This window comes from Stegostoma tigrinum, chromosome 19 (genome assembly GCF_030684315.1).
Source record: "Stegostoma tigrinum isolate sSteTig4 chromosome 19, sSteTig4.hap1, whole genome shotgun sequence".
Lineage (NCBI taxonomy): Eukaryota > Metazoa > Chordata > Chondrichthyes > Orectolobiformes > Stegostomatidae > Stegostoma > Stegostoma tigrinum.
In genome coordinates this window covers 35352585-35496763 of record NC_081372.1, presented here as the reverse complement: position 1 = coordinate 35496763, position 144179 = coordinate 35352585, and the positions used below count along the sequence as shown (strand labels likewise).

At 42.6% G+C, this 144179-nt stretch overlaps 4 protein-coding genes across 8 annotated transcripts in view; 3 read left to right on the top strand and 1 right to left on the bottom strand.

Annotated features, from left to right (window-relative positions):
* Positions 1 to 7942, top strand: part of rtel1 (regulator of telomere elongation helicase 1) — a 149221-nt gene extending 141279 nt beyond the window's left edge. For 2 of the 4 annotated variants that reach the window (XM_048550501.2, XM_048550499.2), the window contains exons 34-36: positions 186 to 419; positions 3082 to 3182; positions 6392 to 6630. In XM_048550501.2, the coding sequence (XP_048406458.2) occupies positions 186 to 419; positions 3082 to 3182; positions 6392 to 6526 (470 nt within the window). In that variant the 3' untranslated portion in view covers positions 6527 to 6630. Of the gene's footprint in view, positions 1 to 185; positions 420 to 3081; positions 3183 to 6391; positions 6631 to 7865 lie in introns of those variants that run through there. The other 2 variants (XM_048550500.2, XM_048550502.2) reach the window with 2 other exon arrangements.
* Positions 7943 to 19034: 11092 nt separating this feature from the next.
* On the top strand, positions 19035 to 27045 carry LOC125461467 (tumor necrosis factor receptor superfamily member 6B-like). The gene is made up of 5 exons (XM_048550290.2): positions 19035 to 19658; positions 20508 to 20914; positions 22042 to 22429; positions 23740 to 23943; positions 25330 to 27045. Exons 2-5 carry the CDS (start codon positions 20876 to 20878, stop codon positions 25659 to 25661), a joined length of 963 nt encoding a protein of 320 aa, XP_048406247.1. The 5' UTR covers positions 19035 to 19658; positions 20508 to 20875; the 3' UTR covers positions 25662 to 27045.
* Positions 27046 to 67950: 40905 nt separating this feature from the next.
* On the bottom strand, positions 67951 to 98080 carry arfrp1 (ADP-ribosylation factor related protein 1). Of its 2 annotated transcripts, none has more exons than XM_048550189.2 (8): positions 97976 to 98080; positions 94534 to 94627; positions 93313 to 93400; positions 89272 to 89354; positions 75625 to 75706; positions 74610 to 74680; positions 71290 to 71390; positions 67951 to 69474 (listed from the first exon to the last, which is right to left on the bottom strand). In XM_048550189.2, exons 2-8 carry the CDS (start codon positions 94624 to 94626, stop codon positions 69387 to 69389), a joined length of 606 nt encoding a protein of 201 aa, XP_048406146.1. In that variant the 5' UTR covers position 94627; positions 97976 to 98080; the 3' UTR covers positions 67951 to 69386. The 2 variants fall into 2 exon arrangements, with proteins under 2 accessions (XP_048406146.1, XP_048406147.1); XM_048550190.2 differs by having other exon boundaries at positions 67951 to 69336.
* Positions 98081 to 101028: 2948 nt separating this feature from the next.
* Positions 101029 to 119845, top strand: zgpat (zinc finger, CCCH-type with G patch domain). The gene is made up of 6 exons (XM_059652814.1): positions 101029 to 101671; positions 113917 to 114050; positions 114800 to 114952; positions 116661 to 116792; positions 117496 to 117919; positions 119048 to 119845. The coding sequence occupies exons 1-6, from the start codon at positions 101127 to 101129 to the stop codon at positions 119184 to 119186; spliced, it is 1527 nt and encodes a 508-aa protein (XP_059508797.1). The 5' UTR covers positions 101029 to 101126; the 3' UTR covers positions 119187 to 119845.
* The last annotated feature ends 24334 nt before the right edge of the window (positions 119846 to 144179 follow it).

Here is a 144179-nt window from a genome sequence, read left to right as displayed (position 1 = left end):
CCCAAAATCAAATAGCAATACTATTTTATGATATCCAGGAGAGCTGTAGGTGCAGCTTTGATTAGATGGATATGCATAATGGAGCAGGCATGTTCAAATATTTGACGTTAAACATATGTCATCATTTAATCACAAGCTGTCTAAGTATGATAATGGCTTTTCTTTTTCCCAATTAATAATTTTAGTAGCTGAAGGATCTGGAACTATACAAAGCAGGATTTCAGAATTCTTTCTAAATGGTGGAAAATCAAAGGCTTTAAATGTCTTGGAGACTTCAAGCACTTTACATTGCACTAATGACAACAATATGGCAAAGAACTGTCCCTCTGAAGTTCAGGACGAGGAAACAAAAAGCATACGATCCCCATCTGCAAATGCCCCATTACTGCCTTTCTCCTCTGATGTGAATTTGAAATTAGGTAAGTTGCATGAATTAACATACTTTAAAATGGATACTTAACTGGATAAATTCAGTTCAGAATTAGACTGCACATTAACCTGAAATTCCCTGTAAATATATTCCTACACTTTACAAAAAATTTCTTTGAATTTCAATTTTAAAAGCCACGAATTTCAGAGTGCTTTGGATTGTTCAGAGATTGTGCAAGGCACTGTCTGGATAATTTATTTTGAGTCGAATTAACTTGCTTCCAAATTATTCATTCATCTCAACGAAAGTCAAGCGCAGGATGTGCATGAAGAAATTTGCGTAGGTATCAGTGGTTTTCTAAAAAGCCTGAAAAGTTGAATTCTAGTGACAATTTTTGTGTTTTTTTGCAAATTCCATTGTACATTTTTAATATGGTATTCTGGCTTCAATAAGTTTAAGAAATGTTCCAGTTAGTCTGTGATAATATGATGGTTTTATTTTATGGTGACTTGCCATTTTGAAAGGTTCTTGTATGCTTCTAAATAAAGTAGTAATTGTAGATGAAGTTATCGATTAGTGGATACAAAATTACAAACCATGAATCTTTCAGTCTACCTAGCTTCCTTCATCCAAAAACCCCTGCTAGTTTCTCAGTTGTGCTATTTAAATTGCTTTATGATTTGAAGATTTTTTTTCTAGGTTTTTGTTTCTACTGTTAAAAGTTCATTGTGTACATGTGGTCGTTGTTGACTGAGGATTGACCTGTGCTCCTATAAAGCTGCAGGCTTTACATCTCAGAGAAGGCCCAGGTTCAAGTCCCAGCTGCCCCAGACATGTGTCATCAAATGTCCAAACAGCTTGATAATCTATCAGGGATTCTTGTAGCACAGTGTTAGCGTCTGTGCCGCAGGAACCAGCAGCTAGGTTTAATCACAATGGAAAGAAGGCATCTGTTGACAGAGCAACAGCCCTTAGATTTTCTGAAGTAGCACTCATAGACTAGACGGTGGGGGCATTGGGTTTCAGGGGAAGGCATGGGTCCCTGAGGGCAGGGGCCATGCACGGGGAGGTTGAGGCTTGCCTACTGGTAGAGGGGGGCAGTAGGGAATTGTGGCTGTCGCAGGGCTAGAGGAAAAGGGATAGATCAGGGTCCATGGTGGAGGTGTGAGTGGCAAGCCGGGGTGTAAGTTTAATAGTTTATCCAGAAGTTGGACTCAATCTTTAAATGCCAATTATTTTTTGATAATTATTTATTTAACATTAAAAGTACCCTCCAAATTCTCTGATTTAAGTTGAGATATTTCCTGGGTTCCAGGCACAGGAAATTGCCATCAAATTACCATCAAATTCATCAATTTCCTGGGCCTTTCCCTTCTGTGTCCATATCTCTGTGATCACCCTACTCTGAGGTGCCAGCAACAAGCTATGCTGATTAATCACCTATTTAAAAAATAAAATTCATTGAAAGCAAAATAACTTGAATTGTTGAAACTTGGAACATGCATATAAGTTTTTTTTAAAATGTAGAGTTCATCATTTACGGTAAGGTACTAATGTTCAAAGAGGTTGTGAATTTAAGTGCAATAATTTGAAACGTGTAATTGTATAGGAACAAACTGAAATACATCTTACATTGCATTAGACCAAATTGTGATGTGATGCTTCAATACAAGTAGCTCCTGAAAGAGTGTAAAGTTGATTATTCAATGAATGGTTTGTGCAATCTAATTTGATGATGATACTGTTGTATTATGTGTGCCTCATGTAGTTTGAGATTCAGCATTCTAAGCCAGTACTGAACTTGAAATGTCCAACGTTATCACATCTGCATACGGAATCCCCTGTTTGTTAAAGATGAACACTCCTCAGTGTATGTTGCTCTGTTTTCTACTCTTATGCTTTTTAGATCAGGCATTATGACCCTTTTAAAATACCCCATTTTGTTTCAGTGGTGTGATTCTCTTTAGTTTGAGCCTACAATGATCAGGCACATGCAGAGAGAAAGACAATAAAGGATATATTTTGTTTTGTTATTTTTCACCTGTTCCTAATGACATGCAATTCTTGGGCGCAAGTACCAGAATTTGAGCTCAAATCTTTAATTTTCTAATGATCTACAAGTCATTCTTCCATATGCAGTTGTGTCACAGGATTTTTTTTAAAATGGTGAATAATCTGTAGCTTGTTTCTTTGTGGACACCTTGATGGCTAGTAAAGGGTAAGGTCACAGTACTACCAGAGGACTGTAGGCCCAGACAACTGGTCACTTAACCTGAGATAAGGGGAGAGATTGAGAAGGAGAGTCCTTTATGGTGATCTTAACCAGTGCAGGATGTGAATGCATTCTGTTGGTGGGCCTCTGAATTGCAAAGCAGCCTTCTGGACAACTGAGCTAACTGGTCCAGGCCCAAAACGTCAGCTCCTGTGATGCTGCTTGGCCTGCTTTGTTCGTCCAGCTCTACACCTTGTTATCTGAGCTAACTGACCCTCAGCTGCTGGCTGGTATGGGAGCTGTGAAAACATTTTTCCAAATAGGTAGATCCTGTAACTTGTTACTCGAGCGAAGTTGCCCCCTAGTTGGAATTTGGTACTTGAAGTGCTTTTTATGTCCATTAATGTACTGCAACTTGTAACACTTGGACAAACTACTTCATATTAACAGGTCTTGTTTTTTGGAAGAAATTTTATAAACTTTGCAAATATTCTGCTAGGTTTCCACTGCATAGTTTGCAGAATTGATGCAACAGTGCCATTTAATTGTCAATCCTGTGACTTCATCTGCTGTATGTCTTGCTGGAAGCAGTTGTTGAAGGTTAGACTGGCTTTTTTTTTAAACTTTTTCAGAAAAATACAGCCTGATTACCAATTAAGATTTTTTAAAAATACATTAACTGTATAGATAATTTTAGAAATCAGAATTGGTCAGCTAAAGCAGTAGCCAGATAAGTAAGTCTGAGAAAATTGAACTGGGCTGAAAATATAGTTACTTCACATAAATGCATCGAAAGCAGATCGATGGTTTGTTGTGATTTTTTAGGCACAGGAGGTGCCCAATTTATGAACATCTGTCATAAGAACACTCAAATACACCATTGCAATCTGACATAGGGTGTAAGTTTAAAGATCAGCGATATAAACATTTCCCATTCTTAGGGCCAGCTATTTAATACTTGTTTTACATTATGTTTGGAATTGTGCACAAATCGACCTGTGAATGGACTAAAACAAAACCTGTTTGCAATTTCAGTTTGACACTGGTAATTGCAAAAGTTTAATTCATGTAGGTGTTTCCACTTGAGCCTCTTTGCCACCCAAACGAAGTCATAGATGCAGATACAGTTACAATAGACTGTACAGAACATTGGTTTGACCAGTTTTGGAATACTGCATTCAGTTCTGTTCTACCATTTATTGTAAGTATGATTACATTCCCTACAATGTGGAAACAGGCCCTTCAGCCCAACAAGTCCACTCTGCCCCTTGAAGCATCCCACCCACACACCCCGAACACTATGGGCAATTTAGCATGGCCAATCCACCTAGCCTGCACATCTTTGGACTGTGGGAGGAAACCCACGCGGACACAGAGAGAATGTGCAAACTCCACACAAACAGTCGTCTGAGGCTAGAATTGAACCCGGGTCCCGATGCTGTGAGGCTGCAGTTCTAATCACTGAGCCACCATGCCGCCCCACGGTGGTTTGAGGGTTGGGTGGGGGGGGCGGGGTGGTGGGGTTGTTGAAAAGAAAATACGCACAAAATACTTCCAAGGATGTCATCTTCCCAGGGTAGGGGAGTCCAAAGCTAGAGGGCATTTGTTTTAAGGTGACAACGGAAATGTTTAAGAGATTGAAGGGGCAACTTTTTCAGGCAGAGAGTGGTGTGTGGGGAATGAGCTGCCAGAGGAAGTGGTGGAGGCTGGTACAATTACAACATTTAAAAGGCACCCGGATGGATACATGAATAGGATGAGTTTAGATGGATACGGGCCAAATGCTGGCAATAGGACTAGATTAATTTAGGATATTTGGTCAGTATAGATAATTTGGATCGGAGGGTCTGTTTCCATGCTGTAGAATTCTGCAACTCTATTTTAAAATGTTGGACAGATACCTAAAAAGGAAAAGTTCAAAGGGATATGGGCCAAATGCAGACAAATGGGATTAGTTTTACTCTGAGAAACGTGGTCGGCATGGATAAATTGGATAAAAAGTTTGTTTCCTTTCTGCATGACACTGTGACTCTGTGAGCTGTTTCCAGAAATATGCTTGTTTTCCTGTTTTGGAATTGGTAAATGCGTAAGAATAGTGTGAAGAGGATTCTGCCTGTGTTACTCACTCCAATTTTAAGGCTTTGCTTTGACATATTGGCTGGCCACAAAAAGGCAACTAGTGGAAAAACCACTGAAAGGACTGTAAAAAATGTTCAAAGATAAAAGGAGAGATATAAAGACTCTCAGTGCCAAAATGGGTAGATTAAATAAACCACTATTATTCTGGATCCATATTGGGGAATGGACTGCAAAAGTGAAAAGATGATAGATATATAAGGCAAAAGTGGGGCTGCTGTCATTTGGGAACATAATTATCTAGGAAAAATCAAATGCATTTTATATGCATAATCTGGATTCAAAACAATGATGCTTTGAGCTCTACTTTTCTATGACTGTGCAGAAATCAGTAGCGAATCAAAAATTGAGACAGGATTCTGTCAGCAGGTCTGCATGCAATCGTTGAATTTTGTTTCCATGTGATTAATTCAAATTTTCCTGTTCACAGTTTGAAATTTTTTGTTTCCTAATATTAGATATTTTTTGAGCCTGTAAAGTTTAGAGCCAGCAGCAAGGGATAAGCCATATATATACTGCATTCCTCTGAAACACATCTGTTCTACATATCATGCTTTACCCTAAATGTTTTTCGTGATAATCAACTGTTTTTGTAGTCATGTTTTCTTTGCCAGTCACTGGATTCAGGAACCAGAGTTGAAATAGTTGAGAACCATAGAAGAACAACCATCCAGAATAAAAATAGCTTTATTGTTATCCCAAAATGTTAAGGTAGAAGTTCCTCATTTGATTGACTCTAATTGTTGTGCATATGTTTCTGTTTTAAGATCCTTTGCAATACTGTGTTTCTGGTGCAGGTGCCTTAATTTCATACCATGTAGAAGATCAACCCTTTAACCTGCATGTAGATAACCCTATTCTCTAGAATCACCCACAGTAAATTTGTATATTGTCCATGACCATCTTAATTTAAAGAAAGTCTCAAATCTAGTAGTTCTGAATAATTAGCCAGTTCCACAGCTATATTATTAAATAATTTTGAATGCATAAATTAATATCTACTATTTTACCAAAATATTCTGTGTAATGATTCAAAGTAATGAAAACAACTCTTGATAAAATGCACCTATACATCAACATCATATCTGTGTTTATAAGCCTTTATATTTTTATCTCAAAAATCTACTAGCCTCATTCTTTTAGTTTCATTGAAGCTAGTAACTGTAATGTTTTAGAGTTGGGGCAGTTGGTAGTAGGGTGGATGAAACTTTTGTAGGAGGGAAATAGTGATGTTATTTGAATTGAAATTAATTACAACTCCTGTGTAAGAGTAAGGTCTATCCATTGAGATACTGTTGCATTCTAAGCCCTTTATTCAATGGTCTGTTCTATGGTGGTTTGGAGTACAAAATCCTGTCATGGTTGTAAACCAGTTAGTCTGTATTAAGTTATATGTAAAAACTGTGTTAGAGAATAAAGGTGGGATAGAGAGATGGGAGATTTAAGAAAGACAGACATTTTCCAGTGTTGTTTCTGTAACATAATATTTCGGAAGGCAATTTTTATCATTGCAGTTTTTCCCTTTTTAGTTGTTTTGGTTATTTGCACTGTTATTGTATGCACTGAACAAAGCTAAGTAGATCTTCCCCTATCAGCAGTCCAAAGGTCAAAATGTTAATATATTTATGGAATACAGCATTTCTGAAGATTTCAATGTCCTATCATCTTTCCAGAAAAATAAGAAGTGCCCACAGTGCAAAGAGATCATCAACAGAAGATGCTTGAGGCAACTTTTCTTTTGGACGTACGATCCACAGCCTACCAATCAAGTGAGGACCAAATTGGATACGTCAAGGAAATCACTTTAACTCTTTGGACAAAGGCACTTTTATTTGGGTATAAACTATCTTTAAACTTGTGTATTGTAACTATCAAAATAAGTCTTTTTAATAAAAGTATCATACATCTGGGAAGGGTCTGAATTTGGTAAGTGTCAGCTTTGTTGAAAGCATCTGAATTTAAAAAAAAGATAAAATGTATGCTTTTCTATAAAGAATTTACGAATCAAAGGTAGTCAAGACGACAGTAATACCTTTAAGTAGTAGAAATACAGTTCAGTTGGATCTGGAATTTGGTAAATGGTGTAGAACATTGAATAATCACGAAGTGATTCGGTGGAGTGATGGATGAGAGCTTACTTAGCTTTGCATTTGCCAGGAAATTGTATTGTATAAACCTGAAAATCTGCCTCAAAGACAAAAGGTTGAACTGATCAAGAGTACTGTGTCAAAAAAGACAATATTTAATGGGGGCAGTGGGGACAAAAAAAAATGAATGAATGAAAATACTTCAAGTACAGTTGCCTGTTCCAATTGTCCGATCCCACAAAGAGTTAATGCAGAATCATCAAACCCTGTAATGTAATCAGTTCATTTCTGTCATAGGTAGCACAGGAGTTCTGATCAATTGAAGTCGGGCATAAAATTAAGTGATGATTGCCTCTTGGATGGGTGACAAGTTAAATTTTCCACACCCCATGAAGGCATATTAGGAGCCAGAAGCCTGGGGAAATACTGACGACCTGTAGCAGGCCTCCTAAAGAGTATTCCCAAGTCAGGAATGTTTCCCAGGGTTCACATGTGAACAGTTTCCCTGATCTCTCAAACCAGGCAGCCAGCCCCCATCAGAGGTGATTGTTCTTTGTGTAGTTGGGCAGCCTCCATAAGCAATGAGGCTTACACCCCCGCTGGCAAAATGCTGTAATGTTTTCTCCGTCCACCCGCATGGATTGCCAAGGCAGCAGAGTTACCAGTCTTCAAAATTAGAGGTTGCCTCTTGGTGTCAGTCTTGTAGTCATCAGCGGTGAACCTATGGCCCTTATTTGATCTCAACATCAGGATCTTCAATCTCCACAGCAAAATCCCAATCCCAAGTTTGGAAAAAAATATATATCTTGCCTAAATCTTCTGGTCTCTGGGTTGTCACCCAATGGACAGATTGAGGAAGGTGCACATCAGGGATCTGTGGAAGCCTTACTAGTGGAACTTGAGTGGGAATTGCCTGAGATGTTTAAACTATTTTTTGACAACTCCCCCACCTTCATGGCTGGGATCATGAGCTGAAACTGGAGACTTGACACAGTCTATTGCGTTATCTTGGTGGATATACTGGAATGGTTAGACCGTTTAAAATCTGTTAATTCCACAGCTGACCACCTGCCTACACGATGACCTGCCTCAACCATCCGAGAGCTGGAGCCACCATAATGAAATCCATTAAACTGTTTTTTCAATGAAGCCAATCTCAGCAATTCTGTTACCAGCTGAAGCCAAGTACAGCTGGATATAGGGTAAATGGTAATTAAGCAGTGATTAGTTCAGTTGATTCACAACTTCATTTTGAATTCTGCAGTACAAATATTTGGTGCTGCATTTTTGAATTGACCTTGTTTGCCTGTCTATGTTATATCTGTGTTGACTGCACTTTTCCCCTACAATATCAATATGCACAATCAATTGTCGGTGATTTTTCAACTGATTCATGAATATGAACATGAGAAACAAAGGGACAGTCTTTCATGCAGGTTCAAAAAAAGATGCATGTGAAAGGATGTGTAAAGATCACGATGTCCATTAATCCTCTTTGCTTTGGCAAAACCTTTACCTTTCTCCCTACACATACTCATATACACACACAAGCACACAAAGCACACCAGAATTTTGAATGATTGCAAGGCTCATTGGAATGTACAAAAACAGTCTGATGGATCAAAATCCATGCCTGCACCTAGCAGTCAGACAGATAAGCACTGAGAAACGGTTGAAATTGGAAAAATTTATCTAAAATTCCTTGAAAGTGTCTGAGGAATTAAGAATACCTAAACTAGACTCAACCACTGTGGAACCTAGTTCTACCAAGTAATTTTACTTGGAAGCAAACAGGTTTCATTCCAAAAATTGTAGTTTTTGAAATAATTTTCATTATGCCTATGCTGTAGATCTCTCATTTTGGGAATAGAACCTATGGTTGGGATTTCTTTTCACTCAAAGTGTGGATGTAGATCTAAAAGCAAGAAGGACTTCCCCTCAAGTATTCCTGTCCAGTTACATTCTCCGCTCATCACATGTGCATGCTTGGGACTGTACCAAATATTATGGGCAGGATGTTCTGAAGCACATCAGGACTTTCTGACCTCGTGTGTCAGGGTGCTGAATTTAAATTGCATCCAGGCAGCACTTCACTGTCTGTAGACAAATAGCATTGTTCAACTTGTACTCGTTGCACCTACTCACTCCCAGAGATGCCAGTAAAAAGCAATGTCGTGCTTTAGTGACACCTCTCTGCCTGTAAGTTGTCCAGGAGAAAAGGGAATTTCATTTCTCAAGGAATGATAATAAGATCAGGTGGAAGAAACACCCATGGGCAGTTGGAGAACCTAGCATTAGTGCCACGCTTGTGTGACTGATCTGCTGTTCTCTGCCCAGGTATTTACCACTCTGTACTCCATGCTTCATGTTCAGATGAGTGAGAGTTAATGTTGTAATATTGCTCCTGCTGAGGTGGTTGGTTGCCAGTCATCTCAATCAGATAGTTCATGTGCAATCAATGGCTCCACATTCCGTTGACTAATGTAGTGCTGCTGGCACCACTGTGGCACTGAATTTGTCACATCTGCCAGGATATGCACTTTTCTTAGATGAAAAAGAAGGAGCTACATCACTCAGGCACCTTCAGTTTATTGCCTTTCTTCAGAACTAGAAGAACATAGCCATATGGTAGCATTTCACGAAAGGCTCCCTACATGGGACAAGCAAATAACCACAAAAGAGGACCTTTTGAATTCAAACCCCTTTTGAGTTTAGCCCCAATTACCTGACCTAGTCAAGTTTGTTAGTATCAGCCATTGTGGCTGCCTTGCTTGGGCGGTCTTATTGACCTAGTCAGGCTTCACCCCTAACATTGTAAGCACATCACAGCAGGCCAGACTACATACGGCTTAACTATTTCATGACCTGATGAACATAGTGAGGCTCCACCTCCAACACTAAGTGTTTGTGCAAACAAATGCCTTGGTTATTAAGGAGCTAAGTAACGGAAGAAATACTCATTGGAACTTGAACGAAAACGTCTGTCACATCTCATAGAATCGGTGTTTGTGAGCCATTTTTGGTGAACAAGATTGTGCACATGAAAATAATTACCCATGGTATGCTAATCAATACAATAGATATTCTGTACTATGAAGATAAGGAAAGCCACCCTGGCTGAAATTCTTCGAGAACTTCATAACAAAACTTTAACCTGCAATCTGGAAGCTGAACTTTTGCATCCTAAGCAAGTAATGTTCCCCCCCATCCTTCTGAAGGTCATGAGCAGGCTTGGAAAATTCCACTCATCGGTAAGCATAAATTCAAAGAACACAGAAACATTGTGTTATTTTTTCTGGTATGATTGTCCTTTTGTCCAGTTCTTCATGATATCAATACCAGCTTTGGAAAGAATAGCCATAACTATTAATTTCAGCAGCTACAGACATCCCGAAGTTTAAGATATAAGGTGAAGTGTCAAATCCTGTGAGTGATATTGTTGATAGAATTTGACTTTAAAATTCAAATATAAAATAAAATGTCAAACAATCCCAATGTTAATCTCTATTGTACCGTAACGTTGCAGCTTAGGCCTTTTATGAGTATCTTCAATGGTTTTGCCTTTTAGTACCCAACTGTACTATTTTTAATATTTTCTACTTAATTCCTTTCCTGTATCTATTTAAATTTATTTGTCATTTGTTTAAACTTGATTCTTTGTATCCTTTCAGAGTTTTGCAACATCTAAAAAAACATGTGCAGCTCTGATGAAGAGACATCTGGACTCGAAATGTTGACCTGTTGTCTCTCCATGGTTGCTGCCTGACCCGCTGTCATCTTCAGCATTTGTTGTTTTCAGTTCAGATTCCAGTAATTGAGAGTGAGTAATGGCTGATAAAAGGTAAATAAATGGATTTAACAAGTTATTGAATGCCAGCTCATTCGCAAACCTGTAAGAAAAGCAAAACACTAATTATCATATTATTTACTCATTGCAGTTTGCAGAAAAAATTCAAAATGGGCCTGGATAGGTTTGAAGTCTTGCTGGATGGAGGGTTAAATGATGATCTAATTCTTTTTTTTTGCCTATCTCTCGACTGTATTTGCCTGTTCCTTTCTACAGTAAATGTTGGAGCTCCAGAGAATTACGGTATTGGGTTGTGGCATGGAGAAAGCTTTCCATTTGCAGCAGTAAGATTATATCATACCGGGAGCAGTGTTCAGCAGGTTGGACTGCATCTGTAAAGAGAGGAGCAGAGCTGATGTTTTTATTCAATAAACTTTCCATAGATCTTCAGAAATTTATTTCACATTTCCAGCATCTGCAATAGTTTATTTTCGGGACTAGTACTTTTAAGATCAAACTCAATGTACAAAAGTGAGTACTTAAAATATTTCTGATTATTTCCCTTCTTTTCTTGCCATTTATTTTGCTTTTCCTCTTCTTAAATTTACTTACAATCATGCTGTCTCTAGCCTGTTTGGAAAATTCGTTTTAAGAGTACTTGTTTTCTTGTTTACTCCTTGAATGTTGCCATGGATATTGGATACAGAATCCTCTTTGGAGTAGTTTGCCTTTCGTTGGAATCCAGCCATGGACCCATCTTAGTTATTATCTGTCTGAGATCTGCATGCTGTTGCATTCACATGACATGACATGTTCGCATTGTTTTAAGTGAGGCTTCCTTGCCAAACAAATGCTTCGTTTCTGTATGTGTTGATCTTTGCTCCGTGCTAACATTCTGCATTGAAAGAAAAAGATATTCCACAAGTCAACATAGCAAAAGGCTGCATCATGCAATTTACGAAATCTTGGGTTATGAATTCCAGGAACAAGTCCAATTCCACAGTTGTGTGCTGCTAGTAAAGTAAGATGTGACTTGGCTATTAGCACTATAGCCTGTAGATCAGAAGATCCTAGATCCAGATCACAACATGGATACAAAGTGTAGTACAGGAAGAATGTCATAAATAGTGTTCTACAAATTTAAGTCTTTTCATACTTAATACATTTGACTGAATAATTGCTGAGCATTTAAATGTATTTTGTAATCCATCCAGGACTTTTTTTAAAAAACTACAAATTGTTTTGCAATTACTATGAACGTAGTAAAAGCACTTGCCTAAAATATCTAGCAACAGGATGGTTCGCATTTTGTATGTCAGAAAATGAAACACAAAAGGTGTCTGTGACGCCACACCTTGTCCTACATTAATAATGTACTTGCGTAGTACTTGGGGTGTGGATAAAAAAGAATTTGAAATAGCAAGTTATTCATACAACAGTGATCAAACGAAACCCTCACAAACTCCTGTTTGTATTCTTACTTGTCTTAACTCTTTGGCATTGACAAGATTTTCAATTTGATTTGCTTCTTACTACCCAGTCTAATTATTCAATGAACAATTTTACCTTCTTGTCCACACAAAAAATTCATTTTAGGTGTATTACTTGTTCATTAAAAAAATAATGAAAATGGATGATTATGGAAGAATATTACCCTATCATAATGATCAAAGTTAAAATATATATTGAATTATTCTGAGGCATTAAAATAATCAGTCAATGGGTTTCACTGTAAGTGCATAACTTTATCTGTTTGATGTGGAAGTGCCAATGCTGGACTAGGGTAGACAAGATCAGAAATCACATGACACCAGGTTATGGTCCAACAGATTTATTTGGAAACACAAGCTTTCGGTGCCTCGTTCCTTCTTCAGGTGTTAGTGAGAGGTAGTATCAGAATCAGAGTTTATAAGTGAAAGATCAAAGGATCACACCATTGGTGAGGATGTATTAAGCAAACTTAAGATGCTGTTAAATCTTTATTCAGTTGGAAGGTTATTGGTTAATATGTATATGCAAATCCCTGAATTTCTTTCACGTCACTGCCCTGAGAGAACTAAAGGTTTTATCGGTGTAAAGAAGAGGTGACATTTTAGGTCAGATAATGCATGTTAGGTGTGAAGCCTTGTTCAGAATCTGCTTGTGGTTTGATTTGGAGTCAGGCTGGGTTTTATTACTAAAGTAGGAATTCATAAAATGCCACATTGACTGACTGTCTATAAGTTGTGTGGTTTTTGAACAAAATAGAATGTATCTGCAAATGTAAATTCACCCCAGAAATTTACATGTGTGTGATACACACACACACGCACATACACGTGTGCGCGCGCATACACACTTAAATCTATGGGATGAATCTGTATTTGCAGATACAGTCTATTTTGTTCAAAAAGCACACAATTTATAGACAGAGTCAGTCAATGTGGCATTTTATAAATTCCTACTTCAGAAATAAAACCAGGCAGACTCCAGACCAAAACACAGATTCTAAACAAAGCCTCACACCTAACATGCATGGTCTGACCTAAAATGTCACCTCTTCTTTAAACTAATAATACTTTTAGTTCTCTCAGGGCAGTGACTTGAAAGAAGTTCAGGGATTTACATATACATTTTAACCAATTAAAACCTTCTAACTGATTCAAGATTTAATAGCTTCTTAGGTTTGTTTAATACATCCTCATCGGTGGTGTGATCCTTTGATCTTTCACTTATAAACTCTGATCCTGATACTACCTCCCACTAACACCTGAAGAGGGAGTGAGGCACCGAAAGCTTGTGTTTTCAAATAAATCTGTTGGACGATAACCTGGTATCGTGTGATTTCTGACCTCGTCTATTTGATATCTATGAGGATGTGTTTCCACCAGCTGCTTGGAATTAGACAAAGGGTGAGTTTGGTGTGTCCATGAGAACAGAAGAGGATTATTCGTAGTCATGCATCTTCATATTGACCACATTCTTGTCTTTTTTTTGTAGTGCAGGCACATGCTACCCTTCTGGTTTTGGTTTCACAGTAGACTTTCTGATCAACAAAGGCAAGCAATTATTTTCTGTCTGTAGTATACACCACCACAGTGAGAACATTGCTGGGGGATGTCATAGTTTAGTCTGAACACATGCTAGTCACCACTAAAAATTACATAATTACAAACACTGTATTGTTTGAATGTAGCTATGTTATTGTCTGACTCCCTCTCCTGGCACATTATCTCCAGTAAATGATGCACATAATACACTGCAATATATTCACATTGGACCACAAATATAGTGGCAGAAATAAAATGTCAAAATAGCAGACAGAAATGAGAAAATAGAAAATAAATGCCAGCAGAAGGAACAATTATTAAGAAGCAAAAATACTTCAAACCATAAGAAAAATAAAAGTCTACTTTTATATAAAAGGGAACTTCTAGGAGATTTGAGTTTTTTTGGTATTTCACTGAAGTCAGGTACATTTTACAAGTCATGTATTAGAGAACCTGACTCATCATCTTGTCACCTGATCTTTGCTAAATACATTGCTTTTATGACCAAATTTCAAAGTATTAATTTGGGTATAAAATGCTTGATGATAAACTGAAAATCAGTGTGGTGTTTGTATGCATTTTTGTGCCCAGAGACCTGTGGCTGCAGGGTTGGTTTTCTGAGACTCCTGAGAATAAATGCATTGTGAAACCCACAGATGTCCCATTGTCATCATCAGTCCCTCAAAACAATGTACAAATAACGCAGCCCCAAGAAGACTTGCCACATCAAGCAGATGTTCAGCTGCACATCTACTATTGAGGTATACTGTATCCGCTGTTCCTGTTGTGGCCTTCTCTACTTTGGGGAAACCAAGCGGAGGCTTGGGGACCGCTTTGCGGAACACCTATGCTCGGTTTGGATTAAACTACTGCACCTCCCAGTCACAAACCATTTCAACTGCCTGTCCCATTCCTCAGATGACATGGCCATCCTGGGCCTCCTGCAGCACCACAACAGTCCCAACCGAAGGTTGCAGGAACAGCACCTATTCCGCTTGGGAACCCTACAGCCTATCTTCTCTATCCATCTTCTATCTGCCTACCCCTCTCTCCCTATTTATTTCAGAACCCCCTTCCCCTCTTCCATTTCTGAAGAAGGATGTAGGCCCAAAACGTCAGCTTTCCCACCCCTCTGCTGCTTGGCTTGCTGTGTTCATCGAGCTCTACACTGTGTTATTACAAATAATGCATGCAGGCAGGACTAGTTTAGGATTATGGTTGGTGTGGACGCATTGGACCGAAAGGTCAGTTTCCTTGCTTCATGGAATTGAGCTGTCTTCTTGAACCACTACAAGTGGTGGAGTGGGGGTGGGCACCCATGCTGTTACATAGCTCTATTTATGGAAGCCAGTGCTGCACACAGATGTCGGAAGTCCATGCTGCAGCTTGAAGAGTTAGGTTATACTGCCCAAAGTACTGCTAGAAAGTTAGTCGCAGAACTTTGACTCTGTGACTGTAAAGAAATGGCAATATAGTCCAAGTCAGGATGTTGTATGGCTTAAAGAACAACTTGCACTCCTGGTAATCTGCTGCCAAACAACAAAAATGATTTTCTAGGGTCAGAAAGGACTGCAGATGCTGGAAGCTGGAGTTAATAAATGTGGAGCTGGAAAAACACAGCCAGTCAGAAAGCATCGGAGTAGCAGGAAAGGCAATGTTCTGGGTTGGAAGGTTTCTGACCCAAAACATTGGCTTTCCTACTCTTCCGATGCTGTCTGACCGGCGCTGCTTTTCCAGCTCCACATTTATTGACGATAACATGTTCCTTTGTATTGGGTATACTTCAATCATCTTGTAATAGTTCTGAAGACCTGCACGTTCGAGTTCACCACACTCCTACAAAGGTTGATCTAATATAGTTACAACACTTGACCTGACAAAAGTGGTAAATTGCTCCGCTTTGTCTGCTACAAGTGGAGAGATTTCCGCCAGAATCCCATTGACTGCAGTTTTGTTAGGTCTCCTCGATACCATTCTCGGATCTCTGATGTCAAGTTAATCTCACTGTACCTCTGGTGTTCAACTCTTTTGTCGATATTTTGACCAAGTCAATGATGATGTCAAGAGCTGAGAATTCTTAAGGACCCAAAATGAATATTATTAAAGAGATTATTATTAAGAAAGAGCTGCTGGATAATATGTTGCTGACCCCTTCCATTACTTTTGCTAATGGTCAAGGTTATACTGATGAGGCTGTAATTAATTGGGTTGGATTTGTCTTACTTCATATCTACAGGACAAAGCTGAGCAATTTACCACTTTTGTCAGGTCAAGTGTTGTAACTATATTAGATCAACCTTTGTAGGAGTGTGGTGAACTCGAGAGTGCAGGTCTTCAGAACTATTACCAGAACTATTACAAGATGATCAGAGGATTAGATAGGGTGGACAGTGAGAGTCTTTTTCTGAGGATGATGACTTCAGCTTGTACAAGGGGGCATGGCTACAAATTGAGGGGTGATAGATTTAAGACAGATGTCAGAGGCAGGTTCTTTACTCAGAGAGTGGTAAGGGCGTGGAACACCCTGCCTGCCAATGTAGTTAACTCAGCCACATTAGGGGCATTTAAACAGTCCCTGGATAAGCATATGGATGAAGTGGATAGTGTAGGGGGAGGGGCTTAGATTAGTTCACAGGTCGGCGCAACATCAAGGGCCGAAGGGCCTGTTCTGTGCTGTATTGTTCTATGTTCTAGAATGTTGTCAGGACCTGACATGGTGCTTTCCAAACTTCTCAGTCTGATCCCATTTTGAGACTTGAACATTGTTGTGAATGCTTGGTGAGAACTGTTGTTGAGGTCTAGTAGAAGGAGTACAGCTGTTACAATTCTGTTGGAGGTCCACAGCAACCATTGTTGCCTCAGTTCTGGTAACACAAACATTTAGATGTTAACACCCATTTTGGGGCTGTCTTCAACTACTTCTTAATACCATAAGGAGTGAATCAAATCAGTGAGTCATATGCTATTATGCCATTGATTACATATTAATCATTGAAACAGAGGAAATTTTGGCATTTATTATATGGATTCCTTGACTCACCATATTACTGTTGGCCCTGTTTTGTTAAAAATGCCAAAAAATCAAAGAAATGCAGATGATAGAAATCAGAAATTTCTGGAACAACTCAGCAGGTCTGACAGCATTTGTGGAGTGAGAAGTCAATGTTTTGGGTTCAGTGATCCTTCTTCAGCACCTGTACTGTCAAGTCAAGTTTATCACTCTAAAACTGATGTGGGTAATAATTAATGGATAATTGAGTCCCAAACAGCAATAAGTGATTGAAATCCAAGCATACAATTACAGATTAAAGTAGAGGTAGGTACATTTTTGACAGAACATACAGTTGCAGTCTATCCAGCTATAAGATTTTGCAGGTCTTTGGTTTTTGATTGATTAACATTTTTCAAGATGCGGCTGGAGTGTCCATTTCATTCTAGAGTTGTTGCTGTGGAAACTCAGAGGCTATTTCTGTAGAATTCATTTGCTGAAGTGTAAACACAGAACAAGACTGGGCACTCAAACCACAGCTGGTCAACTGGCATGAGAGGAACAGCTTTTTCCTCATTCCTGCTGCTGCATTATAAGAGAGCAGCTTCCCCTGCCTTTCTATACTTGGTAGTAAAGATAGCTGCTGTCAAGTGGTTGGCTTTCAAACTGCAAAGTCATGGTTCAAAATAATGTATCATGGTCATCAAGTAATTAGGTAACCTGCCTCCTAATCTGACCTGAAACATTTGGTTCCTTTAGACAGATTTGCATTCTCTTCCAATAAAGGTGCCAATGGAATTCAGTTTACCATTATTAAGCAATGAGTCAATATCAGTCAGAGAAGTGTTTCCATTTTGCTTGGAATACTCATTAATACAACCAATTGTAAAATTCCCCAGGATTGTCTTGGTATGTCCCTTTATCATGCAATTTGGAAAATTTCAGAGACTTGTTGCTTGAAGTTGCAAGATCTAGCAACCATCTTAAGTTCACAGTGTCCGTTCCAAAAAGTTTAATATGTGAAACCAGTCAATGAACTTAAGGATTAATTTTTACATAGCACATCTTTTATAACAATTGAGGTTTGTGATTTCTGTATTCACCGTAACCTTCATTCCTGTTAGCTTACCAGCTGGGGATCAGTCCAGAGATAGTAGGCACTGCCAATGCTGGAGAATCTGAGATAACAAGGTGTAGAACTGGATGAACACAGCAGGCCAAGCAGCATCAGAGGAGCAGGAAGGCTGACGTTTCAGGCCTAGACCCATTTCTGAAGAAGGGTCTAGGCCCGAAAAGTCAGCCTTCCTGCTTCTCTGATGCTGCTTCTCCTGCTGTGTTCTTGGGGATCAGTCCAGTTCTTTCTCCCTGCATTCATTCATGTACATTGTCATCTTAATGGCAAGTTATGTAAAACTGAAAAGGCTACAATTGACTCCTCTTAATTTTGCATTGAAGTTTGTTTTATGTTTTAACATGTTTTTCAGTGAAGAATCTATTTTGAGTGAACAATCTACTCCAAATTTAAAGATGCTGTTATGTTATTTTTACTTAATATAAAATAACAGCTTATGTTTGATATTAGGTCACAAGCTGACTTTTTGTTTTGATTACATTCCATTTCAACAAAAGTGCAAGATCTTTTGTATCCATTTCTCCATCCCCTACACAACCACCCCATCTACATTCAGTCTCAAAATATAATATCGTGAGTACTGAATACTGTGTGTATATTGAGAGATTTAGTTCAAAACCTGCAGTTGAGAAATTTCATTTTTATTTTGAAATTACAGTTTCTTTAATTAAGCTATCAGTAATGGTGATCATTCAACTGCTGGATTACCATAACAGACCATTTTCTCTATTGATGCCATTTTGTGAAGGAAAAATATTGTCCTGATCCAGTCTAGCTTAAATGTGGCTCTGGACCTACAGTGATGCCCATATGGTTGACTCCTTGCCCTTTGAAATGGCCTTACAAGCTACTGAGTTCACAATCAGTGAAGGATTACGGCCTTGCCCATTATACCCATATTTCATTTTTTTTAATGTTGAAATTGAAAGAAGTAGAAGTAATTGGATGCCATTTGGAAATGGTGTTTTGGAGCTTTGGATAACTAGAAGGGAGACTTGAAATGACAGATGATGCATCTCCTGCATTTGCACATTGAAGTACCATGGAAAGTGCGAGGTATGAAGTGTGCTCACAATGTGATCTCCTCTACATTAGGGGAAACAAAGCGTAGACTTGGCGACCACTTCACAGAACATCTACGTTCTGCTCGCAAAAAAGACCCTGAACTACCTGTTGCCTGCCACTTCAATGCACCACCCTGCTTCCTGGCCAACATCTCTGTCTCCGGCTTGCTACATTGTTCCAGTGAAGCCCAGCACAAGCTGGAGGAACAACACCTCATTTTCCACTTGGGGACCCTACAGCCCTCCGGACTCAATATTGAGTTCAATAATTTTAGGACCTAAACTACCCCATGTCCCAGCCCCCCAGCCCACACACCAGGCCTTGTTATAATATAGCCTGCCATGACACACCCCCTATTGTTCGTGACTAACAGTCCCCATTAACAACTATTCACCCTCCCAGCACAATCGTTAGCAACTCCTTTGTCTGTCCAACTGTTTTTCTCTCTCTTTGGGCTCTGTCCTAACGTTTACTCTCCACCCCACCCACCTCCCTATTTTCTGCATATAAACTGACATTTTCCCAACCACCGTCAGTTCTGAGGAACGGTCACCGGACCCGAAACGTTAACTCCATTTTCTCCTCCACAGATGCTGCTAGATCTGCTGAGCCTTTCCAGCAACTCTGTTTTGTTCCTGATAAAGAGTGATGATATTGATTTCAACAGAACAGATCCTTTGAATTGCTAAAACAGAATGGGAGGCTCGATGTGTTGGGATGATGGCTTTATGCTGGAGATTGTCAAAATAGTGGATGATCGTCTGTTCAGTGAAGGCTGGTGGTATCTAGGACATGGAGAAAGTGGACACCTTATTCAGATTCTGGCTGTGTTTCAAGGGAATGAGGTGAAGGTAAAAATGTGTGAAATGAGACAGGCTTGACTGAGGGCTCAGTCAATTATGGTACAGAAAATTGTTTTGTAAGACACCTATTACATTTACAAGATCAACCCTGAATTTCTGAATGCAATGCTATTTTAACTTTTCATCCCATCTCATTTTGGCCTCTTATACCATTCATTTAATATTCAAGGGTGTACTTTCTTTTTGATTATGTAGTTTACAGTATTCTAGAGTCAACAAAATTCACCACTTTCAGGTCATAATCACTGCTTCCCTTTTTGGGGAGAGCAGGTGCTGGCAGTAGTTCTGCAATTGCCATTTATAGGTCCTTTCAAATAGTTGTTCCCTAATTTGTCGCATCACCACCACCTTTGTCTTGCAGCATCTTCCCTTGGCTATGTTAGAGACATTCGCGCTTGGCCTTTCCTGGCCCTGGCTGCGGTTATGTGTCTCTGAACATACATGAACACTTCTGTTTCTCTAACCTCTTGCTGCAGTTCTGAGGAAAGACTGCTGACCGTACACACTCCTGCTTGCACAAATGTTGCTTGGCTGCTGAGGGTGTGAAACGCTGTCACGGAGACTCATTCTAAATTAGTTAACTTCTAGAAACAGTCGAACTCCACTCATTTCTATGTTAGTTTGTCTCAGAAGACGATACATAAAACAATATTTGGATCCCATGTAGATGCATTCCTTCCCCCCACTCACCCCCCCCCCCATACCATTTCGTCTTTGCAAAGAAATCAATTTGAGTCAAATGGTCATGTCAATGATTTTCGATTCGCCTTTGGTTCAATTTCTAATTCTTATCCATGCAGACACGTTATCTAATAAGTTTAATATCCTGGATTACAGCCTCTTAACAAGAAACCGTTTCCAAACCTTGATGCCCTACGAAAGATAGCCACTTGGCCTCCGAAACCGCCACGCATCATCTCCCGGAGGATTACTGGCCATCCGCGAGCGGTCTACTGACAGTCTAAGAAACGGTTCAATTCCCATAAAATTAGACCCCAACCCCGCAATCGGCGTTGAGGAAAAAGGGGAAATTCCACTTGTGTATGTCACAGTGTAACTTCCTCCTTCCCCGTGACACAAACCTGTAGAAATGAACGTGCCTGCTTTCAGGGAAGTCCTGGGGATGATTCACACAGAGCTTCTTCCGTCATCAGTTCCCCAGGCTTGTTTAAAAGGACAAGCTGTACTAGGAGGCATCCCAGAGGATGATACGAGTCCAGATGCCACCCAACATGCTTTTCAAGGTAAGTGGATAAACAGGATGAATGGACGCCGCTAAAATGGAACTTATTCGTTAAGAAGCAAAGTACCGCCGATGTTGGAAATTTAACTTTTCAAACAAAGCAATGCTGGAAGTTCTGATAGATTAAGTTTTAGTAACGCCGTTTGTGGGCGTAAAAAGAGTGATTAAAATTTGCAGCGTGAACTCTGTTCGTCTACTATACCCACGTGTTTTATCAGCATTTCTTGCCCTTAACGGTCAGTATTCTTGCTGGTTAATGTGAGAGCAAATTACTGCAGAGGCTCTGATGAAGAGTCACCTCGACTCGAAACGGTTAGCTTGCTGTCTCTCCATAAATGCTGCCCGACCCGCTGTGACTTCCAGCATTTTGTGGTTAATATGAGAACCTGACCGCATTTCATAATTTTCAAACGGATATTTCTGCTAGAGGGTTTTTTTGGACCACAGGGTAGTCGCTCTGCCTCTGAGTCAGAAACTCTAAGTCACATTGGTGGACCTGATGGTCAAAAGAAGAGCGCTCATAATGAGGCTAAACAGGTGAATGCTAGCCTGCTAATGTTTCCAATATACTGCCAACGGTAGGTGGCAAGAGCGGGAGAGATTCCTGGTCTCTCATGCTGAGTTTTTGGACTCCCAGATGGATGTATCCCTCTCATTTGGATATGCTTCCTTCGCAAAGAAATCTATTTCAGCCAAATAGCCAGATACCAGGACAGGTCATTGATTTTCAATTCGGCTTTGGTTCAATTCCTAAATAAAATTCTCACTCATCCAAATAAGTCATCAGTTTCTGCTGATTCTGTCTAGTCTAATACATTCCTATGCAGTTAGAAGCCAGGTTACAAAGATTCACTGAAAACCTAAATGAAATTCCTAGAAATAGCCAGACGTGTTGAAGCGAGAGAGTTTGAATAAATAGTTTAATTTTTTTACAACGTAAATTCTAATGCATGATGTTTCTCATATTTATCATTGACCGATTTTACCTTCACAGTGTATTTTGGGCTTTTTCTAGTTACCAACACCTAGAATGAGCATTTTATGCAAATTTATTTCTGATGTGATGGACTGAATGATAATGTTGAACTATTTATATCACATTTAAGTCTATTCCAATTCCTCCAACAGTGTCTCATCAGCATTGTACTAATAGAAAAGGTTTCAAGCTTATTTGTAACACTGACCACCACGCCTACTTATCAAAGAAGAGATCCAATTACTGGTCAGATGGTAACATGTGAACAGTGTCCCCCGGGGACATTTGTGAAAACTCAATGTACTAGTGAGCATCCAACAATGTGTGCATCCTGCCCAGATTTGCATTATACTCAGTATTGGAACTACCTTCAGAAATGTCGTTATTGTAATGTCTTCTGCGGACATCACCAGTATGAAAAGCACCAGTGTAATTCTACACATAACAGAGTGTGTGAATGCAAACCAGGCTATTATTTGGAATTTGAATTCTGCCTGAAACACACTAGCTGCCCTTATGGTGCTGGTGTAATTAAAATGGGTAAGATTAATGTTTCTTTTATTAGAACTTATATTTATCCATTTGTTGCTTGCCTGTATGTTATGGTGTATTTCTCAGCTGTATGATTCCTTTATTTTTGTGTACAGATGTTTATTTATAGAATATTCTATATTATGTAACTTTGTAGGATTACAACTTTCCATTAGACTATGTGATTATTTAGCCTAGGAATTTTTCATTTAAGTTGTTATCTAGTCTTCTAATACTTTGTTTTTTCATGGGTATGGCACCACTGGCAACGTCAATACTTGTTGCTCATCCCTAACTGCCCTTGAGGAGGTGATGGTATACAACCTGAGTGCTTGCTTGGCTAATTGAAAGGCTACTTGTTAGTCAACTACATTTGTGTTGGAGTCACATTAAGGCCAGACTAGTTAAGGATAGCAGATTTTCTTCCCAAATGGACATTAGCAACGAGATGAATTTTTACTGCAATTGATAATAATTTCATGGTCACCAGTACTGAGAGTAGCAATATATTTCAGATTTATTGATGAAATTTAAATTCAGTCAGCCACTGTGGATCTCATGGCCCTCAGAACATTAACCTGGGCCTCAGCATTATTAGTCCAGTGGCATTACCTCTAAGTCACATTCTCCCCATATTTGCTTTGCATTTATTTTTTAACCAATTAATCTTTCTACATCTTTCAGGCCAATGAAATAATGAAGGACCAAACCCCAATTTCCAATCTTGTCTTCTGTTGACCATCCTTACCCAAAGTGTAATCACAATGGGATACAAACAAAATTTAAAATAAATGCAAAGCAAGACATAGTATTTAATTATACTTGTTAATCAGCAAGGAAGCTAAATACGAGTCCCCTGAATTCTTGAAGTATGATTGGACAAACAAAATGGTCATTTGGAGTAAAAGTCTAATGTAAATCCGTATCAAAAAAAGTTGGACCAACCCAATAATACGATGTAGGTTTGGAGCCTCAGTATGATACTTTTTGCCAAGTACTTGCCTAGTGTGACCAGAAAGCCTTGGGCTATCCAAATAGATATACTTACTGTATACTTTGTGGGAAATTTAAAAGCCTTAAATGGTAGAATGCAATCCTTAATTTCACACATAAAGTGATCTTTTCATGATTTAGTAAACTGGGTTTTATATTCACAATATGTTTTGCCTAGTGTACCAACCCAAAAGACCATAAATTGGTTTCTCTTATCAGTTCTGAGCTGCATGTATTGCAAAATGTAATGCATGCTGCATTGTATGTAACAATGTAACTGGTTGTTTACTGAAAATTTAATAAACTGTGAATTCATTTTTTTTCAGGAACATCATACAGTAACACGAATTGTGAACAGTGTACTGATGGCCATTTTTCTTCCAGCGTGTCCAATTCAGAACCTTGTTTAGCACATACAAACTGCACTGAAAAAGGTTTAGCGGTCAACGTCGCAGGTAATCGATACCATGACACACTGTGTACTCCTTGCAAAACATATCATGGCAGCAAAACTTTGGTCAATGATTCAGGTGAGTAAAATAATTAACTTGAATGGAATATTGCTTTAACACCCTTAAATAGCCACTGTGCTGTGTGACACATTTTGCTGTTAGTTGACAACCATTTGGTATTTAGACAAGAAACAACCTAAATTCTTTAGAAGATGCATAGCAAAGATAAAGTTGCATGAAGACACCAAGAAGAGTCTATATGCCTCCCTATATAGATGGGAAGCTGGATTAGGAGTTCTCCATTGGGCTACTTTGGTTGTTCAGCCAGCAGTGCAAGTCCCAACATGTAGTTATATTGAACAGCTGGATTTCATGATCAGCACTATTTTAATGCTGGTGGCTTATTTTAAAAATGATTTAAATCTTCTGGTATTAAAAAAGACTTACATTTGTATAATGCCTTTTCAGACCCTGGTCAACCCAAATATTTACAATGAAGTTATTTTGAGATGGTGTATATAGTAGTCAGCTTGCATGCAGCAAACTGCTAAAAATGGGATTTAGATAATGACAAGGTAATTTACTTGAGTGATATTGGTTGAGGGATTTAATATTGGCTCGGGCACTATGAAGTGGATATCATTTCCTTATCCTATTTGAAAGTGTGTTATGAGTATTTCCTTTCCACCTGAGAGGGCACACAGGCATCTTTGTTTATCATCTCAAGTAGCACCCCCTCACCACTACACTGAACTGTCGTCCCGAATATCCCTATATCTTCAGGAGTGGGATTTGAATCCACAGTCTCCTGAATTATGGTCAACAGTGGTACCAACTGAGCTGCAGCAATTTGATTTTTAAAAATGCATTCTTTCATGTTATGGGCATTGCTGGTCAGGACAGCATTTATTACTCATTTTTAATTCCCTTGAAGTTGGCTTGAGCCACCTTGAACTGCTGCATTCCATGTGGCTGTCTTATTAAGTTCTAAAGGAGGGTTACTGGACCTGAAACATTGACTCTGCTTTCCATCCACAGATGCTATCAGATCTGCTGAGTTTCTCCAGCAATTTCTTCTTTTGTTTCAAATTTCCAGCATCCGTAGTTTTTGTTTTTGACTTTTTCCCCTTTGTACCCAAAAAAGGATTTAATAATTTCATTTATCTCCAAAAGTTACTTTAGTCATTTCACATGAGAATCATTTCACCACTCATATATGATGCATGATATTAGGAACTGTTCACCTGCATTAGCCTTCGGTTTATAAAGCTCAGTGCAAGATTCAGTCAGAACCTTTCCTTGAATTTTCAATGCATTTTTGCAGAGAAAGAAAATAATCAGAAGGTAGCTTGATGTGACTATAAATATCTGAATAGTTATATCCAAATCCTTCAAATGAATGCTAAATTCCAATGGTGCTTTTATAACATGCTACATTTTAATTTTCTTTCTTTCTTTTAACAGTTGTTTCAACCTGTAATGAAGCAATTATTGAATTTTTGGCATATCAGAAGATTCCACTGAAGAAACTGAAACGATTTCTTACTTTACTCCAGATTGAGGAGGCAAAGAAAGTTAGTAAACAATTGAGAACACAGAATAAACACATGATGCATCAAAGTTTATATCCCCTTCTAGTGAAATGGAAAGAAGTTGTCATGGAAAACCAGCTACTTGAAAAAATCTTGCATATACTTCAAAAAGCAAAGATGAAGAATGTTATAAAAAATATCCAAGAGCGTTTTATGTTAAATGTGGTAACTCCACTCTCAAATGTATTAATTGAGACTGAATGACTACACAGTCTCACGAAACCCTAGAGACAAGGCAGCTCCAAATTGTATTCCATGTTTGTGCCGAGTTAACTGATCTTAGCTGGAGCAGCACTTGGTTTTGCAATTCAGTGACTTTGGCATTTCTGCAGTGTGTATGGGAAAAATTAGCATGGGTCACCATTCCTGATAGACCCTCATCAGCCCCCTGCTCTGACAACCAAACAGTGTCTGTGTAAAGTATTTGAATGGTTTTGGGGCTTAACACCCATTGCAATCTAAACAAATTAACCCTTCAATGAGATAGTAAATTGTATCATATCTGTGCAACTATGTGCCAGCCTTTATTTAGTCATTAAAAGTAAAGAAGAGAAAGTTGAGGGGGCTATGCAAACAGCTAAGATAATATGGTGCTAAATCTGTGTCCTATTTGATTCTGAGCTGAGTTTCGAACCCCTTACACATTAGAAGCTAAGACGCCTATTTCTACCTCTGTCTCAACACAACTACTGACCAAGCCTTCATCCAGGCCTTTATTCCAAAGACCTGCTGCTTGGCCTCCCATATTTTATTTATTCAAGTGACAAAAACATTGGTAACAAGTGGCATGAAAATCAAGCAGGAAATTGAGGAATAAAACTACCTGATAGACTAATGGAAGCAGTAACAATTGGATAAACATTTCAGAGGAAAATTTTGAAAACGCTGCAGAGAAGGAGTACAAGAATTGGATAAACTGGATAGCTTTGCCATTTTCTGGCTTAGAATTAAGAGTTGAATAGGCCTTCTTTGAAAATTTCTGTGATTATTTGCATAAATTAGGACTCTGAATAAACACCACTAATATATTGTGTCATAATGCAAAAATAACATTTCAGAAAGCATAAACTGTCCAGATTATATATGTAAATATACCGTATTGTGTATTGTCACATTCCACATTGAATTGTAATTTATCAAATCTTATATTACAATGTTTATTTTTCTACCGACATTTTTTTTAACAGAGGCAAAGCTGTTAAAATTTGATACAATAGCTATCGCTGCTCGTTACTATCAGTCAAAATTTGAATCTTCATATATTCAGTCTATTATTTACAAAATCAATTTTCAAATTGATGTCCTAATTTTTCATCGTTCAGTTCTGTAACATCTCATTTTGTATAGTACATTGCTCAGTCTCCTTTAAACTAGTTAATGTGTTTTAAAATGCCAAGCAATTGGCATGTATTAGAAATCCGGAAGGACTGCATATTTTATTTACCATTATAACTTCAGTGAAGGTGAAGAGGAAATGACCATGGAAAAATCCACTCCTATTCCAAGTTCTAGATGCTGACTAATAAATTAGAGAAAATAGATAACTTCTAACTTAAGCAAGGTCTAATCACAACCACAGGTGATTCAAAGCAGGAATAAACTACTTGTTTTTAAATAAAAATGTAGCCAGTTTTGATTGTACTAAAGAGAAACACCTATTGGACTTCAATATACTTTCAATATATATAGTTGAGTTTCATCTCAACAAATCAGGGAGTTATGTGAGCACAGGGAGATAAATGTGTGTGTTGATTGGTGGGGAACCGGATAAAACACCTGAGGAGAAGTAGGCGTACTGAAGATTAGGAAATACAAAGGGCTGAATCTTACACATAGGTCAAGATCCTGCTACTGGAGCCAGGAACAGTGGCTGTTGGCATCTGGAAACAGTGGGGTAATGTTGCAACTACATCAGAGTTGGACAATTAGCTGGCTTAAGGCAGAGGAATAGGCAGCATTAAATCATGCAAAGGGAAGTTGCTGAAGCATTTTACATGATGTGTGGCACTAAATGGGACAGACATTTTTAACAGATCTAGAAATTCAGGACTGATCATCTAAATGGTGCTGTTTACAATTAGCAGCAGCAGCAACAGAATTGTACCCCATCACAATCTGAAACCTCATGGCCTGGCATGTCCCCCACTCTATTATAACCATCAATCCTGGTTCAAAGGAGCGTGTTGGAGGTCATGGCAGGAGCTGCACCAAGCCAATCTGGTGAAGCTACAAAACTGAATTATTTGTGTGCAAACAGCATTTGCAGCAAGTGAATTAAGTGATTCCAGAATCCACATATCAGATCTAAGTTCTGCAGTCTTGCCACATCCCGTTGTGACTAATTGAACAATTCACTGGAAAAGGCAGTTCCACTACATCCCCATCCTCTGATGGGGAGCTCAGTGTAAAAAATAAGGCTGAAACATTTGCAACAACTTCAACCAAAAGTGCCAAGTGAATGGTCTACTTCAACCTCCAGCAATTTCTGTTTTTGATTCAGATATCCAGCATTTGCAGTTCTTTGATTTTGGTTTAGCCCTTGTAGAAAGATGATTGCACTCCTGTTTACAGATATACAGGCAGATAAAGAATTGGTCCAAAATAACTAGGCAGGTAGTTCAGGAGTCCCCTGAAAGAATCTTGTTCACAAATTGGTTTGCACTTTGCATAACAGTATGGCAATGATTTCTCCTAACAACACTGTCAGAGCCAAATCAGTAGCACCAAGAGTGGAGGTGGAAGGGAAGAAGAGTGGAGGAACAGCACTGAAAGGATTTTTTTTTTAGCCAGACCTTTGACTTGGAGCAAGTGAGATGAATTAAAGAAGTTGTTAAAAGTAGGAATAACCTCAGCTGGATGAAGGAATATGGTTACTGCACGGAACCCAATTATGTCTGTCTCTTTTTGGTGCATGTGGACATTCCTTGTTCCAGTCCTACTTGAGACCCCACCCTCAACTCTTTCCCCAATAGACTGATATCATTGGCATTACTTCCTGCTCTTGCCAGGAATTGAAAAAAATTAATCAATTTTGCTTGTAATTTCCATCCTTCTCTCATCTTCGTGATGTCCATCTCACTTCCTTTCCTTCCTATGATTTCACTATTTCCATTTCTGGTCATAGGCAGTCCACCAGTATCCATGACAAGCCCACCATCTCCCTTTACCTTGACTACACCAACCTCACATCCTACTTGCAGGTTTTCTGTCAGTTTCTCAGCTCTGTTGCATCTAGTCCAAAGATGCCATCCAATGCTCCAGCAATGACAACTATTTCCTCGGCTGAGAATTCCGCTCCACTGTCAGCGATACAGCCCTCAGCCAAATCTGATCCATCTCCTGCTCTTCTACCTTCATTCCCCTTGTCCTTCCTTTCTATTTAACCAGTCTCCACATTCAAAGTATCCAGCCAGATATCACAACTGAATGCGTCTTCATCTCCCCACTGCTGTTAATGTTCCACAGCGACCAGTTCCTCTCCAACACCGTGGTTCAATCTCCTATTGACACCTTCACTCGCTCATTCACAATACCCCTCCTTGCTGCCCAAGGTCCCAAACACGCCCTCTAGGTGAAGCAGCATTTTACTTGTACTCCTTTCATCTAATCTACAATGTTTGCTGCACTTAATGCAGTCTCCTTTACATAGGTGAGACCAAACACAGACTGTGTAACTGCTTTGTAGAATACCTCTGTCTGTCCATCAGAATGAATCAAACTTCCAAGTCATTTCAAGAAACTACCTTGCTCTCATTCGGATATTTCTGTCCTGGCTCAGCTGCTATGTTCAAATAAAGCACAATATGAGCTCAAGGAACAACCTGTAATTTTCTGCTTAGACACATTACAAGCTTGAAGATTCAAAATTGAATTCCATAACTCAAAAGCCTGATTGCATGATGTCAATTCTCTAGTTTTATTTGATTTTTAAAAATTTAACATATTTTTCTAATCAAGATGTTCAGGGAGGTTATTAAGCATCTCTGGAGCAAATGGGTCTTGAACCCGGTCTTCTTGTCCAGTGACATGGCCACTACCATTGCACCACAAGAAGGGTCTTGTTCTTACTTTGTAAGCTCACCACAGAAGTAATTAAATGGAAAAAACTAAACAAGTAATAATTAACAATCACTTGAACTCAGCTTTATTTCTTGTAAACCTACCTGCAAATCATCCATTTCACCAATTGCAATAACAAGTTATAAGGAGGCTCAATGGACCCAAAACGTTGATTTTGTTTTCCTCTCAAAAGATGCTGCTAGATCTGCTGAGTTCCTCCAGAAATTTTTATCTTTGTTACTAGAATTGCTATCCATGTAGTTGTTTGCCTTTCAGATGCACAACAGTAATTCCAGCCACTGCCAAGTTCTGAGTGGTGATGCGTGTGGCAGATGTGTTCATCTCAGACGCACGTGGTACATTCATGATTTCTCACATCTCACTGGCTATACTTTTCACTCGGCTGAGTGAACCCGACATATTTTAACTGTGCTACCATGTTTATTGCAAGAAGAGTAGCTCACTAGATACCCACCAACCAACTCCTTCTGCTGCAAAGTAAGAGCCTCCTCTTATTTTGTGAAGGATCTCCTCCCTCCTTTACCTAAACCAGCATTCACCAAACTCATTGGCTCACAGGAGGTCCTGTTAACTCTTACATTCAAAAGTAAATAATAGTGATTACAGCTCTCTGGTACAGTCTTTCCATTCCTCTCTTAAAAACACAATAGCATATGACTGTAAATATCAATCACATAGTAGCTACATTGGACTGTAGCTACATCTTCATTCCCATTATTCTTCATTGGGGTAGAATTCAAACTTGGAGGCTCTGGCTCAAAGGCAGTGATGTGGCTCATTGTACCATAGATTGCTGATAGAGAGTCAACTTTCATCAAGCTTTTCAGTTCTGTCCGTATGCTGAAACATTTGCAAGCATCATTAGTCAGACTTGCTGAGTGGATGATATATCTCAGCCTCACCTCTGTAGTCCCCAGCATCATAGATGCAAGCCTTCAGCCAGTTCAGTTCATTCCACACAATACGAAAAAAATGCCTGAAGGCACTGGATACTGAAAAGCTATGGAGTGTCCAGTTCTGGTCGCCTCATGACAGGAAAGATATGGAAGCGTTAGAAAAAGTGCAGAGGAGATTTACCAGGATGTTGCCTGGAATGGAAGGAAGGTCTTCTGAGAAAGGTTGAGAGAGCTGGGACTGTTATCTTTAGAACAATAAAGGATGAGAGGTGTACAAAATGATCAGAGGTATAGATAGAGTAGACCGTCAGAGACTTTTTCCTAGGGCGGAAGTACCTTTTACAAGGGAGGATAATTTTAAAGTGAAAGGAGGTAGATATTGGGGAGACATCAGAGGTAGGTTCTTGACTCAGATGGTGGTAGGGGCATGGAATGCATTGCCGGAGAGGGTAGTGGAGTTGGCCTCATTGGGGGCATTTAAGTGGCTCTTAGAAAGACATATGGATGATAGTATAAGGTAGCGGTGGAGGTTAGATAGACCTTAGGTTTAGGGTAAAAGTTGGGCACAACATCGTGGGCTGAAGGGCCTGTACTCTGCTGTACTGTGCTATGTTCTATGTGCTATGGATCCTGACCACACTCCAGTAATAGTACTGAAGATTAGTTCTCCACCTCTAGTTGAGCTGTTTTATTACAGCTACAAAACTGGCATTTACCCAACAATGTGGAAAATTGATTGGGTATTCCCTGAACATGAAAAGCAGGATAAATCCAACCTAGTCAATTAGTGTCTCAATACCCTACTCTCAATCATCAAGGTAATGTAAGAGATCATCAACAGTGCTATCAAGTGACACTTACTCAAAATAACTTGCTCACTGATGCTCAATTTGGGTTCTGCCATGTTCACTCAGCTCCTGAGCTCATTACAGCTTTGGACCAAACAAGGAGAACTCACAAGGGGAACTGAGGATGTCTGCCTTTGACATCACGGCAGCATTTGACTGTGTAGCATTAGGGAGCCCTCAAAACTGGAGTTAATAGGAATTAGCAAGAAGACTCACTTTATTTGGAACCATTCCTAGAACAAAGAAAGATGGCATGTTGAGGTGCTGGTGTTGGACTGTGGTGGACAAAGTCAGAAGTCACGTGACACCAGATTTATTTGAAATCACAATCTTTAAAAACGCTGCTCCTTCATCAGGTGAAGTGGAGGGAAGCACACTGGCACAGAATTTAAAGGAGGAGAGATAATTGCACGATAATTCTAGATAATTAAGTGTGTCAAAAGATAGTACAAATCATGTGAGTGGAGTGTCGATGGGCTGAATAAGAACTCGTTGCAGGTGATCAAAATTATTGGATGGTGTGAGTAAAGTGTCAGTAGCTGAATAGATCATCCATTCACTTGCTCGTCAGCTATTGACAGTACTCACATTGTTTGACACTTTTGATCACTAACAAAGGAAGATGGTTGTGGTTTCCAAAATTCAATCATTTCAATCCCAGGACATTACTGCAGGTATTCCTCAGTGTAGTTCCCACCTTCTGCAGATGTTTTATCGAAAATCTCTGTTCCAACCCAAGGGTCAGAGATAGAGATCTTCACTGATGGCTGTGCTGTGTGCAGCACTACTCACACTACTTGGATACTGAAGCAGTGCATGCTCAAATTCAACAGTACCTGGAAAACATTCAGACTTGATCTGAATGGTTGCAAATAATATGCATGCAGCACAAGTGCTAGAAAATGACCATCTCCAAGAGAAATTCCTACCAGAGCCCTTTGACACTCAATGTCATTTCCAACAGCAAATCCCCATCTATCAATATCATGGGTGTTGCCATTGACCAGAAATTGAATTGGATCTGCTACATAAATATTTGGCTAAAAGAGTAGATCAGAGGTTGGGAATTCTGCAGTGAGCAACTCATTTTCTGAATCTTCAATGCCTATTCACTATCTGCAAGAGTAAAGAGTGATGGAATACTCTCCACTTGCCTGGATGATTTGCAGCTGCTGTAATACTTTGCTCAACACCATTGAGGACAAAGCAGCCTGTTTGATTAATGATAATGGGAACTGCAGATGCTGGAGAATCCAAGATAATGAAATGTGAGGCTGGATGAACACAGCAGGCCCAGCAGCATCTCAGGAGCACAAAAGCTGACATTTTGGGCCTAGACCCTTCATCAGAGAGGGTCTGATGAAGGGTCTAGGCCCGAAACATCAGCTTTTGTGCTCCTGAGATGCTGCTGGGCCCACTGTTTGATTAATGCCTCATTTAACAATTTCCAAATTCACTCCCTCCACCACCAGCACATTGTGGCACCAGCCACAAGATGCACTGAGAAAATCACCATGGCTCCTTAGACATTGTTGAGTTTGAGGTTCCCTTTGAAATTGTGTTCTCTTGGTATTCCAAATTTACGATTTTCTGTATAGCGCGAGACCTCATTTAATGGCTACTGTAGTAAACAACCTTCTCCAAGCATAAACAAAAGATTTATTGGGCACCATTCTACCCTATTATGAACAAAATTGGAAAATAAGGAATTTTTGTTCTTAGAAGGAAAGAAAACTACCCTTCAAATTGAGTTAGGCAAAGGGACAATGGTCATCTGATGGCATGAGTAGCTGCCCCATATTCACTGGTCAAAAGGATTTATTTGATTTACACTGCATAAGTTACCCAATATAATATATACCCTATATAATATATCAACAGATGCAAATGGGAGAGAAAGGATTGGCAGGAACAAGGTGCAATCTTCTTGTAAGGTGTCCAGGAATTCTCCTACATCAGCCTGAAGGATGAATATACCCTGCTACCGCCAAAGACTGCACAATGTTGATGAACACTCCATCACTTTAAGCCCTTGCTCCTCCAATCTGCTGAGCCCCTTCAGGATTGGCAAAGTGTTCACGTCAGTCAGTTCTTTGCCCAATTAACTAATGTGTCATTTCTAAACCTTTGCTTCTTAATAAAATCAAAAGCTATCAGAAAATTGTCATAATTGTTGACATTATTAGACTTCTGTGATCACAAATCCCCAGATTCAGATAGACAGTATCTTCTCAATCCACAACCTCTATTACCTAGAAGGACAAGGGTAACACCACCGCCTACAAGTTCCCCTCCAAAACATCATTCTACCTTGGAGCTATATTACCATTCCTTCACTACTGCTGGGTAAAAATCCTGGAACTCCTATTCTAATTTTAGGATTTTAGGTAGATGGTGACGTACTTTTACCCCTGGGATAGCAGCAACTCAAGAAGGCAAATCACCATCATCTTCTTCAGCAATTCAGGATTGGCAATGAATACTGATCTAGTCAGCAATGCCCGCAGCCCATGAATAGAAAAAAGATAAAGACCTCTGAAGCAAAATGGTGATAGGGTATGCATGGCAAAGTATGATGTTATTGACTATGGAAGGAAGAATAGAAAAGGAGATTGTTTTAAAAGGTATTAAAATTTATAAATGTTGGTATTCAAAAGGACTTGGGCATATTTGTTCAAGGAACTTGAAAAGCCAGCACATAGATATAACAAGTAATATGGAAGAAAACAGCATGTTGGCCTTTATAGCAAGGGGATCAGAACAAGGATCTATTCCTACAGTCGTAAAGGACTGTGGTGAGATCACATATGGAGCACTGTGTTTAGTTTTAGTTTTCATTTTTTTAGGCAAGTATAAATACCTTTATTGGAGTTGGTACAGCAAAGGTTCTCTAGATCATAGGTTGAAATGCTGCATAAATTTGGTTTACATGCTCCAGGGTGTTGAAGAACAAAAGGTGTTCTCAGTGAATCATGCAGAATTCAGAACAGGTTTAACAAGCTAGACATACAGAGGCTATTTCCTCTGTATGGGGAATCTAGAACATGGGGGCACAGTTATTGGAGAAAGGACAATAATTTATTTCTTCAAAAAGTTGCAGATTTTCAGAAATCTTGATCATTAAGGATTGTGGATTGTGGATTGTGGATCCTCTGTCATTGAATAGAGTTAGTGCTGAGACTATCACTATAATGGTAAAATATTGTCTATGTTATGATCCCAGCTGATAATCTTGCTGGATAAGTCATACCAAAGAATGAAACCTGGCTCAATAGATGACATGTTGATTTGTTTTGATGTAAATGAAGGAGTCTCTTGCTGATAAATTTTGCTTTAAAAAATAAAAATACATAAAGATAAAATAGAATAAACCAAACTATTTACTTTTAATACAAATTCAAAGATTATTTAGCACACAGTAAAATTATAATCCTCTTAATTTGAAACACTCCTTTCCAAAGTGAAAAGAAAAACAACAGCTCTTATATCGCACTCAAAGCACATCAGAATGCAAAACCCAAAAACACACCTTGCGAGTACCAGAAAATAGCACTTATACCATACTCACACCAGAATCCCTTCTCTAATACCTCACTAATAAAGTAACTTATGACTTTAACTCATGAACTGGAGCAATCAAAAACTTTTGTTTGTTTCAGGTTTGCTTTCAGTGGGATGAGGGCCAGAGTGAGTTGATAGCTGTGCAGTTGGAGGTTTGGTCTGAGGTGGTGGTTTGGTGTGGGAAAAGGTTAGGGGGCAGGGGTGGGGGTGAGGATAGAGGTGATTTAGGTGGGTTTGCTGAGGTCAGGGTTCAGGCAGTGGGTTGGGTCTCCATGGTGGTGGGAGAGAGTGGAGGGTTTGATTGGGGGGGCCAAACTGCAATGAAACTATGGTTAGTAAGTTTGCGAATGGCGCTAAAATTGGGGGTATCATGAAGAAGGTTATCTAAGATTTCAAGGATATCTTAATCAATTGGGTCAATAGGCTGAAGATTGGCAGATGGAGTGTAATTTGTACAAATGTGAGGTATTGCATTTTGGCAAAATAAACACGGGTAGCACTTATAAAATTTATGATAGGACCATGGTTATCAAAGATCAAAGCATCCCTACATTCGGCCCAAAAAGTCCACACTGGCCCTCTGAAGAGCATCCCACCCAGATCCATTCCCCTACCCCTGTATTTCCCATGTCTATCCCACATAACCTAAACATCCCTGTGCACTACAGACAATTTAGCATGGCCAATCTACCTACCCTGCACATCTTTGGACTGTGGGTAGAAACTGGAGCTCCTGGAGGAAACCCACGCAGACATGAGGAGAACGTATAAATGCTACACAGACAGTCTCCCGAGACTGGAATCACACCAGGGTCCCTGGCACTGTGAGGCAGCAGTGCTAACCACTGAGTCGCCATGCCACCCCCTAACCACTGAGCCACCATGCCTTTTCAAATGCCGGTAGTGTCATAGAATAAAGAGACCAAGGCATTCAGGTACCTAATTATTTGAAATTTATGTCACGGGTAGACAGGCTGGCTAAGAAGGCATTCAGTGTGCTTGTCTTTGTTGCTCAGATTTTTGAGTATAGGAGTTGGGACGTAATGTTGAAGTTGTACAGGACATTGGTGAGGCATCTTCTGGAGTACTGTGTGCAGTTCTGGTCACCCTGCTATAGGAAGGATATTATTAAATTGAAGAGGGTTCAGAAAAGATTTAGCAGGATGTTACCAGGAAAGGAGGGTTCAAGTTATAAAAATGGGCGGGATAGGCTTACACTGGAATGTAAGAGGTTGAAGGCTGAACTCGAAAAGGTTTACAAATTTATGAGGGGCATAGGTAAAGGTGAATAGCAAAGGTCTTTTCCTCGGGCAGGGGAGTTCTAAACTGGGGGACATTTTTTAAGGTGAAAGGCAAAAGCTTTGAAAAGGACATGAAAGGCAACATTTTTTTTACACAGAGAGTGGTTTGCATTTAGAATGAACTGTCAGAGAAAGTGGTAGATGTAGGTATAGTTGCAACATTTAAAAGATATTAGAACAGATACATGAATCGGAAGGGTTTGGAGGGATAGGGTCCAAATGCAGGCAAGTGGGGCTAGTTTAGTTTAGGACATGGCCAGCATGGATTAGTTGGACCAAAGAGCCTGTTGCCATGCTGTATGACTCTATGACTATAACTAAAGCTTAGAAGTGTAAGAGGTGACTGAACTGAACCATGTTTCCAAAGGGTCCTGATGGAGTATATCACCAAAAATGTTTCCTCTCTGGGAGAAGATAAATGAGTGGTCACTGTTTAAAAATAAGATGATTGTTCATTTAAAACAGAGATGAGGTGTCTTTTGTTTTCCTCTCAGAGGGTTGTCAGTCTTTGGAATTCTCTTCCTGAAAATATTGTGTAAGCAGAGACTTTGAATATTTTTAATGCAGAAATAGATTTTTGGTAACAAAGAGCTGAAAGATACTCAGGTATTGGCAAGAAGGTGGATTTGGTGTTTCAACTGTATCAGCAATGACCTTCTTAAATGGCAAAGGGACTGGCCTATTTCCACTCCACCTTCATATGTTTTCTGTTGCTGAATGACATTCAGTGTGCAAGGGTCTGAGTTGGAGAAGTGAGGCCCAAAATGGCAGTGCTGCCGTCATTTCAACATTACATGTTGACTGACATGACATTCAGTGCACACTCAGTCCGCCCTTCCTGTGCCAGTGTTAACATCCTACCGAAGATGACATGTATCACACCTCACACCAGAGAAGTGCATGCATTCTACATACACCATTTTGGGACCAATGGATCAACTATAGTATCAGCAATTATTCATGTATGGATTCAGCCAAACATTAAAAGACTAGATAACACCACAACTAAAGTTGGCAACACCTTTTAACATCCTTGGAATTGACTTGGACTTAGACATGATTAGCCATATTGAAGTTATTTGGAAGTCTGAATTTGCACTGAGCTAGGTCTTATTTACATGGAAATATTTTGTTTAGAGTACCTTTCTGTTTGTTTCGTCAACAGTCACGGTAATTCATGAAAATATGCTATTTGATACAACCGGAGGCGAAGTATATAGGACGCGCTATCTTGAACAAACTGTTGTCTGCATAGAATCGTTTCTACATGAGAAAAAGATGACAGGTAAAAGATGCAATGAGAACACGCCACATTAGAGTTTCCTCACCCAAAGGGAAGTCAGAATCTAGTTAAATAGTAGAACTAGTCTCTCCAAATACTCATCTTGACGTGGGGAGTTGCGGAGCGGAATGGAGTTAACGCCAGCTGGGCATAGCCCCAAACATCATCCCCCACCTCCTACCCGCATTTCCAGGGGTAGCCTCGCTTCCTAACGCCAGCCATCACCACCGACCGCTCCCCCCTACCCACCTCCCGAAACTTATGGGTGTCTGGAGTGTTGCAGAGCCTGGACCCTGACGCCTCTCAGTTCCGCTTTTCCATGAAAGCCACAAACTGAAAATTCAACCTCAGACCAGACGTAGTGTCAGCTCAGCTTTTAAAATCTGCTTCTCCTTGTTACCAAAGGTTTGTATCTGGATAAGTAGTGTAATCAGAGCGCTAAAAAGAGAGACACTGCATCGCCAATGAGTAGATCATGTTAGCATTCTGACTCAATTGTATTGGCAGTAATGTGCCCTCACATCTTTTTTTACTTTGCAGTAAGCGGCTGATTCATTTTTAGGGACATTTTCTGCGGTAACACGAAGCAGCTGAGTTTTCTGTTGGCGGTACCTGCTCTTTCAGATTCTTACATGACAGCACAGCTCACTGACTGGCAACGGGTAGTGTTACAGCTCAAAGGCTGAGGCGTCAGCAGATATCAGAGGAAGAAGCTATTTTACAAACAAACACAGAATCGAGTTTCATACAGACGTTAGGGAATTCTCGATAGGCTTTGCATGAGCCTATGACTAAACCATTGAAATTGATAGATCATGTGAAGTTTTTTTCAAATGTACGACTTTTTTTGGAAATTGAGCTCGTCACCTCACTCAAGGAGGGAGATGAGCTGTTTGAGGCATTTTTGTGGATGGTGATTAAAATTGTCCATTTTAAAAAGGTGGTGGGGCAGGAAGGGATTTTGATAAAGTTATTCCCTGTGCACAGAATGAACATCATAATTTGACCAGGTACAATGTAAATTAAGGAGTTCCATTCAAAACGACGACTGTCAAAAGCAACTAAGTCAAAAGACTAATCAAAAGCAACTGAAATCTACAATTACACAAAAATTAGCAGTTAGAAATGAAAGGACAGAGAGGAATTCAGAAAGGCAGAAGATAAATGACTCCGACAGCTACCCAGACTACACCTCCTCCCACCCACCTTCTTGAAAAAATACAATCCCCTATTCCCAATCCCTTTGCCTCTGCCGCATCTGCTCCCAGGATGAGGCATTCCACTCCCGGGCATCCCAGATGTCCTCATTTTTCAAGGACCGCAACTTCTACACCACAGTGGTCGAAAACGCCCTCAACTGCATCTCCTGCATTTCTTGCAACTCAACCCTCACACCCCCTCCTCGCAATAACAACCAAAACAGGGTCCCCCTCGTCCTCATGTACCACCCCACCAACATTCGGATCCAACGCATCATCCTCCAGCACTTCCGCCATCTGCAATCTGAATCTGACCCCACCACCAAAGACATTTATCCCTCCTCACTCTTATCTGCTTTACAGAGGGACCACTCTCTCTGTGACTCCCTCGTCTGCTCCACAATCCTCAGGAGCCACACCACCCCTGGCACTTTTCCCTGCAACCGCAGGAAGTGCTACACTTGCCCCCACACCTCCTCCCTCACCCCGATCCCAAGCCCCAAGAAGACCTTCCACATCAAACAGATGTTCACCTGCACATCTGCTAATGTGGTATACTGTACCCACAGTTCCTGATGTGGCGTCCTCTACATCGGGGAAACCAAGCGGAGACTTGGGGACCGCTTTGCAGAACACCTCTGCTCGGTTCACAACAAACAACTGCACCTCCCAGTTGTGAACCATTTCACCTCCCCCTCCCACTCGTTAGATGACATGTCCATCCTGGGCCTTCTGCAGTGCTACAACGATGTCACCCAAAGGTTGCAGGAACAGCAAAACTCATATTTCACTTGTGAATCCTGCAGCCTAATGGTATCAATGTGGACTTCACAGCTTCAAAATCTTCCCTCCCCCTGCCATATCCCAAAACCAGCCCAACTTGTCCCCACCTCCCTAACCTGTCCTTCTTCCCACCTATTCCCTCCTCCCACATCAAGCCCCACCCCGATCTCCTACCTACCAGCCTCATCCCGCCCCCTTGACCTGTCCGTCCTCCCTAGACTGACCTACCACCCCTACCAACTGCCCACCTACACTCACTTTTACTGGCTCCAACTCCGCCTCTTTGACCTGTCTGTTTCCTCTCCACCTATCTTCTCCTCCATCAATCTTTTATCTGCCTCCCCCTCTCTCACTAATTGTCTCAGAACCCCCTTCCCTTCCCCCATTTCTGAAGGAGGGCCTAGGCCTGAAACGTCAGCCTTCCAGCTCCTCTGATGCTGCTTGGCCTCCTGTGTTCATCCAGCTCAATACCTTGTTATCTCAGATACTCCAGCATCCTCAGTTCCTTCTATCTCTGAAGCACACATATATGATGTGTGATTTCCTGAATATGTTTTTAAAAAGGAAAATAGGCAAAGCAGATGAATATTACTGAAACCTTATTTTAATTTCTCTTAGGGCAATATTATTCAGACAGCTGAGAGCTGGCAACTGAGAAAATCTGTAGGTTTCATTGCAACATCAGAATGACTTGGAACACTGTACTCAAAAGTCATGTCATACCCAAACGTGACATCATCATAAACCTAATGATAGTTTAGTTGCAGATTTTTTTGAATGAACAATGGTAACGAAGTTCAATATAGCACCATTATGAACCACTCACATTCAACAAACTCCAACACAGACACTTTACCAGAGAAAACATAAAAGATTCCAAATACAACATATCAGAGTTATCTACTGTACGACTTTACATGCTGTCTCGAAAAAGTTGTAAAGAGATGGCCGGCAATTACAAGTTAGTTTGTTTAGGTTTTATGGTCAGAAAACAGCTAGACACAAATGAAGTCACTTGAAATCAGGTAAGCTTCTCTTTTTTTTTACTTCCTGATAAGGGGACTAGCAGGAATGGCAGTGCAGGTAGAGGAATGTTCCTCCTGTATGATGTATGAGGTGAGGGACGCCATTAGTGTCCCATCCAAATACGTCTGCAGGAAGTGCACCCAACTCTTGCTCCTCCAAGACCGCGTTAGGGAACTGGAGCGGGAGCTGGATGAACTTCGGATCATTTGGGAGGCAGATTCAGTGATAGATAAGAGTTACAGGGAAGTAGTTACTCCTAAGCATGAAGAAAGCTGGGTAACTGTTAGAAGGGGGATAAAGCAGTCAGTGCAGGGATCCCCTGTGGTAGTGCCCCTGAAAAACAAGTATACCGTTTTGGATACTGTTGGCGGGGGGCGACTTACCAGGGGCATGCACTGGGGTGCAGGTCTCTGGCACAGAGTCTGTCCCTCTTGCACAGAAGGGAAGGGGGGATAGGAAGAGAGTGTTAGTCATTGGAGACTCAATAGTTAGAGGGACTGATAGAAAGTTTGTTGGGAACGAAAGAGGCTCAAGGTTGGTGTGTTGCCTCCCAGGTGCCAGGGTCCATGATGTCTCAGATTGTGTCTTTGGGGTCCTGAAGGGAGAGGGTGACCAACCCCAAGTCATGGTCCACATTGGCACCAACAGCATAGGTAGAAAGAGGGCTAGGGATGCCAGGCAGGATTTCAGGGAGCTAGGGTGGAAGCTGAGAGCTAGAACAAACAGAGTGGTTATCTCTGGTTTGTTACACATGCCACATGATAGCGAGGCTAAGAACAGGGAGAGATTTCAGCTGAACACGTGGCTGCAGGGATGGTGCAGGAGGGAAGGCTTCAGGTACATGGACAATTGGGGGTCATTCTGGGGATGGTGGGACCTCTACAAACAGGACGGTCTCCACTTGAACCAGAGGGGCACTAATATCCTGGGTGGGAAATTTGCTAGTGCTATTCGGGTGGATTTAAACTATCTCAGAAGGGGGATGGGGAACTGAGGTGTAGTTCTAGTACACAGGAGGATGAGCGTAGGGAGGACACGGACAGGATCTCATTGTCACAGGAGTGTGCTGGAAGACAGCAAGCTGGATTGAAGTGTGTCTACTTCAACGCCAGGAGTATCCGGAATAAGGTAGGTGAACTTGCAGCATGGATAGGTACCTGGGACATCGATGTTGTGGCCATTTCAGAGACATGGATAGAGCAGGGTCAGGAATGGATGTTGCAGGTTCCAGGGTTTAGATCTTTCATTAAGTTCAGGGAAGGTGCTAAAAGAAGGGGAGGTGTGGATTTGTTAGTCAAGGACAGTATAATGGTGGCTGAAAGAACTTTTGATGAGGACTCGTCTACTGAGGTGATATGGGCTGAGGTCAGAAACAGGAGAGGAGAGGTAACATAGCTGGGAGTTTTTTATAGGCCTCCGCAAAGTTCCAGGGATGTAGAGGAGAAGATTGGCAAAACTATTCTGGAAGGAGTTAAAGGAACAGGGTGGCCATTATGGGAGACTTTAACTTCCCTAACATTGACTGGAAATGCTATAACTCTAGTACGTCGGATGGATCAGTTTTTGTCCAATGTGTGCAGGACGGTTTCCTGACACAGTATGTTGAAGGGCCGACAAGAGGGGAGGCCACACTGGATCTGGTACTTGGTAATGAACCAGGCCAGGTGTTTGATTTAGTGGTAGGTGAGCACTGTGGAGAGAGTGACTATAATTCAGTTATGTTTAGTTTAGCAATCGAAATGTGGAGCTGGTTTAAGGAACAGATATTGCGTGTCCTTGATAGGTATGTCCCTGTCAGGCAGGGAGGAAGCGATAAGGTAAGGGAACCGTGGTTTACTAAAGAAATTGTATCGCTTGTTAAGTGGAAGAGGGAGGCTTATGTGACGATGAGACAAGATGGTTCAGATGAGGTGATGGAGAGTTACAGATTAGCTAGGAAGGATTTAAAGAGAGAGTTAAAAAGAGCAAGGAGGGGACATGAGCAGACATTAGCAGGTAGAATAAAGGAGAACCCTAAAGCTTTCTATAGGTATGTGAGGAATAAGAGGATGACTAGGGTAGGAATAGGGCCAGTCAAAGACAGAAGTGGGAAATTGTGTGTGGACCCTATGGAGATCGGAGAGGAGCTAAATGATTATTTCTCATCTGTTTTCACTAAGGAACAGGAGAATATTGTAGAGGAAACGACTGAGTTACCGGCTGCTAGAATTGAAAGGATTAGTGTTAGTAAGGAGGAGGTGTTATCAATTCTAGAAGGTATGAAGGTAGATAAATCCCCTGGGCTGATGGGATTTTTCTGAGGATTCTCTGGGAAGCTAGGAAGGAGGTGGTGGAGCCTTTGGCCTTGATCTTTGAGTCCTCATTGTCTCCAGGTTTAGTACCAGAGGACTGGAGGATTGCAAATATTGTGCCCTTGTTCAAGAAGGGCAGTAGGGATGGCCCAGGTAATTATAGACCTGTGAGCCTTACGTCTGTTGTAGGAAAAGCTTTGGAGAGGATTATAAGAGATCAGATTTATAATCATCTAGCAAGCAACAATTTGATTGGAGATAGTCAGCATGGATTCGTCAAGGGCAGGTCGTGTCTCACAAACCTCATTGAGTTTTTTGAGAAGGTGACCAAGCATGTGGATGAGGGAGGGGCAGTTGACGTGGTGTACATGGACTTCAGTAAAGCCTTTGATAAGGCTCCACATGGTAGGATATTGGAGAAAACACAGAGGCATGGGATTGAGGGAGATTTAGCAGTTTGGATTAGAAACTGGCTTTCTGTAAGAAGGCAACGAGTGGTGGTTGATGGAAAGTATTCAGTCTGGAGTCCGGTTACTACTGGTGTGCCTCAAGGATCTGCTTTGGGAGCACTGCTGTTTGTCATTTTTATAAATGAGTTGGACGCAGGCATAGGTGGATTGGTTAGTAAGTTTGCAGATGACACTAAAGTCGGTGGAGTGGTGGACAGTGTGGAAAAATGTTGCAGAGAGACTTGGATAAACAGCAGAACAGCAGGGCTGAAAGGTGGCAAATGGAGTTCAATGTGGATAAATGTGAGGTGGTTCACTTTGGGAAGAATAATAGGAAGGCAGAATACTGGGTCAATGGAAAGATTCTTGGTAGTGTGGATGTGCGGAGGGATCATGGTGTCCATGTACAAAGATCCCTGAAAGTTGCCACCCAGGTTGATAGTGTTGTTAAGAAGGCTTATGGTGTGTTAGGTTTTATTGGTAGAGGGATTGAGTTCCGGGGCCGTGATGTCATGCTGCAACTGTACAAAACGCTAGAGCGGCCTCATTTGGAATATTGTGGGCAGTTCTGGTCGCCCCATTACAGGAAGGATGTGGAAGCATCGGAAAAGGTGCAGAGGAGATTTACCAGGATGTTGCTTGGTCTGGAGTGCAGGCCCTGTGAAGAAAGGCTGAGGACTTGGGTCTGTTCTCATTGGAGAGAAGGAGGCTAAGAGGGGATTTAATAGAGACATTCCAGATGATCAGAGGATTAGATAGGGTGGACAGTGAGAGTCTTTTTCCGAGGATGATGACTTCAGCTTGTACAAGGGGGCATAGCTATAAATTGAGGGGTGATAGATTTAAGACAGATGTCAGAGGCAGGTTCTTTACTCAGAGAGTGGTAAGGGTGTGGAACGCCCTGCCTGCCAATGTAGTTAACTTGGCCACATTAGAGGCATTTAAACAGGCCTTGGATAAGCATATGGATGATGATGGGATAGTGTAGGGGGAGGGGCTTAGATTAGTTCACAGGTTGGTGCAACATCGAGGGCCGAAGGGCCTGTTCTGCGCTGTATTGTTCTATGTTCTATTAAAAAATGTGGGGTTTATTTGGAAGAGTCAACATGGACTTGTTAACAGAAAATTGTGTCAAACTAACTGGCTGGAGTTTTTTGAAGAAATAACAGAAAGTGTTGATGTGGGCAAGATTGTTGATGGAGTGTACATGGACCTCCAAAAGGTGTTTCACACAGTGCAACACAACAGATTTGTGAGAGAAGTTATAACTCATGAAATAAATTAGCAATGGGGACACAAAATTGACGGATAGGAAACAGAGTAGTAGTTAATGGATATTTTTCATGTTGGCAGAAGGTTTGTAGTTGAATTCTCCAGAGGTTGGTACTTCCCTTTCTGATACTTTATATGTGTATATATTATATGAAATGTATTATACCACGTATATGTATGATCCTGCTGTGCAGGGGACAATTTCAGAATTTGTGGATGACAGAACTGGGGAGAATTGTATACTGTGAGAAGGATAGAATGTGAACAAAATAAAATTGAGTAATAGTTAGTAAATAGGCATACTAACCACAGAGGGTATCAATTCTAAATCAGGTACATGATCTATAAAACCTAGTTTCTAACAGTCAGGTTTAACATGAGGTAAGTATGCATTAACAGACAAACATTGCTCAATTTATTTATAGGCTACAAAATAGTAGAGTCATAGAGTCATACAGCACAGAAACAAACCCTTCTCCTCAACTTGCCTATGCTGACCAGGTTACCTAAACTGATTAAAAGAAGACAGAGATAATGGGAACTGCAGATGCTGGAGATTCCAAGATAATAAAATGTGAGGCTGGATGAACACAGCAGGCCAAGCAGCATCTCAGGAGCACAAAAGAAGACAGAGAGTTTGGATAAGGGGCTATTTTCAGGATGTGCCTTAAAATTAGTGGAGTGCCACAGGAAGCAGTTTTGGAGGCGCAATTATTTACAACATGTGCTCATGACTTGGAGGAGGAGAGTGAATGTATGATAGCCAAGTTTGTGGATGACACAACAATAATTAGAAAGGCAAGTAGTGAGGATGACACAAACAGCTTGTAGAAGGATAAAGACAGGTAAGAAGAGGGGGCAAAAACTTGGCAGATGGAATATAATGTAAGAAAATGTGAGATAATGCACTTTGGCAGGAAGAATAGAGGAGCCTAATATTATTTAAATGGAAAATTACTGCAGAAAACTATGGAACAGAGAGATTCGGGAATCCTTGTGCATGAATCACAACACGCTAGCATCCACATTCAGTTCATAAGAGGGAGGGCAAATGGAATGTTGGGTTTTATTTCAAAGAGATTGGCGTATAAAAGTAGGGACATACTGCGAAAAATATACAAGGCACTAGTCAGACTGCAGCTGGAATAATGTGAAATGATTTGGGCATCTTTTCTAAGGAAAGATATACTGCCTTTGGGAGTGGTCCACAGAAGGTTCACTAGGTTGATACCAGGTTTGGTGGGCCTGTCTAATGAGGAGAGGTTCAGTATGCTGGGCATGTAATGTTTAGAACTTAGAAGAATGAGAAGTGACCTTATTGAATCATCCAAGATTCTATGGAGACTTTAGAGGCCGGATGCTGAGGGGTTATTTCTTTTTCTGGGAGTCTCAAAGACCAAAGGACATAATCTCAGGTTAAAAGGTTGCACCTTTAAGACAGAGCTGAGAAGGGTTGTTTTCTTTCAGAGGGTAGTGAACCTGTGGAATTCATTACCCCAGAAGGCAGAGAACACAAGGTTGGCTCAATAAGTATAGTCCAGGCAGAGAAGATTTTTAGTCTGAATGGGAATCAAGGTAATAGGAAAAGAAGGAAAGTGAATTTGAAGATTATCAGATCAGCCGTAATCACGTTAAAGGCAGAGCAGTGTTGATGGGCTGAATGCCTGTTTCTGCTGCCACAGATTATGGTCTAATGGAATCACACATGAACAGCTGCAGCCTTGAATGCTCTTAAGATTACTACAAGTATAGGCATGAGTATCTCATTAATTTTAAACAAAGTCTTCTGTCATTCATGCATAAATGAACTGGCTGACTCACGTAATTGTTGACCTGGATATAGAAGAAGCAAAACACCAAATCTGAAGTACTGGAATTGAATTCTTAATCAAATAGTACACTCTTATTTGCACAAACGACAACTAACAACAAAAAGCTTTTGCATGCCGAAAAGATTTTGGCATTGCAAAACTATCACATGTCACAGAAGTTCTACAGTGTAGAAGCAGGTCATTCAACCCATCTGATCCACACCTACCCGCTGAAGAGCATCCCAGCCAGACTCCTAAAACCCCAAATTTCCCACGGCTGAACTACTTAAATTGCACATCCCTGGAGACTATTGGAAATTTGGCTTAGCCAACGACGCATCTTTGGACTGTGGAAGGAAGTCAGAGTAAATCTGCACAGGCACAGGGAAAATGTGCAAACTCCACAGTCCCCTGGGGTGGAATCAAACCCAGGTCTTTGGTGCGGTGAGGTAGCAGTGCTAACCACTGATACACTGTGCCTCCCGACATCAATAAAACATCCTTATTTTCTCAAAGAGTATTCAATACATTTTTCACCATTGAACTCTGTTCAGCTGCCCTTATTCAATGCAGCTGGCTGAAATACCCAACTGTATTGTGCTCATTGCTTTCATGATGTGATGAGCACCTTGATCACAATGATAAATAGCTTCAAAACCAGAAATCTTCTCTGCCAATGTTAACACTTCTGAGTGTTAATGGCTTTAATGCTAATCAGGAATTTATTTTTCCAAGATTAATCATCAGATTGTACCTTAAATTTAGATGTTTTAAAAATTATTGAGCATACTAATGACTGAAAGATATCAAGACATATTGCTATCTCAGCATTCTTCTAATTTAGCACTAACCTTTAATCTAAAGAGTAAATCAAGATACTTACATGTGAAGAAAAACAAAAATTATATGAATGTACTGTTCTTGTTCTCTTAATTGACCTCCAACTATCGCTTTGATGTGAGGTTAATTTGTCTAATTGAAAAGAAGCCTGCACTTTTATTCGACCTGTTTTAAAATCAACTAATATCTGAGTAGAAAATCAGTTGGCTTATGATGGCAGTAGTTTTCCCAGTAATATGAATATGCCACAGTCCTTTCGCACAGAAATAAGTAAAAATGCATGACTGACACCATCCCACTCTTTTAAATCGGAATAGGCTTGCTGTGGTACAATTTGATTAAATGAAGTCACTAATTTTTTGGCAAAGTTCTAAGCTATGTCAGAAAAACAATTCAAAAATCTGAACAGGGCCGACTGGATTCCAAACATTTACACTGTTCTCACCTTAGAAGTGCTGCCAGATCTGCTGAGTTTCTCCAGCAACTTATGGCTTTGTTTGTTTCAGATCTCCAGTCTCTGTAGTTATTTGTTTTGTATTACCACTCATGCTCAATTGGTAAGTAACGTACTTAAACATACTTGCAAATCTCAAACAGGTTTAGTTCACAGACAATTGATAACTTGTAGTTACAGAACAATTTATGCAGCGATCCTTAGTCTAGCATGCAGTTGCATGATTCTCATGCTTTTGGTTATGTGGGGTCATGTTGAACATTGGCTCATTATCATATTTAAAGCAGTATGATCACAATCTTACTTTCTGACTGAGGCAAGAATGCTACCATTGAATTGTAGCCAAGAATATGAAAGCAAAGGCTAACTTTGACCGAATCTCGAACGTATTCAGGACAGACAATAAATACATTGTAAGTCCTTGATTACCAAGCTGCTAAGAAAGTGGGTATGCACCTCTGCCCAGAAAAGAAAATGTACAAGATTTGTAGGGAATTCTAACATGGCTGTTTTGTAATGTTATAAATCCAGTTATGAGGCTGTTGCACAAGCCAGACATTCATTATGATCTGGCTTGAAAGACCACCATAATTTGAAGAATAGAATGTACGGAACATCCAAGAGTAAGAGAATAAGTGGTGGAATTCCAGGGTTGAGTTGAAACACCAATAATATTACTTTTTTGTACAAATGTGAACAAAATAAACTTGAGAAATAATTAGTAAATAGGCATACTAACCACAGAGGGTATTGGTTCTAAATCAGGCACATGATATATAAAACCTAGTTTCTAACAGTCAGGATTAACATGAGGTAAGCATGCGTTAACAGACAAACATCGGTCAACTTATTTATAGGCTTACAAAATAGTAGACACTCCAGGAATAAAAGACCTGGCCTATCCAGCTTCTCCTCATATCTCAAATATTTCAGTCTCAGTAACATTCTCGGAAGTTGTTTTTGAAACCTTTTCAGTTTAATAACATCCTTCCTGTATTAGGGTGGCCAGAACTGTATACAGTACTCTCAGTGAGGCCTTACCAACGTCTTGTGGAGGTGTAACATTATATCCCAACTCCTGTACTCGATGCCCTGACAAATGAAGTCTAACATGCCAAATGTCTTCTTCACCACCCTGTCTACCTGTGATGCCATTTTCAAGGATCTTCGTACCTGCCTCTCTTGATCTCTCTGTTTGTCAACACTCCCCAGCAGTGGAAGTGTGGGGCTTTGTATTGTTGGTTTATAAAATCACGAGGGGCAAGGTTAAGATACATACACAGGGTCTTTTCCCTGGGGTGGGAAAGTCCAAAACTAGAGGGTATAGGTTTAAGGTGAGAGGGGAAAGATTTATCAGGAATCTATTTTCATGCAGAGGGCATTGCATGTATGGAATGAGCTGCCAGAGGAAGTGGTGGAGGATGGTACAATTACAACATATAAAAGGCATCTGGATGGATATGTGAATTGGAAGAGATTAGAGGGATATGGGCCAAATGCTGACAAATGGGATTAGGTCTATTTGGGATATCTGGTTGGCATGGACATGTTTGGCCGAAGGGTCTGTTTTTGTGCTGTACATCTCTATGACTCTATGGTGAGAAAAGCACGTAGCATGGGCAACCCAGTTATCATGGGTGACTTCAATCTGCACATAGACTGGTAAACCAAGTCAGCAGTAATGCTGTGGAAGACAGGTTTTTGAATGTGTTAGGGATGGTTTTCTATAGTAGTATTATGTGTTTTGTAGTGAGAAAGAATTAATTAACCACTGAGTAAGAAATTCTTTAGAGATGAGTAACCACAATATGACAAAATATTACGTTATGTTTGACAGTGAGATAGTTCACTCTGAAGCAAGGGTGTTAAATTTAAATTAGGGAAATTATGAAGGCGTGACTCACAAACTGGCTAAGGGGGTTTGGGAAAGTACATTAAAATGAGTGTCTATACATGGCTAGACAAGGGGCAGCATGGTGACTCGGTAGTTAGCACTGCTGCCTCACAGTACCAGTGCTCCCAGTGTGATTTCACCCTTGTGTGATTGTCTGCGTGGAGGTTACACATTCTCCCTGTGTCTGCACAGGCTTCCTCAGGGTGCTCTAGTTCCTACCACAGGCCAAAGTTGTGTAGATTAGGCAGATTGGCCATGCTAAAATTGCCCAAAGTGTCCAGGGACTTGCAGGCTAGTGGCTTACCCATGGGGAAACACAGGGTTACAAGGATAGGTAAAGTGGGAGGTGAGAGGGTGGAGTCTGGGCCGGATGCTCTTTGGAGGGTTGGTGTGTACCCGATGGGCCAAATGGCCTGCTTCCAAACTTTAGGGATTCTATGGATAATCTTTAAAGATCTATTACACAACAAACAGCACTTCACATCCTCCAAGGTGCTAAAGTTCAATAAGATCAGTCAATATTGGTTAATGAAGGAGATTAAGGGTTGTATAAGTTCAAAGAAAAGGCCTAAAAATGATTCCAGCAAATCGCAATAAGTTGCCTGCCAGGTCCATTTTCAATCATTCCCCTCTCACCTTAAACCTATGCCGTCTAGTTTTGGACTCCCCTACCCTGGGGAATAGGCTTCGGCTATTCACTTATTTCTGTCCCTGATGATTTTATAAATCTGTACAAGGTCACCTGTCAGCCTTCTACACTCCAGGAATAAAAGACCTGGCCTATCCAGCTTCTCCTTACATCTCAAACATTTCAGTCTCAGCAACATCCTTGCAAAGTGTTTTTGCAACCTTTTTAGTTTAATTCCTACAGTAGGGCAACCAGAACTGTATGCAGTACTCCCAATGTGGCCTTACCAACGTCTTGTAGAAGTGTAACATTATGTCCCAACTCTTGTGCTCAATGCTCTGACTAATTGTTTTTAATAATTGTAATTCATTGAAGTCTAACATGTTAAACGTCTTCTTTCCCACCCAGTCTACCTGCGAAGCCACTTTCAAGGATCTATGTACCTGCCTCTCTTGATCTCTGTTTGACAACGCTCCCCCAGTCATGGAAGTGTGGGGCGTTGTATTGACTTTTTATAAAATCATGAGGGACGTGGGTAGGGTAAATAGGGCTGGGAAGTTTTTTTAGAATACAGCAATGGGGAGCAAGAAACTGGAAAGGAAAGGGAGAATAGAATATGAATGCAATCTCTCAAAAGACATAAAATGGACTATTAATGTTTCTATAGGTGAGTAAAAAGCTGTATGATGTGGGAGCTGGTTGATTCCATTGCGAACTGCGGTGACCACATCTGCAGTAAGTGTCAGTTGCTTGAGGAACTTCGGCTCTGAGTTGATGAGCTGGAATAGGAGCTTCAAACACCACAGCATATCCGGCAGGGGGAGAAGTACATGGACAATTTGTTTCAGGAGGCAGTCACACCTGGTAGATTAAGTAATTCAAATTTGGTCAGTGGCCAGGGACAGCAGGGTGTGACTGTGAGCGAGGCAGGTAGAGGGATCCTGCAGTCAGGAACAAAGGTGCCTCAGCTCTTGACCCTGTCCAACAGGTACGAGGTACATGCTCCCAGTGTGGATGAGGAAAAGGGCTGCAGGGAGGATGAGCCGACTGTCCACTGCACTGTGGTACACGAGGCCATTCAAGAGGGCAGAGCAAAAAGACAGATTGTACTTATAGGGGATTCTATGATTAGGGGGATCGATAGTATCCTTTGTAAGCAGGATCAAAATTCCCGCATCAGAGATAATAGGAACTGATGATGCTGGAGAATCTGAGATAGCAAGGTGTGGAACTGGATGAACACGCAGGCCAAGCAGCATCTCAGGAGCAGGAAAGCTGATGTTTCGGATGCTCCTTGGCCTGCTGTGTTCATCCAGCTCCACACCTTCTTATCGCAAGATTCCCGCATGGTATGTTGCCTGCCTGGTGCAGGGGTAAGGGATATCTATGGCTGCCTTGAAAGGATATTGGAGCGGGAGGGGGAGGATCCACACCAGAACAAACAACATAGGCAAGGCTAGGAGAGAGAACCTGTCCAGAGATTATCAGGAGCTAGGAACCAAATTAAAGAATAGGCCCTCAAGGGTTATAATCTCCGGATTACTGCCCGAGCCACGTGTTACTTGGCACAGGGACATGAGAATAAGGGAAGTAAACATATGGCTAAAAGAGTAGTGCGGGAAAGAGGGGTTTCTTTTCATGGGGCACTGTCATCAGTATTGGAACAAGAGGGATGTGTACCGTTGGGACAGTTTCCACCTGAATTGAGTTGGGACCAACGTTCTAGCGAAAAGGGTAAATAGGCTGGTCAACAGGATTTTAAACTAGAAAATGGGGGGGGGGTGGGGGGGGGTGGGAATGGTGAACCTTGCCCTAGTGGGAAACAAAGCAGCAAGTTAACATCTCTAGTGGTAGGTTCAATTAAGTGGAAAACTATGAAAGAAATGATAGGGAAGGAGAATTCGGGTGAAGTTATTAAAGTCTCCAGTACAGACAAAAATAAGACAGAGTGTCTGGAAAAGGCTAGCAATCAAAAATGGAAAAATGAATGTAAATGAGAAGAGGGAGGGTTAGTACAGGGCTGAAGATGTTATATCTGAATGCACGCAATATAAGGAATAAGGTAAATAAGCTTGTGGCGCAGTTCGAAACTGGCAGGTAGGATGTGGTAGGCATTAGGGAGACATGGCTGCAAGGTGATCAGAATTGGGAACTGAATATCTAAGGGTATACATCTTATTGAAAAGATAGACAGGTGGGCCGAGGGGGTGAGGTTGCCTTATTAGTGAGAAATGAAATCAGTTGGAAGAAATTAAGTAGAATCAGATGGTGTAGAATCTGGGTGGGTAGAATTGAGGAACCACAAAGGTAAAAAAAAAGTTGGGGTTGTGTACAGGCCTCCTAACAGTAATCAGGAGCTGGAGCACAAGATAGACCAGGAGATAGAAAAGGTGTGTAAGAAAGGCAAAGTCATAGTGATCATGGGGGTTTTCTACATGCAGGTGGACTGAAAAATCATGCTGGTAGTTGATTGCAAGAAAAGGAGTCTGTGGAATGTCGACACGACGACTTTTTGGAGCAGTTTGTGGTGGAGCCCACAAGGGAACAGCAATACTGGATTTAGTGTTGTGCAATGAGGCAGACTTGATAAGGGAGCTTAAGGTGAAGGAACCCATAGGAGGCAGTGATCATAAGATGAAAGAATTTACTCTGCAATTTGAGAGGGAGAAGATAGAATCAGAGGTAACGGTATTACAGCTAAATAGAGGCAACAACAGAGGTATGAGGGAGGAGCTGAGCAGAATTGACTGGAAGGGGAGCCTAGCAGGAAAGACCGTGCAACAGCAATGGCAGGAGCATCTGGGAGTAATTCAAGAGATGCAGCAAAAATTCATCCCTAGGAAAAAGAAGTATGGTCCAGGGAGAATGAGGCAACCATGGCTGACTAAGGAAGTCAGGGATAGCATAAAAGCAAAAGAGAAATCCTACAATGTGGCGAAGAGCAGTGGGAAACCAGAGGACGGGGAAGCTTACAAAGGTGAACAGAGGGCAACATAAAAAGAAATAAGGAGGGAGAAGATTAAATATGAAGGTAAGCTAGCCAGTAATATAAAGGAAGACTGTAAGAGTTTCTTTAGTTATATAAAGGGCAAAAGAGAGGCAAAAGCGGACATTGGACCACTGGAAAATGACAGTGGAGAGATAGTAGTGGGGGGCAAGGAAATGGCTGAGGAACTGAATAATTACTTTGCATCAGTCTTCACAGTGGAAGACATAAGTAATAGCCCAAAAATTCAAGGGACTGAGGGGGCAGAGCAGAGTATCGTGGCCACCACCAAGTAAAAGGTACTGTAAAATTGATTGGCCTGAAGGTGGACAAATCACCTGGACCAGATGGACTACACCCCAGAGTCTAAAGGAGAAACCTGAAGAGATAGTCGAAGCGTTAGTGGTGATCTTTCAGGAATTGCTACAGTCAGGGAGGGTCCCAGACGACTGGAAAGTTGCTAATGTGACACCCCTGTTTAAAAAGGGAGTAAGGCAAAAGACGGAAAATTATAGGCTGATTAGCCTACACTCGGTTGTGGGTAAGATTTTGGAGTCCATCTGAATATTTAGAAGGGTATAGTAAAATAGGCTAAAGTCAGCACGGCTTCATCAAGGGGAGGTCATGCATGACAAATCTGCTAGAATTCTTTGAGGAAGTAATGAGCAGGGTAGACCAAGGAGAACCAATGGAAGTCATCTACCTGGTCTTCAAGAAGGTCTTTGACAAGGTGTCACACAGGAAACTGCTGAGTAAGATAATGGCCCACAGTGATAGAGGAGAAGTGCTAGCATGGATAGAAGATTGGCTGTCTGGAAGAAAGCAGAGAGTGGGGATAAAGGGGTCTTTCTCAGGATATCAGCTGGTGACTAGTGGTGTTCCACAAGGGTCCATGCTGGGACCACAACTTTTCACTTTGTGTATTAATGATCTAGATTAAGGAACTGAAGGCATTCTGGCTAAGTTTGCAGATGATACAAAGATAGGTGGAGGGACGGGTAGTATTGAGGAGGTGACAAGGCTGCAGAAGGATTTAGACAAATTAGGAGAGTGGGCAAACAATTGGCAGATGGAGTTGATGTGGGAAAGTGTGAGGTCATGCACTTTGGTAAGAAGAATAAAAGCATGGACTATTTTCTAAATGGGGAGAAAATTCATAAGTCTGAAGTGCAAAGAGACTTCGGAGTTCTAGTCTAGGATTCTCTCAAGGTAAATTTGTAGGTTGAGTCAGTAGTCAGGAACGCAAATGCAATGTTGGCATTTATTTTGAGAGGATTTGAATATAAAAACAAGGATCTACTACTGATGCTTTATAAGGCTCTGGTAAGGCCACATTTGGAGTATTGTGTGCAGTTTTGGGCCCCATATTTCAGGAAGGATGTACCAGCCCAGGAGTGGGTTCAGAGGAGGTTCATGAGAATGGTCCCAGGAATGGAAAACTTAACATATGAGGAATGTTTGAGGACTCTGGGACTATACTCAGTGGAGTTTATAAGGATGAGGGGGGATCTTATTGAAACTTTCAAAATACTGAGTGGCCTGAACAAAGTGGATGTTGGGAAGATGCTTCCATTGGCAAGAAAGTGTAGGACCCGAGGGCACAGCCTTGGAGTAAACAGAAGACCTTTTAGAACGGAGATAAGGAGAAACTTCTTCAGCCAGAGAGTGGTTAATCTCTGGAATTCACTGCCACAGAAGGCTGTGGAGGCCAGGTCATTGAGTATATTTAAGACTGAGGTAGATAGGTTCTTCATTATCAAAGTGATCAAGAGTTATGGGGAGAAAGCAAGAGGATGGGGTTGAGGAACTTATCAGCCATGATTGAATGGCAGAGCAGACTCAATGGGCCGAATGGCCTAATTGCTGCTCCTATGCCTCAAGGTGTTACGGTCTTATAAAACATATAGCTAAAAGTGGAACAGTCCCTCTTCTGCACCTACACAGGCCCCAAACCCCACCTCTTCCTCCGTTACATTGATGACTGTATCGGCGCCGCCTCTTGCTCTCCAGAGGAGTTCTAACAGTTCATCCACTTCACCAACACCTTCCACCCCAACCTCAAGTTCACCTGGGCCATCTCCAACACATCCCTCACCTTCCTGGACCTCTCTGTCTCCATCTCAGGCAACCAGCTTGTAACTGATGTCCATTTCAAGCCCACTGACTCCCACAGCTACCTAGAATACACTTCCTCCCACCCACCCTCCTGCAAAAATTCCAACCCTATACCCAATTCCTCCGCCTCTGCCACATCTGCTCCCAGGATGAGGCATTCCACTCCCGCACATCCCAGATGTCCACGTTCTTTAAGGACCGCAACTTTCCCCCCGCAGTGGTCAAGAATGCACTTGACCACAACTCCCACATTTCCCGCAACACATCCCTCACATCCCGCCCCCGCAATAACAACATTAAGAAAATCCTCCTCGTTCTCACATATCACCCCACCAACCTCCAGATTCAACGCATCATCCTCCAACACTTCCGCCATCTACAATCCGACCCCACCACCCAAGACATTTTTCCATCCCCACCCTTGTCTGCCTTCCCGAGAGACCACTCTCTCCGCGACTCCCTTGTCTGCTCCACACTTCCCTCCAACCCCACCACACCTGACACCTTCCCCTGCAACCACAGGAAGTGCTACACTTGCCCCCACACCTCCTTCCTCACCCCTATCCCAGGCCCCAAGATGACTTTCCATATTAAGCAGATATTCACCTGCACATCTGCCAATGTGGTATATTGTATCCATTGCACCCAGTGTGGCTTCCTCTACATTGGGGAAACCAAGCGGAGGCTTGGGGACTGCTTTGCAGAACACCTCTGCTCGGTTCGCAACAAACAACTGCACCTCCCAGTCGCAAACCATTTCTACTCCCCCTCCCATTCCTCAGACGACATGTCCATCATGGGCCTCCTGCAGTGCCACAATGATGCCACCTGAAGGTTGCAAGAACAGCAACTCATATTCCGCTTGGGAACCCTGCAGCCCAATGGTATCAATGTGGACTTCACAAGCTTCAAAATCTCCCCTTCCCCCACTGCATCCCAAAACCAGCCCAACCTGTCTCCACTTCCCTAACCTGTTCTTCCTCTCACCCATCCCTTCCTCCCACCTCAAGCCACACCTCCATTTCCTACCTACTACCTCATCCTGCCTCCTTGACCTGTCCGTCTTCCCTGGACTGACCTATCCCCTCCCTACCTCCCCACCAATACTCTCTCCACCTATCTTATTTTCTCTCCATCTTCGGTCCGCCCCCCCCCCTCTCTCCCTATTTATTCCAGAACCCTCACCCCATCCCCCTCTCTGATGAAGGGTCTAGGCCCGAAATGTCAGCTTTTGTACTCCTGAGATGCTGCTTGGCCTGCTGTGTTCATCCAGCTTCACACTTTGTTAGCTAAAGTGAATGTGTGTCCATTACAGGCAGTGTCAGGAGAATTTATAATGGTAAAGAGAGAAATGACAGGGAAGCTCAATGATTACCTTGTATCTGTTTTCACTTTGGATGATAAGTCCCTCAGAACCAGAACTAGATACAAAGTGGCTAGGGAGAATGAGGAGCTGAAAGAAATTATTTGTAGTAAGAATATTGCACTGGAGAATGAATTAGGGCTGAAAGTTAATAAATCCCCAGGACCTGATATTTTACATCCAGAGTGTTGAAGGGGTTGCCTTTAGAGTTGGTGAACAAATTGGTGATTATATTCCAATATTCTGCAGATTTTGGAATGGTTCTTGTACATTATTGTTATTTGGAAAGTAGCAAATATCACCCCACTATTTAAGAAGGAAGGAAGAAACAGTGAATGGGGAATCACAGAACAATTAGCCATAGATCACTGGTAGGGAAATGCTAGAATCTATTGTAACAGATGTGGCAAATAAACAATTGGATGACTGGGCACAGTCAGCATGGATTTATGAATGGGAAATCATGTTTGTTGAATGGGTTGGAAATTCTTGAGTATGATACTAACAACATTGATCAAAGAAAGCAGATGGATTTAGTATCCTTAAATGTTTAAGAGGTTTTGATAAAGAACCCTGCTGGAGGCTGATTAGAGAAATTAAAGCACATGGCATAGGAGGTAATGTATTGGCATGGATTAATGAAAATGAATTGATAGAAAACAGAGAATAGGAAATAAATGGGTCATAATGATATTGGCAGACTCTTACTAGTGAATTGCCACAAGCATCTGTACTTCAGCCCCAGTTGTTCACATTATATATCAGTGATTTGGAGTTGGGCACCAGTTGTAGTATTTACACATTTTTACGCATGATACAAAGCTAAGTGGGAATGTGTATTGTGAGGAAGATGTAAAATGGCTTCAGGATGATTTGGACAGGTTTAGTGAATAGACAAAAATATGGAAGATGGAATATAATATGGAAAAATATGAGGCTATTCATATTGGAAAGGACAGATGTGCACACATTTTTAAAATGTTAAAAGGTTGGAATATACAAGGGGATCCAGGCGTCTTTGTGAATAAGCCACCGAAAACTAACATGCAGGTACAGCAAATTAGTAGGAAGGTTTATTACAAATTAGTCTTTATTGCAAGGAGATTTGAATACAGGAGTAATGTTGTCTTCCTTCAATTGCATAGGATCTTGGAGTACCGGATATAGTTTTGGTCTTCTGACCTGAGGAAACGTATTATTATTATGGAGGAAGTGTAAGTGAACGGTCACCAGACTTGTTCCCAGGTTGGCCAGGTTGTTCTGTGAAGAAAGACTGGGCTAACTGGGCCTGAGTTCTTCACGTTTCAAAGAATGAGAGTGATCTCATTGAATCTTACAAAATACTAAATGGAACAGATAAAATAGATTATTTCAGTTGCTTTCCTCATCATGGAGTCTAGAAACAGGTGGTACAATTTAAATATAAGGGGAACTGTCTCTTTTGTCTGAGATTAGGAGAAAAAATTGTACTCAGAGTGTTGTGAACATCTAGAGCTCCTATGTCAGCTCAGTCTTTGAGCATGTTTAAAGTAGAAATTGATAGGTTTCTGATCAGTGGTGTATAGGGTTAAGGCATGAAGGTGTGGGTAAAAGGCATTGAAGTGTAAAACCAGTCATGATCATATTGAATAGTGGAGTAGGCTCAATAGATTGAATGATTTTCTCTTGTTCCTATGTAACAGAGGCCTCACCCAGATACAGTAACGCTCATTCACCAAATCATAGTAACACTCTTTCACTATTACAAGTAATTTCAACTCTTTACTTTTGAACATCTAGCCTTTGAGCACCTTCAAAACTTAAAAGGCTGCTTCTCTGTTCACTTCTAGTTCAACCTCTTCTCCTGAGAACATGTTCCCCAGGGTTCGTGAGACTGCTCCCAAATATCTAATTATTGGCACAATTTCATTTTTTATCAAGATTCTATTAAACAAAGTTTTTATAACCTTCTCAACTGCTGTTTATTTTGGTGTCCTTGTGATCACTAAAGTGCAGCATTTTAATTTTTATCTTCCTTGATATTAAAGTGACATGACAAAAACCTTTTAACTGCAATGGGCTTTAGGGTGTTTCAGTTGTATTTATCCTGTTACTTACTGTTAAATCTTAATTCCAAAAATTAAATTTTATCTCAAAACCCACAAGTCATGATATTCAATGCGATAACTAACCACACTCTCTCTTCTCTTGAAGATGTCCGAAGATGAGAATGTGCATATATTGTACCCTATATATTTCCACATCTGCTTTTGGGAATATTTTGAGTGCACAAACATAAACATAGAAATATAGAAAATAGGGGCAGGAGTAAACCATTTGGCCCTTTGTAACTACGATCATTGATGATCACCTAATTCAGTACCCTATTCCAGCTTTCCCCTACACCCTTTGATCCCTTTAGACCTAAGAACTATATCTAAGTCCTTCTTCTTGAAAACATGCAACGTGCAAATTCCAGACGCTTGCCACTTTCTGGGTGAAGAAATTTCTCATCTGAGTTCTAAATAGCCTACCATGTATCCTTAAACTTTGACTTCTGGTTCTGAGCTCCATGGTCACTGGGAACATCCTTCCTGTGTTTACCCCATCTAGATCTGTTAGAATTTTATAGGTTTCTATGAGATAACCCCTCATTCTTCTAAACTCCAGTGGATACAATTCTAAATGATCTAGTCTGTCTTCAAACCTCAGTGTTGCCAGCTCAGGAATCAGTCTGGAACATGTTCATTTCACTCCTTCCATAGGTACAACATCTTTCTTCAGGTAAGGAGATCAAAACAGTACATTATACATAGAACATCTTCCACAGAATCCGTACATTGTGGAAGCAGGCCATTTGGCCCAACCAGTTCAAACCTACCCTTAGAGAATCCCACCCAGATCCATTCCCGAAACCCAACTAATCTACACATCCCTGGACACTATGGTCAATTTAGCATGATCAATCCACCCAGCCTGTGCATCTTCGGACTGTGGGAGGGAACTGGAGCACCCAGAGGAAACCCACGTAGACACGGGTAGAATGTGCAAACTCTGCACAGACATCCCAGGGAGAAATTGAACCAAGGCCCCTGGTGCTGTGAGGCAGTAGCGCTAAACACTGAGTCACCATATTTGTACTTATATTGATATTACTCTCTGAAAATACAGATCTCTGCAAATGCTTACTTAAAAGTCCATTGTGTATAGGTGGTGGGATTATAACATTGGAGAACATATGAGCTTCCAATTGGATCTTTTCTACTATAGTCACAGAATCACACACCACAGAATGGCATCGTTGAGCCTAGCAAGTTTGTACTAATTCACCCTGTGGTATTTTTGTAGTGCATGTTAAATACATTTACATGTGCAGGACCTTTAAATATTTTTGACCAACTGTGCATGAGTGATAACTTGGACGGGCCAACTTGCGCATAGCCTGCACAAGAATGTTTGGGTTGCTTGTGGCTGCAGAGCTTGGAGGGAACATTGGTGATATTCAGATTTTTCAGAGAGCAATCCAGTCAGTCCATGCGATTTAGTTGCCCACATCCCTGCAATTTCTTCTTCAAGTATTTGCCCCAATCACCATTTCTGTCACTTGATATACATTTCAATTTCAAACCATTTTGTGACAGCATCTGGTTCCAATGGAACCATACCTTAAATCTGTGCCATCTGGTTATTGGCACTTCAGACACTGTTGAGAGTTATTTCTCCCTACACATTTATGATCTTAAAAGACACTGTATGAAATCTTCTCGTAGCCTTCTTTAATCTAAGGATACATAATGTAATTCCTCATCTCTGGAACATTCTGATAAATCTCTACTATATTCTTTCCAAAGCTTTCATGTCACTTCCAAACTATGGTGCCTAGAATTGGATATAATATTTAAGCTCATGCCAAATTAGTGTGTTGCATAAGTTTGCCACAACTTCCTGATTTTTGTGTCCAATGCCTTTAGGCATAACAATCTGAGTCACTTCTGCTTTATCAACTGCCTGTTAACCAGTCTTGTCCCGATGTGTACACCAGAGTCAACATTTAACTCGTATTCATCCTACAATTGCTCATAGCTGCAGTGATGTTTGAAAATTGTGGTGCCAAAATTCGGCATATCTGCATGAACATTTGGACTGTCTGGATCTAACCCAGTAACACTGCCAAATCAATTCTGTCTCTGCTCATCTGCAATTGCTCATTGTTGGTTTTGTTTTTTTCTGAAAACAAGGCATATTGTTGGTCACCCTCTCAGTTTCTTCATTCAGTAAATTTGAAGCCATTGAAAACACTTTTGCTGATGTTCAAACTTGCACCAAGCCCCACTTTCCCTTGTACTAACTGACGTATATTGGCTGTACCTAAGTAACAATTCAATTTTAGTATTCTTTTCCAGGCTTTCTGATCATTCCTTTGCCTTGCCTCTTCCTAGCTGTGTAATTTCCTTTAGACACCCATCTGCCCAAGATATATTTGATAGACTGAGATAAAAAAGTGTGGAGCTGGATGAACGCAGCAGGCCAAGCAGCATCTCAGGAGCACAAAAGCTGATGTTTCGGGCCTAGACCCTTCGCAACAAACAACTGCACCTCCCAGTCGCGAACCACTTTAACTCCCCCTCCCATTCCTCAGACTCCATGTCCATCATGGGCCTCCTGCAGTGCCACAATGATGCCACCCAAAGGTTGCAAGAACAGCAACTCATATTCCGCTTGGGAACCCTGCAACCCAATGGTATCAATGTGGACTTCACAAGCTTCAAAATCTCCCCTTCCCCCACCGCATCCCAAAACCAGCCCAGTTCTTCCCCTCCCCCCACTGCATCACAAAACCGGCCCAGCTTGTCCCTTCCCCTCATTGCATCCCAAAATCAGCCCAGCCTCTCTCTGCTTCCCTAACCTGTTCTTCCTCTCACCCATCCCTTCCTTCCACCTCAAGCCACACCTCCATTTCCTACCTACCACCTCATCCTGCCTCCTTGAACTGTCCGTCTTCCCTGGACTGACCTATCCCCTCCCTACCTCCTCACTTATACTCTCCTCTCTATCTTCTTTTCTCTCCATCTTCAGTCCACCTCCCCCTCTCTCACTATTTATTCCAGTTCCCTCTCCCCATTCCCCTCTCCGACGAAGGGTCTAGGCCCGAAACATCAGCTTTTGTGCTCCTGAGATGCTGCTTGGCCTGCTGTGTTCATCCAGCTCCATATTTTGTTAACTCCGATGGTTGGTTGGTTGGTTTGTGACACAATGTCCGTTTAACTCAATCTGACATGTTGCAGGCTTCTGGTTACCAAATTGAGCTGGAAAATAGGGTTCCGAGACCTGCGTGTAACATGCCACCCCTGATGTCAGAAAGCAGAAGCTCCAGGGTCCCAGTGAAGACAAGAAATTGTCGTCTCACAAATTATGACGTGAGAAAAACTATTTCACGGATCCAGTGAGGTTGGAATCCACTGCAGTAGAGATAGATTCAATTGGAGCATTCAAGAGGTTGAATGATTATTTGAATAGACAATTATGTGAGAAAAAGCAGGGAACTGGCAATAGGTCATAATGCTCATCAGATAGTCTGTGCAGGCAGGATAGGCCGAATGGTCTCCTATACCATAACACTTTAGTCATAGTGAAATTTAGATAGTTTATGGAGATGTAGGAATGACTGAATCTATCAACGAATTGGGGAAATGTGTAATTTTGTCATCTGCTAATTTTGCATGCCTTTAATCTGATTTTTTAAATTAAGAAGCGTGCATAAATTCCTATGACTGTGCCAATTTTGCTGCTCGCTTGATGAATGGTGCAGCACTCATCCAAGAGGAGGAAATACAAACACACAAACGATACCGTTGCTTCCTTTTGTATGTTACGGAAAAGAGAGATTTGCGGTTTCCTCTCTACGGGAGAAAAGATGCAACTGCAGTACTGGCAAAGGTACCAATTAAAAACACTCATGCACAGAATTCTTAAAAATGTGGTACTGACACAATCGATACATGGGAATCCCCAGTTATTTTGCAATGTTTGCACAAACTATTCTGGTCAATGTGGAACTTTGTTAACAATTTTCATGCTTACAATTGTGTTTACATTGTCTAAAGTGCAATTCCTCAATTGCGTTTTGTGTTATCTCTTTCTGTTTAGATGTTCTGTTGTCCAATGATGCGTTGTGAGGGGATATTAACTTAGTTTGCCCAAAATCTTAGTCTCTTTAACATAAACATTTTAATTGGCCAAATGTTTATGTTAAAAGATGAAGTAGGTGGAATGTTATAGGAATGTTTTTAACATACACTTGCTGATACCATAAAATAACAATACAATTAACTGTTCATTACTCCAACTGCCGTAAAGCCTAGGATTCTCATTGGAAGCTTAATACTCATATCACCTTCTGTTACTTGGCATGTTCTGCTTTTGGAAGAATTTTTAAATCCAACTATTTTAAAAAAAGTACCTCCCTTCTTTCGAAGCTGGCAGGTAATAGGCATATTCCTACCTCAAAACAGCAAAAGTGCCATTCTAGTAAGGAAAGTCTAAGATCCTGCAAACAGCAATGGCTAAGTGATCAGGAAAAAACACTTTTTCATTGTTGATAACTGAGAAATACACGTTGTTTGGAGCAACAAAAAAGCACTCCACTGTTATAATGCCATTTACATAATCATATGAATACCGACGAGACATTTATTCCTCATTTTAAAATCAACACAGTGCAGCAAGGAAATGGGGGAGGTAATGGCCTAGTAGCATTATCACTGGACATTTAATCCAGAGACCTATAGAATGTTCTGAGGACCTAGGTTTGAATCCTCCCATGGCCGATGGTGGAATTTGAATTCAATTTTCAAATAAATCTGGAATTAAAAGTCTAATGATCACCATAATTCCATTGTCAAATGCCAGAAGGATCCATCTGGTTCATTAATGCGTTTTTAAGGAGGAAAATTGCCATCCTTACCTGGTCTGGTTTACATGTGACTCCAGAACCACAGCAATGCGGTTGACACTTAACTGGGCAATTAGGGTTGGGCAACAACTGCTGGCTAGCTCATGCTACCCTCATCCAGTGACTGAATTTAAAAAAAAAATCCAATTTTTAGTTCAATATCCACACAATGTCAATCCTGCGGTTTGCCAGTTCAAGGGGAGGTTAGCAGTGAGGATTTGGATTGGTCTTTGGCAACCATGTGGAAGGCAGACGTTACAGTTTAAAAGTTAAATTCACATCAGCTTGGAGTTGAACAAATTGTAAATAGGAAGTCATATTGTATTACAATACATTTTGTAATGTTTAGCCAGTATCTTCTCAGACATGTAAATAGTTTTGCAGATGTATGAGCTGCTAGGAATTGAGTGTGATGTTGGAGGAGGAGGAGGAAGTGGAAGAAATAACATATAGCAGACAGCACTACAAAGTAGAGAACAGTCAACATAGCAACGAAAGTTTTTTTAGATTTTCTATCCTGCTGGGCACATATACTAACCTTTGAACTATGCAGCAGAGTCGCAGATGTTGCCAGTGTCACCACTGATTGAAATTGCTGTATTAGTTAGTTCAAATTGCAATTTCTGCCTGCTTTTTTGTTGCAAGTTTCGGTTTTACTGCAGATTTTCTGTTGTTTTTGCTTTCAGAGAGCAGCTGAATGACATTTTGCCATTCACAGCTCCTATAAGCACATGTTTTGATTTGTTACTTATTTTTGCAAGGTCAACTCTTTTGCTGTTTTTCTTCTTTTGACTTGGTTAAAAGTGATGAGATTTCTAACTTTTTCCAACTGTTAACTCTGTTTTGCTCCCTCAGCTTCTCCTTGATTGGATCAGTACTTCCAATTAATATTTTTATTGTAAAAATAGTCCCCTCTTCTTAAATGCAGTGCCACCTTTCAATATCACTGTCATTCCCCTGAAGGAACAATCTCCATCTCCTCTTTCCCTGCGAACTACCAACCTCCAACACTACTGAAATGCCCTTTTCTCTACAAAGCCATTGAACACATTGTGCAATCTCCACACAGTCCATCAATGGCATTCTCCCTGTGACAGCGAGGGTTTTCTCCCACAGTCGAAATCTGTGCAGATTAGGTGGACTGGCCATGCTAGATTGCCCATACGTATTCAGAGATGTGCAAGTTAGGTGGATTAGCCCTGGGAAATGCAGCGTAGGGAGACAGGTCTGGGTGGGATGCTCCATACACTAAGAACACTACAGGGGTTCTTTTCTATAAAAATTGCTTGGTTATATTGTTCGCAGTCTCAGGGTTAGGTTCCATATTTATGCCGATGATATCCAGCTTTATTTTTCCATTACCTTCCTTAAGTACTGTAGAGGCAAGCCAAGTTATTTGAGCTATTGAATCACAAATTAAACATTAAAAAAGTTAGCATTGTTAATTGTCCCCAGCATCTCAGAAACACTATCATTTTGTTTCACATTTAAGTTCTGTGTCACAGTTTAAGATTTTTACTGTAACAAATGACTAAAACCATTAACAAAAATGCTATTTTTGTGGTCAATGTATACCCTAAACCATAGAAATATCCCTCTTTTAGAATCATAGCACACTCCCAATGAATTATTGTCTTTGAGTAAACAGGCTACAGTTGGTAAATTAAAACTGAAAGAACTACAGCTGCTGGAAATCAGAAACAAAAGCAGATATTGCTGGAAAAGCTCAGCAGATCGGGCAGAAATCAGAGTTAACATTTTGGGTCCAATGACCCTTCCTCAGGACAGTCTACAGTTGCTTCCTGCTTCAAATAGGTTCATGCCTTTCCTACTTTCGCAGAGTAGTCATTTCAGTTGACCATCTCCTAGTACTTCCTGGAGTTTTCAGAGCATTTCTGAAATTCACAACCAGCAGCAAGTCCTGATTAAATGGTTCTTCTCTTTTACCCCCCAATGCCTAGACGAGTTATCTGGCATCCTCAGCTGGCTCCAACTGTGTCTCTTTGACATGTGGTAACGTGCAAAGACAATCCAACCCCTTCTCTGGCTGACTACATAAAACTGAAGTTTGCCTGATACTCATTTGATTTGGGAGGAAATCTACAATTTAATTTCAAACATGGCTTCCTCTGCACTGTTCCCCAATACAACATGAAACACTTTAGCTTTGTATCCAGAAAAAAAATTACACTTATTAGTCAGTCTCAACCCCAACTCTTTCATTTCAAATGTAAGTGAACAGTTTACACCACAAATGTTTACAATTGATACTTTCAACATCATTCAAGAAATTTTGGACATTCAAAGCTTATCCATTATGAACTCAGCAATGCTGCAATTGTCTCTCATTGCGAATGTTTTACACCATTACCCCACTTGACCGTGTGGTCAAATCAGCTCTGGAATAGGTCACATGACCATTTAACCTTAAATTAAAGACCCTGTGCCAAAATGTAATTTTAACAGTGATAACAAAAACTGATTAACAAATTTTAACCACATTGCCGAGTGTAACAAAGAAAATGCCTGTTCATACAGTTTCTGCAAAAGACTATACTTGGATTCTGTTATTCATTATAAACCTTTTTTATCTTAAAAGGAGGTAGACCAATTAAGGAACTTGCCAATCAAGCCTTAAGAATTTAACTAGACAGAACTGATAAGTTACAAGAAATCAAGGAATGCTTCTAGCCCACAATTTGCATTTACAATTACTAACCAGGAGCATATTCTGTGTGGAAATTATTTTAATCAGTTTCCTTCCCATTGATCAATAGGAATGTTATCAGACCTTATTTAAAATTAAGGTCAAAATAACTGCTCAAAATAGAGAGGCAACAAAAAAGATGCAAATTAATAATTTTTTTGAAAAATAAATTACAGCCATTTTGCTAAAATTACAGGATACTGAAAATATCCATGCAGAAATCTATGATAACAAAGTGTGAAGCTGGATGAACACAGCAGGCCAAGCAGCATCTCAGGAGCACAAAAGCTGACGTTTCGGACCTAGAGGTTGAGATTTCACTGGAAACAAACAAAGCTGAGAAAGTTGTTCTGGAGCAAGTAAAAAAGTTGAGAAAAGTCACTAAACACTTACATAAGCAGATACCACTGAATAGTGATAAGGAACATGAAGCTTGGCTTCTCCTTGTAGATCACACGTAGGCCAAACTATTGTGCTCAGCTACCACCAGGATTAAAAGTAACTCACTTGTTATGGACCAGGGATAGATGCTGGATACATTATTTGAAGAACGTTGTTAGGTATTGGGTGAATAATCGGGGGACTAAGCTCGACACTTTTGACAATTTTTAGATGGACAATGGAACTGCTGCTGGGCGTATAAAATAAAAGGCTGCATTTGTAATACCTGTTTTCAGCAGAATAGATATTGTGTTTTGTAATTTGAACGGAATAGACTGAACTGTGGAATAGGATGGCTAAGAATTTGACCGTAGTGCGTAGACCATTCTAACAAATAGCCTGGTTCCAAGAAAGCGAAAAAAAATTCGTTGGTTGACAAATTGTGCCGAGTGGGGTACCACAGTGTTTGGTCCTCGGGTTTCAACTATTTGCAATCTACATCAATGACTTGGATGCAGGGATGGAATGTACTGTAGCCAAAATGCAGAGATGGCAATAAAAAAGCTAGCAAAATAAATTGCAACGAAGCAAGATGATATTTACATATAGACATTATTAGATGAATAGGCCAAAATTTGGCAGATGGAAGTTAACATGGACAACTGCAAGGCATTCCATTTTTGGTCATAAGCATAAAAAGGCAACTTTTTAATTAAATGGAGAGAAACCTCAAAATATGTTGTTATAGAAGGATTTGAGTTACAGAAAGCTAGCATGCAGGTACAGCAGGTAATAAGAAGTGCAAATGGAATTTTCGTACTTATTGTTAAAGGAACGGAGTACAAAAGCAGGAGAGTGTTGTGCAATTGTGATCTCACGAATGCATTCTACATCTGGGGAACTGCATACAGTTTTGGCCCTCTTGCTTGAGGGAGAAGGTTCACTAGATTAATTCCAGAGATATATTATTTTTAAAGGAGAGATTGAACAATTTAGGTCTATATTCATGAGAGTTTAGACAGATAAGAAGCTATTCTGGAGAGTAAGAAAAAACCCTCAATTACATGAGATAACAAAGGTGTAGAGCTGGATGAATGCAGCAGGCCAAGCAGCATCAGAGGAGCAGGAAAGCTGACGTTTCAGGCCTGGACCCTTCTTCAGAAAATTTTGGGTTATGTAGAAAAAAAAACTTCATATCCCAAAAATTCTTGTGTGTAATACAGCAAATGAATTACAGCAAAATAAAAAAATGCTTCTTTACATTGAAACTGGCAGAGGTTTAAATTTTTTTCTTTCCAATATGAAATCAAAAATTTATTTCAGAAGAAAAAAATATTAATATTTTGTATATCAAATGGACTGTATTCCAACATAAATCATAGCTTCAAGGCCAAATATTGTTAATACATTTTTTATTTGAAATAAGGAATAGAAATTGAGACCACCAAAATGAGGTTACAATGACTCTCTTTTTGGATTAGTAATAAAATAAAGGAATAATAGTACAGCAAAATAAAATCTACATTTTACAAATGTTCAGTGAAGTGTTTAGACATTACCGCCAATCCCTGTTCTGACCCCATGCTGGAAAGAAAGTGCCTTTTGCAGGAACCTATTGCAAACGTTAACGTTTGCAACCAAAGTTACTTCAACAGTTACAGATGTAAAATATATATCTCCCAAGATTTATTGTTTACAAAATTAGCAAAACAAAGAAATATACCAGATAAAAGTGTGCACTACATAACTGGCTGCTTCCATCTGGTTCCGTGGTTCACAGGCTGATGGGAGGTGGTGCATGAAAAGTTAAATTTCCAGTTTTTTCCCCAAACTCTCATTTTATACATCAGCAGTATTCTGTTGCAACCTACAACACACAGGAATGTCCGTTGCTTCCTAGAACAGTGAACAACATTGCCCCACCAGCCACCTAGCAGGAAACCTAGAACCTTTCCTGGTAAAGAACACTGTCATCATTTAAACATGTGATGTCATCGTTATTCTCATTTGAAGATAGAATCTATATTGCAGTCAACTGTAGTATACTATCTTGCATGCTGACTTAAGTCCACCGCTTACTTCACACAAGTCAAAAATTATTTCTAAAATATTCCCCCTTTCTTTCCCAATTTTCTCCCTCCCCTGCCAACTGTTTCATGCATGTTGTTTGACAGATTGTTTCATTTTATTAACTGACTATTATTCATGAAAGATCCATGGTGGGATGCTTTTGGAGAACAAACTCAATTTTATCCTCAGTCTGCATTGATAAATGTACATTTCAAAAAGGAGTGCTCTATGGAATCAAGTGTGAGTGCCCTGGCTGGTTCTTCCTCACTAATCTGTGGGTGTGGTGGTTAAATTTATCACTCATTTCATTGCCTCAGCTATGACTAGTTTACTGATCAAACCCAGCAACAACCGTTTTTTAGCCAGTCTGCACTACTCTTCGGCTAATTCAGTGAAATTCTTAATTTGCATGTAGAAGAAAAGATAGGTGGTTTAGGGAGAGCTTTTCTAAAACTGTAATGACAGTTCATATATTCAATAAAATTATCAATGGGCAGGATAAATACGTGCACTAAAACATTCCACAAATACACAAAAAGAGCAGGCAATACAAATGCAGGGAAAGTATTACTATAGTGGTTTACAATTAGAAACTCTGACTATAAAGATATCACAATTACTGAGCATTGAGAGTTTGTGACTGTTTTCAGCTGGCGTATTTCCAAGAAGTCTGGAGATCCATTGGATCAGTTGAACTACAAATCAGCATCTCTGATAAAACAGGAAATTTAAAGTTCAGTTTGAGATCTGAAGGAACTGTTTTATGTGATATCTTTTTGCCTCGGTGGCCTGTGAATGTTTCTAATCACACATTTGACCATCCATTCAATTCCATCATTTACACCTTGTCTGGAGGAAGACAGAAATTTGTTTTAGAATAGCAAAATCTGAAAACTATTGAATATTTATCAATGAAGAACTCAAGAAGCATGACAATAAAGTTGTGAAATGTCCATGTAATTAATTAAATTAAAAACTTTACCAGCTAATTCAAGCACATTCCTTTTGTGTTGGCAGAAGTGTTTCAAATACCTGACTATTTTTGGGCACAGGAAAATGGAGGAGAAAAATATACAGTATACACTTATTTCATCATTAAATGCCAAATCAATTCAATGTCTGGTCAGTTTTTACTAGGACACTACAAAATTAATATACTATAGCAACTGAAAGGCAATATTAGCTTTTGCATTGGTTTGGGCCAAAATGTGGTATTTAAATAACCCCAATGCACAACTAACGTGCATCCCATCGCAACCAGAATAAAGTTAGGCCAAACACAAAGGACATTCCAAACACAAAATACTTTATCTTATCCCAACCGCTAGAGAATTACATGTTTCCCATTTTCTCTAATTTCCACCTGGTAATGTGTTACATGTTGTTCCATCCCCTTTGCCTTTACAAGTTTACAAATTAACTACACATGGAAGGGAATTTGATTTGTATCAGTTCAAACATTCAAAAAGGCCTATCTGCAGTATCCAACTGTATCTTAAACAAATCCAGGGCTCATGGCTGAACTACTCTATCTGGAACTCTATTCTGTGCATTGATCACTCCATTACTAGAACTTTCCCATATCAGTGCCAAACTTATATTTTTGCATCTGTGAATCAATGTTCTCCTTTGCAGAAGTTTTGCAATTCAGTTCAAAGTAATTTGTTGGATTAATCTAGTGTGCACCATTTACTATTTATAAAGTTACAACACAAGGACGAAAAGAGCAACTATTTGGATTTCTTGTGGAATATTTATTAATTTTGTGATTTGCAGCTTTGGCTGAATATAGTGCCAAGAGTTTACAGACGAAATGTGAAACCAAGATGGATCTTTCCCTCATGTATGGAGGTTGACTGCTGTTTACTAGGTTATTTACAGATAGAAAATTTGCTCCTAATTTCAGTATACTCCATGGGACCAACTAACCTGCTTGTCATCATTTGTTAAAACCATATTAGCTGCATTCAATCTACATGTTCAATCTACAGGGACTGAGTTATAGGGACAGGTTGGGCAAGCTAGGACATTTTTCTTTAGTACATAGGAGACTGAGAGGAGGTCTGAAAGAAGTGTATAAAGATCATGGGAGGCATGAATGCACTCAGCCTTTTTCCCAGCATTGGGGAACTGAGGATTAACGGTAAGAGGTGAAACAATACATGGGAGCATAAGGGATAATTTTTTGTTTTACACAAAAAGAGTGGTATGTGTATCGAATGAGTTGCCAACAGAAATGGTTGAGGCTGGTACATTAACAACATTTAAAGGCATTTGTAAGAATACAAGAAGAGGACAAGTTTAGAAGGATACAGGCCAAGTGCGGGGAAATGGGGTTAGCATGAATGGACATTTTGGTCGGCATGGACCGGGTTGAGCTGAAGGGCCTGCTCCATGCTATGGGATCCTATGACTATGTACCTCCACAGTATTCACTGACTTAAGATGATTATGTTCCCTCTCAAATGTATCATCTTATGTCTCAAATAATATGAGGAGATTTCAGGTTCTTCCCTTTATACAAAATTACTAATAAAGTTGATAGATTTACCTCCATACCCAGTTAAGCAAGAATGTGCTGTGTTCTTCCTCCCCGAACTCCTGCCTCCCCTAATCAACCAATCGAACAGGAATCTGCTACGAATGAAGACAATCATTACTTACCCAGTAAGTGCTGAGCATGGCTGGACCAAACAGTCTCTCTTTCCTATTTTTGGAGCACAATCACTAAAAGCTGTTTTAATCTCTCCCACTGAAAGGCAGGTCTGTCAGTCAAAAGAAAAGAATGAAGCATTAATGTTGGGGTTAATGGTCCAAACAACACTAAAGTGAGGGGGGGGGTGGGGAGAGAATCGCGCCAAATCACAGAAAGAAATCAATGCATTATCAAAGTCAATTCTTTCAATTCCACACTGACAAAATAAACAGAACAAGTTTTATTTGTAATATATAAACATTACTATTTGGAAACATGCTACATAAGAAATAATTTTCATTAAGAAAGTTAACATGTTAACAACAGACTAGGTTTATAAAGCTTTTTTTTAAAGTTGGACACATCACAAGATTACTGCAGCTGAATTTTGATATAGTTATTTAAACATTTGCTCATTTTGTCTAGAAACCAATGTTAGTGGGAAAGACCATGGCACTTTATTCAAACACAACATTCTGTGTAATCTCATCAGAGACAGGGAGGTCTAATGGCACGTATTGGCTTGTGAACCTATACTCTCCCATTCCCCTCCAAAGAGGGATGAAAGCTCTTTGTTGCAGGTTGATGTGGCTATAGAGATGAGTGTTCACAACAGCAACTCAATTACAATAAAGATCTATATTAGTTGTATGTTCCAAGGCAAATCACAGGAGCATTATTATATGAAGTATGACATGGAGTCATGCAAGGAGTGCTATGATCCCAGCTGATGCTAATCTGGACAAGACGAGTCCCAGACTGAAATCTGGTTTGATAGATCACATTTTGTATTTTTTTCCTGTTTTAACGAGGTGTTCTCTCACTGAAACATAAGTATTTCAAATGTGACAAATTTGATTTTAATGATTAAGTATAGGACGATAAAACAAACAAGACCATGTACTCTCAACACAAATGCAAAGGTTTCTAAATACATGGCAATACACACCACCATAAAAATCTCCTTTTTACAGATCCCAAGTACAGGAAAGACGTTGCTTAGTTCAGTTGGCTGGATGGAAATGTACAGTGATGCCAACAGCGTGGGTTCAATTGCTGTGCTGGTTGAAATTATAAAAGGAGTCTCCTTCTGCAATTCTCCCTTTGCCTGAGGCATGGTGACCCCTCAACTTAAACCACCACAAACTGAATCTCTAGAATGAGAAAGCAGCTCTATGGTCTAGTAAGACTTCACTTTTTGCCAAAAATCAGTCCTGCACAATACTCAAAACCAGAAAACAAAAGCTCGTTTTTAATTCCTTCTACTTAATTTAACTGTGACTCCAACTCCCATTCCGGAAAATCAAAGTTTTTCCCTGGAGCTGTGGTACTCAGGGGTTTAAATGTTCTCAGCTTCAAATAACCACTTCAGGGTTTTAATTAAACATCTCTGGTCTGAGACCATCACTAAACTTCTTAGTCAGAGGTAATCAATTTTTCTATCTTCTGCCTTTCGCAGATATGATGCTTCCATATCTATTTTCATTCAAGACTTATGTAGAACTCACCCAATTTAGAAAAAGAAACCTTTATTCTCACACTATGATGTTGCCCTTAAGCTTAAAAAAGCTCGTCCTTCTAAAATGGAGTTTGTTTATCTTGTCCAATTATAAAACTCCCCCAATAAAAACCCATTAGACCTTAAGTTAACTGTCTTGAGCAGTTTTAAAAGAAATCAGCATGGCTACAGAAATACCCAAAGTTAATAAATAAACTCTTCAGGCATGCAGAAAAACCTGTAAGTCATAAGTTCAAAATTCAAAAATCTACACTTGAATAATATTAAAATATACAACCTACAAGCAAGAGATATGCACCCAAGGGAGACAATTTTCAAGGAATGTCTTACAAGAACAAAGTGAGGCAAAGAAGTGGAGAAGTGTTGGAGGATATGTCAGACCTTTGGGCCTAATGAACTGAAGGCACAGTCAACAATGATTAAGTGCTTAAAATCAATGTTGAACAAAAAGCCAGAATTACAGGTCTACAGGTGTGAATTCAGACAGATAGCAACATTCTAGATGACATCAAGTTTACAGACAGTAAATATGAGAAACCAATCTGGAACTTATTCGGAGAGTCAAATTCACAGCTAACAAAAGCAAGGGCAAGAGATTCTGCAGATGAGATGTGAAGGGGTAAAGGGGTGATGTTACAGAAGGTAGGAATAAATGATCTTAGGTGATTTCATTATAGAGATCAGAAGTTCATCTGATGAAGCAAAGATTGAAAATATTTAATATTTAATAAGGTTTAGTAATATTTAATTAAGAATCAGTGTTCCATTCGCTGATGTTACTTAGGGCAACAATTATGCATTTCAGTTGGCACTGATGGCTACAGTCTAAAGAGAAGAAAAATAAAACTGTGCCTGTGTTTCTGTTTCTGATAATTATTCAACAATATCTATTGGCTAGTAATGTGCAAACAGAACACAAAACAAGCTTTTCTGTCCCTAATGATTTAAGGTTAAAGAGTAAAGTTACCAAGTCCAAGACGACCATTTAGGGCTGCTCTCAGGCAGAGATGACCGGTGGTGGTTTAACTGGATAAAGGGGAGAAGTTGAGGAGAATCCTTCGTAACCTCGCCTTTTTTGCAGGAATTGAACCTATGCTGTTGGCAACACCGCATTTTTCACCAGCAGTCCAGCTCACTCAGCCACCGTAAAGATTTAACAGCCCATTGAGTTTTAGTCAAGGTCACAGTTGAAGAATGGATACTTGAGTCTTGAGCTTTAGTGCCCTTAGAGCAGTACTTCAGCAAAACCAAGTACCTTGATGAAACAAAAACTGTCACATTTTGTTTCCAATTAAGCTAGCTTCCTTCCATGAAGTAGTTTGTTTCACATGAATAGGTAATGGAAGTCTTAGTATCTTGCTAACTGTAACTTTAGGACAGAATGAGTCTCTGGGATCTGCAGCTTGGGAATTTCAGTTGATGTGTACTGTGACTATTATGAGGTTAAAGTGCTGTGCTAATATGAAGTTACATCCATGGTTATAAAGAAAAATTGCTAATTGCTTCGGCTCTTGTAGATCAAATTTTGATCTCTTTGGGAATCAGGGAATATATGAAGTTGGCAGGAAAATGGAGTAAGTTGGAAGAACAGGCCTAAAGTGCCATTTGATCTACTCCAAGTCCTTTTTACTTACATTCCTCAAAATTCACTGGGAAGATGGGTCAGCTACGCTGCATGTTTTAAGATAAGCTTTCTCAATAAGAAAATTTAATTGCATAAAAAGACAAAAAAAGTATGAACATGACAAAACCAGAACAAAAAAAAATTACCTCTATATCCTGTTTGTTAGCTAATACCAACAATGGAACTCCTTCAAGCACTTCAGTGGTGATCATTTTTTCTGAGGAGATAAGTGGTTTAGGAATCTAATTAAACACATCAGGCATATTGACATTTTCTTAAGAATGAATTGGTCTTTATATCAAACCTCAACGTGTGCTAAAGACATTTCAAATACTTCAAATCATTACTGAAACAATTAGAAAAAGGGATGACAAACCTCCAAAGGAAAGAATTCCTAAAATAGTGCAGCATCTTCATAAGTCAGCAGGGCCCCAGGGAATGGATGGTACAACAGATTACCAGATAAAACTGGTCAATTCAAGCACCTCAGAATTCAACCAATTATGGCACGATGGGAAAAAATTCCCTTGATTTGTTGCAAAGATTCAATAAGATTTTATGATAATTAGCAGCTTTGCAAGAAAATCCATTTGACCCACATGCTGCGGTTATGGTAGTTTGAGGATTAGAATCAGGTTGATTGTCACATGTACTCCCACGAGTACAGTGAAAAGTTTACAAAGTTGCCACTTACAGCGCCATCTTAGGTATGAAAATAAATTATAAAAATAAAGATATAAAGAGTTCAGCATTACAGTCCTTCAAGCAGATCGTGCGAGATTTCTATTGGCCTCGATCTGGTCCATGCATCTGTTAATCTGCATGCTCGGTACTGACACAGTTAAAAAAAAAGGGATAGTAGGAGCTGCAGATGCTGGAGAATCCGAGATAACAAGGTGTAGAGCTGGATGAACACAGCAGGCTAAGCTGCATCGGGGAGCAGGAAGGCTGATGTTTCGGGCCTAGACCCTTCTTCTATTCACTCTCAAGCATTGATAAGCACACAAGAGTATCCTGACAAAAATCAAGTCAAAATCCTAAATGAGCGACTTTCAAAAAACACTACACATTGCACTAATTTTCAATATGTGCAGAATGTCTACAAACATGTACATCATTTGTAATGAAATAATACAGATGTTCTCTTTGCATAATACATACCAAAAGCTATTTTTGACTCAGACAATCTCTCTTCATCAGTGGAATCAATCACATATATTACACCATGGGATTCTGCATAATACTAAAATGAAGAGAAAAGTTCATAAACTGTTAAGTGACAGCATACAAATAGAACATAATTGGCTTCGCAGTCTCTAATGAATCTTTTGTTAACAATACTGCAAGATAAAACAAACATTGTTCTAATTATAATACTTTATCAAGGGCACAACAGCTTTAGAATGCTTCAATAAATCAAGTCAGTTATAGATTACTAGATAATAAAATGTGAGGCTGGATGAACACAGCAGGCCAAGCAGCATCTCAGGAGCACAAAACCTGACGTTTCGGGCCTAGACCCTTCATCAGAGCTCCTGAGATGCTGCTTGGCCTGCTGTGTTCATCCAGCCTCACATTTCATTATCTTGGAATCTCCAGCACCTGCAGTTCCCATTATCTCTGATACTAGTTATAGATTACGACTATTTTCAAGTGTTAGGCATATTTTCAGGCTTAATTGCTGCATGGAAAATGCATTTACTCAGTAATAAATCATTTTAACCATGTATTCAATGACCAGTTAATTTTAATCAGTTGTTTAAATAATCCAAGTAACATGGAATTTTGGCACATGAGATACTCATTCTAATTAAGTCAGACTAAATTAATGGACTGATTCTAGTCCAATTCTTGGACCAGAATGGTGAGATGGATGTGTTTGACTGGCACAAACTTGTTGGACCAATTCCTCCCACATCACACACTGCCCTATGTTAGAGACACTGGGTGTTTTTGGGTAGGAAAGAAATGATTATGAAACTCATAGGATCAATAGTGAGCAAAATGAATAGGTAAGTCAGCCAGATTCTGACAAAAGAAAACTGACAGACAGATCTGACATAAACTGACTTCCACTTACTTCAGAAGGAGTTGAAGTATTGAGTTATGAATCCAATGTGTACTGCTCAATCCCAAACCAGGCTTCTTTTTCCATCTGGTCATTAAGGCTACCTCCTCCCACCTTCACAAAGTTGCTTAGTGTCTTAATCCTCTCGCTACCCCAACAACTACCGAGCGCTTAATCTGTTCAACCCTCAGATACCCTAGAATGTCTAAATGCAGAAAGACCTGGATAGTAACCAGTCTTGGGTGACAAGTGGCAAGCAACATCCGTGCCACATGTGATAGGCAATGGCCATATCCAACACAGAAGAATCAAACCATTGATGACATGGCAATTGACATTTATTTGCATTATCATTCAATCCCCCACTAATCAACATCCTGGGCATATACTGGCTAGAAGCTGAACTGGACAAACTGTATAAATATTTTAGCTACAAGAACAGGCCAGAAGCCAGAAATCCTGTAGCAGGTAAGTCACTTTCTGCCTCCCCAAAGCCTCTTTACCATCTATGAAACACAAGTCAGGAGTGCAATGGAATACTCACACTTGCCTAGATGAGTACAGCACCAACACTCAAGTAGTTTGGGACCATTCAGAACATAACAGCCTTTTCAATTTACAACACATCCACAAACATCTGAATCTCTTTAGCCACCATCGCACATCAGCAACAGTGTTTAATCTGGAAGATGCACTACAAAAATTCACCAAAGTTCTTTTGACAGCATCTTCCAAACCCATAAGCACTTCCATTTAGAAGGACAAGGGCAGCAGATACATGGGAATATCACAAACTGCAAGATCTCCTCCAAGCCATTCATCTTCACGAATTGGATATATATCAAAATCCTGAAACGTCACCACATCAAAATACTGAAACTCTGTCCTCAACGGTATTGTTGAAATAGTTACACCAAATGGGAGCAGTTGATGTAACAGTTCAATAAGGCAGCTCACAATCACCTTTGAAAGGTAATTAGTGCTGGACAATAAATTCTAGTTCTGCCAGTGATATCACATTCCGTGAATTAATTAAAACTAAAACTCCACTATGAATTGGAATTATATCACCATTGCTTTTAGAAGAATTAAAGATGAATAATAAATGCAATAAAACATAGGTCACATATATCCAGTGAAAGAAATAAAAAACAAATACATAAATTCTTTCTGAACGAGGTGCTCTGGTTCCACGCTCCTTGATCCTAGCAAAACCCAACATTTCATAGAATCATGCAGGACATTAGAGGCCCTGTAGCTCATTGAGTCTGCACCAAGACACGAGAAGTAATCCCATTTACCTGCACTTGGCACATAGCCTTGAACGTTTTGATGTGTCAAGAGCTCACCCAGTAATTTTTAAAGGATGTAAGGCAAATTTCAATTATCCTTTAATTATAACCCACTTAGGAAAGTATATTGATTCTCAAGTTCCACTATGCCCTGGTTCACCACAAAAGTTAAATAATTAAATTAAAACACGCAAAGTCCTAAATTTACCTGTCTGATGGAATGAGGTCAACAGAAATCATTGCCAACTTTCCTGTACTTAACAAAACTGTTGTTTATTACAAATAAAGTTCTAGCTACAGGTAAAACAAAATTATGAACTATCAACATATAACCCTACTGGAATGTTAAGCCCATTTTGAAACCTTTACAACTAAACAGAGAAGGAAAGAAACTTTGGCATTGTGTGGAAGGAAAAAAAAACAAACACTGGAGAAAAGGCAGAGATAACAAGGTAGAGAACTGGATGAACAGAGGAGGCCAAACAGCATCATAGGAGCAGGAAGGCTGATGTTTCAAGCTAGCCCCTTCTTCAGGAATAAATAGGGAGAGAGGGGGAGGCGGCTAGAAAATGGATAGTGGAGAAGATAGGTGGAGAGGAGACAGAAGTCAAAAAGGCAGGGGTGGAGCCAGTAAAGGCGAGTGTAAGTGGGGAGGAGATAGGTCAATCCAGGGAGGACGGACAGGTCAAGGGGGCAAGATGAGGTTGATAGGTGGAAATGGGGGTGCGGTTTGAGGTGGTAGGAGGGGATAGGTGAGAGGAAGAACAGGTTACGAAGGCAAGCACAAGCTGGGTTGGTTTTGGGATGCGGTAGTGGGAGAGGAGGTTTTGAAGCTTGTGAAGTCCACATTGATACCTTTGGGCCACAGGGTTCCCAAGCAGAATAGGAATTGCTGTTCCTGCAGCCTTTGGGTGGCATCGTGTTGCTCTGCAGGAGGCCCAGGATGGACATGTCATATGTGGAATGGGAGTGGAGTTGAAATGGTTCATGACTGGGTGGTGCAGTTGTTTGTTGTGAACCGAGCATAGGTGTTCTGCAAAGCGGTCGGAAGGCCTCCACTTGGTTTGCTCGATGGCGATGAGGCCACAACGGTAACAGCGGATGCAGAATACCACATCAGCAGATGTGCAGCTGAACATCTGCTTGATGTGGAAAGTCTTCTTGGGGCCTGGGATGGGGGTGAGGGAGGTAGTGTGGGGGCAGGTGTAGCACTTCCTGCAGTTGCAGGGAAAAGTGGTCGAGAACGCCCTCGACCGTGTCTCCTGCAACTCATCCCTCACACCCCGTACCCGCAATAACAGCCAAAAAAGGGAAGAATCCCCCTCGTCCTCACGTAGCATTCCACCAACCTCCAGATCCAATGCATCATCCTCTGACACTTCTGCCATCTGCAATCGGACCCCACCAAAAATATTTTTCCCTCCCGATCCTTGTTTGCTTTCCAGAGGGACCACTCTCTCTGTGACTCCCTTGTCCGCTCCACACTCGCCTCCAGCCGCACCACACACGGCACTTTTCCCTGCAACCACACGAAGTGCTACACCTGCCACCATACCACCTCCCTCACCCACATCCCAGGCCCCAAGAAGACTTTCCACATCAAGTAGATGTTCACTTGTACATCTGCTAATGTGGTATACTGCATCCACTGTTCCCATTGTGGCCTCCTCTGCATTGGGGAAACCAAACTCCCCCTCCCACTACTCAGATGACATGTCCATCCTGGGCCTCCTGCAGTGCCACAACGATGCCACCTAAAGTTTGCAGGAACAGCAACTCATATTCCGCTTGGGAACCCTGCGGCCCAATGGTATCAATGTGGATTTCACAAGCTTCAAAATCTCCCCTCCCCCAGCCACATCCCAAAACCATCCCTGCCTCCCTAACCTGTTTGTCCTCTCACCTATCCCCTTCTCCCACTTCAAGCCGCACCCCAATTTCTTACCTACGAACCTCATCCCGCTCCCTTGACTTGTCCGTTCTCCCTGGACCGACCTATCCCCTCCCTACCTCAATTCACCTTCACTGGCTTCATCCCCGCCTCTTTGACTTGTCTGTCTCCTCTCTACCTATCTTCTCTTCTACCCACTTCAATCCACCTCCCCCTCCCTCCCTATTTATTTCAGAAGCCTCATCCCCTCCCCCATTTCTGATGAGGGGTCCAGACCCGAAATGTCAGGTTTCCTGCTCCTATGATGCTGTTTGGCCTGCTGTGTTCTACATTGTTATCTCAGAATCATCTGCTGTTCCTATTATCACTGGAGAAAGGCAGTTCAGTAGCACCAGCCCAAATGATTGACGCTCAGATGTTGCTCATTTTCCCAAAAACTGAGGTTTTCCAATCACCTTCTCCAAATTCCTTAACTTCTCCACAGGGTACACAGGCTGACTGGTACACTAATTGTAAAGTCTCTTAGTAACAAGTTAAAGGGGACAGCTTTTGGTAATTGGTGGGAGAAAATAACTGGTTTCTCATACTTAAATTTACCTTTACCGCATACAGCCATAGAACCCATTTGTTCAGCAGTCGAGGCTTCTTCCATTATCATAAGCACTCAAAGCATTTCACTTAGCTGGAGGTAACCAGAGATGTTGCCAGACAAATGACTTTCAGCATCCACAATTGGTCACAACTGTTTAACCTAATCAACAAGCTGCTGTTGGACAAATCTCACTCTGCATCCCTACCCCACTACCATGGTGTTGTATCTCACAATGAGTTCTAGTGATGCTTTTTAAAGTTGTGCAGCAATTCCTTCCACTGTTGTTGGTTTTAAAACTGTCCTTTTCCCATTTCAGTCCATAATCCAGAATAATGAAAAATAAAAAGATGCAGTCTTTGCACCTTATTCTTGCTCAGCTCTTCATTCTCCACGATTGATGAACTAATTGTGGGATCGTCGCCTTACCACCAATGGCATATACACAAAAAATACCCCACCAATTCCATCCAGCTCTATTTCCACATTATCAGAAGAGCAAAGAGTAGACCAGTGGTTTGCTCTCCATTTTCTTCGCTCTAGGGCTGTTCTTTTATCATGCTGCCTTTTGCAGCTTTGCGTACTCCTTCCTTACTACATTAAAACTTAAAGACTTTTCTTTAACATTAACCATTTCATCTGCAGTCAATTTTGTTCTTTTGTCCTGCTTTGTTCATTTTTTTCCTTCCTTTCTGTAGAGATCTGTGATAATCATATGGGTTGGTATACAAAGTCTGCTTGCTGTTGAGTTTGTTCCAAGATGGCACAGCTCTCAAAAGGAGATTGGTACAAATTAAACCATTTGGACTAAATTTAGATATTCCAATCAATAAATTAGATCAGTATGATTGTCCTACAAGCCTCATTCATTTATGGCATCTGCAGCAATTGACCCATCATAGTAGGATGAAATTCTTCCCATTGAGTTCAGGTATTGCTTTGCGCCTGAGCTGATGGAAAGGATGAACAGGTAGTAGACCTACTAACATTAATCATGATAGATTGATAGTTTAAATCAGTTAACCTCTAGCAGTATCACTAAAGAAATTTGGGTATTCATCAACCTACGAGGCCACAGGGTCCCTGGAAAATAAAAACCTTAAATGTGAAGAGAATTCAAGAGAACAATTCCATTAAATCAAAAAAAAACAGTAACAACACAATGTTAAAGAAAGCAAGCACTGGGGTTCACTCCTGAAGGGATCAAATTAAAAACCGAAGAAGTTACATTAAAAACTTATATACAACCAGGGTTAAACCACACTGTATGTGGTGTGTTTTGGCTTTCGTTAAAAAAGAATGCAGAGGCACTGGAGGAAGTATAAAAAATGATTTACACAAATACGAAAACTGAGCAATTACATAAATCAGTAAAGATTGAACAAGTTGGTCTCTTTACTCTATTAATTAGGAGACTGAAGGGTCACCAGATACAAGTCTTTAAACATGATTCAAAGTTGATAGTGTAGACAAGATCATTCCATGTGAGAGTTCCAAACTTTTTGGGATAGAAATGCAAAATTGTCATGATCTAATAGAAAGGAGTTGCCCAGATAATAAAGAGACAAGGAGGATGTTTTTCCTCTCAGGGAGTGATGAATCTTATTTACCACAGGAGCCTGTCAAGGCCGGGTCATTAAACATATTTAAAGTGGAGATAGACAGATTTTTAATCATTAAGGAAATCAAGGATTTTCAGATCAGCTGAATAGCAGAGTTGACTCAATGAGCCAAACGGGCTACCTTCTGCTTATACATCTTATAGTCTTATGTACCAAAGTACCTCCTGGTTTCCTGCAGTCATGTGACCTTTATCACAAGGCACTGACTGGGAGAATGAATCTTGCAGCCAGTTCCAATGAAGACAGTACAGGATTGACCATGTAACAGTTCACAGTTGAAAGAAAGTCAGTAATAAGTGCAAAAAGGCATTCCACGAAAAAAAACTCTTCAACTAGAGAGTGGTTAGATCATGAAACTCACTACCACAAGTGGATGGATGAATGTTAAGTTCTGAGGAAGGGTCACCAGACCCAAAACGTTAACTTTGTTTCTTCCCCTCACAGATGCTGCCAGACCTGCTGAGCTTTTCCAGCAACTTTGTGTTCCGGCTTTACTGCATCAACAGTTCTTTTGTTTTTTTTAAGTTAGCATGTTGCTGTTGGGGTTGATTGGTCTTATCTATACTATACAATCTGCATAATTCATTTGGTTTAAGCAAGCATTGAAGTATATATGAACAGCAGTGGTTCCCCCCCCACCTTGTGAACCTATTCCACTGCAATTCAAATAAATAATGGCTGGCGTATGAACTAAATCCATAGCATCTTTCCTCATATCACTTAATACCATTGTGTTCCCCATCCATTCATATTCTCCTTTCCATTACCTTCTATCTTTTGACCACCCTTTCAATACTTAAAGTGTTCCCTTTGAACTTCCCAAATCAATTTCTATATTTTGGTCCACTATCATTGGCTCACCTTTGATCGTCCACATTTTCCCTCCTATTCCTCTTCAAGGCCAAATGACAAGAAGTCAAGAGTCTACTCATCACAGTATCTTTCCTTTCCTCCCTTCTTCTCTATTTCCTCATCAGTTTCTCTCAAAGGGGGCTTGGATTTATTTCAAAATTCAATTTAAATGTTGGTCAGAGAGCACACAAAGTGATTTATTTGCAAAATAAACAAAGGGTGTAGCATTTCGTGATATCGCCAATAATGAAATAGTACCACAATGCACGAAAACATATTCTATCACAATGTAATTTATCATTCATTAATTTCCTGCAGTGACACAATGCTTCCTTAGTTGAAAACTCACAACTGCATGTCAATCCAACCAGGCTTGTTATGGACCAGACCAAAATACCTCAAAATATTTTTAAAATATGGCCTAGAGCCCAACTGTTTCTTATTTTTAAAGGCAAGCATAAAGGTGTTATATTTTGGATGCAATCTGATTGATAAAACTGCCAGACTGGAAGCATAGCACATTTCATTCTTACTCCACAGTTAAAACGTAAACAAAAGAAAGAAGAATTGGAAACTCTATCAACTCTATTGGAAAGCTTGAGACAATAATAGATTATTTAACTACTAAAACAGCAACTTTTCCAATATAGTAACACAGCATAAACACACCCTTGGTAAAGATAAATTCAGTAAAATAGATTGTTTCACATGCAACTCCAGCAGAAAGATAACCCAAGCTTTTAGCTGTTACAAAGAGAAGAATAACAGCTTCCATCGAGTTAAGGCCCCAGCAGCTATTGAAAGTTAAGCTAAAATCCTGATTCTGTGAGAGCTTGACTATACATTTTCGTGCTGCTTCTATTGCTCCAACATTAAAAAAAATACGCAAAGCCTCACAAGCTGTTACTTTCTTGGCTTGGAACAGTCCATTCACAACCACTGTCTCAACCTCTCTTCACGGAAAAAAAAAGGACAAAATACACCTCTTAAAGCCATAGTGCTGCCACAGGATTGAGAGTGAACTCTTAAATGATAGCAAGTGGATGTTATGCTATGCTGGGTGACAACCTGTAGCATTCCATTAGTGCTGCAATACTACCGACCAGGGAATATCTTTGGAATCTTGAGCTCACTTACCAATTTTAATAGCCAGATAGCTATACTGGATAAACTGTTACTTTTCTTCTCATTTTAAATTTGGCCTGTGACTTCGTCTTTGAGGCTCTTTGAGATCATTCTTCTATTTAAATGACAACACGGCCGATCTTCTACTTCAAAACCGTTTTTTAGCACAATCTCCATATCCCTTGATGTTTTAACATGTTGAAAATCAATTAATTAAACTCAGCCATCTACTGAGTTTCCATATCCCTCTGGGGAAAAGAATTCCAAAGATTCACCATCTTCTGGAGTTATGAAATCCCTCCTCATCTCAGCCCTAAACACCAGTCCCTTGCTCTAAGGCTATGTCACCTGGTTCTATACCATTGGTCAGGTGAAAAGTTCTTTCTTTCTTCATTTACCCTATCAGCTCTTATTCTTCTAAATTGTGGAAAATATTATCCAAGTCTATTTAAAATAGAATCCCCAAAATTAGTTTGACTGAATGTGTGCAAACCCTATTTTAGTCACTGATCAGATTAAAATTTAGGCATGAAAAGGTGAAATGTCTTCTGCACTGGAGATTCCTGCATAGAGGCCTCCTGTTAGAAGCTTGTCCAGGAATCTACAAATCCATTATTGAAGCGAATTCATGTGGAAACTACAGCCCCTTTTGCAGCATTAAGTTGGGGGGTGGGGGGAAGGAGGAAGGAGGGGCAGTGTTCTGTGATTTAAATGTCAAGCAGCACAACCAGTCATTTTGACAGCTGTTGTGAAAAGGTAAGTATGTAAGTTAGGTAGCAGTTAGTTAAGAGGTTAGAGTGCAAGGTGGGTAGGATGCCAGTGTGGAATCCTTGTATGCCGAGGCTGTCCAATTTAAGCTGAGCAGAAAGGAGTTAAAATAATACATGACTAAGAGCATGAAGTAGGGAAACTTTAGCTTTATGAAACAGTACATATTACCGTAACTGCAAACTGCCATTCCCTTGCCTGAGAAGTCATGTAGGACAGATAGCGAAGTCTCTTTGCCTTGAAGTCTGGGCCTTTGATGCATGGTATCATCTAGACTCTTCGATAATCTGGGTTAATATTTTCCACAATTTAGAAGAATAAGAGCTGATAGGGTAAAAGAAGAAAGAAGGTTTCCCCTGACCAATGGTCTAGAACCAGGGGACATAGCCTTAGAGCAAGGGACTGGTGTTTAGGACTGAGATGAGGAGGGATTTCTTGATACAGAAGATGGTGAATCTTTGGAATTCTTTTCCCCAGAGGGATATGGAAACTCAGCCATCAAGTATGTACAAGACTGAGTTTAATTAATTGATTTTCAACACGTTAAAACATCAAGGGATATGGAGATTGTGCTAGAAAACGGTTTTGGAGTAGATCGGCCGTGTTGTCATTTAAATAGAAGGATGAGCTTAAAGAGCCTAATGGTCTGTTTCTGCTCTTGTATTTTGTAATCATATATTATCAATTTCAAATACATGGGGATCCGAAAAAATTGATTAAAAAAAGGGAAGTGAGGAAGGGATTCGAGTTTCCCCAGCCGGTGGCCGACGTTGAGCCACCCTCATCCGATATTGGGGAGACCAGAAAGACGGGACAGGCAAGACCACGTGTGGAAGACAGAAACTCGTTACAAAATCCTCAAGTTATTATACACGAACTATTGAGATAAAAGAGTATGTCAGGGAGACTTCAAGGACTGAGATATAAAGAGATCTTGGGTTTGGGAAAGGGGGAATTAGAACATAGGAATACATAGAGTTAGGATGTGTAACCATAAAGTATTAGCAGGATCACACTCCTGATAGTAGTACAGTTAAATAATGTCCCTGTATAAAGGTAGGAGAAGTAGCCATTTTGAGACTCTGGATTCCCTCGGAAGTCCATAGTATGATAAATGAAGCCCCAAATCCTCTAAAAAAAAAAGACCATTTTGTTTCACAATTGGCAGGTCAGATTTCTAACCCACTGCCTGGGGACATGCTGTTATTATTAAAAATTCCATGTGGGACCTCTTGGCCCTCGGTCAAGGGCTTGTTTGCCGTTCCTCCAGGCAGTGATTGGGCCCCTGATGATAGCCATCATGACAGCAGATACCTGGCTCCCAACACAAGCTTAAGAGGCCATCATTAACGAGGACAGACAGCACAGTCTGAAGTGACCAGATGTATCTAGAAAAAGGGTGAACAGTTAACAGACTTCATTGCTAGATTTAAGGATACTTGGGAATCCTCAGCAGGTGTGGTACTTAAGCAGCACGGACCCCTAGCCACACAAACCCTTTTAAATTGCTTTTCTCCTAACATTGTGCATGCCTTTAAATTGGCTAGCCTGACTTGGCAGCAGGAATGGAACGAGATTATTACGTCCCTGACAAACATGGATAGGCAAGGCTTGTTTACAAAGAAATCAAGTGAAAATTAAAGGCCAATTTGTCCAGCAGCTTAGATCTGGAGGCAACAGAGGTTGCCACTGAAAACCCTATAACGGTGATCATGGCCAGAGATGGCAGGGACATAACACCAGCACTTCATCGGAGGCTCACTGATGATGTTACCTAGAATGGTGACAAAATGTCTGAAAACTAACCTTCCAGCTCAGCGAACAAACTCACATCCAGAACATGTAGGACAGAAAGCAAAAAGTTAGGGCTTGCAGCATCTGTACACTCTTATTGTAACCACATTCCCCGAGAATTAAATGTATGTATGGTTGCCTAAGTAATGACCTTGCCTTGCTAAAACAGAGTACAATTGCAGTTTGTTTTAACTTGTTTGTACCACTGTATAAATTCTGCTTCTTTTTTGTGCTTGTCAGAGTCTTCGGACCTAACCTTTTGTCAGCTTTGACTCTGTGATATAACAAAAAAAATCTCTTTGCCTCGAAGTCTGGGCCTTTGGGATGTGATTTACTTTAGTCTCTTTGACAGCCAGGTATTTACTAGAATGTCAGGGTAGGTCCGGGTTGGGAGAGGGTATGTGTAAGGAAAAGAACCAGTCTCTCCTCAATCTTTCTTGAAAAGAATACCATTTATTCTGGTATCATCCTTGCATATTGATTTTACATCTTCCCAGTGCTAAGTATTCAGCTCTCGTAACAGATCTTTAAATCAAAAAGAATAAGGTGCTTACAGGGTAACAAGGCGTGGAGACGGAGGAACTTTGCAGGCCGGGCAGCAGAGGAGCAGAAAAGCTGACGTTTTAGGTCAGGACCCTTCAGGCCCTCCTTCCTGCTCCTCTGATGCTGCCTGGCCTGCCGAGTTCCTCCAGCATCAGCAGTTCCTACTATCTCAAGGTGCATATAGGGATGTTTTTACTGCCAAACTCAAGATGTACTACTCAACACCTCTCTGCATAGCACCAAGGTATGCGTCCTGTACTCATGTGAAGCACTCTAGAGGGTGCACTAGTATTACCTTCATAGCATCCTCAAGGTCAGTTGGCAGGACCACATCACAAACACTGAAGTCTTGGAAACAAACAGTAACACCATCTAGATGTTACACTGTAGCAAAGCCAGTTGTGTTGCATGGGTCTCGTCGACCTGAAGTATGACAAAATTGTGCTGTGGGAAAGCTACAATAGTAAAGTTCCAAACAACCATCAAGGACTTCCTAAAAAAAAAATAGTTGGTCTCACCAGTGGGAAGCACAGGGCATAGATCATGAAGGCCTGGAGATGCCACATCAGGAGCGCTACACACAGTTTTGACATTGAGCAAACAGCTAACACAATAGAGAAAAGGAGAATAAATCCAATTATCTCAAACTCCAACCAACCACACCTTCGCCTGTAACTGCTCTAAGAATCTGCCACACATGAATAGGCTTTAATAGCCACCAGCAGACATGCAACCAATAAGTACAACTTTCCCAAATATCTTTGGCCGAAAGAAATTCTGTAAGGGAAATAGTATGAAAAACTGCGCATAGTATTTCAAATATGGTTGAAATAACATTTAAATTTATATTTACAACTTTTTCTTTTAATTCTGACAATGCAGAAATACATCCTGGAGCTTAGTTTACTCTTGAAAAAATACAGATTAAAGAGAAATGGCGAATGTTCAAAGTCAGAATGGTGGTTCTGGTCAGGAAAGAAGTGTATCAATTAATTAGAAAACTGGCATTACTGATTCTATTAAACATTCATTTCTAACTTAGCAGATCTTAGTGAGGACAATATAGCATAATTGGCTCCAATCCAGTGAATGAAAAAAATTCAAACAATTCCTGTTTGAGGATTTTAGCGACACCTAGGGGATCTTGTCTGACATACTCATGCACACAAGTGTTATAAAGGCTTCATGCTTAATCATTTTGTTGAAGTTTTTTGTCTTACATTCAACAGGGCAATTCCCAAGAATACCAATACAAGGGCAAAAACTAACATTTACACTGATTGCCATGTTGAGTTGAAATGGGCACAGCACATGTTCGGGCATTCACTGGTTCACTGGCCAGGGCACTGCTCTGAATGATCAAAAGTCAACCTTAAGCTAGAAAGAACTGCATATGCAGGAATCAAAGGCAACAGTGTGGAGCTGGAGAAGCACAGCAGGCCAGACAGCATTAGCGGAGCAGGAAATCAGAATCCCTACAGTGTGGAAACAGGCCCCGTGGTCCCACAAGTCCATACCGACCCAGGCCCATCCCCTATAACCCACCTAATCTACACATCCTTGAACACTATGGGCAATTTAGCATGGCCAATCCACCTAAACTGCACATCTTTGGACAGTGGGAGGAAAGCAGAGCACCCGGAGGAAACCCATGCAGACACAAGGAGAATGCGCAAACTCCACAAAGACAGTCGCCCGAGGGTGGAATTGAACCCGGGTCCCTGGCCCTGTGAGGCAGCTGTGCTAGCCACTGAGCCAAAAGTTTATGTTTTGTGTCAGAACCCCTCTTCAGAAATGGGGAGGGGGAAGGGAGATAGGACATAAAAGAGAGAGGGAGGTGGGGCTGAGGAGAATAGGTGGGGTGGTGATAGGTGAGAGCAGGTAGGGAGTGGTGGAGATTAGTCAGTGAGGTGGGAGGGGTGGATAGATGAAAGAGAAGATTGGCAGGTTGTCAGGTCAAGGAGGCGGGGATGAATAAATGCTGGCCTAACCCCTGGCACCCTACCTCATGAAAGAATTTTTAAAAAAAAGTCTTCCTCCCACTTAGTCAGAACACAAGTTTTGCCGGTCTCCACTGTTGGAATCTGTCAATACTCAACCAGACATTTTTACAAAGAGTGGTCACCCAGTGAAGTACTGTACGGCTGATAAAAATGACTGCCACTTATGAAATGTACGATGTATTACAAACCCAACTTTCAAACTTGTTTATCAATTTTTGATTCAAGCAGAACGTTTATTGACAAAGTTTTAGCCAACAATACCTTGTCCCATAATGACTGCAGTTCTTCTTGTCCTCCAAGATCCCAGAACATCAGGCGTGCTGATCCAACATCAATGGTGCCAACTTCAAATTGAACAAAATTAATCGATGGTTCAGAGAATGAGTATGAACTAGTAAATACAAGAAGAATGAACTACATTACGGTTGACTATTGTACTTACCTGCATACATATTTGCATAAATGAAATAATTACTAGCTAGAATAACACTTCACAGAATTAGGGCTTTCAGGCCCATTCAGCCTGCCCTGCCATTCATAATTGATTTGTAAATCAATTACTGATGACACAATACATCTGACTACCACAGTATCATAAGAAACCATCTTTCATCAGTTTTTGCACTGGTCAACCTGAAAATTCAAAATACAAGTCAACTATGTCCAACCCATTTCCAAGCACTGTTCTCTCACTACTTCCCCTAGAATGATAATTGTGTTCCACTTGTCCTCACATTGAGCACCATGGCCTCCATATGTTGAAGTAATCACCTTTCAACACTCACAGTGCGATGCCACTATCAGAAACATATTCCGAAGGGACCATTTGCTCTGCTGTGTTCTAGACCATTCGTCTACCACCTTGACCCTTTGCAAGGCACTTTTGAGCCTAAAGAGAGAAGACAGATTCAGTCACACAGCATGGAAACAGACTCTTTGGTTCAACTCATCCACACCAACCATGTTCCCAAACTAAACTTGTAATGCTTGCTTGCATTTGGCCCACATCCCCCCCAAATTCTTCCTATTCATATACCTATCACTGTCTTATAATTGTTGCAACTGTACCTACATCCACTACTTGCTCTGGCAGTTCACTCCACATACGAACCACTCTGAAAAAAAGAAAGTTGCCCTTTGTGTGCTTTTTAAATCTTTCTCCTCTCACCTTTAAACTATGTCCCCTAGTTTTGAACTCTCCCACCATAGGGAAAAGGCCTTTGCTATTCACGTTATCTATGCCCATCATGATTTTATAAACCTCTATAAGTCCCATCCTATCCAGTAGAGTGGAACTGGAGAAACGCAGCAAGTCAGGCAGCATCAGAGGAGCAGGAGAGTTGATGTTTCTGGCTAGGACCTATCATTAGGACTGATAAAAGGGTCCCGGCCCAACATGTCGACTCTCCTGCTCCTGTGACGCTGCCTGTCTTGTGTTCCTCCAGCCCCACACTGACTCTGACTCCAACTGCAGTTCTTGCTATCTCCCAGCCTATCCAGCTGATTTTTACTTTGTTCCAAGCAACATCCTGCTAATTCTTTTCTGAACCCTGCCCAATTTAATAATATCCTTCATATCGCAGAGTGACCAGAACTGCATGCAGTACTCCAAAAGAAATCTCACCAACATCCAGTACAACCTCAACGTGGTGTCCTAAGTTTGATACTGAAAGTTCCAAACAATGAAGACAAGTGTGCTAAATGCCTTCTTAACAATCCTGCAAACCCTGATGCAATTTTCAAATAATTAATGTACCTGAACTCCTAGGTGTCTCTGTTCTACAACACTACCCAGGGCTCTACCACTCATTGTAGAATTCTGATATCTCCGCTGTTGGAAGGATGTTGCAAAACTTGAAAGGGCTCAGAAAAGATTTACAAAGATGTTACCAGGGTTGGAGGGTTTGAGCTATGGGGGAGGCTGAATGGGTTGGGGATATTTTCCCTGGAGCATCAGAGGCTTAGGGGTGATCCTATAGAGGTTTATAAAATAAGAGGCACGGATAGGGTAAATAGACAAAGTCTTTCCCCAGGAGTAGGGATGTCCAAGACTACAGGACATAGGTTTAGAGTGAAAAGGAAAAGATTTAAAAAGGGACCTAAGGGGCAACATTTTCACACAAGGGGTGGTGCATGTATGGAATGAGCAGCTTAAGGAAGTGAAGGTGGCTGGTACAATTACAATATTTAAAAAAGCCATCTGAATGGGTATACGAATAGTAAGGGTTTAAGAGGGATATGAGCCAAATGGTGGTAAATGGGACTAGATTTGTTTAGGATATCTATTTGGCATGGACGAGTTGGACTGAAGGGTCTGCTTCCATGCTGTACATATCTATGACTCAAGTCCTGCCCTTGTTTGATATACCAAAAAAAACCTCATATTTATCCAAATTAAACTCCGTCTGCCACTCCTCAGCCTACTGGCCCTACAATTCATACACTCTTACCTCCTCCTACCTCACAGTCCAAAGCTCTCAAATCCTTTCCATGACAAGCAGCAATTTACGAACGCTACATTTGCTGTTCACAATGCAGGCTCCTTCACAGTGCTGACACCAAACAGTTTTGTGCAACATCTATATTCAATCCATAAGTGTTGACATCTGAACTTCTGGTGACTTGCTATTTTAATTCTCCATCTTGTTCTCAAACAGATACTGTCCTCGACATACTGCAGCGTAGCTCAACAGAAGCTAGAAGAGCTGCATCTCATCATTTGATTAACCACTTTACAGTATTCTAAACTTGACATTGCGATCAACAATTTCAGGCCATGATTTCTGCCTCATTTTTGTTGTATTTCACTTTCTCGTTTGATCAGATGACAACTCCTTACTACTTTGCACCTCATGTGGACTCATCTTATGTTTATTTGCTTATCTCTTTACCACTCCCTTTGGCTCTGCACCACCAACTCTCATTATTCAATGTCTCTCATCTTTTGCCTTAGTACAGACCTTCACTTTTGTCCTTTTGAACACACATTAAAAAGCTATTACATTTCAGTTTTTTTCCCCAGTTCTGATAAAGATTGAAAAACATCAATTGTTTTTTTCTCTCCACAGACATTGCCTGACTTGCTGACTATTGCTAGAATTTTTCTGATTATATTTTAGCTTTTCACATTACTTTTATGCATCTGCGATAATTTATAAATAATTTTACAAAAGTGCATTAATAATTCTGAAAACACTTCATAGAATTTCTATCAAAGTACATATTAAAAAGGTCAGGCCTGAGCTAGAGGACACTGTTTAATGAAGAGTTGCCCTTTCAAGGCAGATGCAGAAAAACCTTTCTGTCTCAAGTTTTGCAACTTTGGAACTCTCTGCCTCAGAAGGTAGTGGAGGCACAGTCATTGAATATTTTAAGACACAGCCTAATAGATTCTTGTTCAGCAGGTGATGCAGAGGTAATTGGCAATATGGAATGTGAAACAGAGTAGCCATGATCTTTTAAACAGTCTGTCTTTGTTCTTACTTCTTTATTAGGTATCTTGTACATGATCCCCATTGTCACTACACGATTCCTGATATCGTCGAGTGCATTTCCGTCATTTACAGTTAGATTGGTACATGTTTACATTCCACCTGGTTTGAGGAATTACTAGAGATTGTTAATGATTAGAACAATCTCCACCGTGTGCCTCAGAGTCAACATTAAGGTGGAAGAGATGATCAATTTACCTGGTTTACTGTATATTTAAAAGGCTCTGGATATTCCATGATTGTCAGACTTCCATTCATACTTCCTTAAACAAACTTGCAACTCCTCATGCATTTCATCTGCTGTGTGTGGTTTGTCCTACCATTTGCACTTGCAATAGTGCAAGAATTCTGACAGCAGGTGTCTCACTTTTTCCTTGCGATGATAGGATTCCACACCATTTTTTCTTCCAGGATTTTCCTTCTGACTTCCAAAAGAGTTATTTACTCATATTGTATGTTTAAACCATAAATACATTTAACAATATACTAAATCTGTTTTTCCTGCTTAAGCCATTTTGATGTTGCGATTTTTTTTTACCCACACCGATCATTGGTAATTATTAAAAGATGAACTATTGTACAATCTGGGTTTGTTATTTCCTTCTTATGAACTCCTGCAATACTTTAATATCTTTGGGGTGGGTGGGGAGAAGAATATACAATATTTGATGCTCAAATTTTGAGCTTTAAAATCGGTTAAAATTTGACACTACGTTCTCCAAACTTCCAGTACATTGTAATAATCATCAATACCAGCAAGAACATATTGTCTTGGGAAAAAAAAACAAAAAAATTTAGCCTGCAAACTTACTGTTTAAGCCAACTGTAGTAGTAATCTTTGATAAGTTCATTCCTTTGTAGTTACGGTTAAACTTGGTTTTTGTCTGCTCCAAGAAGGTCTGCACAGGTTAGTCAAACAACAAAGTTAAATTAAAATTATGCCAATGAAATTTGAACACCACTGCATAAAAACACTACTTTTCCATAAGTTATTCCTCATTGCTAAGTTATACAAATGGTTGATGAACTTGACAACTCAATAAACAGCAGTAACCTGCAGACTGCTTTTATATGAGATAATATTTCATTCTTCGGATGCAATTTTGTTAACACATGTATCACAATGTAAAGATTCATTCAAATCAGAAAAAGTGTTAATCCCAAACTGTGCCATTGTAAAACACACAATGATTCCATAAAGATCATTCTTTGACGAAAACAGAAATTGCCGGAAAAACTCAGCCTGTCTGGCAGCATCTGTGGAGATTAAGTAGAGCTAACATTTCTGGTCCACTGACCCTTCAAGAAGGGTCACCGGATTCGAAATGTTAAATCTGCTTCCTCTCCACAGATGCTGCCAAACCTGCTGGGTTTTTCCAGCAATTTCTGATTTTGTTTCTGATTGGCAGGATCCACAGCTCTTTCAATTTTTAGGTCATTCTTCAGGCTTTACTGATCTCTTACATATAAACAATATACAGGCCACTCCTCATAATTAGAAGTAATTTGTTCATCTGAGTTATCAAATTCAATTTTTAAGCACTGCATTTACTTTAATTAACATGAAATATTGCACAATACTACTTCACTTGTGATTGTTAAGAAAACAATTTCTAATTTTTGCCAATTTATACTGCTATTGCTCACAGGACACCAAACTATTGCTTTTTGTTTCGGGTAAACATGGTTACATACTAACTTGTTACTTCTTTTAAAAAAAAGAGTTTAGAATTCTAGTTACAGTACAATGCTACAAAAGGCAATACAACTCAAAATCAGGAACTCAGTGGTAACGAAAGAAAGAGGATGAAAACAATATTGCACTCTCATGAAAAGGTCACTGCACTGACTGAGTTATATGGGAGGTAAAGGGCACAGATGCACATGCAAAAGGTGAAAGAACAGAAATGCATGCAGCATGAGAGAGAAAAGAAGAAAATAGTAAAGGGAGACACATATGACAGCTACATTGTTTGATCACAAAACCCATTAGGGTATGAAGGCAAGTCAAATGCTATAGATATCATCTCACAGTTTTGCCTGCATTGTCCAATCCCAGGATCAGAATGCAATACTCATCCTTCTGGAACATGTACTTCCACAAGCCTGACAGTAGTGTGTACATCCTGTAAAAACAAAACAAATTAATCTTTCAAGCATTTCTATTATAAATAAATAGGTCAAAGTTATTCCCTCATTATTTAGCAATATCAGAGACAAGATCAGATTCTGACAACAATTTTTTTTTAAATATATAAATGGTTTGGCATGAGTGCTTTCTGTGAAAAATTCCTCTGCTGACATTGCTGATACTACACAATAGCTTTAACAAAATGAAACAACTATGAAAAATTCGAAATGATCTTACATTTACATTATTCCTACAGCCCAAATTTGCTGTGGAGGGCAACGTAAACTTGGCAAACATGAGTGATATTGAGTGGTACAGAGATCAGAACTGCATCATATTCACAAGTCCATCCGTTTTACTGAAACCTAGTACAAATCTTGCGAAATTTGTTTTTGTTTTGTTGTTGAACATGCCACACTTAGGTGTAACTATCCTTTCTATTCCACTCTTATACCACAAAACCCTACTTTTGAAAAAAGGCTGACTGTAGCCATTTGAGATGCTCACTCACACTCCACTCCAAATTTTTTTTCAGAAAATTTTGCTCAGTGTTTGGGTTCTCTCCCACCTATTGCCTTTTCTGGTCTAGTTCTAGGCCCACTGCCCACCACATTCACATCTACCTCCACTTCACTTACCAAGGTAGAAGTTCCTCTCCCTGTAGCTGTTCCTTTACCATATGGCCATAATATAGCCCTGGTTCCCAAATGGCCACCAGTTTCTCACTTCCAACTACCTCAAAGTCATCCTTGCTGCCACCATAATTATGGTGCTTGCTCCCAACATGACTACTTCCACCAATATCATTGAATATCCTCTTGCCTAGCCGATCACTTCCACCTTTTAGAAATATAAACCAAAAGATATTACACTGGTGTGGGCGAATGCGAAAGATGTCCTGCAAGAAGACATAGGCTGCTTTCTCCTGAGGTGACTGACGCTGAGATTAACTGGAGGCTCACTGTGCTTCTGACAAGGGACAGGGTTGAGAAAGCATTGAGATTGCAGTCAGTATGAGAATCGAACCTGTGTTGTTTTCATCACTCAAAAGCAGACTAGCCATCCAGCCAAGTGAGCTAACCAACACCCATGTTAAATAATAATATCTTAAAGTATTTTTCTAATTTGTAAGTATTACCTTGAATATCAGGCTGAATCCTCGCACAACATCCCAATCCCAGCTCCACCACTCCATTTCCTGTTGCCTTTTCCTTCTTGCTACACCGTATCATTGATTAGAATCATAAAATCCCTACAGTGTAGAAGCAGTCCATTCAGCCCATTGAATACACACCAACCCTCCAAACAGCGTTCCACTCAGTTCCAATCCCCCACCCTACTCCTGTGACCCTGCATTTCCCATGGTTAATCCATCTAACCCACATATCCCTGATCTGGGTAGAATGCCAAATGACAGTGTCTGTACTTCGAGTCATACAGCATGGAAAGTCTGGTCCAATCAATCCATACTGACCATGTTCCCAAACTAAACTAGTCCCACAAGCCTGTACTTGACCACATCCCTTCAAACCTTTCCTATTCATGCACTTATCCAAATGTCTTCTAAATGTTGTCACTGAGACCGCACACACCACTTTCTCTGGCAGTTCATTCCATACACAAGCCACTCTGAAAAAATTTGCCACCCCAATGTCTTTTTTAAAATCTTTTTCCCCTCACCCTAAAACTATGTCCCCAGGTTCTGGGCAATTTAGCATGGCTTACCCACTAAATCTGCACATCTGGGAGGAAACCCACACAGACAGAGAAAATGTGGAAACTCCACACAGATAGTCACCCAAGGCTGGAAATGAACCCAGATCTCTGGCACCTGAGGCAGCAATGCTAACAACTTAGCTACCATTCCGGCTCTCAGAAAGATGCACTTCTCACACAGGACTTATACAATTAAAGGTAGGGCCTCGCATTGTGCTTGAGAACAGATTGACCAAGGGGTTCAGGTATATAATTCTTTGAAATTTGAGTCACAGGTAGACAGGGTAGTTAAGGCATTTAGCTTGCCTTCATCGCTCAGCGTTTTTGAGTACAGGAGTTGGGACATCACATTGAGGATTTACAAAAATATGGTGAGGCATTTTTTGGGAGTATTGTGTACAGTTCTGGTCACCCTGTAATCAGAAGGATATTATTAAATTGGAGAGGATTCAGAAGAGATTTACCAGGATGTTGCCAGGAATGGAGGTTTTGAGTAATAAAAATAGGCTAGAAAGACTGGGACCTTTTTCCACTGGAACATAGGAGGTTGAAACCTGTACGTCAAATATTTAGCTAATGAGCATGATTTGGCTAACATCACAGGAAATCTAATTATCTTCCAAACTCTGCACCCATTTAAAGTAGGCACCATTTAATCTTGGTCAATACATGAGGAAGAACATAATAACACAGAAGGATGTTTTGAAACTGGTAAAGGTTCAGAAAGAGATTTACAAGAATGTTGCCATGGTTGAAGGGTTTGAGCCATAGAGAGAGGCTTAACAGGTTGGGGCCATTTCCCCTGGAACATTGGAGACTGAGGAATGACCTTATAAAAGGTTTATAAAACCAGAAGAGATGTTGATAGGGTGAATTGACAAGGGCCTTTCTCTGCAGTGAGGGAGTCTAAAACTAGAGGGCAGAGGTTTCAGGTGAGAGGGGAAAGATTTAAAAGGGACTTCAAGGGCAACTTTTTCACACAGAGGGTGTTGTGTGTATGCAATGAGCTGCCAGAGGAAGTGGTGGAGGCTGATACCTTTTTAAATGTTGTAATTGTATGCAGATGGGTAAACAGATGGGAAGGATTTAAGAAGGACGTGGGCCAAATACTAGCAAATGGGACTAGATTAATTTAGGATATCTGGTCAGCACAGAGGAGTTGGACCAAAGGGTCTGTTTTCAAGCTGTATTTCTCTATGACACACAAAATTACATCCCAAAGCTCCAAATAACTATAATCAATGCAGTGTCGAGCTGGAGGAACACAGAAGGTCAGGCAACATCAGAGGAGCTGGAAAGTCGACGTTTCGGGTTTACACCCTTCCTCAGGACTCCAGCATCTACAGTTCTTGCTATTCCAAATAGTGTACTATATGTTTTGTTTCACAGGAACACGATCCCAAAAAAAGAAACAGGACACTGTTATAAAGGTTTATATTATTCGTGTTTGGAAACGTAAGGCACTGTCGCTCATGAAATAATCTGTCAAGCTCTGGATTTAATGACAGCAACGAAGTATAAAACTTTTGAACATCCCTCATCGTCTCTTGTATGCTCTAGAACGATGGCTTTCAATTCAAGAGTCACCCTTTCGCGACCAATAACGCTTACTAAACGGAGCTCTTACCTTTAGACCTTTAAATCCATTTAAATCCTTCTGTTATGTACCAGGCTCCAAATTATGGAAACGACACAAAGCGGAAGTTTCGCCTGAACAAACCGGATCTTCGACCGCCCCTTAGGCATCGAAATGCTGTAGTTTTTCTGTCGCTTTGTTCTGAATGAGGGCGGGGGCATTAAAACGACAATACCCATAATCCTTCAGTGGCGGGTGGGCGGAAATGAGGTGGACATGCGCAGGGCGAGTCATCTGCCATTTTTAATTGTTAAAGGTTGCAACTGTTAAGTTCACCCCAGAAGTTGTCAGTTTATAGATTTTTAAATGACACTTTTCAGATTCATCTTGTGCGTGACATAATATCGTAAAATGCATATGCCCTGAAAACTACATTTGAAAAAATACAACTTCAGCGTAGGTCTGACATGGATATGTTTCCACATATGGGAGAGACCATAATTAGAGCTATAATCCCATCAGGGAAATGAAGAAAAATCCCGCTCCTGACGGCGGTTAGCACATGGAAATACTGACCGAAAAAATGTTTGAGGCAAATGCAGTAAACACATTTCAACAAAGGTTTGGTAAGTATTTGAGGGAAAAAATGAATAGAAAGTTGTGCTTTTAATGTGCATTGAGATGGTCGGAGCATGTACCTCTCGGGCTGAATGGCTTGATTGTGTACTCTGCAATTTATGCAATAATAAACTAAACAAAATGAATGGTCTATGTCTATTGAATATTTCTGCCTCAAGCTGCAGAGAATATCATTGTTACAATTTGGAATACATCACACAGATGGAGAATTTAAAAAGAAACTTCAAAATGCCATTGCACCCACTCTGGAAAAGGATGGATTGCATTTTAAAAGAGACTATCTTTAGTAGAACAATCAGCTGTAATACCATCCAAACATCAAGACTGCCAAAGGAACCTTGGAATACGTTCGTGGATTCCCGACAACTTCATCTTTACCGTCCTTTTAACATTTTTTTGGATGCTACTGCAAGTCAGCATATATATTTTGCAGGATTCAGAATGAGTTTTAGTTTTTCAATTAGTTTTATTATAAACTCAAGTATAAGCCTTGTTGGTTCAAGAAATCCATCTGGCTTAATTTTTCATATAGTTTTTACATACAGTCAAGCATATGCTGAATAGAAAAAGAATCTTTATAAATTCAAACTAATGAAACCAACCTCCGAGCTGAGAAGTGAGGAATTCACCTCTCGGGATTCAGTTTAACAGTGTACTCAGAAAATTCTAAAGTGCTTCATAACCAATTGTTGACTTTTGAAGATTAGAATTATTGGAAAGGTAAATACAATGATAACTCGTATACACTAAGATCTGATAGAAACAAACGAATGAATGGAGATAATCATTTGTGGTGGTGTTGTTCAAGTCTACAATGTTTGTCAGGGCAAAAGAAGGACCTTTGCTTTCCTTTGAGTAGTGCCCACCAGGGACCTTTGATGCCACCTGAGGAGACAGGTTTGGTTTAAAATGGCATCTGAGAAGGAAATGATATTGAACTATATAGGTTTTCAGTAATAAAGAAATGAAATAAAAGGGGTAATGTGGTTATGATATTAGACTCATAATCCAGAAAAATACTGAAAATCCCACCCATAATGACGATAAGTTAATTTAAATTTATTTTAAAAATTTTAGAAATAAAAAGCTGGCAGTAGTGAAAAGAATTATATAATCGGGAAACCAATCCCCCTGTGTGGCTTCCTCTACATTGGGGAAACCAAGCAGAGCCTTGGGGACCGCTTTGCAGAACACCTCCGCTCAGTCCGCAACAAACAACTGCACCTCCCAGTCGCAAACCATTTCCACTCCCCCTCCCATTCTTTAGATGACATGTCCATCATGGGCCTCCTGCAGTGCCACAATGATGCCACCCGAAGGTTGCAGGAACAGCAACTCATATTCCGCCTGGGAACCCTGCAGCCTAATGGTATCAATGTGGACTTCACCAGTTTCAAAATCTCACCTTCCCCCACCGCATCCCTAAACCAGCCCAGTTTGTCCCCTCCCCCCACTGCACCACACAACCAGCCCAGCTCTTCCCCTCCACCCACTGCATCCCAAAACCAGTCCAACCTGTTCTTCCTCTCACCCATCCCTTCCTCCCACCCCAAGCCACACCCCCATCTACCTACTAACCTCATCCCACCTCCTTGACCTGTCCGTCTTCCCTGGACTGACCTATCCCCTCCCTACCTCCCCACCAATACTCTCTCCACCTATCTTATTTTCTCTCCATCTTCGGTCCGCCCCCCCCCCCTCTCCCTATTTATTCCAGAACCCTCACCCCATCCCCCTCTCTGATGAAGGGTCTAGGCCCAAAACGTCAGCTTTTGTGCTCCTGAGATGCTGCTTGGCCTGCTGTGTTCATCTAGCCTCACATTTTATTATCTTGGATTCTCCAGCATCTGCGGTTCCCATTATCTCTGATATAATCGGGCTTATCTGTTTAAAGAACAGAAATCCTTCATGTTGTCCTAGCTGAACATTTATTCCTTGATTAAACAATTTTCAGTCACAAGTTTTTTTTAAATTTAGTCCCTTGGAAACAGATTAATTGATCAGTATTGCTGAAACACTAACTTCCAAACCATCAATTTGTTTGTTCCTTTCATTGATGCTCCACATTTTTCTGTTTTCCATTTGGAACACAGCTTTTATCTCTTGGCTGTTTGCGGTATCTTGCTGTGTTATTGCCTTGAAAACACGGCAGTGCACTTACAGAAAGTACTCAGTGATTAGTGTTTAGGGGTGTCCTGAGAACAGGAAAAATGCCGTTTAAACGAACTTTAGTTTATTTAATGAAATACGAGAGGGGGGGGTGTTAAAACAGAAAGTGGGCAGAAATTTAAGAAAAATAAAAGTAGATGACACCTAAAGTTTGCAAATAATGAAAATGATCCATGGAGGCTAAAAATGCAAGATTTTGGAACTAGAAGAGAGTGGGACTTATAATGTTCCCCATGTTCCCGGTTGCGAACTGAACTATTTTTCCAGCGTGAGCCCAGCCACAGGTCAGAGGTTGTTCACTGTCTTTTCCTTCCGGAGTTATTGTTCTCGTTGGCCATGGCGGCGGGAGCTGAACGATTCTGATCGCTGTCAGTGCGGCTCCGGAGCGCTGGTCATGGACGAGGCGAGTCTGGAGGCGGCCATCGAGGTGTACAAGGCCCAGCTGCAGCAGGTGGAGGCGGCGCTGGGAGCCGGGGCCCAAGCTGAGGCCGAGGCCCAGGCGGACCTGCTGCAGCTCCAGGCCGACCTACAGCAGCTGGTCGCCCTGACCGAGTCCAGCCTCCTGTCGGTCCGCAAGAGCCAGCTCCTGGAGCAGCTGCAGCGAGGCGCCTCGCCGCCGGAGCCCGAGGACCAGTCAGGGCTCGACGCCGAATACGCCGCTTTCCAGGCGGCTCTGAGGGAGGCCGACCAGGAGCCGGGGAGCGGCGATGAGGCTGAGACTAAGGTTGAGGCTGGGGATATTAGCGGCGCCAAGGTGCGGGCTCCGTACCGCTCGGCTTGGGGCCCGCTGCAGTATCACAACGCCATGGTGGTGGGTGTGGAGGCTGACCAGCCACCCGAGCCCACAGTCCGTGTCCTGTGGATCCACCCCACACAGAGAGCCATGAAGCCCTGCCCGTTCTACCTGAGTGGGAGCTGTCGCTTCCTGGACTCCTGCAGGTAATTCAGGAAGGGAAGGCTGAACTGAGAGAGAGAATAAACATGGAGTAACATCATCGAGGGAGTTCAAAACTAGGCTCCACGTACTCGTATATTCAACAAAGCATTCACGAGCAAATTACTAAGAAGTGATTTTACTATAACATAAGCAGAAATTGCTGGAGAAACTCAGCATACACATAGCATCAACAAAAACAAAGTTGCTGGAAAAGCTCAGCAGGTCTGGCAGCATCTGTGAAGGAGAAAACAAGAGTTAACGTTTCGTGTCCGGTGACCCTTCCCCTCAGCCAGACCTGCTGAGCTTTTCCAGCAACTTTGTTTTTGTTCCTGATTTACAGCATCCGCAGTTGTTTTCGGTTTTTATTATCTACAGTAGCATCTACGGAGGGATAACAGAATTATCGTTTCGAATCCAGTGACCTCTGCTTTCTCCACACATGCTGCTAGATATGCTGCTGAGTTTCTCCAGCAATTTTTGTTTTCATTTCAGATCTTGACATTGGCAGGTTTAATTTTAGAGTTTGTGTAATGTTTAACTCTATGAGGAGTAACTGAGACACGTAGTGTTAAAGAGATGTTACTTAAATATAGGCTAGTGCAGTGAGTATTGAAGGTATATTGATGTGATGCCATTAAGAAGGATGAGATGATGCTCATGTGGACTGCTACAGGCTAGTTGGCTAAATAGTCTGTTATTGTGCTAAAAATTCTGTGTAATGAATGGTTAGGTCAATCTGAAACCTCAAAGGCAGCAGAACTGTGCACACTAAGAAATGCACAGTTTACAGTCGTATATCTATTTAAATATGGAATTGTCTTAGTTTTCTTTTTGAGTGGCCACAAATCCAAAAATGATTTTCCTATAATTCAGTCTCATTCTCAGCATGAGAACTGCGGTGCTGCAAGGATCAGTGCTTGGATCCCAGCTATTCACAGTCCCCATCCATGATTTGGATGTAAGGACCGAATTTAATATTTCCAAGTTTATTCATGAAACTGGATTAGTTGGGAATGTGAGTTGTGAGGAGGATAAATAGAGGCTTCAAGAGTATTTAGATAGGCTGAAAGCGCATGGTACGTGGAATATCATCTGGAAAAATAGAAGGACAAAATATTTCTTACGTGGTGAGAGTGAGATGTGTTGATGTTCAAATAGATCTCGGTAACCTTGATTGAATGTCACTGAAGGTTAATGTGCAGGGTCACTTGGCAATTGGGAGTGCTGATATGTTGTTTCACCAGGATTTTACAGGAGTAAAAGTGTCATACTGCAGTTACATAGAGCCTTGGTGAGACCACACCTTTAATATTGTGTACAGTTTTATTTCCTTTTCTAAGCAATGATATACTTGTCATTGAAGTATTACAGCAAATGTTCACTAGACTGATTCCTTGGTTGGCAGAATTCCTTACTTAGGAGGAGAGATTGAGGCGACCAGACCTATATTTTAGTTGATCACATTGAAGTACACAAAATATTTACAAGACGTGACAGGTTGATGCAGGAAGGATATTTCCTTGCCTGGGACAATGTAGAACGAGGGGACAGTCTCAAAATAAGAGGTTGTCCATTTGGTACTAAGATGATGTTTTTCATTCAGGTTGGTGAATTCTTTTTTCATCAGAGACCTATAGAGGCTTGGTCATTGATCATATTCAAGGCAAAGAATGATAGATTTCTAGATATAAACTATATATCAAGGGGCACTTGGATAATGTGGGAAAATGGCGTTGAGGCAGAAGGTCAGCAATGATCTAATTGTATAGTGGAACAGGCTTGAAGAGTCAGGTCAATGCAGAAAATATGTAGTGGCAGAGGGTGATTGCATCTTCCCTAATCACAAGAAAACACAGTAATGTGGTGACCGATCAGTGAAAAGTTGTTTCCGTAAATAGATCGGAAGAAAATGGTGAGGAGCTTCTCTCATTACAGGCTGGCTGTCTTGTGCATGCAACTGATAGGCACACTCCTGTTAGCAAGTACAGCCGTGAGAAAGCTGCAAAGGGGTGGGAGACACAATAGGGCAGTGAGATCTACACAGGTGCCTGGGGAAGATGAGGATTGCAAGTGGATTAGAGGTAGAAGGGGTAGAGCTGTGCAAGGGGACTGAGTAGGTGGGAAGCTGGTGCTAGGGGTTTAGGTAGGAAAGGGATGTTCTGTGGTGATTAGGAGAGGCCAGAGGTATCTGAAAGAGCATCAGGTAGGTGGGAGTGACAGGGAGGAAGCAAGTGTTGTGAAGACAGCAGGTCAGTAACAAGGAAAATCACAAAATAATAAAACACTTGTAAATGAATATGAAATTCCTTTGCTTAATGCTGCATTTGTTCAGGACATATGTGAAGATTGCAGCAGATGTTGTGGTGATGAGTGCTGTTGTTAAACTAAAACCTGAGATGAAGTAAGTAGGGTTAGTCACTGCCTGGTTGAAATATTCCAGCTTTGAATATGTGATAAATACACATTAGCTGCAACTTCACTATTCTGGAGGATCAGTTTAAATTGAAGGCTTTTTCTGTGTAGAAGTGTGTTGGTTATTTTGATTTGAAAAAAGAGTTGCTAACTTTTGCCATTGGGCAGTTTAAATACTGTAAAATTTACACTTTTCCATGTCTGTTGTAGCTTTAATGGAAAGTTGATAATATTGAAAATATTAATATATTCCTCTAATTCTGTTCACTCACTCAGTGATTTGAGGTGTCAATCACTGGGTTGTGGTGGATGGGGATGGGCATAGAGGGTATGGATTTTCAGCACAACCTTTGACGAGTCACCACATGTATGGATAAAGAGGAACTCTGAACTGTACTTGGATTTCCAGAAGGCATTTGACAAAATGTCACATAAAAAGTTGTTGGGCAAAATAGAAGCTCTTGGTCTAGGTAGTGATATACTTGGAAGGATAGAAGACTGGCTAGCTGGCAGAAAACAGTGTGTATGTGTAAATGGATTTTTTTAACCGATTGACAAAATGTGACAGTGGGGTCTGCATTTTATTTTAATGGTGAGTGGCAGATGGATTTTAATTTTGATAAATGTGACTATTGTATTTTGGTAAAACAAACAAGGGCAGGACATTTAAAATTAAAAGTAAGGCATTGGGTAGTGTTTCGAAACAAGAGACCTAGGGGTTCAGGTACATAATTCTTTGAACTTTGTGTCTCATGGAGACAGGGTGGTTAAGAAGGCGTTTAGCATGCTTGCCTCCATTGCTCAGGTCTTTGAGTAAAGGAGTTGGGACATCATGTTGAGGCTGCATAAAACGTTGGTGAGGTCTCTTCTGCAGTACTGTGTTCAGTTCTATTTGCCCTGTTGTAGGAAGGATATTATGAAACCAGAGAGGGTTCAGAAAAGATTTAGCAGTATGTTGCCTGGAGTGTTTGAGTTCTAAAAGTAGGCTGGATCATTGTTTGACTGGAGTGTAGGAGGTTGAAGTTTATAAAGTTCTGACTGGTATAGTTCAGATGAATGGTAAGGTGTCTTTTCCCTTGGGCGAAGGATTTCAAAACTAGAGGGCATATTTTTAAGGTGACAGTAGAAGCATTAAAAACAGAGTAGCAATTATCGTCTACACGATGGTTGGCGTGGAATGAACTTCCCGAGGAAGTGGTAGATGTAGTTGTAGTTATAATGTTTAAAAGACATTTAGGTAAGTACGTGAATAAGAAAGGTTTGGATGGATATGGCCACATGCAAGCAGATGGGGCAGCTTTAGTTTGAGATTATGGTCAGTATGGACTCTCTGGACAGCAGGGTCTGTTTCTGTGCTGTATGACTCTAAATACTCCAGAATCCAACACAAACACAAAGTCATGATATCATATGACTGCATGTTCTAATAAGTGAGGTCATAAAAATCTGAAAATAGCCCTCAGAAATCAAAGAGTAATACTCAGTAAGAACACTTGAGATGGGGGAAATTGTACGCTAGGCCGAATGGCCTGCTTCTGTTCCTGTGCATATTTTACAAAGAATGCATAAGCATACAAGTCAGTAGTGAGAAAAGATCATTAGCAACACAATCTTCTTGATTTCCTATCAAGATGAAAGACCAATCTGAAGCTATACTTTTGAACTACCAGTAAGACACTTTCTATCTCTAGTCTCAACTACTACTTCCTACCATTTCCTAAAGCTTCCGTTGCTCACCTTTGTCCTCGTCTTTTATTACTCCAGCTTCCTCCTGTCACCTGACCATAATCAACTAACTTCTGCTGTACTTGCTTCTTCTTTCATATCTCCATCCAGCTATTTTGACTCAGTGCTAACCAACCTGTAACAAGTTCCTTTACAAAGGCAACATTTTCCTTCAAAGCTGCCGTCATCAGCCATTTCCTTAAAGAATGTTACAAAGCTCATTGTCCACTAAAACTGACTATCGCCTTTCTTTTCTCCAAGTAATTCAAATATATTTGTGTCATCAAAATACTTTGTTCATCTTTTCCATGTTGAAGTGCTGTCAAGTTGCCTTCCCCTTAAAGCACATTCCTGAGACTGTCCTGGATATCCTTTGCAATTGCAGCTTTGATTTAGTATTGCTCCTTAACTTTTTCCTGGTATTTGACATGATCAGCTATTCCAAACACTGCTTCACTGAGCCCCATTTTTATTCAAGCACCTATGCATGTTTCCACTGTACTCCAGTGCAGCCTGGATACCTGTAGTATTGGCTTATTCTTTTATCTCCAGAATGCCTCACAGTTCTTTTCTTTAGGCCCTTTATTTAATGTGTATGCTTAGTAACATTTAGATCCTTTCAAATTGATAACACCGTATGTTGGCCTGTCCACTGTCACGCTAGATTTCATGATCATCTCATTACCAGGCTATTTTAATCAGTGTCGATAAGTTAGAGCATTGGAGTACAGAACTTATTTTCTCTGGCTCTGGTAAAACTCTGTATCTTGTCTGGAGATGTCCTAATGTTGTCCCCTTGTTTAAGAAGGGCAGCAAGGATAATCCAGGTAATTATCGACCGGTGAGCCTGACGTCAGGGGTATGGAAACTACTGGAGAAGATACTGAGGGACAGGATCTCTTCCCATTTGGAAGGAAATGGGCTTATCAGTGATAGGCAACATGGTTTTGTGCAGGGAAGGTCATGTCTTAGCAACTTAATAGAATTCTTTGAGAACGTGACAAAGTTGATTGATGAGGGAAAGGCTGTAGATGTCAAATACATGGACTTTAGTTAGGTGTTTGATAAGGTTCCCCATGGCAGACTGATGGAGAAAGTGAACTCACATGGGGTCCAGGGTGTGCTAGCTAATGGATAAAAAAACTGGCTAGGCAACAGGAGACAGAGAGTAGTAGTAGAAGGGAGTTTCTCAAATTGGAGACCTGTGACCAGTGGTGTTCCACAGGGATCTGTGCTGAGACCACTGTTGTTTGTGATATATGGAAATGATCTGGAGGAAGGTGTAGGTGGTCTGATCAGCAAGTTTGCTGATGACACTAAGATTGGTGGAGTAGCTGATAGTGTAGGGGACTGTCCAAGATTACAGCAGAATATAGATAGACTGGAGAGTTGGGCAGATAAATGGCAGATGGAGTTCAATCCAGGCAAATGCGAGGTGATGCATTTTGGAAGATCAAATTCAAGAACTACATGGTAAATGGAAAAGTCCTAAGGAAAATTGAACAGAGAGATCTGGGTGTTCGGGTGCATTGTTCCCTGAAGGTGACAACGCAGGCCAATAGGGTGGTCAAGAAGGCATATGGCATGCTTTCCTTCATTGGGCGCGGTATTGAGTACAAGAGTTGGCAGGTCATGTTGCAGTTGTATAGGACTATGGTTCGGCCACATTTGGAGTACTGTGTGCAGTTCTGGTCGCCACATTTCCAAAAGGATGTGGATGCTTTGGAGAGGGTGCAGAGGAGGTTCACCAGGATGTTGCCTGGTATGGAGGGTGCTAGCTATGAAGAGAGGTTGAGCAGATTAGGATTATTTTCATTAGAAAGACGGAGATCGAGGGGGGACCTGATTGAGGTCTACAAAATCATGAGGGGTATAGACAGGGTGGATAGCAAGAAGCTTTTTCCCAGAGTGGGGGACTCAATTACTAGGGGTCATGAGTTTAAAGTGAAAGGAGGAAAATTTAAGGGAGATGTGCGTGGAAAGTTCTTTACACAGAGGGTGGTGGGCGCCTGGAACGCGTTGCCAGTGGAGGTGGTAGACGCAGACACGTTAGCGTCTTTTAAGATATATTTGGACAGGTATATGGATGGGCAGGGAGCAAATGGACACAGACCATTAGAAAATAGATGACAGGTTAGACAGAGGATCTTGATCGGTGCAGGCTTGGAGGGCCGAAGGGCCTGTTCCTGTGCTGTAGGTTTCTTTGTTCTTTGTCCCCGTCCGAGTCCTGTCACTAGCAGGCTGAGTATATCTAAAATCTTAGTGCCTTACTATTTGTCTAGCTATTATCTCTAACTTTCACCTCTGCATTATTACCCTTGCCTCAGTCTTACTGTCATTGAAACCCTTGTCTGGGCTTTGTCTCTTCACTTCCCTTGTTTAAAGTCTTTTTTGTTGACTTTCTAGTTTCTTTAGACAAACTCAATCACCCAAAACTCTGGAGTCACGTTTTCCTTCAATTGAATGATCCCACAGTGAAATAATATGTAAAGCATTGTACCTGTACCATTATTTTTCTTGACAAGAACTGCATCATCTAATTCCATATTCCTAGTTTCCCATCCTCCTTTGATGTCATATTTTTCAAACTGTTGTGCCAAACCCAACTGGAAAAGAATTGTGCGCTCGGTTCCAAACATTTAATTTGTAGCGAAACAAAACAGTCTGTAATGACTTCTTATACAAAGACTTTTGTAGCCTTGCTTAAGCTTTTGATATTGTATTTGTGTCAACATGCTGACTGTTTCTTCACAAAATGTTCATAATTTTGAAGACATTAATTTGTGGGAAATGTTGGGCTGCTGGTGATGTTATTCGATTAGTATCCCGAAGCCCGGTCTAACTGTCATGGCTTTAAATTCTATTGTGGTAGCTGGTGAAATTTAAGGACAATTACTGGTCATGGAACAAACTGAAAGGTTAATTTCAGCAATACTAACTGTGAAACTATCATCGATTGTTTAAAAAAAACCTGTCTGGTTCAAAAATATCCTGCAGGGAAGGAAATTTGCCATGCTTTCCTGATCTGGCCAACGTTTGACTCCATATCCACAGAAATATTGTTGATCTTATTGCTGTCTTCTGCAGCAATCTAGCAAACCAAGTGCAGTTAGGAATGAACAACAAATGATTGCCTTCCTCTGTATTCCATGTTCTGTGAAAGAATAAAGAGAAGGAAAATATCAGTTCTCTTAACTATAGCAGGTTGTAGAAAACCAAGCTAACATCTGGAGCCTTGCATCACAATTGGAGCCAGATAATGTTGCTGAATCTCTGCAATGTCTTCCATTGCTTTCGCATCTTTCTTTATCTGAATATCCAATATTGCAGAAACAAAAGCGCAAATTGCTGGAAAAACTCAGCAGGTCCGGCAGCATCTGTGGAGAGAAGGCAAAGTTAGCATGATAGGTCTGATGACCCTTCAGAATGGTACTCTGTTTTCTGTCCACAGATGCTGCTAGACCAAATGAGTTTTTCCAGAAATTTCTGTTTTTGTTTCTGATTTCCAAAACTGCAGGTAGGCTGTATTAAGTAATTTCAGTACTAAGTGATCAATTTATTTGGTCTAGGGGTATATTTCTCACTGTCATTGAGGTTGTTATTGATTAAAAGTGAAATGTCCTGGACTAACATACTACTTAAAATGACTCCTATTTCTGGCATTACCTCTTTATTTTGTACTCAGAATACAAAACATAGGATTTCATTAATTTTCATTTAGATTTATGGGTTTATCTACCAGTGCTATTGCTTTGAATGATGTACATTCTTGCACACCAAAATCATACTACTTTACCCCATTTAAAATCTCTAGTGTCTCTTGTTCGTTTGTGTTGCCTTTGCTGTCCTCTCCACTACATCCAAAACAGCTCTCTTTCTGGCCCCAATATATTTTGTACAGTATTTTTCACCAGCTTGTGTTCTTTGGACTTCTAGTACCAGGCTTATATGCATTATTACTACCTCACTCTGTTGTACCTCAGACAATGGAATTTCTGGTCCCCGTTGGGAACTAGTGGCTGTTGATCCCATCTGCTTACAGTCCAAGTTCCCACTCAAAAGCAAATTTGTGACCTGAAATTCCAATCACATCCTCTCTAAGACAAAGCACTCCTACATGCATGTCGCTCATCTCTGCTCCAACTTTGCAAAGATTTTTGTCCCTGCTTTCTTAACTATAGAGTCAACTATTCCTATTTTTTATGATTGCCTGACGTCATCTACTCTTTACTATTAAACTCAACAAAATTCTGCCGCCCACATCGTAACCCTCCCTAACCTGTTCACTGACTTGTGCCCACTGATTTCTATTCATTCCCAATCTGCCAATGATGTTTTTTTTCCCCAATCTTGTGTTCAGATTTATCCATACCCCATAAATTAGGTTCTTCTAATTCCCGCCTCTTATGCATTCTGCACAACTCCTCATTCCCTACTCAGTTGCTGGCAGCAGTGCCTTTGACCATTTGTGCCTGAAATTCTAGAGTTTGTTCCCTAACCCTAGTCTGTAGAATAGTCCTCAAAACTCTAAAATTATCATTTTGATCAGTTGTCCTAAAATAATTTCCTTCTGTTTTGTCTAAATCTTAGTCTTGAATATGTACTTGTGAAACACGGTAGCAGTTTTATTATGTTAATACAACTTGTCATTGCCTCAACCCTACTTTCACTAAACTCATCTTTTTGTTCATTCCTCTGCTTGCCATCTGTTTTTCCTCTGCAAAATACATTGGGACATTATAAATAGGATTTTTGTAAATTATATCTAATTTAGTAGCAACCTGTCTGTTATATGTAAAGTTGATGTATGTAGCTTTTCATTTCAGGCCTTTGTTATACTTTATCCTTTATTGCTAGAACTTTGAGGAGAAAAGGAGGAGTATTGAACGTATGTAGACCTTGCTTTGTGTATGCTTACCAGTGCGTGTTCATAACATAACGTGTTGCAGTTGCACTCTCTTCTGAATAGCTGCAATACAACTTTCAATCACAAGGTGTCCAAAGTAAATGCTATCTCTTGTGAATGCAGGAAGTGAGTACTGCAAAATGCAGCCTTTAATCTTCATTCATGCCCAAGGAACTCTGCGTCTTGTGTGAAGAAGGAAGACTCTAGCTGCAGGTCATAAAATTTCAATCCCAACTGCTCTCTTATTAAGCAAACTTTGATTTATAACCCAGTGACCAGTAGGTGACCAAATGCCCTGATAGTAGGAGCAGTCCCAGTTTTTCATTAAATATTCCAGTGTCCGAACAATTTCCAAAAAGTAGCCTGTGTTCTGTTTTTCATCTTTTCCATCTTTGTCAATTATAAACTGGGCCAGAGGAGCAGGGTGAGGATGGTGTGGGGATACGTTAGAAGGTCGGAGAGATTTTGTCTTTCTGTGAACACCCATCTGTAATTGCTCTCCATTCCCTGTATCCCTCCAGTGGTGCCAAAGGAGTTGTCCCTACCATTTTATAAAATGACAGCACCATTATTAATGACTCCTTTCAAGTGACCTATTGGGTGAGTTTGCCAACTCCCACTGAATATATTCCAGGAGGTTTCATCACATGACCTCCCACCTTGAACAGTCTCGCCTTCGTGCTACTGCCATTCACCAATTACTTGAATAATTTTGGAGCTCTGCCTCACTGTGGCTTTTCAGGATGCCGAGGCTTTGACTTTCCTGAAAATGTAGTCACCTTCATACAGTTAATCTCTGAGGTTAAAAATGCATTGTATGTGAAACTAAGCCATATAGACTAGGAAGATCTGTGAATGGATTCCCAGATTGTGTTGATAATACAGTCTCAGGAGCAGTAAGAAGTGCAGTAGTTAATTTCAATATTATCCAGAACTACCCCTTTTATACATATACTTTTATATATATATATAAAAAAAAAGGTGTATATATGTATGGTTTTGATACCCTGTGCAAAGATGCAAATTAGGAGCAGGAATAAGCCATTCAGTCCCTTGAGAGTGACTGCTGCCATTCAGTAAGATTGTGGCTGCTGTAATTACTGCATGTTCCCGCCTACTGTGATTAACGTACATGTCTACCTCCGCCTTAAAAATATTCAAATACACCCTTCCCACCACCTTTTTGAGCAGGGAATTGAAAGACAATCAATCTTTTGTGAGAGAAAAATCATCCTTATCCATGTCTTAAATGCGTGATTATTCAATTTTAAACAATGACTCCTAGTTCTGGATTCTTCCACAAGAGGAATCATCCTGTCCCATTCCAGCCTGTCGAGAGCTGTCAGGATCATATGTGTTTCACTCAACTTCTCTCTTGTGCTTCTGAACTCCACCAGATAGAGGCATCGCTTGACCAGCCTTTCCTCTTAAGACAACCCACCCATCTAATTTATTAGCCGATCATCCTAGAAACTGGACAGTAATATAAGTATTGTGGCTTCAGCGGGTAGGAATTTTGCTCCATCTGATTCCCTGAAAGCCTGTCCACCATCTACAAGGCGTAAGTTAGGAGTGTGTTGAAATGCTTTCTACTTACCTGGATAGTAGTGACCGCAACTGGCACCGCATTTACTACCTCCAGAATTCAATGCGTTTATTACTGATGCACTATGGTGGCAGAGTTTATTGTCTACACAGTGAACTGCAGCAAATTACCAAGGCTCTTGCGAAAACACTGTCCAAACCCACAACGAATAGCACTTAAAAGAGCAGCTCATGCCTGGGAACACCAGCATTTGTAAGTTTTTCTCCAAGCCATACGCTTTTCTGACTTTAAACTTTCTTGCTGTTCCTTCATTGTCCCTGGGTAAAAATCTTGGATCTCCTTCCCTCCCAGCTTTACACCTCAAGAATGTGGCAGTTCAAGAAGGCAGCTCCCCATAACCTTCTCAAGGCCAACTATAGATGGGCAATAAATGCTGGCCTGGTCAGTAAAGCCCACGTATCATGATTGATTTTATTTTTTAAAAACAACTTTATGCTCACTCTAAAGAAATTCTTTCCTTGAGCTGCCTATATCATTGGCACTTACGTGGACCAAAATGACTGGATCCTCCTGCTACTCCTGTAAATTCTCCTCCAGCTTTGAGTATTTGCCCCAAGCTATAGCCCTGTGCAGGTCATGACCCTCATGTTCTGCTGCTAGGAATAGGAAAAATTCCCCCAAATTATACTGTCCCTTCCTACCACTACTTTCCTTTTTCCTCCCTCCACATGAATAGCTTCCTGTGTCAATGTCCAATGGTCAGTTAGCTCATTAACTCTGTAAGCCCCCCACTAACCCTGATAAGCTAAAAGAACCTCAGACTTGTTGGGCAATTGCAAAGCCAAATCTCCTACTCCTCATTGCTGGGTCCCCTTACCTGCTTCACTTAGAGTCACACCCTCCTTTTTAAAGTACAGTAATATAAAGTTGCCATATTCTCAGAGGACCACAGGCCTGCTGTCCCATTAGAGAATGATGACTGGTGGTGATTTAACTTCATTATCCCTTGGCTAGGGGTAAGGTCGAGAGATGGGACCTTTATGGTGACGTCAGCCAGTACAGAAATTGAACCCGTGTTGTTGGTATCACTGCGTTACAAACCAGCCATCCAGACAACTGGGCAATGTACGTGCTAAGCAGTTACTCACCAACGACTTGATTCAACTTTCCAGCATTGTCAGTTTTTCTGCAATGCTATATTCTCCTAAAGCTGCAACTGACAGATACCTTCTGCTCGTTTGCCTGCAAGGAAAGGGATGGCCTCGATCCTGGGCCTCCATTAACTCTCTTTCCCAGGTTTATCAGTTCCTTTCCATGTCCTCCTCTGCCTTCTATCTCTATTTTGTCTGCAAGGTAAGTGAAGGCCCCAAGCTGGGGTCTCAATGTATTGTCTTTCCCTGTTTTTAATGATTCCCTTCCCGGTTTGCCTCAGCTTCCTTCTGCCTGCAAAACCATGTGGTTGATTGACCTGCTATCGCTCACTGCCTCTGGTCTCATGTGAAAGATAACTATTTGCATGAGGTACTGGACATAGCTGGTGCATGTGGAAAACAAAAAGAGGAGGTAAAGTTTTACTAAAAACATATGATGAAGGACTTTTGAGAAATATGGATTTTAGTGGAGACTTTACAATGTTGGAAATAATTGTGTCTGAATAGATATTCACATGGAGAAGTGGTAGCTTTGTCGGAACTGCGTGAATTTGAAGAACTCGACCTAAGTTCTCTTGAGGTGGGATCATCCTGTTTAGCGAAATACGAAGATGAAATTTGGTACCCAGCTAAGATTCTAGGTAAGCATGATACATTTATAATTCCTGACTGATTTCATTTAGTATAATTTAACTGCTGGTGAAACAAAAAATAATATGCCTGTGTTATTACATGATTCAGCTAGAAAATACATGTATGTTTGCACAGCCGCGCATTTATTACACTTCCAAGTAGCTTTGATTTTGAACTACTGCATTTCAAAAGTCATAATGAATGTAATCCTGGATTGTTTAAATAAAAATCATCTTTTTATTATTTCGAACTGACTTTTATCCCTTTTGTCAACAGATCTTTATGCATTTTAAAAACAAAATAGTGTTTTTTTTAACTGTCTATGTGAGTAAGTCATTGTTTCACTTGTTTCTGTTTTTTCTCCACTTGAGGCCTGTTCCTTTTGTTTTGATTCCCACAACAATGGAAAAAAATGGCTGTCAGTCCCTCCCCCACAAAAAAGCCACCTTCACCTGTGAAATTAACTCAATTTTTAATTCACTAAACAGCTTTTCCTGAATTGTGCCATTACCTAAAATATGGATTACTACTCACCCCACTTTTTTACTTCAAAGCGTCAACTTTATGGAATGGATATTATTTTAAATAGCCTGACAGAGGTTAGGTGAGAGGTGAAAATGATGAGCGAGAGATAGATCCACATCACCAAAGATGTAATGAAGAGAGGATTCAACATGAGCTACTCTTAATTTTTGAAATTTTGGAGAAGTTCACATTTAAAACTTGTTTAATAATAGAAATGGCTTCTGTCTTTCAGATATTGACAATGGTTATTTTACAGTAAAATTTGACTCCTTGCTTCAAAAGGAAATTGTAGTGGAGGGAGATGGGATCATGCCACTAGCTCAGGATGATGAGTCTTCCTCATCTTCCAGCTCTGAGGATGAAGGAGAGCTTGGTTATGCAAAAGGTAAGTGCTTTGAAATAGAACATTACAGCACAGTACAGTACAGGCCCTTCAGCCCTCGATGTTGTACCGACCTGTCATACCGATCTGAAGCCCATCTAACCTACACTATTCCATGTACGTCCATATGCTTATCCAATGATGACTTAAATGTACCTAAAGTTGGCGAATCTACTACCGTTGCAGGCAAAGCATTACGTTCCCTTACTACTGTCCGAGTAAAGAAACCCTCTCTGACATCTGTCCTATATCTTTCATCCCTCAATTTATAGCTATGCCCCCTCATGCTCGCCATCACCATCCTAGGAAAAAGGCTCTCCCTATCTAACCCTCTGATTATTTTATATGTTTCAATTAAGTCACCTCTCAACCTTCTTCTCTGTAACAAAAACAGCCTCAAGTCCCTCAGCCTTTCCTCGTAAGACCTTCCCTCCATACCAGGCAACATCCTAGTATATCCCTTCTGCACCCATTCCAAAGCTTCCACATCCTTCTTATAATGCGGTGACCAGAACTGTACACAATACTCCAATTGCGGCCGCACCAGAGTTTTGTACAGCTGCAGCATAACCTCTTGGTTCCGGAACTTGATCCCTCTATTAATAAAAGCTAAAACGCTGTATGCCTTCTTAACAGCCCTGTCAACCTAGGTTTTAGTTTTCTTTAGAAAATCTAGTCTTTTACGGATTTTGCCATGTAGGATGTTGTGTGGAGCAGTGCCATGTAGCTACCAAACAGATTGCTGGTGTAAAGTCGTACTTTAGTCAGAGAGAGGGAACCAGCAAGAATTTAAGGGCTGTGAAAGATTCAACTGGCTGTGGGAAGGAAGGAATCGTTGGAGTGAGTCTTGATGCTCGAGATCTATTTAGGGTCTTTATAAGACTGTGGGAAAGGAACTTCAGTCACTGGATGTTGCAGTTCTTGAAACGGGAAGACTGAATCTGTTGGGACCTGACAGTGACAGAAATTCTATAAAGCCTACAGTGCTGTGAAGTATAAATGTGACATGGATTTTGGGGGCAGTGCCACATGTTTGATACCTTTGCTGGATACAGCATTCACATTGGTGATTACAACTTATGCAATCTTCTATTCCGTGTAATAGTCCCACTCTTTACCCATGTATGTCAATCAGTGTCTCTATAGATTTGACTCAAAGGTTAGCAAAATAAAATTTATCCTAAATATAACCATAATGGTAGATTTAAAGAATAACCCATGATGTTGCTTTCCAACATACTGATTTTAAAATTTGAATTGAAATTTCTTCAAAGCCTCCTCTTCCCTCCACCGCCCCACTTCTGCATGATCCTTCAGCCTGACATCCTATTTTTTGTTGCTTCCCATCCTCACCTGTCTATTGTGGCATTTTTTGCAGAATCTCAGAATTGTCACAGGAGGCCTTTTAGTCTAATGTATCAGCTGTCCAAAGAGCATTATAACTTGGTGAATTTTCACGCACCACCTTTCAGGTTACAAGGATTTATTTTTTTCAATAAGCTTGATCCTGCAACGTTTATTCTAAACATACAAATTCAGCTATGCTTTCGCTCAGTTCTGCTATTTTGTTGCAGGCTTCCTGTTTGATACATGCACTTCTTGCTGTGAAATCAGTTGTGATATTTTGCTGTGCATGCAGATGCAAGTTATCTTGATCAAATCATTTAAAGTTGTAATGAAACAACTCCTTTTCCATTATCTGATTTCACAGTTTTGGATGAAAAATCTGTGTCCATGGTAAATTGGACTCCGGCTTGCAGCTCTTCATTTGCTGGCTGGGAGGCTCATACTCGGGGAATAGGATCTAAACTAATGGTTAAACTGGGTTATGAGTTTGGAAAAGGTAAGAATTTAACAACTTATTCTATTGCTCTCAAATGTGATTGTCTGTTCAAGAAGTACCATGTGTTTGATACTTCTGCTGAGATGTGAAATTGATGTGGGTGGTTACAACTTAAGCAATTTTCTATTCTGTGTTATAGCCCCATATTTAACTGACTAGTTCTGTTATTTCAGTCTTTGCAAGTGGGTATGGTCATGAGAACAAGTGAGATGTTGTTAGTAAAGAAATCATTAATATTTTTAGAGAGCAAATATGATTTAATATATTATTAAAATATTATCGCCTTAATTGGTAACATTTTTAAACTAATGCTTTGATGGGATGTAGGTAAGCCAGCAAATATCGCTCACCCCTAATTACCCTTTAGAAGGTTGTGGTGATCTGCTTTTGAGCCACTGCAATCCATGTGATGTGCAGTTAGGAAGGGAGTTGCAGGATTTCGACATAGTGACAGTGAGGGAACACTGGTTTAGTTTCAAGCCATACTAATGTGTGACTAGGGGGAAAACCTGCAGCTGCTGGTTCCCCAGTATTTGTTGCTGTTGTCCTTCTAGGTGGTAGAGATTTCAGATTTGGAAGCAGCTTTTGATGGAGCCTTGTTAAGTTGCTGCAATTCATCTTGTAGGTAGTACTCATTGTTGCCCTGTGTGATTGTGATAGAGAGTGCATGTTTGAACTGATTTGGAGGGGTGATTTCTTATAGGTTTGGGGAAGAATGCTGATGGTCGAGTGGAGCCTGTACAAGCAGTGGTTTTACCACCTGGAAAATCCTTGGATCAATGTGCTGAAATCCTACAAAAAAAGCAGGAAGGAAAACTTAGCCATCTGCACAAAAAGAAGCACAAGAGGAAAAGCGAAGGAGGCCCACGCATTGCTAAAGAAAGAAAACCTCGTCAGACTGTATTTGACTTTTTGAATGACAAACTTCAAAGTACTGGACAGACTAGCAGTTCCCCAGTTCCAACTGGATTCCCCATGAGAGAGAAAAATAGCAAAGAACGTTATAGGGGGACTAAAAGTTCGAAGAAAGCTCTAAATATCCATCTTTTTCAAATAACAGAGAAGATTGAACATACGGAAAAGGACATTGCAAAAATTATGGAGGCGCTTGCAAGAAATGTTGGAAGGTATCTTATCGACTGCTTTATTTACAGCTTAGGGTTTATTTTTGTTGGCAGGCCTGATTTGATTGTAGTTGTTGATTGTAGTTACTATATTGTATTGCATTGTTTATAATGAATGGTTACCATAAATCCTGTGACTGTGCAGCTCAGAAAATCCACACTTTCATTTCATTTCCATTGCGTAGTCATCTGCTCATTTGTGACTGAGGGAGTACTTTTCATACATACTACTTCAATAATAACCCAACAAGAATGGTTCACCATTGTAAGGACCAACATGATTTTTCTCCATTAAGCAGGCAAGCTAGTCCCTAAAAAGGGATAGTGAAAATTACTCCCTTGCCACAACTTTGTTCAGTCCGAGGCTCAACTTTTTTGAAACCCTCAATTCGATTGTTCACCCTGTTAACATGTCATTCCCAACTACATTGACCTCAGTTAACTTTCCATTCCTCTGTGTAATGATTCTCAAATCCTCCTATTTTCACAGCCACGTTTCTGCGTGTTCCTCCTAGTCTTTGACAACTACTCACTGCCTGACTCCTAAATTTGGATTTACTGTAGTTCTCCTACACCACCCTGAAGTTGATAGCAATCAACATCATGACCCTTCCATCTGCAGCTCCCTTTGAAACTCACCCTTCTTGCTATGTGACATCTACTTCTTTTACATGCCATTGAGCCAGATACTTCATCTTTGGAACCCTCCCCACCGTAATCACTTCAATACCCCCTGCCCACAAACCCAGGTTCTTGTTGGTGCACAATCCCGCTATCTACAGGAAATCTCCACTTTGCTACTAAGGAGAGCAAATAAATGGAAGTTATATCTTTTTAACATTGGTAATCTCTTAGCACACATCTAAAGCAGAACCATATCATTGGGATTTGCAGATGATCTCATTGAAGGCTTTCTAAAATTACTGCAGATGATTTTAAATCAATATTAAAGCTTGATTCATTGTGAAGTCCTTATTTCTCCATTTGGTAAACAAGCAAAGTCAAATTCTGTGTTTTGCTGAGCAAGGATCAAGATTTAACTTCATCATTAAGGAATTTCTGAAGGAATCGTCTCCACAACATCACTTGGTAATCTGTTTCAATTTTCTTTACTTTTTTTTAAAATCACAGAGACAAAGCAGTAACCTCCCATCTGGAAGAGAAGTTATCTAATGCAAAGAAGCAATTGTCCTCTCTAAAATCTCAAGAATCAGGGGCCCAGCAAGAACAAAGGAAAGCAGACACACACAAGAAGATGACCAAATTCTGATTTAGTTATTGATAGTTATTTAGTGTATTTCAAAGGCTGGACAGTATGTGCAGCATTTTTTTCTGTAAGACGTATCTGTTTTAAATAATGTAAAATGGTTCTTGTGGTTTGTATTATTTTGTATTTGTCATTTTGAATAGTCTTAGCTATTTGCGAAATAGTATAAAATTGTTTGTGTTGTTAGATAAGCTTTTAGCACCACCTGAACACAATTGCTTTGGTATCTCTTTAAAGCTGAATATTGTTTAAGTGGTTATTGTAAATTGTATACCATTGATAATTTAATATTGCTGACTTCAATTCCTTTTCTCGCGTACTTGAAGCAACCACCTGTTTTACTTAAGCCAGATTTGAATTGTTCTGATATTATTTGGGAAATGACAGCTTCCAAACAAAATTTTCCTTTTTAAAGTAGGAGTATTTCTGCTACCATGTGTCAATATCTTTGAAAGTTCATTTGCAATGATGTGCCAGATACCACGTTAATTGAAAACATAATCTGAGGTGTTAGGCACTGCCTCATTCCAATTGGACATGTAATATATTGTACTGGAAATTTATAGCTGTTTGATATTATAAAATGGATAATATTTAAATTTGTATCAGAGATAATGGGAACTGCAGATGCTGGAGATTCCAAGATAATAAAATGTGAGGCTGGATGAACACAGCAGGCCAAGCAGCATCTCAGGAGCACAAAAGCTGACGTTTCGGGCCTAGACCCTTCATCAGAGAGGGGGATGGGGGGAGGGAACTGGAATAAATAGGGAGAGAGGGGGAGGCGGACCGAAGATGGAGAGTAAAGAAGATAGGTGGAGAGAGTGTAGGTGGGGAGGTAGGGAGGGGATAGGTCAGTCCAGGGAAGACGGACAGGTCAAGGAGGTGGGATGAGGTTAGTAGGTAGCGGGGGGTGCACCACCCCAAGCCGCACCCCCCGCTACCTACTAACGTCATCCCACCTCCTTGACCTGTCCGTCTTCCCTGGACTGACCTATCCCCTCCCTACCTCCCCACCTATACTCTCTCCACCTATCTTCTTTACTCTCCATCTTCGGTCCGCCTCCCCCTCTCTCCCTATTTATTCCAGTTCCCTCCCCCCATCCCCCTCTCTGATGAAGGGTCTAGGCCCGAAACGTCAGCTTTTGTGCTCCTGAGATGCTGCTTGGCCTGCTGTGTTCATCCAGCCTCACATTTTATTATCTTAATATTTAAATTTGACTTAGTTTGTTTGATAAAACGCTCATTAAGAACATGGAAGGATTATCCACAAATAATAGAGTGAGACTCAAAATTAAAACAGAGATAACAAAGTGTGGAGCTGGATGAACAGAGCAGGCCAAGCAGCATCTTAGGACCACAAAAGCTGACGTTTCGGACCTAGACCCATGCTTTTCTGATGAAGGGTCTAGGCCTGAAACGCCAGCTTTTGTGCTCCTAAGATGCTGCTTGGCCTGCTGTGTTCATCCAGCTCCACACTTTGTTATCTCGGATTCTCCAGCACCTGCAGTTCCCATTATCCCAAAATTAAAACAGTTAGGGTGAGACACGAGGGATGTTGCAGGGGTAGAGTAAGACAAAGTCATGGTTAATATTGAAAACAATGTTTTCAAAACACAAACAATGAGGTGTGTGGGATATGGAGTTATCAGATCAGCTATAATTTATTTGATGGCAGAACAGATTGAAAGGACTGAGTGATCTACTCCTTTTAATTTCCATGTTGGTACTACTTTTGAGGGACTAAAATGGAGATGTGCATGTACAAGCAGTAGATGATTAGCATATGAGTGGACCGTTGCAGTTCTTTAATGTAAGGAGGAAATCGATGAGTACGTTTGAGAAATCTGGAGGCAGCAATGATATAAATGAATAAACACATTTTAGTGCCTCAAGATGTCTCCCACTGCACATGATTTGGTGTTTTAGAGATTTACAGACTAGATGGAAAATGAATTCAGGAACCTTTATGATATTTAGTCAACTATGGCAAATGTCAATGAAATGAAAAGCTATAAAATTGAAAAAAAAAGACATTTAGGAAGAAAAACAGCAGATTTTTTTCATGCCCATTTCAGCTGAAATCTGCTTGAACTTAATCTTTTAATTGGACACTACATTTCCATACTTTGTGTCATCTGTAAACTTTTAAATCACGACTTTTCCAAGTCTTTAATTATCTTCCACTAGTTTTGCTTTCTGTCTGAACCAATTTCATATTCAAGGTATCATTACCTTTAATTGTAAGTACTTCAATTTTGCTAACAAGTCCCTTACATTGCATTTAGGAAATCCAACACCATGCCAGTGAACAAAAATAAAAATAACTTCTCATGCAAATCTAAACTAACAGCAGGAAGTGTTTGACATGTATAGCAAGTCTATTTGCATCTATCCAATAAAATCCTTTAGTGAAGTTGCTAACCATTGCTTGTTTTAAACAGCAACGTGTCTTTTTAATTCTTTCCAAATGACGACAGACAACGTTTTCTGTGAACTCCTTGCAGTGCCTGTTTGCATTGTATGAAGATGAAATGCATGCTGAAAGAATCTGCAAGAGCCAAATTTACCTGGGTACATGACTAACTAAATGGATAGGATCCCCCGAAGACACTGCATCATCTACCCTCCCCACCCACACCAGTGAAGTGAAGTTAAATACTGAAGGATTAAGCTTTTACTTATTGTGGAACATGTAGATAAAATAATCTGGGGGCTAGAGATTAGGTTGGGAAAGAGTGGAGGTGTGGAGGGAGCAGTGCTATAGTCTGAGCTGCGATCGGGTTTGATGTGATTAGCATGGATTACTTATCGTTTAAATGCTTACCATAATTTGCAGCCATCAACGTTTGCAGAACAATCTTTTTAACTGATGTAGAGATTCATTTTAGGGCTGCCTGTGATCAAATGGAAGCAGAATAGAATCTGCCAGAGATCTTCAGCATCACGGTGGAAAAGGGAGCAGTAGAAGTAATTCGCTTAAATCCAGAGTCTGGTAAATATTCATTTAACAAGCTTCCCTATTTGGTGGTAGCTTCTAGCAATTCCTTTACCTTGCATGTATTCTATTTTTCCTGAGCACAACTGGGCTTGGAACCAGCTGCATTGAGGATAAAAGGAGCATCAACAGGCAGTAAGCCCATATCAGAGAAAATAATGACTCCTGTACACATAAAACAGGTATTTATCAACAAGTTTCTAGTTCAGTAATTTTGTTGAAAGCAAGGCATGATATGGGTTTACACAATGCATTGTACAACTTCATGTCACAAAGTGCTTTGCAGCCAATGACATACTTTTGAATTGTCATCACTTGTAATGGAAGAAACATAGCAGCTGGACACATTATTCAGTATTGGTCCTGGCACCAAAAACAATATAGGCACATCCAGCCCAGTTAATCCTTTAAAACACCCTAGCTCAGTCAAACCTACAATGTCCTCACTAAAATGTGCAAATTTCTGCCTGACACAGTCAGTTTTACAGAATCATATCCTTCAGCAAACTTTCAACACTTAGTTGTCACTGTTCCTAAGGATATCTTATCCTGCCAATAGGAGAAGCCCTCGAGCTGTGTTGACACTTGATAATCGGGAAGACTTAGCCTTAGAAATTCGTAACATTGTCTTTGAATCTTTTAGTCTTGTGGCATCAGATCAAATATGACCTAGATAACCTGCTGGTTACTATCTACTCTGTCAGCTAATGATAAGTCAATACTTCTCCCTGTTTAACTTTCTTAAAAATGAACTTGCCGTTTTGATGGCTGCAGCAAATTGTTAATTGAGTGAGCAGGATCAATGCCATTTCCCATTGGATTCTAAAACAAGTACATTATCCTTTTATTAGTCTGTCTTACTGGATGACTGGAAATTGCCCACAGCCAGAACAACATGAGGTGATAGCGAGTTTTGAGAAGATTTGTAGCTCAGTTTGAGGTTCTGGATGTGAGATTGCTCGCTGAGCTGGAAGGTTAGTTTTCAGATGTTTCGTCACTTTTTTTTATTTGAAAAAATATATTTTATTCATAAGATGTACAAAAAATAAAACATATTAATACACCTACCCAGTCATGCAAGCCGCTCCGGGTTACCCAGGGGTATGTACACCAACTAAAGGAAAAAAAACAAAGAAGAAAAAAAAAACAAAGCAAAGAAAATACCCCAGCAGTCGTCACCCCGCACAGTCCCAGTTGGCCCCCTGACCAGTTGGGGAAGGCGCCAGCTGGGCCCAGTTACCAGATAGGGCCCTTTTTTTTCTATTCTGGACGAGGGGTTTCACATGGTGGTCTTTCCCCACCGCGCCTTGGCGGCGGCTGCTCCAAGCTTTAGTGCGTCCCTCAGCACGTAGTCCTGGACCTTGGAGTGCGCCAGTCTGCAACATTCGGTTGGGGTCAGTTCTTTCAGCTGGCAGACCAGCAAGTTGAAGGCAGACCAAAGATCGTCTTTCACTGCATTGATGGTCCTCCAGGCGCAGTTGATGTTGGTCTCGGTGTGCATCCCGGGAAACAGCCCGTAGAGCACGGAGTCCCGCATCACGGAGTTGCTCGGGACAAACCTCAACAAATACCACTGCATCCCCCTCCAGACCTCCTGCGCATAGGCACACTCCAGAAGGAGGTGATCGACAGTCTCGTCCCACCCGCAGCCACCTCGAGGGCAGCGTGCAGTGACGCAGAGATTCCAGGCATGCATAAAGGATCTCACTGGCAGAGCCACTCTCACTGCCAGCCAAGCAATGTCCTTGTGCTTGTTTGAAAGTTCTGGCTGAGGCATTCTGCCAAACGACTTTAACAGTCTGCGTGGGGAACCACACGACGAGATCCACCCTCTCGTTTTCCTGAAGGGTCTTGAGGATACTACGTGCTGACCACTGCCTGACGGCCTTGTGGTCAAAGGTGTTTCCCTTTAAAAATATCTCCACGAAGGACAGGTGGTGCGGGACGGTCCAACTACTTGGAGCGTTCCGCGGCAACGAGGCCAGGCCCATCCTTCGCAACACCGGGGACAGGTAGAACCTCAGTAAGTAGTGACACTTGGTGTTTGCGTACTGAGGATCTGCGCACAGCTTGATGCGGCTGCATACAAAGGTAGCTGTCAGGGTGAGGGTGGCGTTCGGTACGCCCTTTCCCCCATTTTCCAGGTCCTTGTACATGGTGTTCCCAGCTGAACCGGTCCATCCTCGACCCCCAAATGAAGTGGATGATGGCCCGGGTGACCGCGGCGGCGCAGGTCCAGGGAATAGGCCAGGCCTGCACCACACACAACAGTACCGAAAGCCCCTCGCACCTGACAACCAGGTTTTTACCTGTGATGGAGAGGGACCGGAGCATCCACCTGCTCAGCTTCTGCTTCAGTTTGGTGATACGCTCCTTCCAAGTCTTCGTGCACGTCCCAGCTCCACCGAACCAAACACCCAGCACCTTCAGGTAGTCTGTCCTGACGGTGAAGGGGATGAAGGAGCGGTCGTCCCAGTTCCTGAAGAACATTGCCTCGCTCTTACCCCTATTGACTTTGGCACCCGAGGCCAGTTCAAACTGGCCGCAGATGTCCAACAGCCTACTCACCGACCGACGATTGGTGTGGAAGACGGTGACGTCATCCATGTACAGGGAGGTCTTGACCTGAAGGCCTCCGCTGCCTGGGATAGTCACGCCTTTCAGGCTCACGTCCTTCCCGATGGATGCGGCGAACGGCTCCACACAGCACACGAACAAGGCAGGAGAGAGTGGGCAACCCTGCCTGACTCCAGATCTAACAGGAAAACTGTCTGATTCCCACCCGTTGATCGAGACTGCGCTAACGATGTTGATGTAGAGCAGCCGGACCCAATTGCGGATGTCCTCCTCGAACCCCAATTTGGAGAGGACGTCCCTCATGTAAGCATGAGAGACCCTGTCGAAGGCCTTCTCCTGGTCCAGGCTGATGAGGCAGGTGTCCACTCACCTGTCCTGCATGTAGGCGATCATATCCCTGATGAGCGCGAGGCTCTCAGCGATCTTCCTGCCCGGCACAGCACAGGTTTGGTCAGGGTGAATCACCGACTCCAGGACAGACCTGATCCGGTTGCTATGACCTTGGCCAGGATTTTGTAGTCCACGTTCAATAGTGAAATGGGACGCCAATTCTTAATTTCTTCCCTCTCCCCCTTCCTCTTGTAAATGAGGGTGATGATGCCCTTCCTCATGGACTCGCACATTTCCCCTGCCCGAAGCGCACTATCGTACACCTCCAGCAGGTCCTGGCCGACCAGGTCCCACAGAGCGGAATACAGCTCAACCAGTAAGCCGTCGCTCCCAGGAGTCTGATTCCTGTCCAAGGACTTGAGGGCTCTGGTCAGCTCATCCAGGGATATCGGCCTGTCCAGCCACTCCCTCGTGCCGTCGTCTAAGACCTCCGTGATAGACGACAGGAACGACTCAGACGCCGTGCTGTCCGTGGGCTTCGCGTCGTACAGTCCGGCATAGAAGGATCTGCTGATCCTTAAAATGTCAGGCCGAGACGACATCACCGAGCCGTCGTCCTCCTTCAGCCGGCTAAGCACAAAGCTCTCTTTGTGCACCTTCTGAAAGAAGAACCGCGAGCACGTCTCGTCCTGCTCCATGGAGCGGATCCTAGACCGGAAGATTATCCTGGAGGCCTCCGCGGCGAAGAGCGAGGCTTGCTGGCCCTTCACCTTGCGGAGGTCCTCCGTGACATTGACCCCCATCAACTGCAGAAGGAGCAGGTTCTGCACTCTTTTCTGGAGTTGCGACAGCTTTCCCCACGTCTCTCGCCTTCCGAACACCCTTGAGGACAAAGAACCTCTTGATGTTCTCCTTCACCGTCTCCCACCAGTCTCCCGGAGACTCAAAGAGGGGTTTCAGAGTTCTCCAACCGGCGTACTCCCTCTTAAGCTCCTCGACGTTCTCTGGGGTCAACAGAGTCGTGTTGAGCTTCCACGTCCTCTTGCCGGCCTGCTGGTCATCCTGTAAGTGACAGTCGGCCAGCAGGAGGCAGTGGTCAGAGGAGAACACCGGCTCGACGCCGGTGGACCTGACCGAGAACGCCCATGACACAAACAGGAAGTCTATCCTTGAGCGAATAGACCCGTCTGGCCACGACCAGGTGTACCTCCGCTGCGCTCCGTCTGCAGGTGTGCTGAAGATGTCGAGCAGCTTGGCGTCCTTCACCGTGCCCATCAGGAATCTGGACGTGACGTCCAGTTGACACCCCCCACCCACTTTCCCCACGCCGGATCTTCCATCTGCATCGATGATGCAGTTGAAGTCTGCGCCTAGGATGACCGGCCTGGACGTAGCCAGCAGGGGTGGAAGCCGCTGCAGGACGGCCAACCGCTCCCTCCGTACCGCTGAGACGTACACGTTGATCAGCCTCAGGGGAGCGTTCCTGTAGGTGATGTCAGCCACTAGGAGGCGCCTCCCCACCACCTCCTGAACTTGAGAGATGGTGAAGTTGCGCCCCCGCAGCAGAATAGCCAGGCCCGAGGAGCGACAGTCGTTACCCCCCCGACCAGATCGAAGGCCCACAGGTCCAGGCACCGGACCATTTCCCGTACCTGCTGAGGTGCGGTATCCCGCACTCCTGCAGAAACAGGAGGTCCGCCTTGACGGTGATCAGGTAGGCCAACGTGGACACACATCTTGCGGTGGGCTTGACGTTGCGCACATTAATGCTCGCAACCCGTACCCCCATTGTGGGCAGTGACCGCAGTACCCTCCCCAAGTCCAAGGTCCAGCCCCTCCATCTGTCCCTTCATGCCCATTGCCCAGGCTAACTGCTGGACGCTCTCTGGGCTCAGGAAATCGTCCGTTCTGCCTTCCGGGTGGCATCCCTCCATCGGAGGCAGGAGAGTCCAGCTCTGGGTCAGGCTGGGGACGCGCTTTTTCCTCCTTCCCGCCTGGAAGTTCCGGGGGGCCCTCCAGGGCCCCAGCGGCAAGTGACTGGGTGTCGGAGGGAGCCTCAGGACGCCTCCCGTCACCTGGAAGCGGGGTGCTGCTTTCCTTCTCCCTTGAGATCTTTAGCTTCTGCTTTGGGCGGTCGTCCTCCAAATCTCCCTCGTCAGAGGAGCTCTTATAGCCCCCCTGTAGCTGCCTCTTCCCGCCTGATGGTTGCAGTGCCTGGGCCTGCCAGTGCGCCTTCCTCCTCGCTTTCTGGACCGTCGTCCACTCCCCTGGGTCACCTGTCGCCGCCTCCTTCGACCCTGGGTTGTCGGGGTGGGGGGGGGGGGGGGGGTGGGGGGGAGCGGAGCCTGCAGGGGCGCTTTGCTGGCCTTGGGCCCATGCTGCGGGGCTGGGCCCTCCTGCACGGCCTGGCCCTCCTGCACATTTTTGGGGTCCATGCAGGGCCCTGGTGCCTTCCTCTGCTCCGGGGGGGGCTTGCCCCGCATTGCCCCTGCCGGCAACCTGGCGTAGGTGGTCCCCCACCGCAGGCATGCCCTACAGAGGTGGTCCGCTTCCCCACAAAGGTTGCAGCTTTTCTCTTGTGGGCAATCCTTTGCAAGGTGTCCCTCCTCCCTGCAGATGGTGGCTTTGCAGTCGGTTGCCACGTCACCTGACTTACCACAGGCATGGCAGACTTTAGGTTGCCCTGCATAGGTCAGGTAGCCCTTGCTCCCACCGATCGTGAATCTGGACGGTGGGTGTACAACGTTCCCATCCGCGCCCATCCTCAGCATCACCTTGACCTGCCTCTTACTGGTCCAGATGCCGAAGGAGTCCATGATGTTGGTTAGGTCCCCTTCCACCTTCACGTACCTTCCAAGGAAGGTCAGGACATCAACTGCTGGCACATGCGGGTTGTACATGTGTACCGTCACCATACAGCTCCTCTGCGCTGGCATCACAAACAGCGGGACAGCGGTCAATACAGAGAGGGGGCCCTCACCTCCTTTCTCCTTGAAAACCTCCAGGAAGCGCTCGCAAAGCTTGGCACTCCTGAAGGTTACTTCGTAAAAACCTCCTCCAGGGAAATCCTGCAGGCAGTAAATGTCCGCAGCAGCAAACCCACAACAGTCCAATAGGACCCTCTTCACGAAGAAGGTGCGGTCCACAGGTGCACCTTCATCCACCTTCTTCACAGAAACGCGGATGGTGTTCCGGACCCCCTGACCTGGGACACGAGCACTTGCCGCAGCCATTGTTGCAGGTTGGCTGCTCCCCAGAACCAGCGTTAGGCCGAAGCCAGCATTAAGATCCACCGGTTGCAAGGGTGCACAGCCAACCCGATGTCTTCCTTCCACCTCTAACACAGTCATGCTCTCCTCTTCTCGGTCCACAAAAGAGTGGGCCTTTATTTTGTTCCGGATGTAAGCTGGTTCACTGAGCTTGAAGGTTTGTTCCCAAACGTTTCGTCACCATTCTAGGTAATATCAACAGTGAGCCTCCGACAAAGCGCTGGTGTTATGTCCCGCTTTCTATTTATATGTGTAGGTTTCCTTGGGTTGGTGATGTCATTTCCTGCGTTGGTGATGCCATTTCCTGTTCTTTTTCTCAGAGAATTGTAGATTGGCTCCAAATCAATGTGTTTGTTGATGGACAATAGACAATAGGTGCTGGAGTAGGCCATTCGGCCCTTCGAGCCAGCACCACCATTCATTATGATCATGGCTGCTCATCCACAATCAGTATCCTGTTCCTGCCTTATCCCCATAACCCTTGATTCCACTATCTTTAAGAGCTCTGTCTATCTCTTTCTTGAAAGCATCCAGAGAGTTGGCCTCCACTACCTTCTGGGGCAGAACATTCCATATATCCAACACTCTCTGGGTGAAGAAGTTTTTCCTCAACTCTATTCTAAAGGCCTACCCCTTATTTTTGAACTGTGTCTTCTGGTCCTGGACTCATCCATCAGCGGAAAAATGCTTCCTGCCTCCAGTGTCCAATCCCATAATAATCTTATACATCTCAATCAGATCCCCTCTCATTCTTCTAAACTCAAGAGTATACAAGCCCAGTCGCTCCAATCTTTCAACATATGATAGTCCCACTATTCCAGGATTTGACCTTGTGAACCTACGCTACACTCCCTCAATAGCAAGAATGTCCTTCCTCAAATTGGGAGACCAAAACTGTACACAATACTCCAGGTGCGGTCTCAGCAGGGCCCTGTACAGCTGCAGAAGGACCTCTTTGCTCCTATACTCAATTCCTCTTGTGATGTAGGCCAGCATGCTATTAGCTTTTTTCACTACCTGCTGTAACTCCATGCTTGCTTTCATTGACTGATGAACAAGAACACCTAGATTTCGTTGTGCTTCCCCTTTACCTAACTTGACTCCATTGAAATAGTAATCTGCCTTCCTGTTCTTGCCACCAAAGTGTATAACCAAACATTTATCCACACTAAACTGCATCTGCCATGCATCCGTCCACTCACCTAGCCTGTCCAAGTCACCCTGTATTCTAATAACATGCTCCTCACATTTCACACTGCCACCCAATTTTGTGTCATCAGCAAATTTGCTAATATTACTTCTAATGCCTTCGTCTATATCATTAATATATATCGTAAACAGCTGCGGGCCCAGCACCGAACCTTGTGGTACCCCACTGGTCACTGCCTGCCATTCCGAAAGGGACCCATTTATCACTACTCTTTGCTTCCTGTTAGCCAGCCAATTTTCAATCCAACTCAGTATTTTGCCCTCAGCACCATGTGCCCTAATTTTGTTCACCAATCTCCTGTGTGGGACTTTATCAAAGGCTTTCTGAAAGTCCAGGTACACTACATCGACTGGCTCTCCCTTATCCATCTTCATAGATACATCCTCAAAAAATTCCAGAAGATTAGTCAAGCACGATTTCCCCTTTGTAAGTCCATGCTGACTCTGACCTATTCTGTCACTGCTATCCAAATGAGTCGTAATTTCATTTTTTATAATTGACTCCAGCATCTTTCCCACCACTAACGTCAGGCGAACTGGTCTGTAATTTCCTGTTTTCTCTCTCCCTCCTTTCTTGAAAAGTGGGACAACATTTGCCACCCTCCAATCCGCAGGAACTGATCCTGAATCTATAGAACCTTGGAAAATAATTACCAACGCATCCACAATTTCTATAGCCACCTCCTTAAGTACCCTGGGATGCAGACCATCAGGTCCCGGGAACTTATCAGCCTTCAGACCTAACAGTCTATCCAACACCATTTCCTGCCTAATATAAATACCCTTCAGTTCGTCCATTACCCTCAGTCCTTTAGCACTACTGCATCTGGGAGATTGCTTGTGTCTTCCCTAGTGAAGATAGATCCAAAGTACCTATTCAACTCATCTGCCATTTCCTTGTTCCCCAAAATAAATTCACCCGTTTCTGGCTTCAAGGGCCCAATTTTAGTCGTAACCATTTTTTTTCTTTTCACATACCAAAAAAAGCTTTTACTATCCTCCTTTATATTTTTGGCCAGTTTTCCTTCATAGCTCACTTTTTCTCTGTATTGCCTTTTTAGTTATCCGATGTTGCTCTTTAAAAGCTTCCCAGTCATCCGGCCTCCCACTCATCTTTGCTATGTTATACTTCTCTTTTATTTTTGTACAGTCCTTAACTTCCCTCATTAGCCACGGCTGCCCCTGCCTCCCCTTAGGATCTTTCTTCCTCTTTGGTATGAACTGATCCTGCACCTTCTGCATTATATCCAGAAATACCTGCCATTGTTGTTCCACTGCCATCCCCGATAGGGTATTGTACCACTGAACTTTGGCCAGCTCCCCCCTCATAGCTCCATAGTTCCCTTTATTCAACTGCAATACTGACACTTCCGATTCTCCCTTTTCCCTCTCAAACTGCAGATTAAAACGTATCATATTATGGTCACTACCTCCTAATGGCCCCTTTACTTTGAGGTCCCTGATCAAATCTGGTTCATTGCACAACACCAGATCCAGAATTGCCTCCTCCCTGGTAGGCTCCAGTACAAGCTGTTCTAAGAATCCATCTCGGAGGCACTCTACAAACTCCCATTCTTGGGGTCCAGTACCATCCTGATTCTCCCAGTCTACCCGCATGTTGAAATCTCCCATAACAACTGTAGTGGTACCCTTGTGACAGGCCAATTTCAACTCTTGATTCAACCTGCACCCGACCTCCTGACTACTGTTTGGGGGCCTGTAGATAACTCCAATGAGGGTCTTTCTACCCTTAGAATTTCTCAGCTCTATCCATACTGACTCTACATCTCCTAACTCTATGTCCCCCCTCGCAAGGGACCGAATATCATTCCTCACCAACAGGGCCACCCCACCCCCTCTGCCCACCAGTCTGTCCTTTCGATAGCACGTATAGCCTTGAATATTCATTTCCCAGGCCCTGTCCACTTGAAGCCACGTCTCAGTTATCCCCACAACATCACACTTGCCATCTTCCAGCTGAGCCTCAAGCTCATCCACCTTATTTCTTATGCTTCGTGCATTCATATATAATATTTTTAATTTGCTTCTCCCCTCACCCTTCCTATCAATCCCTATTTCACTTGGCCATACTGTACGATCCCTTCTTGAGTTTTCTGTTCTCTTGATTCTGTTGTCCTTCTTAACCTCTCTTATTCTCACTTTCCCTTTAACTTCATTCTTAAATTTCCAGTTTGGCCCCTCCCCCCCCATTACTTAGTTTAAACACACCTGTGTTGCAGTGGCAAACCTGCCTGCCAGAAAGCTGGTCTCCCGATTATTAAGATGCAAACCGCCCTCCTGTACAATTTATTCTTACCCCAAACCATACCCCAGTGATCCAAGAATTTAAATCCTTGCTTCCGACACCAGTCCCTCAGCCACACGTTCAGGTCCATTATCTCTCTGTTCCTGCCCTCTCCAGCCCGTGGAACTGGAAGCAAACCAGAGATAACCACCCTGGAAGTCCTGCTTTTCAGCCTTCTTCCGAGTTCTCTGAAGTCCCGCTGTAGAATGCTCCTCCTTTTCTTCCTGACGTCATTAATGCCAACATGCACCACCACCTCTGGGTCTTCACCTTCACCCTCGAGGATTCTCTGCACTCTATCAGTGACGTCCTGGATCCTGGCACCAGGAAGGCAACACACCATCCTCAAATCTCGCCTGTTGCCGCAGAAACGACTGTCAGTCCCTCTCACAACGGAATCCCCTATTACCACAGCGCTCCGTGATGTCTGACTTCTCGGCTCTGCCTCTACAGCAATTTTTGACTCTCAGACCTGTCCACCTCTCGGACTGGCAGTGTCATCTGTCTCGGCAGTTTCCAAGACAGTCAGCCTGTTTATAATAGGTGCTTCCCCTGGGGTCATTTGTCTTCATTCATGTCTTCCTTTGTCATCGACATCCCCCTTCTCTCTTCAGGTATCCTTGGTGTAGTGATCTTTCTGAAGGTCCTGTCCAGAAAATTCTCATTCTCTTGGATGAGCCTGAGGTCTTCTAGTTCTTTCTTCAGCGCTGCAACAACCTCCTTCAGAAGCTGAATGTGTACACACTTACCACAGCAATAGGAGCCAGAAACATCATCAGTGTCCCTGACCTCCCACATCATGCATGCAGCACACTGAATCAGCTTGGCAGTCATGCCTTCACCCTCTTCAACAGTGGCGTAACCTCCTCACTGAGCCTCTTCACCGAAAACTCGCACTTTACTCACCAGGCACTTCCCTCAGCCCTTGTGTGTTTGCTGTGAGTCTATGGACTCTTAATTAGGTTAGAGGAGGAGGGTGGGAGGGAGGCCTTACTATGTAGGACCTGGGGCTGAGAACACACCTACTTAAATAGCACTCCGCTGCAAAAAGGACCCGCTGGCTTCCAGGAAAGTACTTAAATAGCACTCACTTACCTTCTCGTGCGTGTCTCTGTTTGGCTTGTCCGAGGATGGATGTGTTGTCCCAATCAAAGTGGTGTCCTTCCTCATCTGTATGGAAGGATACGAGTGATAGTGGGTTATGTCGTTTTGTGGCTAATTGATGTTCACTCGCACGAGAATTCCTAGAAGCATGGCATTCCAACCGGAACTCAATCAACAAACACATTGATTTGGAGCCAATCTACCATCCTCTGAGAAAAAGAACAGGAAATGACATCACCAATGCAGGAAATGACCCAAGGAAACCTAAACATATAAATAGAAAGCAGGACATAACACCAGCCCTTTGTTGGCGGCTCACTGTTGATGTTACCTAGAATGGTGATGAAGCATCTGGGAATAAACCTTCAAGCTCAGTGAACCAGCTTACATCTCGAACAAAATAAAGACCCACTCTCTTGTGGACTGAGAGGGGGAGAGTGCTGTGTTGGAGGTGGAAGGAAGACGTCGGGTTGGCTGTGCACTCTTGCAACCAGTGGATATTAATGCTGGCTTCGGCCTAATGCTGGTTCAGGGGAGCAGCCAGCCTGCAGCGATGGCTGCGGCAAGTGCTCGTGCCCCAGGTCAGGGGGTCCGGAACACCATCCGTGTTTCCGTAAAGAAGGTAGATGAATGTGCACCTGTGGACCGCACCTTCTTCGTGAAGAGGGTCCTGTTGGACTGTTGTGGGTTCGCTGCTGTGGACATTTACTGCCTGCAGGATTTCCCCGGAGGAGGTTTTTACGATGTGACCTTCAGGAGTGCCAAGCTTTGCGAGCGCTTCCTGGAGGTTTTCAAGGAGAAAGGAGGTGAGGGCCCCCTCTCTGTATTGACTGCTGTCCCGCTGTTTGTGATGCCAGCACAGAGGAGCCGTATGGTGATTGTGCATATGTACAACCCGCATGTGCCAGCAGGTGATGTCCTGACCTTCCTCGGAAGGTATGTGAAGGTGGAAGGGGACCTAACTGACATTGTGGACCCCTTTGGCGTCTGGACGAGTAAGAGGCAGGTCAAGGTGACGCTGAGGATGGGCGCAGACGGGAATGTTGCACACCCACCGTCCAGCTTCGCGATCGGCGGGAGCAGGGGCTACCTGACCTATGCAGGGCAACCTAAAGTCTGCCATGCCTGTGGTAGGTCAGGTCACATGGCGGCCGACTGCAAAGCCACCATCTGCAGGAACTGCAGGGAGGAGGGACACCTTGCAAAGGATTGCCCACGAGAGAAAAGCTGCAACCTTTGTGGGGAAGCGGGCCACTTCTATAGGGCATGCCCGCGGCTGGGTACCACCTACACCCAGGTCGCCGGCAGGGGAAATGCGGGGCCAGCCCCCCCGGAGGAGAGGAAGGCACCAGGGCCCAGCAAGGACCCCACTACTGTGCACGAGGGCCAGGCCGTGCAGGAGGGCCCAGCCCTGCAGGATGGGCCCGACGCCAGCAAAGCACCCCTGCAGGCTCCGATCCCCCCCGACAACCCGGAGCTAATGGAGGCGGCGACAGGCGACCCAGGGGAGTGGACAACAGTCCGGAAAGCGAGGAGGAAGGTGCGTCGACGGGCCCAGGAACCGCAACCATCAGGCGGGAAGAGGCAGCTACAGGGGGGCTATAAGAACTCCTTTGACGAGGAAAATTCGGAGAGGGCCCACCCAAAGCAGAAGTTAAAGATCTCGAGGGGGAAGGAAAGCAGCACCCCGCTTCCAGGTGACGGGAGGCGTCCTGAGGCTCCCTCCGACACCCAGTCAAGTGCCGCTGGAGCACTGGAGGGCCGCCCTGAACTCTCAGGCAGGAAGGAGGAAACAGCGCGTCCCTAGCCTGATCCGGAGCCGGACTCTCCTGCCTCCGCACCCCTGACGGGGGGATGCCACCCGGAAGGCAGCACGGATGGTTTCCTGAGCCCGGAGAGCGTCCAGCAGTTAGCCCGGGCAATGGGCATGAAGGGACAGATGGAGGGGCTGGACCTTGGACTTGGGGAGGGTACTGTGGTCACTGCCCACAATGGGGGTACGAGTTGCGAGCATTAATGTGCGCAGCGTCAAGACAACCGCGAGATGTGTGTCCACGTTGGCCTACCTGACCACCATCAAGGTGGATCTCCTGTTTTTGCAGGAGTGCGGGATACCGCACCTCGGCAGTTACGGGAAATGGTCCGGTGCCTGGACCTTTGGGCCTTCGATCTGGTTGGGGGGTAACGACTGTCGCTCCTCGGGCCTGGCTATTCTGCTGCGGGGGCACAACTTCACCATCTCTCAAGTTCAGGAGGTGGTGGGGGGACGCCTCCTAGTGGCTGATGTCACCTACAGGAACGCTCCCCTGAGGCTGATCAACGTGTACGCCCCAGCGGTACGGAGTGAGCGGTTGGCCGTCCTGCAGCGGCTTCCACCCCTGCTGGCTACGTACAGGCCGGTCATCCTAGGCGGAGACTTCAACTGCATCATCGATGCAGATGGAAGATCCGACGTGGGGACAGCGGGTGGGGAGAGTCAACTGGACGTCACGTCCAGATTCCTGATGGGCACGGTGAAGGACGCCAAGCTGCTCGACGTCTTCAGCACCCCTGCAGACGGAGCGCAGCAGAGGTACACCTGGTCGCGGCCAGACGGGTCTATCCGCTCAAGGATAGACTTCCTGTTTGTGTCACGGACGTTCTCGGTCAGGTCCACCGGCGTTGCGCCAGTGTTCTTCTCTGACCACTGCCTCCTGCTGGCCGACTCTCACTTACAGGGCGACCACCCGGCCGGCAAGGGGACGTGGAAACTGAACACGACTCTGTTGCCCCCAGAGAACGTCGAGGAGCTTAAGAGGGAGTACGCCGGTTGGAGAACCGTGAAACCCCTCTTTGAGTCTCCGGGCGACTGGTGGGAGACGGTGAAGGAGAACATCAAGAGGCTCTTTGTCCTCAAGGGTGTTCAGAAGGCAAGAGAGAGGCGGGGAAAGCTGCCGCGACTCCAGAAAAGGGTGCAGAACCTGCTCCTTCTGCAGTTGATGGGGGTCGATGTCACGGAGGACCTCCGCGAGGTGAGGGGCCAGCAAGCCTCGCTCTTCGCCGTGGAGGCCTCCCGGATAATCTTCCGGTCCAGGGTCCGCTCCGTGGAGCAGGACGAGACGTGCTCGCGGTTCTTCTTTCAGAAGGTGCACAAAGAGAGCTCTGTGCTTATCTGGCTGAAGGAGGACGACGGCTCGGTGATGTCGTCTCATCCCGACATTTTGAGGATCAGCAGATCCTCCTATGCCGGACTGTACGACACGAAGCCCACGGACTGCACGGCCTCCGAGTCGTTCCTGCCGTCTATCACGGAGGTCTTAGACGACGGCACGAGGGAGTGGCTGGACCGGCCGCTATCCCTGGACGAGCTGGCCAGAGCCCTCAAGTCCTTGCAGAGGAATAGGACTCCCGGAAGCGACGGCTTACCGGTCGAGCTGTATTCCGCTCTGTGGGACCTGGTCGGCCAGGACTTGCTGGAGGTGATATGATAGTGCGCTTCGGGCAGGGGAAATGTGCAAGTCCATGAGGAAGGGCATCATCACCCTCATTTACAAGAGGAAGGGGGAGAGGGAAGAAATTAAGAATTGGCGTCCCATTTCACTTTTGAACGTGGACTACAAAATCCTGGCCAAGGTCATAGCAACCGGGTCAGGTCTGTCCTGGAGTCAGTGATTCACCCTGACCAAACCTGTGCCGTGCCGAGCAGGAAGATCGCTGAGAGCCCCGCGCTCATCAGGGATACGATTGCATACGGACAGGACAGGCGGGTGGACACCTGCCTCGTCAGCCTGGACCAGGAGAAGGCCTTTGACAGGGTCTCTCATGCTTACATGAGGGACATCCTCTCCAAATTGGGGTTCGGGGAGAGCATCCGCAATTGGATCCGGCTGCTCTACGCCAACATCGTTAGCGCAGTCTCAATCAACGGGTGCGAATCGGACAGTTTTCCTGTTAGATCTGCAGTCAGGCAGGGCTGCCCGTTCTCTCCTGCCTTGTTCGTGTGCTGTGTGGAGCCCTTCGCCGCATCCATCGGGAAGGATGTGAGCCTGAAGGGCGTGACTATCCCAGGCAGCGGAGGCCTTCAGGTCAAGACCTCCCTGTACATGGACGATGTCGCCGTCTTCTGCACCGATCGTCGGTCGGTGAGTAGACTATTGGACATCTGCGGCCAGTTTGAACTGGCCTCGGGTGCCAAAGTCAATAGGGATAAGAGCGAGGTCATGTTCTTCGGGAACTAGGACGACCGCTCCTTCATCCCCTTCACCGTCAGGACAGACTATCTGAAGGTGCTGGGTGTTTGGTTTGGTGGAGCTGGGGCGTGCACTAAGACTTGGGAGGAGCATATCACCACATTGAAGCAGAAGCCTAGCAGGTGGACGCTCTGGTCCCTCTCCATCGCGGGTAAGAACCTGGTTGTCAGGTGCGAGGGGCTTTCGGTACTGTTGTATGTGGTGCAGGCCTGGCCTATTCCCTGGACCTGCGCCGCTGCGGCCACCCAGGCCATCATCCACTTCATTTGGGGGTCGAGGATGGACCGGGTCCGCAGGGACACCATGTACAAAGACCTGGAAAATGGGGGAAAGGGCGTGCCGAACGCCATCCTCGCCCTGACAACTACCTTTGTGTGCGGCTGCATCAAGCTGTGCGTAGATCCTCAGTACACAAACACCAAGTATCACTACTTACTGAGGTTCTACCTGTCCCCGGTGTTGCGAAGGATGGGCCTGGCCTCGTTGCCGCGGAACGCTCCGAGTAGTTGGACCGTGCCGTACCACCTGTCCTTCGTGGAGAAATTTTTGAAAGGAAACACCTTTGACCACAAGGCCATCAGGCAGTGGTCAGCACGTAGTATCCTCGGGACCCTTCGAGAAAAGGAGAGGGTGGATCCCGTCGTGTGGTTCCTCACGCAGACTGCCAAAGTCGTTTGGCAGAATGCCTCATCGCCAGAACTTTCAAACAAGCACAAGGACATTGCTTGGCTGGCGGTGAGAGGGGCTCTGACAGTGAGATCCTTTATGCATGCCCGGAATCTCTGCACCACCGCAAGCTGCCCTCAAGGTGGCTGCGGGGAGGACGAGACTGTCGATCACCTCCTTCTGGAGTGTGCCTATGTGCAGGAGGTCTGGAGGGGGATGCAGTGGTATTTGTCGAGGTTCGTCCCGAACAGCTCCGTGACGCGGGACTCCATGCTCTGCGGGCTGTTTCCGGGGACGCACACCGAGACCAACATCAACTGTGCCTGGAGGACCATCAATGCAGTGAAAGATGCTCTTTGGTCTGCCCGCAACTTGCTGGTCTGCCAGCTGAAAGAACTGACCCTGACTGAGTGTTGCAGACTGGTGCACTCCAAGGTCCAGGACTACGTGCTGAGGGACGCGCTAAAGCTTGGGGCAGCCGCCGCCAAGGCTCGGTGGGGAAAGACCACCGTATGAGCCCCCTCATCCAGAAAAGGAATAAGAACCCTATCTGGTAACTGGGCCCAGCTGGCGCCTTCCCCAACTGGTCAGGGGACCAACTAGGACTGTGCGGGGTGACGACTGCCGGGGCGGTTTCTTTGCTTTGTTTTTTTTTCCCTCTGTTTTGTTTCTTTCCTTTAGTTGGTGTACATACCCCCTGGGTAATCCGGAGTGGCTTGCATGACTGGGTAGGTGTATAAATGTTTTATTTTTTGTACATTCTATGAATAAAGTATATTTTTTCAAATTACAAAAAAGGTGATGAAATGTCTGGGAACAAACCTTTCAGCTCAGGGAACCAGCTTACATCCGGAACAAAATAAAGACCCACTCTCTTGTGGACCGAGAGGAGGAGAGTGCTGTCTTGGAGGTGAAAGGAGGACGTCGGGTTGGCTGTGCATCCTTGCGACCAGTGGATCTTAATGCTGGCTTCGGCCTAACGCTGGTTCAGGGGAGCAGCCAACCTGCAACAATGGCTGCGGCGAGTGCTCGTGTCCCAGGTCAGGGGGTCCGGAACACCATCCGTGTTTCTGTAAAGAAGGTGGATGAATGTGCACCTGTGGACCGCACCTTCTTCGTGAAGAGGGTCCTGTTGGACTGTTGTGGGTTTGCTGCTGCGGACATTTACTGCCTGCAGGATTTCCCCGGAGGAGGTTTCTATGATGTAACCTTCAGGAGTGCCAAGCTTTGCGAGCGCTTCCTGGAGGTTTTCAAGGAGAAAGGAGGTGAGGGCCCCCTCTCTGTATTGACCGCTGTCCCGCTGTTTGTGATGCCAGCGCAGAGGAGCTGTATGGTGACTGTACATATGTACAACCCGCATGTGCCAGCAGTTGATGTCCTGACCTTCCTTGGAAGGTACGTGAAGGTGGAAGGGGACCTAACCAACATCATGGACTCCTTCGGCATCTGGACCAGTAAGAGGCAGGTCAAGGTGATGCTGAGGATGGGCGCGGACGGGAATATTGTACACCCACCGTCCAGCTTCGCGTTCGGCGGGAGCAGGGGCTACCTGACCTACGCAGGGCAACCTAAAGTCTGCCATGCCTGTGGTAGGTCAGGTCACGTGGCGACCGACTGCAAAGCCACCATCTGCAGGAACTGCAGGGAGGAGGGACACCTTGCAAAGGATTGCCCACAAGAAAAAAGCTGCAAACTTTGTGGGGAAGCGGACCACCTCTGTAGGGCATGCCTGCGGCGGGGGACCACCTACGCCCAGGTCGCCGGCAGGGGAAATGCGGGGCAAGCCCCCCCCGGATCAGAGGAAGGCACCAGGTCCCTGCAAGGACCCCACTAATGTGCAGGAGGCCCATGTCGTGCAGGAGGGCCCAGCCCTGCAGGATGTGCCCGAGGCCAGCAAAGCGCCCCTGCAGGCTCCGCTCCCCCCCGACAACCTGGAGTCGATGGAGGCAGTGACAGGCGACCCAGGGGAGTGGACGACGGTCCGGAAAGCGAGGAGGAAGGCGCGTCGACGGGCCCAAAAACTGCAACCATCAGGCGGGAAGAGGCAGCTACAGGGGAGCTATAAGAGCTCCTCTGACGAGGGAGATTCGGAGGACGACCGCCCAAAGCAGAAGCTAAAGATCTCAAGGGAGAAGGAAAGCAGCACCCCGCTTCCAGGTGACGGGAGGCGTCCTGAGGCTCCCTCCGACACCCAGTCATGCGCCGCTGGGTCCTGGAGGGCGCCCCGGAACTTCCAGGCAGGAAGGAGGAAACAGCACGCCCCCAGCCTGACGCAGAGCCGGACTCTCCTGCCTCCGTACCCCCGACGGGGGGATGCCACCCAGAAGGCAGCACGGACGGTTTCCTGAGCCCAGAGAGCGTCCAGCAGTTAGCCTGGGCAATGGGCATGAAGGGACAGATGGAGGGGCTGGACCTTGGACTTGGGGAGGGTACTGCGGTCACTGCCCACAATGGGGGTACGAGTTGCGAGCATTAATGTGCGCAACGTCAAGCCCACCGCAAGATGTGTGTCCACGTTGGCCTACCTGATCACCGTCAAGGTGGACCTCCTGTTTCTAGAGGAGTGCGCGATACCGCGCCTCAGCAGGTATGGGAAATGGTCCGGTGCCTGGACCTGTGGGCCTTCGATCTGGTCGGGGGGTAACGACTGTCGCTCCTCGGGCCTTGCTATTCTGCTGCGGCTGCGCAACATCACCATCTCTCAAGTTCAGGAGGTGGTGGGGGGGCGCCTCTTAGTGGCTGATGTCACCTACAGGAACGCTCCCCTGAGGCTGATCAACGTGTACGCCCCAGCGGTACGGAGTGAGCGGTTGGCCGTCCTGCAGCGGCTTCCACCCCTGCTGGCTACGTCCAGGCCAGTCATCCGAGGTGCAGACTTCAACTGCATCATTGATGCAGATGGAAGATCCGGCGTGGGGACAGCGGGTGGGGGGATTCAACTGGACGTCACGTCCAGATTCCTGATGGGCACGGTGAAGGACGCCAAGCTGCTCGACGTCTTCAGCACCCCTGCAGACGGAGCGCAGCGGAGGTAAACCTGGTCGCGGCCAGACGGGTCTATTCGCTCAAGGATAGACTTCCTGTTTGTGTCACCGGCGTTCTCGGTCAGGTCCACCGGTGTCGAGCCGGTGTTCTTCTCTGACCACTGCCTCCTGCTGGCCGACTGTCACTTACAGGGCGACCACCCGGCCGGCAAGGGGACGTGGAAGCTCATCACGACTCTGTTGACCCCAGAGAACATCGAGGAGCTTAAGAGGGAGTACGCCGGTTGGAGAACCATGAAACCCCTCTTTGAGTCTCTGGGCGACTGGTGGGAGACGGTGAAGGAGAACATCAAGAGGTTCTTTGTCCTCAAGGGTGTTCGGAAGGCGAGAGAGACGTGGGGAAAGCTGTCGCGACTCCAGAAAAGGGTGCAGAACCTGCACCTTCTGCAGGTGATGGGAGGCAATGTCACGGAGGACCTCCGCGAGGTGAGGAGCCTGCAAGCCTCGCTCTTCGCCGCGGAGGCCTCCAGGATAGTCTTCCGGTCTAGTGTCCGCTCCGTGCAGCAGGACGAGGCGTGCTCGCCGTTCTTCTTTCAGAAGGTGCACAAAGAGAGCTCTGTGCTTATCTGGCTGAAGGAGGACGACGGCTCAGTGATGTCGTCTCATCCCGACATTTTGAGGATCAGTAGATCCTTCTATGCCAGACTGTAAGACGCGAAGCCCATGGACAGCACAGCCTCTGAGTCGTTCCTGTCGTCTATCACGGAGGTCTTAGATGACGGCACGAGGGAGTGGCTGGACCGGCCGATATCCCTGGACGAGCTGACCAGAGCCCTCAAGTCCTTGGAGAGGAATAAGACTCCCTGGAGCGATGGCTTACTGGTTGAGCTGTATTCTGCTCTGTGGGACCTGGTCGGCCAGGACCTGCTGGAGGTGTACGATAGTCCGCTTCGGGTAGGGGAAATGTGTAAGTCCATGAGGAAGGGCATCATCACCCTCATTTACAAGAGGAAGGGGGAGAGGGAAGAAATTAAGAATTGGCGTCCCATTTCACTATTGAACGTGGGCTACAAAATCCTGGCCAAGGTCATGGCCAACCGGATCAGGTCTGTCCTGGAGTCAGTGATTCACCCTGACCAACCCAGTGCTGTGCCTGGCAGGAAGATCGCTGAGAACCTCACGCTCATCAGGGATTTGATCGCCTACGTGCAGGACAGACGGGTGGACACCTGCCTCGACAGCCTGGACCTGGAGAAGGCATTCGACAGGGTCTCTCATGCTTACATGAGGGACGTGCTCTCCAAATTGGGGTTTGGGGAGGGACTTTTGGTACTATTGTATGTGGCGCAGGCCTGGCCTATTCCCTGGACCTGCGCCGCTGCGGTCACCCGGGCCATCTTCCACTTCATTTGGGGGTCGACGATGGACTGGTTCAGCAGGGACACCATGTACAAAGACCTGGAAATTTGGGGAAAGGGCGTACTGAGCACCACCCTCGCCCTGATGGCTACCTTTGTGTGTGGCTGCATCAAGCCGTGCGTAGATCCTCAGTATGCAAACACCAAGTGTCACTGCTTACTGAGGTTCTACCTGTCCCCGGTGTTGCGAAGGATGGGCCTGGCCTCGTTGCCGCGGAACGCTCCGAGTAGGTGGACCGTCCCGTACCACCTGTCCTTCGTGGAGAAATTTTTGAAAGGAAACACCTTTGACCACAAGGCCATCAGGCAGTGGTCAGCACGTGGTATCCTCGAGAACCTTCGGGAAAAGGAGAGGGTGGATCCCGTCGTGTGGTTCCCCACGCAGACTGCTAAAGTCGTTTGGCAGAATGCCTCATCGCCAGAACTTTCAAACAAGCACAAGGACATTGCTTGGCTGGCGGTGAGAGGGGCTCTGCCAGTGAGATCCTTTCTGCACGCCCGGAATCTCTGCGCCACCGCACGCTGCCCTCGAGGCGGCTGCGGGGGGGGGACGAGACTGTCGGTCACCTCCTTCTAGAGTATGCCTATGCGCAGGAGGTCTGGAGGGGATGCAGTGGTATTTGTCGAGGTTCGTCCCGAGCAGCTCCGTGATGTGGCACTCCGTGCTCTATGGGCTGTTTCCCGGGATGCACACCGAGACCAACATCAACTGCGCCTGGAGGACCATCGATGCGGTGAAAGACGCTCTTTGGTTTGCCCGCAACTTGCTGGTCTGCCAGCTGAAAAAACTGACCCTGATCGAGTGTTGCAGACTGGTGCACTCCAAGGTCCAGGACTACGTGCTGAGGGACACGCTAAAGCTTGGGGCAGCCGCCGCCAAGGTGCGGTGGGGAAAGACCACCGTATGAAACCCCTCGTCCAGAATGGAAATAAGGGCCCTATCTGGTAACTGGGCCTAGCTGGCGCCTTCCCCAACTGGTCAGGGGGTCAATGGGGATTGTGCGGGGTGACGACTGCCGGGATATTTTCTTTGCTTTGTTTTTTTCTTCTTTTTTTTTCCTTTAGTTGGTCTACGTGCCCCCTGGGTAACCCGGAGCGGCTTGCATGACTGGGTAGGTGTGTAAATATGTTTTATTTTTTGTACATCTTATGAATAAAGTATATTTTTTCAAATAAAAAAAAGGTGATGATATGTCTGAAAACTAACCTTCCAGCTCAGCGAGCAAACTCACATCCAGAACATGAGGTCATTTTCAGACATCTTAGAAGCACAGGTACAGCCTCTGAAATTGATTGTGTTTGTATCCTTGCAATCTGTGAGAAACATTACCATAATTTTATGCTCCTTTATTTTGGAAGTACTTGCTTTGTTATTTCTATTGATGCATAAAGCTGAGAAGGCCATTGTTTACATTTACATTTTTATTAATCTTGTTAGGATATTTATACTTCTGGTGAGGATCAGAAATTAGACTGATTAGTAGATTTTTGTTTGTTTTCTGCCTTGAAAGTGTGTGCCACAATAACTGTTTTACTCGTCAGACTGCTTTATGTAAGATAAAATGTATTGAAGGCATCACAAGGAAACGTGGAAAAACACTACCCCTTGTCAATCTAATGTTCATTTTTGGAGGTATTTGTTCTGACTGCACTGACTGTATTGACACAATTAACTGTAGCTCCCCAAGTTTACAGCTTACAGTTGCACTGTTACTATGGCAATGCCTGGATTTTAATTACATTTGTGCTTTGATCAAAACTCTGCACCTTGCCAGAAGTACAAAGTGAGATTTGGCCAGTAGCAAGTGGCTCATTAGGTTAATGGAATTGCGACCAGGAGTGGATGACAAAGGCCATCTGCCTGCCAGCAACAATGTGGCTGGCTTCTGAGTAATTGATCAGCTTAC

Excerpts from the sequence above, each read along its gene's own strand:
- zgpat (XM_059652814.1), top strand. The coding sequence starts at position 101,127 with ATGGACGAGGCGAGTCTGGAGGCGGCCATCGAGGTGTACAAGGCCCAG. Across the intron at positions 101,672-113,916 it reads CGCTTCCTGGACTCCTGCAG|ATATTCACATGGAGAAGTGG; the intron begins GTAATTCAGGAA and ends GTGTCTGAATAG. Across the intron at positions 117,920-119,047 it reads CTTGCAAGAAATGTTGGAAG|AGACAAAGCAGTAACCTCCC; the intron begins GTATCTTATCGA and ends TTAAAATCACAG.
- arfrp1 (XM_048550189.2), bottom strand. The coding sequence starts at position 94,626 with ATGTACACACTACTGTCAGGCTTGTGGAAGTACATGTTCCAGAAGGAT. Across the intron at positions 74,681-75,624 it reads TGAGTCAAAAATAGCTTTTG|AAAAAATGATCACCACTGAA; the intron begins GTATGTATTATG and ends TTATCTCCTCAG. Across the intron at positions 71,391-74,609 it reads CTAACAAACAGGATATAGAG|ACCTGCCTTTCAGTGGGAGA; the intron begins GTAATTTTTTTT and ends TTTGACTGACAG.
- LOC125461467 (XM_048550290.2), top strand. The coding sequence starts at position 20,876 with ATGATACGAGTCCAGATGCCACCCAACATGCTTTTCAAG. Across the intron at positions 20,915-22,041 it reads CACCCAACATGCTTTTCAAG|TGTCTCATCAGCATTGTACT; the intron begins GTAAGTGGATAA and ends TTCCTCCAACAG. Across the intron at positions 23,944-25,329 it reads AACTTTGGTCAATGATTCAG|TTGTTTCAACCTGTAATGAA; the intron begins GTGAGTAAAATA and ends TTCTTTTAACAG.